The sequence below is a fragment of the Eschscholzia californica genome, unplaced genomic scaffold, assembly GCF_041429995.1.
Source record: "Eschscholzia californica isolate CP2 unplaced genomic scaffold, dmEscCali1.0.p SCAF_5, whole genome shotgun sequence".
NCBI classification, from domain to species: domain Eukaryota; kingdom Viridiplantae; phylum Streptophyta; class Magnoliopsida; order Ranunculales; family Papaveraceae; genus Eschscholzia; species Eschscholzia californica.
The window spans coordinates 10,310,080-10,431,315 of NW_028238472.1; the positions used below are offsets into that span (position 1 = coordinate 10,310,080).

The following is a 121,236-nucleotide window of genomic DNA, read 5'->3' on the forward strand; positions in this document are numbered from 1 at the left end:
GGATCACATCGAACGATTGGGTGAAATCTCCAATATGACTGTTGGAATGTCCTCAACGGTCATGTTGAGGACTTCAGTCGACCCTTACTTAAGGGGCGACTGGGGTTAGACATGCTATAAACTACTAGATCACACAAAACTGGAAAGAATACTCCAGTAGCCCGATGGTGTGTACCCGTTCAAACATTAGCCCAAGTTGTGGTATAGGTACTTTTTTTTTGTTGAGCTCGTATAGGTACCTGCTTAGGGTTCTTTTATGATAATCATGCATTATTTATTTACTATCTATCCAAGTCATTGTATGTGTATCACAACTTATTTAATTGCATTGGCATTTTAACTTGCAACCAATCTCTTACTGATTTAACAGAAGACATAGGGTTTGTCCTTAGATTCTTCTCTGAGTGACCACCTATGTTTTAGCTCTGACGTTCCAGTGTACATGTAATATTATTATTGTATGTCACATAAATCTAATGTTACCCAGTTCAACCTGATTCTTTGACCTATTTTCAAAAAATATTGAACATCTTCCCGTAAACAAGTTGTTTTTACCATCTTCACTTAGAGGTTTTTTTTGTTAAGGATCTTCACTTAGATGTTGATTGAGTGTATATTTGTGCGACAACCATGTCAAGTTGTTTACTAAATGCGTTTTTCAGATAATATTATTTATAATTTAATCATGCATCTAAATACGATGATAAACACAGAGGATCACCTTTTAGTCACGTATCCCCATCAGGAATTATGAGAGAAATATCATTGTCTCCATATTAGGAGTGTTTTATTTCACCATTCTCATATATTTTTGTCATATGATCGAAATCTTGTTAATGACGTGATTTAATAAGGTGGAGGCTTTGGGGCATAAAGAAAAATTTGTATGACAGAAAGACTTTGTCAACTAACATTGACTTAATGGCGTATTTACTTTTTAATCCAAAAATCAATTTGATTGAAATAAGCCTCCTAATCTTCATCCTTTCCCTCTTTCAGGTTCTCTATTTCACCCCTCCCCCTCTCCCTCCCTATCTCTCTTTTCACCCTCACTTTTTCTTTCTCTACGTCCCCTCTCTTTCTCTCTATGCCCCCTTTCTCTCTCTTGCACTCCCTCACGAACTCTCTCCCACTCTTATATATCTCTTTCCTCTTCTCTCACACACGAACAATTTTGATGAAGGGAAGTGTCACCTTTGCCGGAACCAAACATCGAGGAGGGTTTTTGGCAAAACGTTCATCAAGTGTTTTGTGCTCAGCCAAGCCACGAAAAGGTTCGTGAGCGAACACAAACTGTTTTGTGGCAAGGTCGCCACGAAATCTGAAAAATCTCGAGGACAGCTTTTGAAACTCTCCTCGAGGTTTAGGGTTCCTCTGTTCCTTAGCGAGACCGAGAGGCATCGAGAGAGATAGATTTACAAAGCGGGAGAGAGAAGTTTACCGTGCATATAGAGATCTATAGAGAAAGAGAGATCCATAATGAGAGAACACGAGATTTACAGTTACAAGGAGATAGAGCGAGAGATGGAAAAAGAGAAAGAATGAAACAGTAAGAAAGAACGAAAAAGTGTGTGTTAGGTGATAGGTGGTCGGATCACGCCTGCTAAGGGGGTTTTTTGAGGAGAGAGAGGCTCCCAGGTGACGTAAGCCCTTCTCTCCTTTCCGCTCCCATCGCCGATCGAGTCCGAGCTATAGAAACCCTAATCTCTTCACCTTCGATCACCCAGCTGCCTTGAGAATCACTCAAAATCCACCTTGAAACTCAACAACATTAAGTGAGGCAGAGGATAATCACGATCTCAGACCAGGCGTGCTGCCCTCAAGAAGGAACCACGCTCGTTGGTGGAGCATCAACTTGAGGTTCATTCAATGCAGGTGAAGTAATTGACTCAAGAAGTAATCACTCACGCCACAGATTGAATTCAAAGGTACGTCACTCAAAAACCTCTTCGTCTTCTCGGTCTTAATTGCTCTCTCTCTCTTATTCTTCTTTTGTTTGGTTCTTTAATTTGTCGTTTCGGTTTTCGATTGAGTTTTTTGAGTCACCTCTCTCTTCTCTTCTTGTCTGAGTCTTTATGTCTCTCTGGATGTCTCTCGTCTTGTCCGACGAGTAGACTAGACGGGTGGTAGGCGTCGGCCAATCCTTGAGCATGCACGGGGATCATTACCTCTTTTGGACTCTCTGCTTCTCGGCCTTTTTAACCCCCCTCCTTAATCTTTTCTCTCCCACAAACATCTTCTCTAATCCTCACTCTATCTCCTTCTTCTTCTCCCTACAGACTCTCCTTTTCCCTCTCACCCCTTACCCTAATGGCTACCCATTTTGCTATCTCTCCTCGAGGTCATCTCTCTCTCAGGTACCAAAAACCATCAATCAACCATGAACTACAAGAGACACCACAGGGTTGGGTTGCTCGGTGGTGCTGTCCGGAAAACACCTCCCTTGCACAAATCAGGAGGATGTTGTTTCCTCTATCGGTGTTCTTCAGAGATTGTTTCTATTCTCAGGTGGAGGGGCCGGTCAATACATTCCTCATTAAACCTAAAAGCCTTTTCGTCCTAAACACCCTTAATGCAGGTCGTCCCTGGATTCTTAGGGGGAGAATATTAGTGCTTAAACAAGTGGAGCTCCCTCTCGAGGAGGAGGTGGACGATTTGTTTTTTGAACCAATGTGGTGTACACTTTACAAGCTTCCTTTAGCCATACAAAATAAGGAAGATTTGGATGTGATTTTTGAGAGAATGGGCAAAATCATCGAAATAAAACCTCGTAGTTTAGGGTTCATAAACAATAAGGTCATCAAAGTTCACTTTCTTTATGATGTGAGAACTCCATTACTGGCGGTCATAAACTTTCTGTTTGCCGATAGGGATTGCTCCATTAATATCAGTTATCAAAAATTCCCGGGTGCGATCTGCCAAACTTGTCGAATTATTGAACACCCTATCGGACCTTGCCCTGAACTAGCTCCTATCCCACACTCAGACGATGGAGATGACTCAAGTTACGAGCCTATGGAGGACGACGAAGTGGACCCACAAAATTTCAGGATGGAAGAACCAATTCTAAGAGCACCCCCACCATCACCTGTTAGAGACCATCACCATGTTTAGTCTGAGGATCAATACATCGGGCAAGAGAGTCAGACCCGGCTCATCCCACCTGTCCATCAGCTCTTCCGACGAATCCACCCAATCCCCTCGGCTTCGGGCCCGGTTGGTGGATGATGCAGAATCCAGAAGCCTCCTAGAAGAATCCAACGTGCTGTACCAGAGCCTTGAATTGATCACTGCTCAAGGAGAGGAGGGTGCCTCTATACCACCTGTCTAGTCTTGTTTTCGTTTTGTTTTTTGGTCGTTAGTTTGTGTTTTAGTCTTTGTCTTGTTGCTGTTTTGTTCTTGTTGGTTCCCTGGTACACCCGCAAGAGTTGGTTTTGTCCACTTGGGTGGTAGTGTGGTGGCTCGGTCCCCACCTTTTTGCTACTCTTGCCTAGTGTACCAGGTTATTTGTTGGCCCCTGTGTGGTTTTGGGGGGTTTTCTTGTGGTGTGTTCGGCGAGGGTGCCTCTAGCTAGTAGAGGGCCTTCTTTCTCTTTTCTGTTGGCTGTTCTTGGCCCGTTTCTAGTAGATACTTGTTTGGTTTATTTGTAGTGGTGCCTTTAGTTTTTATTTGTTCTTTGCTGTCTTGGTCCTGCGGGTGAACCTTGGCCTTAGCGCTTCTAGGGATGGCTACTGCCAGTCTGACCCTTGTGCGAGACCCGGGTTCTACCTTTACCAATAACCCTAACCCGAGCCCATTAGCCATTTTGGCCTGGAACGTCCGGGGGTGTGGAAGCTTTCTCAATCGGAAACACCTTTGGACGTTACTCAAAGAGCACAATCCAGATCTAATCTTTCTATCCGAGACTAAATGCATGAACATGAACATCGACAAATTGCTCAATCTCCACAAAAGCTACAAAAAGGTTACAGTTGAGCCGATAAACAAAGCGGGTGGTCTGGTTCTTTTCTGGAAAACGGATATTGACCTTACGGTGCTACAGGCCACTCAGAACATGATCCATGTGTCTTTGAATTTTGAAGATCAAAATGAAAACCTACTGCTCACTGGATTTTATGGTTGTCCCTATAACAAAGACAAACTCAAACCTTGGGAAGCTCTTCAGAATGTCTCTACAGCCCAACACACCCCTTGGTTAGTGATCGGCGACCTGAACACCATCATGTATCCTTCTGATAAAAGTGGTCCTCCCAAACCTATTCCTCTCATGGCTAGGAAAATAGTGTCCAGCATTCACGATATGGGTCTTCACGACTTAGGTTTCAGCGGTCCTCAGTTCACTTGGTCCAATCGGCAATTCCACAGTACATTGATTCAAGAGCGTCTTGACAGAGCGCTTGCAAATTTGGATTGGCTCTCCACCTATCCGTCTTCCCGCATTACACACCTCCCGGGGGTGGGATCTGATCATCTACCTATTTTACTTTCCACCCATCCCCCATCACATCTGAGTGCCAAACCCTTCAAATTTCTTAGAACATGGATGTCCCACCCAAACTGTCAAAATTTTATCCTTGAAAACTGGAACCCGAACAACTACTTGATTCAACAAAAGCTCAACCAGCTCGCCATCAAACTATCTCAATGGAATAGAAACGTTTTTGGTCACATTGAGAAAAAAATCAAACACCTTACAACCCTTCTTCAGTCTTCGACAAACCCAGAGTGTTTTCTTCACTTCACATCTCAGCTGGAAGAGGCTTATAACCTTCAGGAAAGTATCTGGAAGGAAAAATCCAGAGTGGCACACATTCAGCTGGGCGATAGAAACACTAAATTTTTCCACGCCAAGGCAATCACCAGAAATCGGAAAAATCACATATCATCCATCAAAAGAGAAGACAACTCGTGGTGCTCGGATATCCCGGAAATTTCCAATCTCTTCACTTCAAACATTAAAAATATCTCCACCACCACCTCCCCTACCCCCACTAGCATTATCAAATCCCTGTTCACCACCCAGATCTCCGCTTCGCAAAACACCTTCCTCATTCAGACCCCTAACGAGGAGGAAATCCGAGCATCCACTTTCTCCCTGAAACCCGAGGCCGCGCCAGGGCCGGATGGTTTTCCACCCTTCTTCTACCAAACCAATTGGGATACAGTTAAGACAGATGTCCTCCAGATGGTCAAAGCCTTTTTCCTTACCGCCACTCTCCCTCCCTCCACTAACCATACTCATATTTGTCTCATCCCTAAAACCAAAGCCCCCCAATCCACAGCCGATTTCAGACCCATTAGCCTTCTCAACACAACATATAAAATCATCACCAAAATCCTGGCTAATCGCCTGAAAACTACTCTCCCGGACATCATCTCACCCTTTCAGGCCGCTTATGTCCCGGGGCGACAAATCACGGACAACATAATCATAAGCCAGGAAATATCCCACTCTTTCAAGAATAAACGCGGGTCGAAAGGCTTCTTTGGATTAAAATTGGATATGTCTAAAGCCTTCGATCGGGTAGAATGGCATTATCTGGAGGACATCATGGTTAACCTGGGGTATGACACACTTTGGATCAAAATGATTCATGCCTGTATTTCTTCTTCCTCGATGGCGGTTCTTATAAATGGTAGACCTGGCCCGTCTTTTAATGTGTCTAGAGGCTTAAGGCAAGGAGATCCGCTTTCGCCTTTCCTGTTCGCTTTAGCCATGGAAGGCCTGAGTCGTCTGCTTGACTCCCCTGATAGTCCTCACAAATTTCTCGGTTTCTCCACCCCTCGATCCACCTTCACAATCAATCACCTGCTGTTTGCTGACGACTGCATCATTTTTGGTAGGAATACCCTAGACAACATCACCAATCTCATCACCATCCTCTCATTATTTGGGTCGGAGTCGGGTCAAATCATCAACTACAACAAGTCTACTATCTTCTTCTCAAAAAACACCCACCCCAAATTTAAAAGGTTAATCACCAAATCACTCAAAGTGCATCAAGCTTCGAGCTTAGACAAGTATCTGGGCACACATCTGTTCATAGGGGCCAAGAAACAACAGACTTTTGAGCCGTTGCTGGCCCAAATTCAGAATAAACTTTCGAAATGGCAAACAAACCTCCTCTCTCAAGCAGGCCGCACAGTAGTCATCTCGTCTATTACCGCGGCGGTTCCCCGATATCAGATGCAATGCTTTGCCATTCCTAAAGGCATCAGCAAACGCATAGAGACCATTCAACGGTCATTCTGGTGGGGAAAAACAAAATCCATTCATACAATCAACTGGGCAGCAATTTGTTGTCCTCGTAAATTCGGAGGTCTGGGACTCCGAATGCCTGCTCTTGACAATGTAGCTTTTTTATGTAAACTGGGATGGCGCCTTCTCAAATCTCCTAAAGCGCCCTGGGCCCAACTCCTAAAAGCCAAATATTTCCCAAAAACGGCAAAACCAACCTCTCCAAAACAGAATCATTCTTGGATCTGGAAATCGTTGGCAGAACCTATCGGCAAACTTTCGAAACTTATCTTTTGGGATGTAAACGAAGGCACCAAAATCAATATATGGCAGGACTTTTGGATTCCAAACCAGGAGCCGCCGCTACAAAACCAAAATAACTGCCCGTTGAACACGGTGGACCAACTGATCGACAATAATACTTGGAAGACGGATCTACTCCAGAGATACTTTGATGATGAAACTTGCAATGCAATACTTAGCATAAACCTTCACCCGACAGCGGAAGATGAAATGGTATGGACTCTCACTACTTCTGGTCAATTCACAATAAAATCAATGTACAGGTATTTGAGCAATGGCACAAGGGTACCCGAAACGATGGAATGGGCGTTCATTTGGAACATTAGAACTATACCCAGAATCAAACTCTTTCTCTGGAAATGTTGCACCAACAGTCTCCCGGTCAAAGACAAAATAGGTAATTACATAGGCAACAATTACAGCTGCGCCTTCTGCGAAGAACGGGAAACCACAACCCATGCCCTTCTTCATTGCAATTTTGCCCGGGCAATTTGGTTCCATTACAACATAAGAACGGATGGAATTGGCTCGGTGATTGAGTGGATCACTAATTGGTCTTCTCTGGATGACGCTACGACGGAGAATCTTGCAAAAATCATGTGGTTTATTTGGAAAGCTAGATGCGAGAAGTGTTTCGGAAAGAAAGCAATCATGCCTTTGCAGCTTATTCGGCAGATTCAATGCTATGCTACAAACCTACCAGAGCAAAAGATTGCTAAAAGTAACGCAGTCAAGCCCCAGTGGCTGCCACCTCCACCACCCTTTCTCAAAATAAATGTTGATGCTTCTTTCAAAACCTACACAGTCCCGGCAGGTATCGGAAACATTATCCACGATGCAAACGGCGAATTCATGATTGCTAGAGCAGAAAGCATCAGGGGACAGACAGCGGAAGAATGTGAAAGTGTAGCTATCCTGAATGCAGTCAAATGGGCGGAGGAGCTTCACCTTAACCACATCATTATTGAAAGCGACAACAACAATTTGATCATGAATATTCGGGACAGAAACAAAGCCATCAACTGGCAGTCACTACACAACATAGAACAGATCAGGGCCCGCCTAAACCATTTCGAGCAAATTCAATTTCAGTTTAGCCCGAGAAAAACGAATGGCCTGGCAGACGCTCTAGCGAAGTGGGGTAGGAAACACAGGGTCAACAGGACGTGGCGGTCTATGGACAATATGAAGTGGGATCTTAATTTGTAATTCCTTCGTTTTGGTTTCCTTTCAACAAAAAAAAAAAAAAAAGGTGATAGGTGGTCGGGAATGGAAGTGGTGGTCAGAAGTTCTGGAGGTGGAAAAGATAAAGCTTAGGGGGCAGTTAAATGAAGTAAAAATTCAGAGTAAAAAATAAATACGTTTATATCCCCGAAATTTTTTCTTTATGCCCCAAAGCTGCGGACTTCAATGATCATTCAAAACAAAGCATGCGATAACATAGGTGAACAGAACTCTCGAATGAGGGTAAACTAGTATTCCCGTGAACTTGCGAGACTCTGTCACGTGCTTATTACTTAGCGATGTAAAAAGGATGAACAAATAAGGGTAAAAACGTAAAACAAAGTAAAAAACCTCAAGTCAGGGCAGGCATATATAAAGGAAACCCCACCAAAGTTCTCTTTCTCTTTCGTTTTCTCTCTCTCACTAAAACCTACGCGCGTTCGTTCCTTAACTCCACGGCGGAGATCCGAGGAGTTGGGAAACCCTAACCCTAAAAAAGATCAAATTACTCTCTCGAATCCACAGTTTCAACACTCAGGTTCGTCTTCTTACTATATTCATGGTATTTTACTGTTGTTTTCAATCGTTCTTTCTTCGCAGCAATTGCTTTAACCATCTGAATCTCATTACTTGTGGTATTTTCAAGTTCGTCTGATGGATTTTGAATGAAAATACGTTAAATCTCTTGAATCTGACTTCGAAGTATTGATTGTTTGAAGACCTAGTAGTTTACTGTCAAATTACTTCTTTACGAGTTTATCTCCTTCAAGTCGAAGGGTTTCACTATGATAATGTGTCTGTAATACAGTTTATCTTTGATTTGACTGAATCAACGATAACTAAGACTTCTGTTAGGTATTATTTCATCTTGTAGTTTCCTGGACTTTAGTTAGGGTTTGGGTGATACAGGTTGAGCTTTCATGTACTTGATCGTTGATGTTGTAAAACGGAATACTGGATACAACCGTAGAATTTATGTTAGTGAAAAAGATCAGATTTTGGCCATTGTAGTTCGACTCACCTCGAGGATACAATCATGTTTTTTGGGGCGCTGCAGTATCTAGTAATTTAGTTTATGAATATTAATAAGCTGTATGGGATCTACATTGGTCAATAAAGTGTGATTTGAATATTTGATAAATACAGTTATGGCGGGAATGGCTCCAGAAGGATCTCAATTTGATGCTAAGCATTATGACACCAAAATGAATGAGTAAGCATTCAATTTCTTACTCTTTTCTTGTTGAATGGTGTCTGGTTATCAAATTTGCTGTTAAGTGCTTAGAAAGATGTTCACTTACGTTATTGGTGTGTTTATGGATGTAATCAGGCTTCAAGCAGATGGACAGGATTTTTTTACATCGTGGGATGAAGTTTTTGAAAGTTTTGATGCTATGAATTTGAACGAGAACCTTCTCAGGGGAATATATGCATATGGTATATCTAAATTTCCTCCTCTAATCTACTTAATAGAACCTTAATCTTCTTTCCTCTCCCGTGTCCAGTCCATCGGTACAGAATTTCACTTTAGGGACACTTCAATGAATATGTTCCATTGAGTTATTCAATGTTTCTAATATGAATTCACTCCATTTCTTTCTTTTCATAAAGGCAGAAGATGTAGTTTTATTTGTGCTTGAGCAATTCTGTTCTGTATGTTCTTTTTGATCCTCCGTGTTCTCATTTTGATGCATTCTGGAAATTTGAACTTGAGCACCTTTTTCTTTTCGGCACTCGTTAAGTTTCAAAAATATGTTGTTGATGGAAAAATTGTAATTATCTTATTTCTTTTGAAGGGTTCGAGAAACCTTCCGCAATTCAACAGAGGGGAATTGTCCCCTTCTGCAAGGGTCTTGATGTTATCCAGCAAGCACAGTCTGGAACCGGGAAAACAGCGACATTTTGTTCCGGAGTTCTGCAACAGCTTGATTATGCTCTGCTTGATTGCCAGGCGTTGGTTCTCGCACCAACTCGAGAGCTTGCACAACAGATTGAGAAGGTTATGCGAGCTCTCGGTGATTATTTGGGTGTGAAAGTTCATGCTTGCGTAGGTGGAACCAGTGTCAGAGAGGATCAACGTATTCTTTCTAGCGGTGTCCATGTTGTGGTTGGAACCCCTGGTCGTGTCTTTGACATGTTGAGGAGACAATCACTTCGTCCTGATAGCATTAAGATGTTTGTATTGGATGAAGCTGATGAAATGCTTTCACGAGGTTTTAAGGATCAGGTATTTAAGTATTTTCTTGTTACTGTTTGGTCTGTGTTAATTAATCAAATTATTTGAGTAAAACAACATAAAATGGAAACTGTTATAATGTCCTGTTTCTACTACTAAACTTATCTTTTTGCCCTTTTTATATTGCCTCTGAGAAACCCTTGTTTCAGTGACTGTTTTTTTCTTTATAATGTGTAACAACCCGAATCATTGTGGAATTGTCTAACTGTTATGTAAACGTTGTTTAACCGCAAGACTTCATGAGTTCTCGTTCATATTGGTTCTAACTGTGAAATCTGTTTTTCACAGATCTATGACATTTTCCAGCTCCTTCCAGCAAAGGTACAAGTTGGTGTTTTCTCTGCTACAATGCCTCCAGAAGCTCTTGAAATCACCAGGAAATTCATGGACAAACCTGTTAGAATTCTAGTGAAGCGCGATGAGCTTACCCTTGAAGGTATCAAGCAATTCTACGTCAACGTTGAGAAAGAAGAATGGAAGCTCGAGACACTCTGTGATCTTTACGAGACATTAGCCATTACCCAGAGTGTCATCTTTGTCAACACTCGACGAAAGGTTGATTGGCTAACCGACAAGATGCGTAGCCGTGATCATACAGTTTCGGCGACTCATGGAGACATGGACCAGAACACCAGGGACATTATCATGCGTGAATTCCGATCTGGATCTTCCCGTGTCTTAATCACCACCGATCTCTTGGCTCGTGGTATTGATGTTCAACAAGTTTCCCTAGTTATAAACTTCGATCTCCCAACACAGCCAGAGAACTACCTCCATCGTATCGGACGTAGTGGACGATTTGGGAGGAAAGGAGTTGCTATCAATTTCGTGACCAAGGATGACGAGAGGATGTTATTCGACATTCAGAAGTTTTACAATGTGGTTGTTGAGGAGCTACCATCAAATGTTGCAGATCTTCTCTGAGAAAACAACTCTTTTTACGTTTAGTTTTTTGATAAATTTGGTAATAGACCTATGAACTATTTATGCCTTTTTCTTTTTTCATAGAACTAGTCTTATTAATTTAGGTCTCGTTTAACTTAAATGTGATTTTGAGTAATGTGGTGGAGACACATTTTGTGATTCGATAATCTAATCCTTTCAAATATCAAATGCTAATTTTTGGTGCGGGTGAAGGAAGAAGTTTAATAGTTGGAAGTTTAGTATAGCCGAGGGAAGTCGTGAATCTTAAATGGCTTCTTAGTTACTCTGAAAGTATCAAGTAATATGAACTTGGTTCTTTATTTTGATGGTCTTTGCTATTCTTATTTATCTTTTGTTGTGTTTGATAGTTAGGAAATGTGTTCGATCCTGCAAGTGAAGCGTAGAAGTGTATAATGTGGAAATACTGAAATAATTGAATCTTCTGCTACTAGTTTAAGTTTACGGGCCCATTATACTCGATTCAATTAAATATATGGTCAAACAAGTAGTGAAATACAATAGTATTATTCAAGAATTTTCGTACTTTGACGGAAATAAATATTGTTTCTAAGACAACCACAGGTTTATTTCTTATTTAGAAATTTGACCTTTTAGGGGAATTTGTTGGGTAGATTTATGAAATAAAAATATGAAATGCATTGGAGTTGGGCAAAATCCCTAAAATGATTCCAACTTGGTTGTCTTTAACCAAGTCTTTAATACAAGTTTTTAAATTAAAGTAGAATTTCTCATCCAACTCATTAGGCACCCACCCCACGCGTTATGTTAAAGTCAACACCAATCACTACCAGAATTTCAACCAAATCAATGGTTATAAGTCACTGTCAAGACCACCCTAGGAGGGAAAAATCATTTATAAACCACAAGGACAGTAAAATAATTGTAACCAAAAGAATGAAATCGAATTTCAAAACATGATTTGTCAAAATAACCCAAGAAAGACACTACCGTTAGTTAACCGATGTTAAAGTTATTTTCACGATAATGACTGCTTTGTGAGATTACCTATATGAGATCATTAGCTCTTTTAACTCGAGTCAAGATTATCTATAGGAGATCATTAGCTCTTTTAGCTCGAGTCAAGATCATCTATAGGAGATCATTAGCTCTTTTAACTCGAGTCAAGATCATCTATATGAGATAACAAGCTCTTTTAACTCGAGTCAAGATTAGCTATAGGAGATCATTAGCTCTTTTAACTCAAGTCAACAAATATAACTTGACTTGATGAAATTGGTTTATTACTTTAAAGATTTTATTCTAATTTGATTTGTGATTAACTAAACAATTTGGCCGCTTATTGTTTGGACTTGTATTTCAAAATCATGATCTAATTAGCTTTACTTAATAGTCACTAATTTTGTTTATCCTTTACTTCAAAGGTGATATCATTCTTTTTTGTTTTCTCTCTACTGGTTGGAAATTGATTAACATCGACCACCACCGATGGTGAATTGGTGATTGGGTTTACATAAATCTTTTGCTTCTTCATCTTTTCCGCTTCTCTCTTCTTTAGAAACCCATGATCGGGTAATCTCCAACTGAGTTCCACTCGAATATGCCCGAAGGCCGATTGAGGTTTGTTACATCCCCCGCGTCCAAGAAAGAGGAGATAAATTAGATGAATTGTTTGATGTGCATACACATTTAAAAGTCAAATGTCTGGGGTTACATGTCTTGATAAAAATGTAACCCCATCACACTTATAAATACAATGTCAAAACCCTTTAATTGGATACATTCTAGTCAGTTTCCTAGACTGGCATACACAATCAACTTTATAAATCCAATTTTAAATTGATAACAAATCAAAGACAGCATCTGGAGTAGTCTGTGGGTTGTCTAATAAAGAGAAAGGAACCCAACCCACTTTCCTTCTCTCTCTCTCTCTCTCTCTCTCTCTCTCTCTCTCCATTAGTCTTCCAAGAAAAAATCAAACACTTTTTTTTTTTGTGTGTAAGAGTGTTTTAATGGATGATTATAGATCTAAGTACTATGGAGAAAGAGAGATGCAAATACAACCCTATCAAGGTGGAGTAGGAGGAGTTGGAGGAGGAGGAGGAGGAAGACCAAATGATTTTAGAAGTTATAGTACTTCATATGTATCTTCATCTATAAGTCAAACCCATATGGATAATCCAAAAGATATCAAGTTTAAGAAAGCTAAAAGTGGTGGATCTTCTTCTAAAATATGGTGTTTTAATGATCCTGAGTTGCAGAGGAAAAAAAGGGTTGCTAGCTATAAAGTTTACTCTGTTGAAGGTAAGGTTAAAGGAACTTTCAAGAAGAGTTTTAGATGGATTAAAGATAGATATTCCAAGGTTGTTTATGGTTGGTGGTGAATTAATCTCTTCTCTCTCTCTCTCTCTCTCTTTATCTCTATATCTATCTAGTATCAATCTATCTTTTGTCTATTTCTTGATCTTTAAATTTGTGTTCTCTTCTTTGTTTATTCTATGGTATTTGGATTTTGTATATTTGGGTTACTACTTGAATCTAATAACACCCAAAATTTTATTATTTATATGATCAATTATGATTTCCTCATTTGGGGTTGTTTTATTAATGAAATTTTTTAGGGGGTTTTGTTAAATATAACATGAACTTAGATCTAATTATTTTCTTTGGTCTCCAATCTTAGAGATTTTTTTTTAAAGTCTCCAATCTTAGAGATACTATTCATATTGATTGTTGGCAAATTATCGTTAAATTATTTAAATTGATGGGTTATGTTAAATTCTTTGGGATGTTGAGATTGCTAGTTTGTTTGGAATAGTATTAGTATCATGTATTGTTTTGCCCTAGTTTACAGTTGCAACCCAAATTGAGGTTTGGTTGATTTTGTATCCAAACCCTAGTGCTTGGCTATGAGGTTTCGTAACAAATAACAAGTTTCTATTTCTGGTTACTTTTAGCACGTAAGTTCAGATTTGATCAGATTTTCTTTAAAGTGTTGTTTTGAATTATATCTATTCCTCAAACTCTTCAAATTATTTGTCAAAGGCTTCAGCTAATTTCTAGATGAAACCGATTTGATTTCGTCTTGAAACCAGACGATCTACTTTGAAAACGCTGGAGTTGATAGTGTTAGGGGGAGAGGAAGAGATAAAAGAAACTGAAAATTTTAAGGATTCAAGTGTCTGGAAGAAACTCAAAAGTTCCATTTTTTTTTTTCCATCCAAGACTTTGTATCCCGAAAAATTTCTTTATCCCCCCAAGTCACATTTAAAAATGATGAATATGATAATAAGAAATATTTTAATAGGAAACTCTAAAATTTCAAATATCTCTATGTGACTATCATTACATCAATTGTGGGTGGCAAATACGTGTACAACTATTTTTCTTATATGGACAACTATTTTATGTGGACAACTAGAAAATGTAGAAATTTTATATGAACAATCGTTTTTAAGTGGACATCACTCTATGATTTTTCTTTCATGTCCTTTAAGAATTAGAAGTTCTATTTTAAACATCTTCATCTTTTCATCCTTAAACCCTAAGGTTTATTCGACTTCTTCATCACACACAAATTTGTAGAGAGAGAAAATTCGGAGGACATTGTTGATCATGGCGACAAGTTGTTCTCGTCGATACAGGATCCAAATTCAACTTGACTTCTCGTCGAAATATGTCGAACTCTAAAGGCTAAAAAAACAAAAATCGAAAAACAAAAATCACAAGAGTACTTGGCACGAAATCTAGTGGTCGAGACCAAATTGCCAAATGTCGTGGCAATTTCCACGAAAATTAGGCAAGTCAGAAAAAGGAGTTGCCACGAAATCTTACAATTTGGCCTCGACTGCCAGATTTCGTGACAAAGTACAAGAAAACATCCAAAATTTTCGTGGTAAAACCTTAGAAAAAGTATAAAATTTTCGTGAGTTTTCCACGAAATCCTGGTAGTTGTCACTTTCACCTCGAATTCTGCTCATGAAATCGTTTTTGATTCTTCCACACTAACCAAACGAAAATGCAAAATAAAATAGTAAAAGTTATGATTTTATCTCATGAATATCATTAATTCCTTACTATAAAATCGTCTGGAAAAGCTTATTTGGGTTGAGATTGAAGGGATTTGTCTTCCTCATCCATGTAAGGTTTAATAAATAAGATAGTGAAGTTGTAGAAACTGTAATTTACTTGTAGTAGGCGTAAAGGAACAAGAATAAAATTAACAATAAGAAGAAGAAGATGATGATAATGAAGATGAATGTCAGTTAGATTTTCTATTTCTAATTATTGTATTTGTTAACGGTCCTTAGATTCATTAATGTTGATATTCAAGTCATTATAGAGTTGTCCCCTTATTAAATCAAAATCAATAAAAAATATTTGACTCGCATCAAACCCGAAAATAATTATTTATATAAGAAAATTGGTTGTCCATGTATCGGCCACTTTAATTGAGATTCAAATAGACAGCCTCTGAGTTTCAAGATTATTGCATAGGAGATGCTTAAAGAATAGATTCTCCTCCAACTTTCACATCCAATATTTTCTGCTATTACCTTTGGGTATAAGTCATAAATATGGAAAGGCTATGCTTCGAAAGGAACAAACATCTAAATTAAGGAGGAAAGGTCTCTTCTGATATGATCACAAATGGATTTGATACGGTGACGGGTGACCTGAACATCATTTGATTCAAAAGTAGCAAAACCCGTTTCAACCTAATTTTGGTCAGTATAAGAAAACCAAAAACTTTTAACTTCCATCTCTATTTTGAGGGAAGTTTTATAGAAAATTCCCTTCAATGTTAAAGACAATGCTGTTAAATTCATCTCTCAAGATGACAATGCAAACAAAAGCAGACAATGACAACTTGAGTATGACTTAAGAATACTATTGACGTCATTAGAGGATGGCCAACCGACAACCTTTAACTAATTTTTTTTCTTCGTTCTCTACTCTGGATGACAAAGGGACCCCTTCACCAGTGTGAGTGGCGAGAGAAGAGAAGAGGAGAAGAAGAGCACAAAAAAGAGAAAATGAAAGAAGCTGGCGACACACCCCCGAAAAGGAGAATTGCTTCTAACCATACTTTGGTCAACTTGTTTTGATCAAGTCGTAAGATGAAACTGTTCAGCAAAAAAAAAGTCTTACGATGAAACCTAAAAAATTCCCCTATTTTAATTGTTAAAACGACTTGCGCATTATATTTATCCTCATAGACTTTAAAGGTGAACAATAGTTGCAACATGAATGTTTCTTATTCTTTTGGCTTCTCCTTTACTTTGTTTTCCTCCTTTAAATTCTTTATCTCACACAGAGATGGTCTAACAAAATATGTCTGAACTTTAACTTCAAGAAAATTTAAAACTACCGCTTCAAGCTTTACAGAGAAAGAGAGAGGGAGGGAGAGAGGGAGAGGGTGGAAGAGAGAGAGAGAGAGAGAGAGAGAGAGAGAGAGAGAGAGAGAGATGACAGAGAAGAGAGGTGAGAGAGAAGAGAGGTGAGAGAGAGGAGAGAGAGAGAGCTAATGGTGTACCCTCTCATTGTTGCTGGAAATTGAGGCCCTGAATGCCCCTCAAAGTAGATTCATAATTCCTTGTGTTAGAGCTGTTCCTACCACCAGAAGATGCAGTTGGCCTTTGTTCTGAGGAAGCAACAGGTGAACTTCTCAGTCCACTTCCAACTCTCCTCATTGTTCCCGGAGTCGCCTCACTGGTTCGAGGACGAGATAGATCATACTCAGTCCCCCCAGTTACTGCATCTCGGCTACTAGAAACTGCAGGTCGCCTTGCTGATCCACTTGATCTTCCCATATAACTAGAACTACTTATCTGCATGAAGATCAAAAGCATACAAGGAAAATAAGACACAAAATGGAAATATAATCAAGATCACAAAAAAAGAACTGAAGTTTCCTTCCTGGGCATGTTAACCAATTAACAAACGGAACAAGAATAATTTTTTTTTCAAAATGAGACAAAAAATGCAGTTTTGTTAGTGAGGTCAAGCGCTAAAGATAGTTTATAGTTGCACTGTGGAAACTATTATGCATCATATATAATTCAAATGGTGAAAGGATTACATACATATATTACGTATATACACATACGATAATAAGAAGACTTACATTGGCGTCTCTATTTGTAGACGGATCAGTTACAACTGGACTCTTCTGCCTAGTTAAGCTTCCCACATTTACAGTAGGTCCTTGTGCTCTCCTACGAGAAGGATTCATTGAAGACCAACCAGATGGTCTTTCTTCATTCCCAGCTGGACAAGGTAACCAAAAATATAAGTCCTATGACAACATTTTGAGGACAAAAAAGTCTCATGGGAAAATAAGATCAGAAGTTTCTTCAAGAATAGAAATAAACTGAAGGAAGATTATCTTCAAGATGATGAACTCCCCAGAAGATTGTATAGGGAAGGGGTTTGACCCAAGATATAACACTAACTATTTTCCATAAATAAGAAGAATCCATCTATATAAGAATATACAGTTACACTAATAGGAAAAAATCGTATAAGTTTGGACATGTGAACTACCTATCTTGAAACTAGCAGGGGGCCCTCCAGCGCTAGGTCCAGCAGGTGGTGCCTTAAACAACGAAGAGCTTATTGTTTAATACGACTAAACTGAAAGTGAGCGAAACAAAGAAATCTATCATGATAAAAAGGCACATACAAGAAGACGTGAAGGAGCGCTCATTTGAGATTGTTGATGCTTCAATATTGTCCAGTCAAACACATAATCAAACTGAAAACCTGCAAGAACGCACCAAAAGATGGAGCATATTGATAGTTCGACAATGAGTAACAAGTAACTTGTACTTGGGAAAAAAATTTGAGCTTCCCAGCAGAACTTACAAGTTACAACACAACCCAAATAGAGAGGAGATATAGGAAGTCACAAATAATTATACCTTCATGAATAAAAAGGTCACGGAATATTCTTTTCAGATAAGCATAATCTGGCTTATCATCAAACCTTAGTGAACGACAATAATGGAAATAAGAGGTAAATTCTGCAGGAAAACCCCGACATAAAGCCTGCAGAAAAAAAGAAAGAAAAGAAAATGAATATATGTGGTCATAAATATATTGAAGCATAGGGAAATTCAGGATCTAAGTTTATTAGGTATATTTATATATATCACACACCTCGATGGACGTTGAAACTTTCCTTTCACTGATCTTGTCATACTTCTGTTTTTTCGTTCCTGCTTTCAGTCCTTGCCAGGGAAGACTACAGATTGAAGACAAATCAAGTAAACAACTGATAAAACAGAGAAAGCAAATAATACTTTAGGTAAAACATAGGCAAGAATTGCACCTTCCTCGTAAAAAGTACAGAAGCACATATCCAAGAGATTCTAAATCATCTCTCCTGCTTTGCTCTATTTATAAAAAAAACACAGTCAATTACACATACACAATAATGTTAAAACTAAGCCTAATTATTGACTGAAAAAGCTCATCATATGATAATTAGGAGAGTAGATCAATAGTAATATGCAGTTACAACTGCTGCTTCGTTAATATGGATAATCTATAATGTGTAGTACGTACCAATGCCAAGATGAGTGTTCATGCTCGCATATCTTGCTGTTCCAGTTAAGTTCTTGTTCTCTCTGCAGTGTTTGTAACCACATTAGTTTCAAACAGTAAATGTATCTCAGGTTTGTTTTATCACATTTAATTCTAACACAAAATGAATGACCTGAAAAATAAGATAAAAACAAAGAGATGTTGTCGTGAAGTCTTAATGTTTCCGGTGGAAGTAGTAGAAAATTAGAAATAATAAATGCAGATACCAAGGAGTCCGGGCAAATATCATTTTGTCAGGATCCTGTGCTACGTGGCCTAAAATTGTAACCAGAAATGACCGATATGGACATATTGACACGAGTGCCTCATTTCACACGTACTTCCACGATTGAGTGACATATGCGTGTGGTATACCTAACTACTTGTGAACAACTAAAGACGAGGTTCTCAATATCGTTTCCGCTCTTACAAACACTTGTGGCTAATAAGATGCAAACATCGAACACCTCACATTCGAGTTATTGAGTAGATAATAATCTTATTGGTTACCTTTTTCGAAGTCCTCTTACACATACAAGGAAATTGTATTATTTTGGACACTATTTACAATATGAGAAAACTTTCTTGCTTAACAAGCAAGCTGTACAGTCAATTAATACCGACTCAAAATAGTAAACAGCGTAAGTAGTGTGTAACTTCATTGAATGTATAGAAACCTTGTCTTTTCCACTAAGCTTAAACAAAAAAATACTAATTAAAGATACCTATAGGGTATGTGTTGGTGGGAAGAAGCGTCTCTGTACTTCTTAGCGAGGCCAAAATCGATCATGTACACCTGCAAGCAATATCAAGATGCACATGAGAGCAGATCTCCGAAGAGAAATTGAGGAATCGGAAACAAGCAAGTTCTTGTAACAAAAACCTGGTTTGCACGCCTTCCCAAGCCCATTAGGAAATTATCTGGCTTAATATCTCGATGTAAGAAAGATTTGGCATGAATGAACTCAACTCGATTAAGCTGCCAAGAACATAAACAACACAGAAAAACCGGTGAACTACGTCATATAAATGAACAAAGTTTAGATGACATTACAAATAAAATACAACCCAACCATTTGATCTGCAAGCATGAGAACAGTCTTCAAAGAAAGCTTCCTACTGCAGAAATTGAATAGGTCTTCCAGACTAGGCCCAAGTAAATCCATAACAAGAACATTGTAATCCCCTTCAGCACCATACCATCTCAGAGTAGGAATTCCAGCTAGCAAATTTAAACAAGTTCACAGCAAAATAAGACATTAGTCACAAAAAGATAGGAGCTTGTTAGCTACATATTTATACAGAACAATAAGCAATTAAGAAAAGACATAGTTTATCTATCATTACTTCCTCCTTGAAGAACCCTGTACAACTTCGACTCGTATGCTAACTGAGGATGTTTCGTCTTGGCATTTTCCTGAAAGAAAACAGACCAAGATCATTAACAGAAGTGGGTAATCTTCACAAATTCACAATACCCAGTTTAAGGGTTTTCAGAGATAAGTGCCAAGTCCAAATGAACACTTTGTTCACAACATCAGTGCTATTCATGCATATCCCCGATTCCGATGAAATTAATCTTAATTAAATGCTTAATCTAAAATGAAGTTAAGACTTTGTTTATTCCATGCTGGCTGAACTGAATTTCGAAGAAAAAATCTGCTCCCATAAAACAAATTAAGCTTTCTAAGTACAATTGAACTAATAAATGCAAGGAAGTGTCTTACAAGCTTAATAGCGACCTCTTCATTGGTTTGGATATTAGTACCTGCAACAAAAAAAATACCAAATTGAACCCTAAAATTTCTGAAATTCGGCAAAAGAAAAGATTTTCATTAGAGAAGTGATGAATTACTAACCAAGATAAATCTCTCCAAAGGATCCACTGCCGATCTTACGACCAAGCTTAAACTTATTCCCTACTCGAGGCTCCATTTATTCCAAACACAACAATCCGAATGAAAACCCTAATTCCGATTTTTTTTCCCCTTGAGAGAAAGAGAGAGAGAGATAGAGAGATGAAATAATATAGAGAACCGGAAAATTGAAGTTGGCGGAGTAACTGAAGTTGACAAAGACAGAAGGAGACAAGCAGTAGTAATCGATGAAGTCCGATCAACTCAAGAAATCAACGATTTGATTAGAGGACAAGGAGAGAATAAAGAATTGTAGAGAGAGAAGAGAGAGAGAGAAGAGAGAGATAGAAGAGAAGAATTAAATACAAGCAAGAGCTGATGAAAAACCTAGGTTTGACTGGTTAGGGCAAATGATACTCGTCGGAAAGAAGACGAAGAAGATGAAGAAGGGAAAAAGAGTCAGTGGATCAATCAGCTTCACGCTTCGATACAATCACAGCAAGACTCTCTCCTTCCTCACGAGAGAAATAGATAGAGAGAGAGAGGAGACAAGAATCTAGGAGTATTATTGTAGGGTTTTTTTTAGGCGGCACCTATGTGGATATCTACTACTACTAATACTTCGTAGCGGCAGCAAAATTTTCTACCTAATTTTGACTTTCATTTTACTAGCTGTGACTTGTGAAGACAATAGGGTTGGGACGGGAGGAAATAAAAATGAACACCTCAAATCCGTCAAGGATACCCGAGTCTTTTAAAGCCCACTGGTATCCAAAACCCGATGACTGGTTTAGTCGGACAGAACGCGATGAAATAAACGGGTCGGATTCGGATTTGATGTCTTACTTGACATCCTGTTCGAACCCACTCGTTAATATTTATCCGACATAACCCGCTTAATAATGTCATTCATTTATACGATAATATCTATGTTTGGTCGTATGAATTTATGTATGCACGTATAACATCTATATAATAAGGGAGGAGGGCCTAATGGCTAAGATTTGGTCGCCCATGTTTGTCTTTAATAGTTGGGATTTACTCTCTCAAAATTTGAGGGTTCTAATTTGATCAAAATTCATCCAAGGATTGAGATTATAAGAAATAACATCTTTTCAAAGATCTCATTTTCTTTGGGAAGACTTAAAGGTATTATTGTTGTAGGCGTCCCATTTACATATGGATCCCTTAAAACTTTAGTCTTTGGGGACGTCTATAGGTGTGATGTGGGGCGCGTATAGATCAACATTTTTCTCTCTCACACCCATTCTCTCAAACGTTTCATTCTCTTTCCTTCTTTGAATTGATGTTAAATCTTTCGTATGTCTCTATTAAGTTATAAAGATTTTGAGTTAAACCACAACTATCATAAAGGCAACCTCATGTGACGCACTTGATAGAATTGTTTGTGCACAGTGGACACAGATTATACCCTCGTGTATATATATGTATTACAAATAACTATACATTACTACATATAGGTTTGATGGTGGACTGTGGATGTGACGGTTGGATGTACTTTCATATGTTTTAAATATTTGAAGTATATAATCTATATATACATATATTGTTGTCTGAGGTGTCATTGTCAAGACATTGTTAAAAGAAACTTAATTTTATTTTAGTTTCGGTACCATGGAAATAGAAATATTTTTGTTATTTCGACAAATATATTTCCAAATTTTGGTGAAAATCTGACATCTGATCGCCTGATACTCGAGAAACCCGAACGGCTTGACGGTTTTGGACACTATGATTTTTAAAATAATCCGCCCGATTTAGCCCGAGAACCCGAATTGAAAGAGAGTTTCAAAGCCCGACCGCTCCGACACTACGAATAATATGAACCTGATCGACCCAACCCGAACCGATTCCCACCCCTATAAGATAACCTAGTAAGTCATTTAAAACAATAAAATATATGAATTTTGTCTTATCAAAGTCTTGAAAATTAAATAATTCTTATAGAAATTTTATAAAATTAATTAAGAGAATAAATCTATGAGATTCCATACAAAATTTGTCTATGTTAATTTGATGACTAATTTTTATTTTCTTTTCAAAACAAGGTGATTACATCACTAGTACAACCTTACATTGTTAGTTGAGACACATTATAAAGATGAAATATGAGTATAAATGGGGTAAAATTGTTTGAAAGACACTCAAAGACCCTAAGATCATGTTTGGTGTAGGAGAATGGCAGACGGTGATGTAATTCTGTAGAAAGTGATTATATTAGATTATTGTTTAATTAGTTCCATCAGGATAGAAATTCCTTGCAGATTCCTAAGTTAATGACTGGTTAGCATAGGAATATGTGCAATTTTTTGTAAATTTTTTGTTATATCTTTACTTGAACGAAGTATGTGAACTAAGTAAGCGCATCAACTTTGTCACTCCAAAATAAATTGTTTGAATGGTCCTTTAATATTGTAGATATAAAATAAATATTGTGAAGATCCAATTTAAGTAGTATTTAAATAATTAATATGAAGATTGATAAATTTATAACATTGAAAATCATGTATGATACGATTCATAAAATATATAACTATGAAATAGGTAAATAGTAATTTAGAAATAACGTATATAACGTGCGCGTTTGCGTGTATATATATACTCTGCAAATAATTAATATGAATAAAAAGATTATCGAGAAGAATAAGAATCATCTTTTGTTGACCATTTTAGAAAATGTACATGTACCTATAGGTATAGAGACACAAAATGGAGAGGTTGAGAAGATACGAGAGCAGAGAGAAAGAGGGAGCGAGAGAGAGATTGACGCAGCGGAAAATTCCGAAAAGAATTAGAACTCCGTCTAAAACTTTAAAACCTAGAAAAGAGTCTTAGAACTTCGTCTAAAGACTATAGAACCAAAATAAAGAACAAGTAATACTAAAATACTGAAGTTTTATTGATTTTTTTGAATGAATAAAACAACTCTTAGATCCCCCTTTATATAGACTTAGGGTTTCCTTAACCTAATCAAACTCAAATAACAATTTCTAATAAAGAAAATACTACTTTCCTAAACCTAATCAAATTCTAATAACAACTTCTAAATAAATAAAATACTAGAATCTAAAACCTAGAAGGTTTCCTAAAAATATAAAATTACTAAAATTAACAATTCTCTACTAAAAAAAATAGGAAACTACTAAAATAACCTATTTGATGATATATAAGATTTTCAGAAAATCTTCTGAAAATCTCCCTGCATCAGTCTCCTCCACTTCAAAGAAACTCGCCTCGAGTTTATTGATTGACTTGAATGTTATCTTGATTGATACTCCCTTGATATATCCTTCTCGTGAACTATGCATAGGAATTACCAAACTTTCAGATTTGACTGACGATTTTATTATGACATAGAATATTTTCTGTCCATATTTGTAATTTGACCCAAACTCACTTTTCAGCCCAAAAATAAACTTGTACAGATCATGAGTATAGTGATTGAAAATTATGAACTTCGATGAAGACTTTCGAATAAAATTACTTGTCAATCCATTTGAAACAATTTGAGATTCGCATAATTCTGAGAATGGATCTTCGTATGAAGGAATTTTAATTGGATCAAAGTCTAACTTGCGAAGTTCTTCTTTTGAATCAACTTCCTTTGATTCAATTTTCTGAACCACTTCAATTTCCTGAACAACGTTCTTTGTCTCAATTTCCTGAACAACTTCCTTTAACTCAATTTTGTTAACAACTGACTCAATTTCTTGAACAACGTCTTGAACGACTTCAATTGACTCAATTTTCTGACCAACTTCTTCAGAAACAAATCCTTCATCGTGTAAATTGATATTAGGAGACTTATCCGTGAACACAATAATGTTAGATTTTGATTCGTGAGTAATATTACTTGAATTTTCTATGCTCACAATTTGTGGTGGTTCAACATTCTCTACGGGAGCTATTTTTATCTTTTTAATGTTTAAGTGAGGTTGTTCTTCCCTCCGAAATCCAAACTTCCTATATTCCCGTTCCTGAGCTTCAATTTTTAGGGCTAAGTTGTACGCCTCCTGAATAGTCCATACTGTAGCTATCCCCACTTTTTCTCGCAAACTAAATTTTAATCCGCTTAAAAATCGATTTGCTACAACATCTTCATATTCTATAATGCTCTCCAAATTGTTTCTTTGAGCCAATTTTGAAAAGTCCTCATAGTACTCACTCACTGAACGCAACCCTTGTCTACAGTTTTGGTATATCCTTAACAAGTGTTGTTGATAATCAGGAGGTAAGAACCACTCCTTCAAGTTCTCTTTCATAGACGGCCAACTCTGAATTGGAGCCCTTCCTTGTCTCTTCCTTAGAAGTTGTAATTGATCCCACCAATCTGCAGCACTACCTCTAAGTCTATAAACAATGATTTTAACTACCTGCTCATTGAGAATAGTAGCACACTTATTAGTGACATGTCGTTCGACCTTATCTAGCCAATCGAAAAACTCTTCAATAGTTGAATACCCATCGAAAATTGGTAATTCTTCGTTGATCTTATACTCATTATACTCTCTACGTGGGTACACTTGAACTGAAAAACTGTTACCATGATAGTAATTCTCCATATTGAGTGATTGATAACAAAATAGAGAATACTAATAATAATCTGATTTTTTTTTTAAACCAACTTTAGATGCATCTTTGGCAAATCCATCGATGTGTTCTAAAGTGATCTTCGCGTAGATGATATCGAACCAGGCAAATCCTCGCTCTTGATGCCAACTGACGCAGCGGAAAATTCCGAAAAGAATTAGAACTCCGTCTAAAACTTTAAAACCTAGAAAAGAGTCTTAGAACTTCGTCTAAAGACTATAGAACCAAAATAAAGAACAAGTAATACTAAAATACTGAAGTTTTATTGATTTTTTTTAATGAATAAAACAACTCTTAGATCCCCCTTTATATAGACTTAGGGTTTCCTTAACCTAATCAAACTCAAATAACAATTTCTAATAAAGAAAATACTACTTTCCTAAACCTAATCAAATTCTAATAACAACTTCTAAATAAATAAAATACTAGAATCTAAAACCTAGAAGGTTTCCTAAAAATATAAAATTACTAAAATTAACAACTCTCTACTAAAAAAAATAGGAAACTACTAAAATAACCTATTTGATGATATATAAGATTTTCAGAAAATCTTCTGAAAATCTCCCTGCATCAGAGATGGATAAAGAGGGAGGGAACAGAGAGAGAGATTTGAGAAACTAAGCTGTTTATGTGGGTAGTATTGGGCCGCATGTTTATTTTTTGTAAATATAACTTTATTTAACCCTAATAAAACCATCTATTATATTAAAACAACTCAGTCAGTTATCTAGGGGATAAGTCCGACCGTCCATTTCTTTTGGCAGATTTAGTTTTGATTAGATCAAACGGTCCATACAAAATACACTTATGTAAATAGAATAAAAATAAAAGGGCATTAAAGTCATTTTATACATCTCCCTACTATCTCTCCAACCTCCCACGATTCTGAAACTCCCACGATTCTGAAACTCCCTAACTTCTCTCGAAGATCCCTGTTTCTCAATTTGAAGTCTATCCAAAATCTTAGTTTGATTTCTCAAGAAAAACCCATGGAGGTGGAAAACCTAGAATCTATAAATCTTCTGAATATTGGGCGAAAAGGGAAGAAGCCCTAGGAATAGTAACCTTCGCTACAACGCAAAGTGAAGGTCAATAGTAGATTGCTATTGTTTTCTTAATCTCTACTGTTCTCTTTCTCTCTCTAACTTCTTTGAAGGTCTATAATTTACAGATTCAGGAGGTGTTTTATTGGAAACTATAAGTTCCCTAATTTGATAATCGTACCAAATCCAATCGCATCTCCTCACCGTGGCTCCGTTAATTCTCTCTAGGTCTATTTCTTTCTTTCTCTCTCTAACCTCTATGAAGAGCTTTAATTTCCTTCAAGAAACTTTAAAGTCAGTTAAGATTTTTGGAAATTATAAGTTTAGGTTTACATACAAAATTTGTCTATGTTAATTTGATGACTAATTTTTATATTCTTTTCAAAACAAGGTGTTTACATCACTAGTACAACCTTTCATTGTTAGTTGAGACACATTATAAAGATGAAATATGAGTATAAATGGGGTAAAATTGTTTGACAGACACTCAAAGATCTAAGATCATGTTTGATGTAGGAGAATGCAAGAGGGTGACGTAAATTTTTTGTAATTTTTTTTTGTTACATCTTTATTTGAACTAAGTATGCCAACTAAGTAAGCGCATCAACTTTGTCACTCCAAAATAAATTGTTTGACTGGTCCTTTAATATTGTAGATACAAAATAAATATTGTGACGATTCAATTTAAGTAATATTTAAATAATTAATATGAAGATGGATAAATTTATATCATTGAAAATAACGTACGATACGATCCATAAAATATATAACTTTGAAATATGTAAAATACTAATTTAAAAATAACGTGTATAACGTCCGTGTTTGCGTGTATATATATACTCTGCAAATAATTAATATGAACAAAAAGATTATCGAGAAGATATTGAGAGCAGAGAGAAAGAGGGAGCGAGAGAGATATGGATAAAGAGGGGGGGAATAGAGATAGAGAGATTTGAGAAACTAAATTGTTTATGTGGGTAGTATTGGGCGGCATGTTTATGTAATTTGGTACTTTGAAAAAACTTTGGCTTTTAGTGTTTTTTAGTGTAATCCACGTCATTATGTCATCCTCTAAGTCGCCCTCTAAGTCATTGTAGCATCTCCCAATTTGTAAATATAACTTTGTTTAACCCTAAATGCATTTTTTTTGTTGAAGATCCTCCCTAAATCCATTAGTAATTTAATGTTAGAGCATCTTCAATGGGGCACTCCAACAAACACTCCAAAAGTCTCTTTGTCAAGGGTTAATGAAGATTCTCTTCTCTCATTGTGAATATAGAGACACTCTGAACTTTTTTTTTTTGTCTCAAATAGAGAACTCTAAAATACCTCTACTTAGTACACATGCCACTCTTCAATTCATTAGATAAAAGTAGTTTAAAAAACAAGGGTTTCTATTGATTAGAATTTAAAAGTGTCACTTAGAGAGTCTCAAAAAGACACTCTAATTTTTTTGTGTCCCTCTCGAGAGTCTCAAGAAGACACTCTAATTTTAGAGTGTCTCTCTCGAGAGTCTCTATTAATAAATCTCCCACATCATCATAGAGTGTCAATTTGTGTCCCATTGGAGAAGGTTTTTTAACAAAATCCTAAGTGGCACTCAAACTCCAAAAACTTAGAGTGCCATATATAACTTTTTGGAGTTTTGTTAAAAAATCATCTCCAATGCTACACTTTGTTAAACACTCTATTATGAGGTGAATACGTTTATTATAGTGTCTAAAGAGAGAAACTCTAAAACTAGAGTGTCTCTTTGAGCTTCTCTAAGTGTCACTTTAAACTTTAAATCAATAGAGAAACCTTTTCTTTTCAACTACATTTTCTATATTCAATTTAACAGTGACATGTGTATTAAGTAGAAAGATTTTAGAGATCTTCATTGGAGACAAAAAATATTAGAGTGTCTCTACATTGACACTTAACAAATAGATTCTTTATTTGACACTTGACAACTAAATTTTGAGAGATTTTGTTAGAGTGTCTCATTGGAGATGCTCTTAATTCTTAAGTTAAGGAGTTATTAAGTTTTGGGGAATGAGGATCACAAACCATCCACCACCCTGGGTTTGTTGTTATTTTCTTCAAGATATTCTATTCTTCCAAGAATAGAATTCCGTCTTCGTTCCCTCAAATCAATAATTTCGCAAAATTTGACTTCGATGCCCATTTACACCTTTACTAACACAGAATCAATAAATGATGAACTTTTATTTTCGATTACGCGATTCCCAAATTTTTGGAGTAAATGCATTGTCCTAGAGCAAGTTTATACCTATGGACAAAGAAAATGAATTGTCTCCCAATTTTGAGAAGAACTAGAGCTTATCAGAACTACTTTTAACGTAATGGTCGTTTTTATATTCTTAGCACTGGTCGATTGCTAACTACTTTTTGGTCTACTAAAGCTTAGTTCGACTCAGCACGTTGGTCAGTCCAACCGATTCAAAAACGACAGAACCGTAAAATGCATGAACGACTTAACTTTATTACAAAATTTTAGAAATCCCATCACGTAAATGTGTTGTAAAATAGTCAATATCTTATTCATACTCTAATTTATGACCCCGTCGTTTTCTATAAAGAAAACATATTTGGTCGGTTTAGTTTGAACGATTTCAAAATCATCAAGTCAAAATAAACTAAATCAATGAATTAAAATTTGGTTCGGCTAATTTTCTTTTTTCAATTTCAATCCCTCGGTTTGGTTCGATCGTTTCGACCCATTTTTGTCCACCTTTAAATACACTATTGCCTTGGTCCTTAGGTTCAACTACAGTAGAACAGGTGCATGAGTAAACACTGGTCGAAGCATGTATTATGATAGAGGACTCTTAACAATTTCGACCTATCTATTTCTCCTCTAGTTTACCCAATTTCTCTTTCATTCATCATTATCATTGGCCCCCACCACCTTCCCCACAATTAGATGTTATCTTATCAGGAGGTTTCCCCCTGATTGAACATACACGCAACCACCCATATAAAAAGAACAAGCTTCAACCTTTCTAGCTTATGTTCGTTGACTTGACTGAGTCAATGAGATCCTCCTACTTATCATAAGAGAAATGAAATTTCTTATACTTTTCTTCTTCATCCCATTAATCATACTTGTATTTACTAATACTCTCTCTCTCTCTCTCTCTCTCTCTCTCTCTCTCTGGCTACAGATCTCATCAGAAATTATGGGCAAGAAAAGGCAGATGAAAGAAAAGATACAGAAAAAAGAATCAAGGGAAAATGGTGAGCTATTTTACAAACTTAACCACCCCTCTCTCTCTCTCTCTAGATCTATATATAATATATAGCTCTTTCACTATGAGATTTATCATTTAATGAGACTTCTTTCAATAACAACTCAAATCTTCTATAATTTGGTAAATCTACTTAACCTGTAAACTTCTGACTCTTTTCATAAACCTAGAACTTAGATATGGCAATGAAAAAGTTTGCCAATCATATTCACAAAGAAGAAAAGTGTGACATGAATAGCTTAGCCAGATTCAAGAATAGTTTCATTTCATTTAACCTAAAACCAAAATTTGACATGGAATATATAAGAACAGTTGTGCTGTATTGGTTATTGGTTGAATTTATCTTTCATTCTTCTATTGATAAAATTGCAACCTATAGGATAATTGCAAACCTTGAGATTTACTTATAACTTCTGCATAAACATCTGCAGAGTCATCATCATCTTCATCAAAGATAAGAAAGATGGTAAAAATTTTCAAGTCAGGATTAAGGATGTGCAAGAACTCTGCAACACTATCTACAAGAACAGAAGGTGTACTTGGTATGCAAACAGGGACAGTGTCGAAGAATGACTATAAGTATATGTGTATTCTATTTGATGAGATCATAATATACGAGATACTTACTAGAGTACCTCTTGAAAGTTTGATCAGATGGAGATGTGTATGCAAGGAATGGTCCAACTTAATCTTCAATTCATCATTTGTGTACCTGCATTCTCGTCAAAGTACGTTTAACTACCCGGGTTTAATATTTAATCCCCAAAGATATCATGATGATAAAGGAAAACCTCGTTTCACCTTTGTTGATATTCATAAAAAGGAAACGAAGGCTATTCGATTTCCAAGAGATATAGAGAATGATTTTCTAGGCAAAGAAATAAAGATTTTGCAATCTTTGGATGGGTTGCTGCTTATATCTTGTAGCAGGAAAGGCAGTAACAAAAGGACCAATCATGTTTATAACCCGATTACGGGTCGTTCTGTTATCCTCCCTGTAATCGATCTCGCTTTGGATTTGAATACGAAATCTGATCGTTACCTTAGTTTGGGATACGACTCAATTATGTCAAAATATAAGGCGGTATATTGTGGTTACGGAAAAAATGATTACCTATGCAAGATTATAGACATTAATGTCCGCGAGGTAGGTTCCTGCAACTCTTTGTGGAGAGATGTTGTTTTTCCCAAGTCTTACCACCATTTCGTTGGACGGGTTTCACCTGTTTTTGTGAATGGTTGTTTGCATTGGAGTGGTCTCAAAAGTAGTTGGAACTTAGACACAAGTTCTGTATCTGATGAGTATAAGAGGAGAATATTAAGCTTAGATGTTAGCAGAGAAGTTTTCTATACAACTCAATATCCCAAATGTCGTTCGGCAAGATATGCTTATAGCTATACTCTGGTAGAGATGAGAGGATTGTTGTGTTATATTGATCATGTCTCAGCTAGTCAATTAAAGTTTTGGATTTTGAAGAATAAAGATGAATGGGTGGATGAGTGCAGTATCGATATCAGGCACTTCAGAGGTGTGTTACCCATCAGTTTCACAGGTGGGTTTCACCCTTTAGCAATTCATAGTACAGATACAAATAGCAAAATGATATTTCGATATTCAGGTATGGACGAAAACAGTTGCTTATTTAATCATTACTACTATTATGATATGGAGAAAGAACATTTGGAATTTATATTGGAGAACTCTACGAAAATTATTTGGCATGTTAATAGCCTTGCCTGCTTTTGATCGATTACTTCTGCTGGGAATTCATTTCGATGAAAAGCGAATATAATAGTTAGGCTGTTGTGAAGTTTTCTTAAAATGCTTCGGAAGATATGTTCATATGCTCGTGATGTATGTATTGTTTAAATGCTGATGATGTATATATGTTTCAGATACTAATGACGTATGTATTGTTTGATTAAAGATGATGTTAATACTGTTGATAAAATGTAGCACATAAATTTCGTACCTCTGCCGACATACGTATATGAAACAGCTCAAATGCTGCTCAGAGAGATGCAAAATGATGCCTGCAATGGAAGCTCTAATACCATGATAATAAATTGATAATTGCCGACTCTAAGGAAGATGATCACATATTATAATTATAAGAGGGAGAATAGAAAAAACACTAAATTCGTAATTTCATTTGTGAGAAAAGATAATGTTTAACAAATCATGATAAAATATCTTTTAATCCACTTAAAAAATGGACTGTTCTTTGTGGCATCTCCATTCAAGTAATGAAAAAGGAATACTGAATAACAGAACTCTTGTTGCATAACTGCTATGCATTTACGTGAGAAGAGATCGTGTTAGATGTTCACGTGCTGTAGCAAATGCCTGCGTTAATGTCTGCAAGGACAACGAAAACAAAAATAATATTATGATCATGCTGTGTGTGTGTGTGTGTGTGTGTGTGTGTGTGTGCGTGTGTGTGTGTGTGCGTGTGTGTGTGTGTGTGTGAGAGAGAGAGAGAGAGAGAGAGAGAGAGAGAGAGGGGGAGAGAGAATGTTACCTGTTCAGATAATGGTGCTGAAGCGTCGACACTGTGGCTTTCAACTTTGCTTGCAATGACACTTGCATCTGTTTCAAGAACAATCCTGCATGCATAATATACAATTACAACATCAACCACAATCATTTCGCAACGAAAAAAAATACAACTTCCAGCTGCTTTTTTTAGTTACATTTAGAAAACAATCTATGACGAACTAAATTCTGCTTCATAGTTTCACGTCACCAGTTTCCGTATGGGGGATGCAGGTTTTCAACTTTTTAAAGAATATAAAGTGCAGATAAATTTATTAATGAATTTGACGTTCATATTACCCGTGACAAATAACAACTTCAAGAGTGTCAACAGAGAGAAATGTGCGATTCTAGAAACTAGAGTCTGGATTTGTATACTTCGCGCTGTATGAGCACTATGTCCACTCTTCAGTACGATCCACGTAATAATATTTGTGCAGTCCAGATATACTTACATAGAACTTTAGTTGTATCGTTCTACAGACATAAAAACACCTATATAGAGGTAAATTAGAAGAAAGATCCATACCCTGCATCAACAATCTCATCGAGGCATAGGAAGACAAGATCCAAGTTTTCAAGTGCCTCCCTTTTGTCAACATTACCCCTTGAAATAAGATATAGCAAATTACATATAAGTCGAAGTCCTATGACAATTCCAACCACACACACTGATAAAAAAAAAAGAACATCAAATTCATTCTTTTGGCATGAAGGTACCTGAGGATAAGGGAAATTGAGTCGAAGAATCCCTGTAGAACTGTGGCTAAGATGAGCTCATTTTCTTCATCACCTCCAGTTACAAAAAAGTGTAGATCTTGGGTGAACTTGTAGATAACAATGTTGTTCTCAAACATTGCTACCTCCGCTGCAGATGCACCCAAGACATGAATAAAGCAGCAAAGAAAATGGGAAGTTAAATAGAAACTAAAAATGTTTGCTTTGTATAAGAGAAAGGATAAAGCACGTTCCTATGTCTCTATAATGAATAAGGGACGCAAGGAGTAATCCATTCTATCCATAGCTTGTCTTGATATTGACCAATGTTAACTCTACAAAGTTGGCAGTGCCAAGAGGTTGTTTTTATGTTACTCGGTGACAAAGTGACAATGTTCCCATGCACTCATGCAGTTGCAGAAAAGTATATACTATGAATGTATACTAATACTATGATCATGACAAACTAGTATATAATATGAATGTATATCTATGTTATGTGGCTACTCGTTTCTTAGTTTTTTTTTTTACATGGTCGAATACACATGACAAAACATTTAGATAGACTTGTCAGGATTGTTCTGGGGGTATACCGTGAGATAACATGTGAAAAATGTAGAACTTTGCAATTAAGATGAAGTTTTGCATATTACGGTTGTAATCCTGTTTTAGCCTCTTCTTGCTCACGATATCCGACATTCGTACAAATTTATCGATACTCTTCTGCTGTTCGTGTTACATAAGTAAAATTCATTTGAAGGGCACATCATTAGGTTGACATCTTGGGTATACCATTAGCTTAAGCTCAGAAAGAACAAGTGGAAAAGAGAATAGAGTATTTCAACAATTAAACTAAACAAAAAAGAGAGCATTGATTTGTATGTTGGTGATTATCACAGATTTATTTGCACGGTAAGGGGGAGAGAAGAATGATAATTTATGTACATTACCTTCTGATCGGGCATTAGTCTTTTGAGTTTTTGTAAACACAGATTTCTCAAAAGCTAACTTTGCATTTTGAGTTGGCCAGTCATCTGAATAATATTTGACAGCAACACGTGTACCTTCCGAGTCGAGAAGAAGAATGTTTTTTATTGAAGGACATGACTCCTACACATCAAAAAGAGTAACAAACAAGATCAGAATTCAAAATTGGGTATTTTAGGGTTACCTCCTCAACCAGAGGGACCTATGTCAATTTATGGTTGAAGCTATCAGAATTCGAAATTAATCTAGTATTTATCATAATTTCTCTAGGCATTTGAATCTGATAAATGTGACAGTGACTCTAACCTTAAATAGAATAGGATCTAAAAGTTTTAGGATTTAAATATGAAATAATGAGGATCCAAAACAAGTCAGATCATCTCAATTCAGATCTCAAATTAAATCTGACTCTACCAGGAGGTGAAAATCAACATTGATGAAATTAAACAAACTCAAGTTTCAGATTCAGATCTGCTCCTAAACTTATTGGATTTTAACATTGATGAAATGATGTTTCAAAAGATACTAAACTACGATGTTATGAAGTAAATAGTTTAGAAAAAAACAGTAGAGAGAGAGAGAGAGAAAGAGTGAGAGAGAGATCAAAGCTAAAACACGACGAAGTCATCATCAAAATCGAGTTAATCAGTGTAATATTCGAAGAAATTACACTAAAACAATCAAAAGACTAATGTATTTAAAACTGTGATTTCAGATCGAAATCTAATCAGAAAATGAAAATAACAAGCAGGAATTCCGGCACTAGATCAGACACAGTACGAACAGAAAAGGAAAATAAGGAAATGTAGACGTTTTATTTGATTCTTCTTACACGAGAAGTAGAGAAGTTCGCCATGAACGAATCAGGAGAGGAATTTGAGTTCCTTGCAGAGAGAGAGAGAGAGAGAGAGAGAGACGCAGAAATTGGTTACCGGGGGTTTGCTTCTGAAGCGGAAGATGAAGCTTTGGTGATCCAGTCTATCAATCTGGTGCGCAGTGCCTTGTCATAATCGGACGGCTCAGAGGTATAGTGGGTTAAATGCTAGGGGGCAGGGAAGGTTTCCCTATGGGGAACAAAAAAATTTGGGAGCACATAATTTTGGGTTGAAAAAGAAATTTGATTTGGTTTTGTTTCTCGCGCACTTCTACCATCACTTTTTCTCTTCTTGCCAGCTAAGGTCACGACCACCTTCGACTGCCACTTACACCACCTCCGACCGCCACCACCACTTCGGTCTCTCTTTGTTCTCTATTCTGGCGAATAAGCACACTCTTTGCCGGAACTGAAACAGACATAAAGAAAGATAGAGAGGGAGGAGGGAGAAAGAGATGAAAATGAATTAGAAAAGAATGATAAGACTTCTTATTTGCAATAAATAACGATAAGACTTTTTTTTTGTTGAAGAAATAATGATAAGACTTAAGAGCAACTGGTTTATTCAAGAAAAAAAAATAATCGATATGCATATTCCTTATCTTGTGTTGTTTTCCATAGTAAGGTTAATTCAATGTTTATTTTCCATTTATTTATTTTTGACATTTTTTCTCTTTTTAGTGGTGCCATCCTCTTGTGAAAAGATTTTGGTTTTAATTTTCTTCGAACTATAGTTTTTGTCGAGTTACTATAATCTATAAACGGTATTCTTAACATAAAAAAAAACAATGATGAGGTGAAAAACTATAACTTGAAGATGGAGAGAAAGAGATAGAAATATATATATATATATATATATATATATATATATATATATCAACTACAATATATTGGATAAAGAAAAAGTCTAAATTCCAACTTTCAAATTTGAAAAAAATCGAAGGAGAGACAATTATAAAAATCGTGGGATGCATGAGAAAATAGTGGGAGTAGTTATTTCAAAGATACTGTAACCGATTGTTGACAATAATACTCTCTGATTTTAAGTCGATTTACATATTACAAAATAGTGCAAGCCAGTTTGCAAACCATATTGCAAAGTGTGTGCAAAGCTTTGCAAAGTCATTGCAAGACAAACCAGATTGCAAAGCATTGCAAACGGGATGCAAAGATCTGCAAACCAGATTGCAAGGCAAACTGGTTTGCGCTCACAAGATTGCAAAGCAGCGCAAACCAGTTTGCAAAGCTTCGCAAACTCAACATAAATCCTAACAAAATAAGTAACTAAAAAGTAAGATTATACTTCGAAACAGTAGTAGATTCTCCTTCCATTATTGTATATGAGTCCAATTATGAAAAAACTATATTAAACCCTAGCAAAATCGTACCATAATTGAGAAATTTGTACTTTCTCTTTAGAATTCTTTCTCAAAAACTAATTGAAAACCATTAAAACCAACTTCAAACACTAAATACAGAGATTCAAAAAGCTAAACCTAAACTAAATTGATGATTTGCTAGAAAAAAATCGATGGAAATCCTAGAATTCAGCTCACCAAACTATCGACCAGCTTTCCCACTTTCCCTCGGAACTCTCTAGACTTGAAAATTAAAAAATTATAAATCTTATGGTTTATTGAAAATTGCCCTAGATATAGAGGTCAATTCAAGCATAAAAAGTGAGAGTGCTTTTAGAGTTGTCCTTCAAACAAGTTTCCGAACTTTATATGGTGTCTAAAAGGAGAAAAACATAATTTGTCTTTTTGACAAAAAAAAAAAGAAAAAGAAAAAACATATCCAATTTAAAAGGAGTATCCCTAAATTGCCTTTTTTTTTTCTCGGAAGAAATATTGGATTTATACTTGGCAACATTTTCCCATGTATCAAACATAAAGTAGTTCAAATTTTCTAGAAAATCCATAAACTTATTACACAACAAACATTATGGTACACAACCAAATCTTTACTACCCACACGGCCACAGTCCAATTTCTACCAAACAATTTTGTTTTGAAGCTAAAAACACGTTATACGTATAAAATTTGTTTATTTTGGATTCAAACAATCCAAGTTTTTTTTTAATAGTTTTGACTCTTTCAAAGTTGAAAAGTTTAATCCAAATTCACCAAAGACAACTTCTTCTCATTGAATTCTTACCACCATTTTTCTTTCTACCCTTTTTTTGATCCGTACGTCTTTGAAGGTTCAATTGTCTTGTTAAATTATTACACACCCACTTTTAAATTCTTTAATGGGTAATAGGGTTTATAAAACCCAACCAACTCAATTCATAAATTATGGAATACTAAGATATTTTCTTCTCTCATTTCAATTTCCAAGTTTCTTGATTCTCTCATAAGACTTAAGTTAGTTTACAGGTAATAATGTCTTATACCCTTTCTCTCTCTCTCTAAATTTCTTTTATGCTCTGGAAGTGTTTGTTGTTTTGTTTTGTTGAATCTCAATAATGGGTTTTGTTATTTTTTGGGTTTTGTTGTCGGAAAATATATTTTTCTGGATACCCACATAACCATTTTGGTTGCTGGTTTGAATGGGTAGAATTTTACAAGTACTGATATCAAATTTCTATAATCTTCTCTTATTGTGCAGATATATAATTTGGTTGTTTTCTTCTATGGGTTTATCTCTTTCTTTACTATTACCAACTAGGAAAGGAATAATTGAAGACAACTACTTCATTCTAAGTGATAATGATGAAAATGTGACAGTGACGTCGATGAGCTTTGATGTGAAAGATGAAGAGATGATGATCTTAAGAGGAATTAGTTTTGATAAGAATGATTCTGAGACTATTTTGAAATCTGATAATATGATCATTGAAGAGTCATCGAGCTTCAAGAACTCGGAACACAAGTTAAAGCTCAATAGAACTGTTTCATTGACGGATTTAATTCTTGATGGAAACGATGCTGAATTGAACTTGAGAACACTTGGCTCTAATAAGACTGATAAGACTGTTTTGAATTTGGTCGACTTAGGTAAGGAACTCGTTGAAGAATCAGTGAGCTTCAAAAACTTCAGACCTGATAAAATGAAGCTCGAAACAAGTATTTCATTCAAGAATCTTTTTCTTGACGTTATGAATACAACTTTGGATACCCCAAAGAGTGGACCAAAACCTGTATTACCCCATACAGAACCAACAGTGTTTTTCTCTCCACGGCCTGTTAGTGAGCTCGATGCAGCTGCGGTTAAGCTTCAGAAAGTCTACAAAAGTTACCGAACTCGAAGAAACCTCGCAGATTGTGCAGTTGTGGTTGAGGAGCTCTGGTTAGAATCCGTGATCTGTTACTGTTCCTTGTTCTTGAATTACTCAGTGTTGATTCTTGGTGTCTGATTTGATTTTTCGACTTAAAATGATTTAGGTGGAAGGCATTGGATTTTGCAGCTCTTAAACGGAGCTCGGTCTCTTTCTTCGACACTGATAAGCCAGAAACGGCTGTCTCACGTTGGGCACGGGCAAGTAAGAGAGCTGCCAAGGTACTGTCTTTACAAATGTGTAATGTTTGACGATTCATGTTGAAGATTTTTTTATGTATTTATGTTCTTAGATCGGCCCCGTTTTCGAAAATTCCATCAAACCGGCATCTTCCTTTAATGTTTGCAGGTGGGTAAGGGTCTGTCTAAGGATGAGAAGGCACAGAAACTAGCCTTGCAACACTGGCTTGAAGCTGTAAGTTCATATCCAATACACTGCTTGGTCAAATATTTGATTTATTGTTTTGAATTTATTATATCTGTCAAAAGCACACGTGGAGTTTTATTTGACGGACTTCTCCTTTATTCATTCTACAGATTGACCCACGACATCGTTACGGTCACAATCTTCATTTCTATTATGATATTTGGTTCAAAAGCGAAAGCAGTCAACCTTTCTTCTACTGGTAGATATTTCTTTAAAAGTCTCACTCAATTGAAGTCATCACTTCTTTTCTGTTTCACTTCACAATATCTTTTTCTTAAACTATGAAGGTTGGATATCGGTCATGGGAAAGAAGTAAGTCTTGCAAAATGCTCTAGGGTTGATTTGCAGCGTAATTGCGTCAAATACCTTGGACCAGTAAGTTCCTCCCTCTCTCTTTTGTATATGTATATACAGCATATGTACAGGGCATGTTGTTAAGTTATGTCTCTTAAATTGTTTGCAGAAAGAAAGGGAAACTTACGAAGTAATAGTCGACAGTGGGAAGCTTGTCTACAGACAAAGTGGACTACTTGTCAATACTATTGAGGGCTCAAAATGGATATTTGTTCTCAGCACGTCAAGATCACTATATGTGGGGCAGAAGAAGAAAGGTGCTTTTCAACATTCTAGTTTTCTTGCCGGTGGCGCTACTACAGCAGCTGGAAGATTGGTTGCCCGTAATGGTATTCTCGAGGTATATATATAGTACTATTTTTGTGTGTATAGAATAGATATACTATTGTACAAATCTAACACCAATAGCATTTCATTTACTCATCGATATTGTCATTGTTTTTCTTTTTCATCTGTTACAGGCAATATGGCCTTATAGTGGACATTATCTTCCAACTGAAGAGAACTTCAAGGAATTCATTGCCTTCCTAGAGGATAACCGTGTAGACCTCACTAATGTGAAGGTAATTATGCTCCTATCCTCTTATTCTTCCTAAAGTGCTCACATTGTTAATCTATACTCATCACAGAACTCTATTACTCGTATAAACTATCTTAGCTCGGATTACATGTCTCATTATTCACCATTTCTTTTTACCAGAGATGTGCAACTGATGATGACTTCCCCTCGTTCACGTCTAAGCCCAAATCAGAGCTAGCAGAAACTTCCACAAAAGCCGTACCATCAGAACAAATGGTGGAATCTGTGGACAATGAACACTTCGATAAGACTGCCCACACTGTCACTCGTCAAGAAGAAGCTGTAAAAACAGAGGCAGAGAAGCCAACATTCGGTTTGGAAAAGCGATTGTCATGCAACTGGAGTACTGGTGTTGGGCCTCGTATTGGTTGTGTGAGAGATTATCCTACCGACCTACAATTTCAGGCACTCGAACATGTTAATCTGTCTCCTAAAGTAACACCCGGAGGTAAACGGTATAATGGGCCAATCCCTTCACCTCGACCAAGTCCGAAGATCCACCTCTCTCCAAGATTGACTTGCTTACACGGATTACCTACTCAAAAGTAATCACATCTAACTAATATATACAAATTAGTTGAGGCTTCATCTTGTGCCCAAATAGAATAAGGAGGATGAAGGACTAACTCCAAATTGGTTTCGTTTTACCCTTCATTTGGTTCTAGGTTTATATGGCACTTGACCAGCACCATCATCTTTCTTTATTTCTTTCTTTTCATGTCCAGAGTTGTATTCTTCTGATTTTTAACCCATTCTTTCTTGTAAACAAAAATAGGAGTTGATTCACTTTTATGTCTAATGTAATTGTGGTCCATGTAATGTCCTCATTGTCTGATTTTTTTTCCCTCATTGTCTGACTCACTTGAATCTGATTCAAACATACTCAGAATCGGCTGAAATCAGTTACTTGGACGAGTCTGACAAAAACAAGCATTATGAAATTTGAAGTACTCTCTGCTTGCATATGACTACTTTGCTCAATACTTAGTAGAACCTGAAAGTAACTCCTTTGCATCGGATTCGATCTTGACAAGGAATGAGACACTTCCTAAGAAAAGCAACCTCATTGTTTTTAACAGAAGCACAGGTTAATGTTCAAGATAACTGGTAAGCTTTCCCTTGATAAAACAAAATGAAAGAAACTGATAAAAGGACAACACAAATCGGGAAAAAAGAATTGCATTATGAATTGCTAACTGCAACAAGATTCGCCAACTCTAGTATGTACGCAAATTATTAACAAAATCAGAAAATTTGTATAAGAATTGTTGTGCTCTCTTTACTTGCCATCACTACCAACACCAAATAAGAATTCCTGCAAAAGTGGAGAAGCTTTCATCCATCCATTTTGAACATCATTAGCACCAGAAGAGCTAGTGTTCTTGCCCAAATTCGATACCTTCTTCTCCTTGGTGCTGTCTTCAGGTGAACACTTCGACTTGCCCTTCACCATGTCAGATTCATACTTCGCTGCGAAAGCCAAGGTCGAAGTCAATGCCCTTTGAGCTGAATTCTTGTTTTGATCATTCGACATCAACTTCGACGATTGAGATGCAGGAGTTGACGTCGTTGGTGTACTACTCCATAACAGATCATTTGAGTTTTGAAGCTTTTCAGATGAATTTTGATTTTTCTGAGTGCTCATTTCAACTCCATTGATGTCTTTCTGATTACTGGATCCGTTTCCAAACGAAAGAAATGTTATTCCTTTAGGTGTCTGCGCAGGTTTCTTTAGTCTTTCCAACACAGGGTGCCTGTGAATTGACATCCCTGCAGACGAGGGAGTTGTTTCCTTGGAGGTGCTATCTTTTATGGTCGATGACGGAGTATTCTTTGTATTTGAGTGCCCTGGCTGAGACTGAGAGGCTATTTCTGTTGGGGTAGTGTTCGATGTCGTCGGTCCTTCCACAATCTGTACACAGTATGAAGTTAGTCAACATTATATATATGGACAGAGAGAAAGAGAGTACACATTGTATAGTTGGATGTTGTTATAGCATCATTTTACCTTGTGGGAAAACAAGCATTTATCTCCTCTGACGCAGTATCCTTTGGACACAAAATTGTTGCAGGGATACCTGGAGAGTTGGTGATCAAATGGACAGTTATCCCCTTTCAAGCAAGACTGGAGCGCCAAAAACTTACACGGCTGTAGCAAATAAATGGATCAGAAAATTGTCAAGAACAGATTTAAGTAAAACAAGAATGTAATTTACATTGAATAGAACTAAAGATCTTCAGAACTGATAATACCTGTGATTTCGTCAATGGAGTTGTGTCGTGCGAAAATTTACAAGAATCACCCTGATCAACAAAAAACAAGAAAAATCGTAAGAGGCACATAAAAACTTTAAAGTCAAACCAAAACAAAGAAGTAGAAAAACAGCGTGTACCTTCTGACATCTTCCATTGAGATAGAACTCGCAATACTTCACAACTTTAGGTTTAGTAATTGTTTCAATTTTCAACCTCTTCACTCCTAGTTCTCGGTTCTTTTGTGCTCTCTTTTTTCTTTCATTGTGCTGGAAAATTAAATTTACAGATTCAAGATAGGCACCAAAGATACAAGCAGAATCAGGACTTAACATTATCCAGCAGACAACATATGATATGCTCAAACAGATGCAAACCAGACCAGCCAAACGGTAATTATATTTGTGCGCGTGATCACAACAAAAGTGTTTAGTTTTCTTATCACCTACTCGACTTAACCAAATAACAAATCTACCCACCCCAAAAGAAATATCGACTAGAAAAAATCAGGAAAGGAGATACCTTTTTCTTTTCTTTTCGTTCTTTCGTTAGGGTCCTCTTCTTACCCACTTTGCCTTCCTGCAACAAAAGAACAACAGGAAAACATCAACGTAAGAAAAAAGCTACACCATGAAAAAGTAAGGACGAAATATCCGAGCCCACTAATATCATAAAACAAAGACACCATGCTCGATACCACTAGTTTTATATCGTAAAAGGATGTTATCAGGTACAATGAACAATGGTAAGTGTCATATTCATATACCTTCATTGTCGGTGACTTTCCTTCATTTCCTGTCTTATTTTTCTTTGAATCACCTGGATTATCTGGATAAATTAGTTCATAGTCGATAGCCCTTTTGGCTTTGCCATTTTCCTTTGCATTTCTCATTGCTTCTAGCATTCGACTCGCATAAGCTTGTTCAATATTTCCAGTTCCTCTATAACCCATTTTCTCATCTTTATCAACTTTCTTCTCATTCTTTCTTTCCTCAACTTCCTCCTGAATTCTTGTCGGCGAGACATTCTTTTCGTCTGCCACCTTATCTACCTTACTTGCCTCATCAATCTCTCTTTGGCCAATAGATTCACCAGGAAACTGCTCTTCCCCAACCTTCATCTCATCAGTTAGTACAACACTTTCATCAAATAAATCATATGGTATATCGAAATCTATATCATCAGAAATTTCTCCATCTTCAATCTCCTTATCCTCCGTTAAGCCGAAAGAAGATTCCATTAAAGTGTCCAAATCAAACTGTTTCACCAACTCTGTCTCAGTCTGTTCCATTTTTTCGGCTACCTCAATCTCCTTATCAATGATCAAGCCAACAGAGTAATCCATTTGGGTATCGGTATTGACAGGTTCGCTTACTCCTAACTCTTTCTGCTGCATTTCTTCAGTTATTTCAGTCTCCTTATCAGTTATCAAGCCAACACAAGAATCCATTGGAGTACCCGAGTTAACAGATTCGGTCAAATTCGTATCTCTCTGCGGCATTTCTTCGACCACTTCTTCTACAACATCCTGCTCCAAAGAAGAATTTCTTTCTTGGGTATCAGCAATAGGTCTAATTTCCTCGTTATTTTCAAGATTCAAGCTTTTCTCATTAATTTCCACGTTTTCGTCTTCCTTTCCTGATTCCTCCGTGACTATCCTAGCCCCAGGTAACCCTAATCGATCAATGTTGTTATTAATGGTGTCTTCTTCTGCTGGCAAGGATGAGGGATTAGTGCTAATTACTTCCTCAGCACTCTTATTAACTACTAATTCCTTCTCAATTGAAAATTTCTCATTTTGGGCTTCTTGGGGTTTGATTGAATCATCTGGGTTGGGAGAATCAGAAACGATCGGAAGAGTAAGAGAGCTGCGAGTTTTATCTTTGCAGATAGAGAAGATTCTATGAAGAGTATTACAAGTTTTACTCTTGAGATGAGATCTCCGATGAGGGAAGGTAAAAGGAGGTGATCCTTGAGGCATTGACGGATTTAGGGTTTCGATTTCATGTCCCTCCTTCACAATATCTTCCATTTTTTCTTTTAGATTATGCAAATCACTTCAACTTCTTTTGAGGGTTCGTCTTCGTCTGGAGAGAGAATCAATGGCGTTTCTCTAACTACAATACTCTTAGGGTCCGTTTGATTGGTGGGAAAATAGGGTTGAGAAAATTGTTTTCTTGAGAAAGTCGATTTTTCAGTGTTTGCTTGGGTCAAAAGTGTGAGAAAACGATTTCTTGTGGCCAAAAAAAGTGGGAAAATGACTCTAAATATTTTACCACAAAAAAGGTGGTAAAATGGAATTCTTACCCACGGGCTCCCTCACTCTCGTTCTCTCAATCTTTCACCGACTCTCTTCCTCTCGTTCTCTCTCAATCTTACCCTGAATCTTTCCCTGACTCTCTCTCTCTCTGTTCTAGAATTGATTCCAATGGTGGAAGCTCAAGCCCCTATCTAACCCCTAGTTTTAGATCACTCCTTCCACCATTTCCACAAAACATCAAGACCCAAACTCCATGGATTCTTCGTCAACAAAGACTACTCGTACCAGAAATAGTTACCATTGGAGGCCAATCTGATGGCAACTATTTAATAGCAACTATTAATGATGGAAAAGTTCTCTTTTAGAAATCATTGGAGGCGGTACAGTGGCAACTATTTTTGCAATCTGATGTAAACTATTAATGATGGCAACTTGGATCTAGCTATCTCTCTCTATTGTTCTCTCAATTTCTCTACAAGTTGACCGATTAATCAACTTTTAGGTCTGATCATCCTCATCACCAACATAAATGTCAAATAAATTCTCTCCAGCAGCATCTACTTCATGAAATCCAGGTTAAGATTGCTTCCATGTATAAACCCTAACATGAATTTGGGAAAAAAATTTAAATCCTAATTTGAAATTGGGAGAATCTCAAAGCTTATGTACAATTTACAGCAAAGATCATCACGAAATTGTAGAGAAGATCAAAACTTAATTCACATATAAAAGAAACTTTTGAAGAAGATCAAGTGAAGATTTTTATTTTTTGGTGAAAAGTTAAGATTGCTTCCTGTGTTAAGGAAGAAGATCATCACGAATTTTGAAGGCACCCTCCATGAACTAGTTAATAAAAGAAATGTGAATGATTTTTTAAAGGCACTCGACATTTTCCTACAACCCTATCAAACACTTTGATAGGTAGGTTTTCTTACCCAAGGTTGGTTTTCTTACCCATCAGAAAAGATTGGTTTCCTTACCCAAGGTTTTCTCACGTATCAAACGGACCCTTAAACACTTTAAAGGTTGGTGTTAGCAGGGTATTGAAGTAATTTTTTCCCTCGCACAAAAACGCGGCAATTTTATGCTACTACCTTTCCTTTTTCCTCCTGCCATTGAAATAGCATGAGAGATATGGAGAGAAGAAAAAACTGTGAGCATCTCCGATGCAAAACTCAAAAGAAACTCTAAAAATCTTAGAGCACCTCTAATGCAACACTCAACAAAAACTCAATTGTTGACATAAACTCCAGAAAGCCCTGGAGGTCTCAGGTTCGAATCCCAGAGAAGGTGGAATCTTTGGTTATTTGAATTGGGATTATTAGGGTGTAAATAATGTTGTTGGGCTTTAAGTCATGTCTTGTTGGGCTATAGGCCCGGTTCTATTAGTGTTATCAAGTGCCAAATGTAACGACATACAAAGATCGTAGTCGACTTTCAAAAAAAAAAAAAAAAAAAACAAAAACTCAATGTGTCAAGTATGAATTGAGTTTCTCTTTCCTAGGTGACACTATTGAGATAGTCAATTCAAAATTCTTCTCCAATGCAACACTCAAAAAAATTCAACATTTACTTTAGATTTCCTCTTGTTTCTTATTTTAATGTATAAAATGGTGATGTGGACCAATTGAGATACAACAATAAATGTTGAGATACTCAAAAGAAAACTCAACAACTAAGTTTTCTTTTGAGTATCTCAAGATTTATTGTTGCCACATCATATTAAGATTCTAATTGAGTGTTGCATTGGAGAGTGTTTTTTGTTAAAAATTCAAGTAATCCTATGTGTCAAATTGAGTTTTTCAAGTTGAGTGTTGCATTGGACTCAATCTTAGAAACTCCGAGTGCCACTTAGGATTTTTAGAGTTTTTTCTTAAAAACCATCTCCAATGCAACACTCTATTTGGATCTCTAAGATGACGTGTCGAGGGTGGAATAGAGATATCTCAAGAGGACACTCTATTTCTAGAGTGTCCTTTTGAGATATCTCTAATTGTCCACCTCATCAATATTTGATTTTCAACCAATAGAAATCGAGTCTTCTATATTTTCTAAAATAACTAATTATTTATTTACAAAAATAACAATGACACATAAGTAAATAAGATAAGTTTAGAGTTTTGCATTGGAGACACAACAAATTTGAGGATTTCTATTGACTCCACCTAGGAGTGAGAATCTCAATTGGAACTTGACACATAAGATGAATAGAGATTTTTTTGAGTTTTGCATTGGAGATGCTCTTATATGGCGAGATTCAAATGTCAATCTCTAATTTTTCTCTTTCCTATTTTTCAAGATTGAGATCCTCTATTGGAAAGACTTCTCCAATGCAACACTTTAAAGTTCCAAAAATTGCTTATGTGACATATTTTTTTCATTAAAATATATGAAAATGTTGAATTGACACCTAGAGATATCTCAAGAGGACACTATAAAAATGGAGTGTCCTCTTGAGATATATCCATTCCACCCTCGACACGTCATCTTGGAGATTTGAATCGAGTTTTGCGTTGGAGATGAATTTTAGGATAAAAACTCTAAAAGTCCAACGTGACACTCCGAGTTTCTAAGATTGAGATTTGCATTGGAGATGCTCTGACAACTAACGTCCTCTCTGTCTTTAGAATTTTACTAATGTTTGTCGAGAATGTGTGGCGATGGATCTTTTTATTGCCTTTAGTTGTATTTGTTACAATTTCAACCAAGTTTGGATCACATACATGTCACTAGGGGTGGGAATCGGGCGAGTTCGCGGTCGGACCCGAACACTTGTTTCACAGACACGGGCGGATCGGCTTGAGTGTATTCTGTCTAATCGGACTTTCGGGCATTTCAGGCCGGACAAATACTGAGATATGAGTGCCCGCGGCCTGGTTCTACCCGCGAGCCCGCTCAGACTCTAGCGGGCTCGGGCGAACGGGTTGCAGGCTTTTTCAATAAAAAAATAAAATAGTTAAAGTTAATTAAAAATACCAAAAATTAAACTTAAATTCATCCATTATCTATATAATAAAACAGAAGAGAAAACGTTGACTGGGACAAACACCCTTTTTCAATAAAGGATACTGTCTAGAAGTCTTTCTTAAAATTTAAAATATAGTCCTTCGTAGAGATAAAATTACATATTTAAAAACTAATAACCGTATCCTTCTTAGAAATAAGATAACTAATTTAAGAAAAAAAAAACAAAATAAATATCAAGAGTTAAAAAAAGAAATTAAAATCTCTCTCAATAAAATAATAATTAATTTAAGGAAAAGCAAAAAAAAAGGTCCATGGGTATATAGAGAGGAAAATTATAAGCCCAAAATTCGGGTCAAAATATCAAATGAAGCCCAACCCGGAATAATAATGCAAAAAAACCCCAAAAGTTGAAATTACAAAACATTTTTGAAAATTTCTGAACAAAACACAGTTTGCTCTCAACAATTTTGTATTTGCTCTCAACAATTTTGTAAATGTATGAACAAATTTGTTTTTGTTCACACATAATTAAGAACATAAATATATATGTTGTCACAATTTCAAAAGTGTTGTCAACAGTTTCAAAAGTGTTGCCAACAGTTTAAAAATTAGGTTTTTTTTACATTATAATTCTCGAGTGGGTTTTTTTTTTCGTATTTGGACTCAAATTTGGGGCTTTTCTTACATAGTTTATATTTGGGATTATTATTTGTATAACTTTCAGAATGCTTACACTGATCCCTTCCTCGAGTTTTTACTGTGAGTGAATGTATTTGTGTGGATTATTTTCACATATGCCATCGTCATCAGTTCTCAAGAAACAATGGATAACTTTGTAAGTGTATATCTTTTTAAAGTTTCACTCACATTTTTCAGAGTCAAATTTTAAAATGTCTTATCTTTTTATATGATTCAGATTCAGACTGAGTCAGAGACAAATAAAACAAGCATCACCAAGACAAAGTTTACAAGAGAAGAGAGAGAGAGAATGAGACAAACGCAAACGCAGATTTCTTTTGAACTTCTTGTTATTAGAAGGGATTAGAGCATCTCCAATGCAAAACTTAAAATAAACTCTATTTGGCTTATGTGTTAAGTCTCAATTGAGTTTCTCTTTCCTATGTGGTTAATTTGAGTATCTCTAATTCAAGTCCTTCTCCAATGCAACACTCTAAAAAACTCTAATAGATGCACATGTCACACATACATTTAATAGGAAAAAGTGGTTGAGAAAGAAAAGTTTCCTATTGGTCCAAAAATTAAATTTGATGACTAGGACACTTAAGACTCTCAAAAGAGATCTCAAAAATAGAGTTTCTAGTTGAGACATCTTAAAACTTAATGCTTCCACATCATCTTAAGATCTCAATTGAGTTTTGCATTGGAGATGTTTTTTCTCAAAAAAAACTCTAAAGTCCTACGTGACACTTAAGATTTTAAGATTGAGTGTTGCATTGGAGATGCTCTTATATTATACTTTATCATATAAAGTTTGGTAGACCCCACACAGAGAATTTTCAGAGCCAACCACATCCACCCAACACCAAAATTCTACCATCACTATTACCCATTCCATCTTTTTCTTTTTTCAAAAAATTAAAATCAAAAACCCTTTTTCAGTCTCAGTTCTTTCTCAACAATTTCAAATGCCAGGAACAATTCAAGTTTCAGGTAACTAGTAACTTCCCCACTTCCATATATACTTGAACTTCAAATCATTAACAAAATTTAGTTCATCTCTAATATACTTGTAATTTTCCTCCAGTTCTTGACTTGGTTGATTTCCCATCTTCTTCATCAATATCTATAAAGGGTATCTAATATTTACACAAACTTCAGCTAGGCATTGCTTTTTCTTAAGGGTATTTAAGATTATGTTGATGGGTTTGAATTGTTTATTTTTGTTGTAGTTTCAATGGGGAAGATAGAGTATCAAACATTTGATGAGGGAGATTTCTCATTGTGAGATGAATACCTAATTCTTATTTCTTGTTTTTTTACTCTGTCATTTATTCATTTATTTGAAACTGAATTTGGATTAATTAGTACAGCCCATTGATAAATCTCCGCGATAATCTCATTGTAACACTCCTCAATGCGGACGGCAAAGAGTTATCAAGAACAGGTTTTGTTTTCTAATTAGGACTAATTGACTCCATGGATTTGTTTTTGTTAATTTTCTTCAAATAAGGTTGCTTAAATGTCATCTATTTTGGAGATTGATTTTCCTTTTGTGTACTCTGTAGATGTGCAAACAATGTTGATAGTTGAGAAAGGAACTTTGGATGATTTTTTCGCCTTCGAAGGGGGTCCTCGTTTGCACTTGAAGTTGCAGTTTACTTTAAGTGACATAGAGCGAAAGCGTATTCAAGAACTTGTATGTCCTCTTCCATTCTCTTCTTCGCTTTAGTTTGATTTCAAACCCAACTTATTCTCTCATGGGTTGGCTCGGGAGTTTTTACAGAGAGACGGGTGTTACTTTGTGCAAACCGGAAATGTTTGATTTTGTTGTGACCATTGTAGTTGATACGGTTTAGTTATCGGTCTTACTTTTGTTGATAATTCATGTTTCCATTTTAACAGAGAGAAACTGCATTGAAGAAAAAACACAAGGAGCTTCTTAGTGGTAGTCTAAGATATATCGAAGCTGCTTCTTTTGGTGATGAAGTTGGATCTTCATCTAGGTCTCTCAACCGTGAGGTCACAGGTTCTGTCTTTGCTTATTCAATTAGAACCGATAAAAGAGAACCAAAATAAGAAACTTAAGATACAATGAAATGAAAATTTAGTCTTTCACATCTTATTCTCTTAAACTTATTCTAAAATACTTATTGTTGATACTGGAGACCTGCAATTGTTTTTCAAGATTCACCAGAAGGCCTTGTTCAAATGGAAATTGCAAGAGAGTTAGCGGAACCCATTCAAGAGCTTTCGGTATCAAACAAGGATAATTCCATGATCGGCCCAATCTATGATTCGAGAAATGGAGATAAACTTCTTCAAGATCGAACGAAACAACTACTCTCAGTTAAGGATACTTTGAATTCTTATTGTCATGCCGTTTAAGTTTTTAATGTAGTGTGTCTCATCAAAATGTATATTGTGGATTGGTTGAGTTTCACTAACAATCCATACATCTCTTTAGACTGAAACTGATAGGGGCGAAGGGACTTCATCAAGAGTTCACTTATCTGAAGATCCTATAGCCCAACATAGTGAATCCGGTGAAGGAACTCTAGACAAGATCGAAACTCGGGTACCTTCCATCGATATTCCTATTAAACTCACTTCATCACTACGAGACAACAAAAGAACATTCGATAAGATTGAAACTCGGGTATCTCCCTTTGACATTCCTAGAAAGCCCACTTCATCAGTAGAAGCCAATGAAAGAACTATCGACAAGATTGAAACTCCGGTTCCTCCTATTGATGTTTCGAGGAAGCCTACTTCATGTCTTGAATCTTTAGATCCTCAAACAAGAAACCTTTCAGTTTTGGATACAGTTGGAGAAGATCAAGTTCTTAATAAGAATGAATCCAGATTACCTCCCAATGATGTTCCAATGCGACGTATTTCATCAGTCGGAGCTTTAGATCCTCATTCAAGAACTCGTTCAGTTTCACGAACGCTGGAGGAAAATCGATCTCTTGATAAATTCGAGATTCAGCTGGCTCCAACTGTTACTCCAATGAGGCGTATTTCGTCACTTAAAGCTTTGGATCCACACTCACAACACCGTCCAGTGTTAGTCACATCGAATGAAAATAAAACCAAGAATAACAGTTCGTTGAAGAAGACCCCAAGTAATGTGAGGAAAATGATAAGTGCTTTCGAAAGTAGTCAAACTCAGGTACCATAAAGTACTTTCGTAAGAAGTCATAATTTCTGTATTATCACTGTTTTCGATGTTTGAGATCGTTGAGTCTGTGCAGGGACTGGTTCCTCGCGTTGGTCCACCAACTCTAAGAACCCAACCAAACAAGATTAAAGGATTTTCGGAGGGGTCGGACTTAAAGGTAGTAAAAATGGAGAAGAATCAAATACAACAAATAGGAAAACCAGAATCCAGTTTGTTATCAACGGGAATGCATCGGGAAGTAACGATTGAGAAAAATGAAGATTGTCAACTTGCAGAAACAAGTTTATATTCAAAGGAGAAAGATCAAGAGATGAATTTGCAACAAAATCCAAATAACATAAGAGATCAAAGAGATATAACTTCGCAGCAGAAAATCGGAAAAAATAGGCATGAACATGGAACATCTTCTGATAAGTTAACTAGGCCTGTAAATTACAGAAGATCTTCAAGTAAACAACAGCAAACAGAAGAATATTCCCGACTGGATGAATGTTCGTCGGGTAATAGGTGCATACTTCTAGATGAATCACGACGTCTATGTATCACAACTGGGAGTAAACAAATGATGGATCTTATGGGAGGGTGTGATGTTTTTCAAGAAACCGATCGAAGAGAAACAAGTTTCTCTAAAACAGAAGCTACAAACGAGGTCGAAGCTCTTCATTCCTCATTATTTATCAAATAAATTTCCAAGTATGAACTAGATCTTGAGTTGACTCGTCATTACAAGTTTCTGATACAGACTATGTGGGATGGGATTCACAGTTGATTAAGTTGTTTCATTAAACGTTCATAATACTCTTTCATCTCCAATGATTATGCTTATATTATTCTAACTATTTTAGTAAAACTTGCAGGATGAAGCTTGTTCTGAAGTGAATAGACATGCCAAAGGATCTAGCAACTTGACAAAGAGGGAGATGGAAGAAGGGTCTGTAGATATTAAAGTTCCTGGAGGACTCGTCCGACAGGTCTCTCTCGCTCTCTCTCGTTACATATATATTGCTCAACATTCACTACTTAAGAGCCCAACTTCAAAATCTTCCGTACATAGAGATCTCGATGAAACAGGATATTAAACCATTTTTCGCTCGTCAAACAGGCAGTAAGGGTCGCTGTCATGGTGGCATTTGGGACCTTTGTTCTTGTTACGAGACAAAGACAAGACTAGAAGGTACATTTCTTGACTTTTTGTTTTAATACGAACGTCTCATCTTCATTAAACTCCTCTTAATCTATTTGTTTGATTTATGTTTTGTTAATCTCACTTGCAGATATAATTATGTGGGTGGTGGATGAATTAGCTCTCCTGTTTTTCAAGTTCTTTGTGTTTTAAGCCCCCCAAGTATTCAAGTATTACTTAAACTCCAAATTCTTTTCATGAAACCTATTTTCGAAGCTTGAGTTAGTCTAGCAGTAAGATGAAGCAGATCACATTTATGGGTTTCCTTTAGTTTTCGATCTTTCTGATGTAAATTTTCTTATTCAATCTCAGAACCCAACTCCTATTGTTGGTCAATGTTTATGAAAATGTCACACAATTAAAGTAGACAATAAAAGCATTTGATGCTCAAATTATAGCAAGTTACTTAGTTTATGAAAACTCTAGGTTAAGTTTATGATCATTTTATATCATTTTGGATAGACAGAAAAGAAAGGCATGAATGTGAGATGTTCAATTCTGAAGGCAACTCTAGGTTTAACTTAAAATATTCCGATTAAGATTGACTTGAAGTGTAAATGACAACGAAAGAAAGAAAAAGGAGATTTTATTTACATGGACTCGAGAAGTCATAAGACACGAATACATTGAAAAGGACAAAATATGTTTCAAACATCTTGAGCCCTTAAAGTATAGCAACCCTTAAAGAGGTCATAATGCCGGTACGATCAATTATTTTTACTTTATTTTAATAAGTTACATAAGATAAATTTAAGTAATAATCGTCTCCACTAAAATTCAACCTACAGTTTAAGAAGAAGTGTTCAACGACTCCACTAATGAATAGCCGACGAAAATGGAGATAATAGCAAGAAAAGTTATAAAAAAGTTACTACTAAAAAGAAAATGGGTGTATATATATATTGCATACAAAAAGAGGCAAAAGAATGGAAACTTGGGACTTGCCTGAATTTGAAACAAAAGAGGCATAAGAAAAGGGTTAAGAAATAAGTAATGTCTGAGATTAGTACAAACTTCACTCTTCCACACATAATAATAATATAATAATAGAAATAAATAAAGGATAAGTTTGAGGATAAATAAAGATGGCTTGACTATTTCTGGATGCTTGAGTGAGACTATCTAATGACAGGTTAAGTCCATTTCACTCACAAGCTTCTTGTTTGCTTTGCACCCACTCTCTCTATCTATATCTCTCTCTCTCCAAATTCTTGTCAAAATTTGTACCTATGACCTATCCCCTTAATTTGAATATTACTTAAAGTGGTAAATAATGGCAAACTAATTTACTTATAGCTCATATTCTAATTTGTAAACCAAAAATGATAATAATCCAAAATTTTCATGAGTTTTGACAAGTTAATTCAGTTTGTTCTTCAACTCTTTTATTGGAGTTGTTTGTAAATTATGTCATAACTAACCGTAAGTGGTACATTCATTTTTTATGAGCTATATATATGTGTGTGTGAAAGAGACATATTGAAAAACATGTGTGTTGTTGGGGATTATGCACATACCTTGAAGGTTGGATCAATCAGATCATGGGGTCCTTTCAACAAAAAAAATAAATAAATAAAAATATCAGATCATGGGTATTGTAGTTACTAGATATTTTGATTTCGGAACAAAATATATAAAATTTGTTATCTCTTTTTCTTTTTGTTGATTTGTATACGTCAATACCCAATGTTTTAGTTCAAAGTTCACAAGATTGCCCTACCCATTGGCCTATTCTTAATGATTTTTTCTTTTAGATCACAACAAAATGGGGTCGGAGGAGACAACTTGACTGCTCGAGCACAAATCTTAATTCGAAGTAGAGATCTCGTCTGGTTTGAAGTCCCTCTTGGAATTAACTCAACCAATAGTCTGATAAAGACAATAATAAACAACAATCGCATTATGACAACTTAATATTATGGGCTCTATCATATGACCACTTTTACATACCAAATCATTTCAAACCAAGACTTGCCAATATTGAACATCGTGTTGTTGCCTCAACATAAAGCGGACTTTAAAAGTATTAACCGAGGTAATTCTTTAAATCTATTATCTAAGACATAATCTCGTGAGATAAAACAATTAGTATTGTTAGAGAAGAAGAAAAATTAGGTAGATTCTAGACAAATATCTTATGTAGTTTATCGTGATTTCCTGTCTAGTGAATTAGAATCATAAAGAACATGAATCACGATAGTCCACATAAAAATTCTGCATAGAATCTACCTAATTTTTCTTGTTCCCTAACATTTTTTTAATAAATAACGATTATCCACTTCTCTTCGTGATGTTCAATAATATTGGGATAGGTCACACCAAAACAAAAGAGGAAAAGAAAAGTATAAAACCCATTTTAATTTAGAATATTTAATTAATTATATATATAATTTTTATTCAATATTCTTACTTTCATCACAAATTGACAATCTCTTTTTATTTAATCTATTTATTCTCTTATATTACTTTTTCTCTCTCTCACTAAAGTCTCTAAACCACCACACATTTGTGGGTTGGAGGGAAGAAATTCTTAGAGCGGTTAACACTTGAGAGAGAGAGAGAGAGTCCATAGTGGAAAAATTTAGTAGCTTGAGGAGGAAGGTGTGGGCAGGCACATTAACAAAGAAAGAAAAGAAAAAGAAAAGAAAGAATCTTCTTCTTCTTACTTTGATAGAGAGAGAAAGAAAGACAGAGAGAGTGGACGAGCGAGCGAACGAGCGAACGTACATCTAGAGAGAGAAAGTGATTTTTAGAGAGAGAGAAACAAAAACAACTCTTCGAATGCGACTCGATCCATGTCTAAAATGAAACATCTCCTCCGAAAACTTCATATCGGAGGTAAAGTTAACGATCAATCAAACCGATTAGCCGGAGATTCTCGTAATACCACCACCAACAACAGCAACAACAACAGCAGTAGTAATAGTAGTAGTACGGCGGCATCTACATCTTTGCCATCTACGGTGATTCCACCGACGACTTCATCGTCGTCGACTTCATCTTCTTTATCATCGACGACTACATCGTTTCCGAGAACTAGAGCACTTGATGCCTCTGATAGTTCTGTTGATTTCAATTTCTATGAAGAAGAATATCAAGTTCAACTTGCTTTGGCAATTAGTGTTTCGGATCCAGATGGAAGAGAAGACCCTGAATCTGTTCAGATCAAAGCTGCTAAACGGATGAGTCTTGGATGTTCTCCTTCTGTCTGTGTTGATGAATCCCTTGTTGATTTTCTTTCTCTTCGATATTGGGTAAGTTTGTTTTTCATCTTCCTTTATTTTGGGTATACAGGTAGATTGATTGGAATTAGGGTTCAATCAATTTGGGGATATTGATTATCTTCTTCCTTTGCTTTCTCAATTGGATTTCAAAATATCATTTTTTCTTCAATTTGGGGATACTTTAGGTTCTTTATTGATTGTCTTCACATCTAAGAACTAGTTAGAAATTTGAGTGAAAAAATTTCTGTTGGACTAATTTGGACTTGCTCAAGTTCATTATTCATTGTCTTCTAGCCAGTTAATATTATGAACTGAAATTTTGTTACTTTAACTCCCAAATGTCTGAGTATCAGAGTTCAACCATTTTGTTTTGTAGTTTCCATCAGATTCCTGCTTCAAAATGTACACTGTTATTCATGGGCACCATAGAAGGCCGAGGGTCAAAGAAATTGGTCGATACTGGTATGATAAGGGAATAACGTAAATGAGTTTAACTGAGATGGGATTGGATTTTGTACTATCAATAATTTCCTTAGTTAGTTCCCTATAATGATTACAACTACAGGATAAAATCTTGAAACTATAGTTGCTGTCTGTGTAGTTTTCGTGCCTAGAATGGGTATTTAAGAAGGGAGCCCTGGAGACGAATTTAATTCAAATGGATTGGATACAATACTATGGATAATCTCCGTAGCTACTAATTAGTAATAGACAATGGTTATAGTGCAGGATAGAATCTTGAAATTTTAGTTTCTACCAGTGTTGTGTTCGTTCTTGGGATACAACGTTCTTAGTCGTGGATTAGTTACTTCACCATTATATGTGGTTTCCTTTATCTTCTTATACAAATTGAGCAAATTGATATCAAGTTTTTTTTTTGTTTGAGTAACGGCATATTTCAAACGCACCACAATTTATATGGAAATGAGAAAATGATTAAATAAGAAGGTAGATAAGGCAGCAATGAAGAAATTGCGCTTATGGAAGGAAACAGGGATCATGTTTATCAAGAGGAAAGTTTATAAAACATCAGCGCAAATTTCATATTTGCAAAATATCAAGAATGAAAGCAACAACCAACAAGATGTAGGGAAATGATGAGTGCCTTAAATGTATATTGAGTAATCATTCATACATTCATTATGGGTTTCCAAGAACAGAACAACATAAAACAAATTTTAAGTGATAAATGATAGCAAATAACAACATAACACTTAGCTCCAAGCGTTATTGTCTTACCCTCTTGATTTGAAATTTTTTTTTTGCACAATTTGAATGAATGCGTGAGAAAGGATGTACAAAAGAAATCTGTTTTAATAGAAAAACATTAAGGAAAATGGCAGATTAGGCATCTTGCTTTGGAAGTTTGTTTATATATTGCACTCTTTGTCTTTTGTGCATTTGAGGGCAAATCTGCTCGCAAGCTAATTACTTCCAATTCCTGTTGCAGAATTACGACGTCGTAAATTATGAAGAAAAAGTTGTCGACGGATTTTATGATGTTTATGGAGCGTCAAGTACAAGTAGGCAGGGAAAAATGCCATTGCTAGTGGATCTCCAGGCAATATCTGCTTCAGATAATGTTGATTATGGAGTGATTTTAGTAAATCGTTCTACTGATGCCGGTCTACAACAGCTAGAGAGAGTAGCACTTTCCTTGTCCATGGAGTGCCAAACTTCAGATTGTGGTCCAATAGCAAGTGGGTTGGTACAGAAGATCGCTGATCTGGTTGTCAACACCATGGGTGGTCCAGTTGCTGATGCCGATGAATTGATACGAAGGTGGACGGACAGGAGTTATGAATTACGAAGTACTTTGAACAGCATTGTCCTTCCTCTTGGTTGCATCGATATCGGACTATCGCGCCACCGAGCATTACTTTTTAAGGTCGGTGTTATCTTGTTCCTTTTCTGGATCCAAGTATTAAATTCATTCAACTATGATAAATATACATTCTACCTTTGCTTTCCGTATCTTACTTGCCGTCTTGCCTTATTTATTTGTAGATTTAAATTAATGATTTTCGTTATAGTTGAAAATGAGATCCTGAAAATCGACAAACTGATATACGGTGCCAGTCTTAGTTATTGTTAGATAGGCTAATGTCAGTCTAACTTGCAGGCTCTTTTCAACTTCAATGACATTTTCTTGGTTTAGACCACAATTTCATGCTTTATATGCATCATTGAAGTTAATATCTTTAATCGGTGTTTAACCATCTTAGAACCCTTCATATGTATCTCGTACACTTCGACTGGTGTTAGTTAATTCTGTTAGCACCCTCTGGGCGGGCCCATTGCTTGTCTGGGTATTTTTAGTAGAATCACAGCATCTTTCTGGGTGTGAATTTTAGTTGTGGAGCTGGCTCTGTGTGAATAATAGTCCATAGCAATAAATTATGACTTCCTCACAGGTAAGTATTAAATAAGATCTATTGGAGGGTGATGCACAATTGCACTATTTGGGACTGCAAGAATATACAACATCTCGTTGATTTCCTGATTCAGGCTAAATCTAAATTCTGATTCACGCTCTGCTGAGGTCAATGTAATGATTATTTTCACAAGAGCCTGTTTTCCTTCTCTTGCTGGTGCCGGGGCTTTCTCGTTTTTATTTGTTCTTTTATTCTGGGTGCTGATCCTTACTGGTGATTGTCCTGATAAATATAATGTTCTCTTTTCTAATTATATTCCAGGTACTAGCAGATCGTATCAATCTACCATGTAGGTTAGTGAAAGGGAGTTACTACACTGGTACTGATGAGGGAGCTGTTAACTTGATCAAAACTGGTCATGAATGGTAATGACCTCATCCTCTAAGTGTTATTGATGTGATAAACATTTCATAATTTGTCAATAGCGATGTGAGGGCAGTCATGTACATGACTACAATGTGAGAGTGAGAGTTCTACTACTGTTAAGAAACTGAGAATTTAACTGAATGTTTCCAGTACGTAAAGCTACGTTGTCAAGACATGCCTTCATATCCTAGTTTCAATGTAAGATAACACGCTTTTTGTTACACTTCTTTCTCTTACGGTGAAATAGTGCAAGCTTATATTATCTCTTTCAATTATTCAAAACCCTTCAGTTTTTAATTTTCTAATGGCACGGGCCATGGGCCATTTTCTGTACTGCATTTTAGATCAACTTCTTGAACTATTTTAACTAGCATAGCACAGCCGAGAACATTACAGATTTTTCAGAAAAATTGTGTCATAATGAAGAACCCTTGTTGAACAATGCAGTGAATATATAATTGATCTCATGGGTGCCCCTGGTGCACTAATTCCTGCTGAAATACCAAGTAGTCATCTTGAAGATACTCGGATAAATGTAATGAGCTCTGCAATCACTGAACAAACTCCCAAGGATTTATCCTCTGCTCTTGACAAGGTTGAAGTCGGTTCTCTAGTTGCTCCAACAACTGGTGGTTCTGGAGACAACGAGGCATCAGTTGTTGGCATCCAACCAAAGGGGAAAGATGCGAACGTTGTTGAGAAAAATCGAACTGAAAAATTTGAAGATGACTTCGGCAAGCTTCTTCCAACCTTACGTAAATCACGTGAAAGCTTGTCAGGAACCAGCGGAAAAGCTTCCTCTGCCCAGAAAATGAAAGTTAAAGATGTTTCCAAGTATGTCATAAGTGCAGCACAAAATCCAGAATTTGCACAAAAGCTGCATGCTGTTTTGTTAGAGAGTGGTGCGTCACCTCCGCCAGATTTGTTTTCTGGTATAGCTCCTCCTCAGGAGCACGAAGAACAAAGATTGCTTGCTTACAACCATTTAGAAGGAAATGCAATGGATGAGAAGGGTCAAACTCATCAAGGTAAAATCTCTTCAATTGCTGAGCATTCTCCTGTGCTTTTCAAGGTGTTGAAACCTTGAGCCAACTTTGTTCAGGAGTTAAGCAAAACCGAATCATAGGAAGGAGACACCATGCAATAAAGATTTGTTCAGTTTAACTTAAATTTGATAAACTAATTGTGAGTTTCTCTTTCACAGATAAGCCAGGTTTTGGAAGCTTGGAATCTCATTTTGCCAGTAGCACGAATTTCATCAGCCAGGATAGTTCATTACCATTGAGCACTACTAGTGAGGGATTCGTATTGGTTGGTAATGGGTTCCCTGGAACAGACCGTGCGGGTTCTACAGATGTAGGCCTTGTTTCTGTTGCATCTGACTCATGCCAAAAGCAACCAGAAATTGCTATCGACGTTGGTGGTCAACAGTGTTGCCATGGAAATGGAGGAAGAATCGTTAAGAATTTAGAAATTAGAGAAACCTTTTCTTCACAAGATTGTCAGAAGTGTAATGCTGGAGGCATACTGAAACTCATGGAAAGTAATATCGATTCACACAGTACAACCAGAGGCCATAATGAGAGGATTAGTCCAGTGCTGGATGAGGTAGCAGAGTGGGAGATTCCTTGGGAAGATGTTCAAATTGGTGAACGAATTGGTCTCGGTAAGCATCATGTTAGAACTTAGAATTAACTCCGCAGCTAGTTTTGCTAGTTCAATCATGAAATGGTCGAGTAAAATGCTTTCTCCTCTTATTCACCTGAACCATTATCTTAATTAAATGCCAAAATAAGTTCCATTTTCTATTTGCCGTAATATCTATCATAACAATTTTCTTATTTCTTGGACAATGTTGTTTTTCTGCTTTTTCACTCGAGGCATAACTTTCATTTAAAACTCTCAAACATGTACCGAAGAGTATGTGAGTATGTAGCGTAAAGAGTTGCGTGATTGTTCCTAACTAATTTTTATTTGTAGATTTAATTTTAGTTTCTTCAATGAGATTTGTGCAGGTTCATATGGAGAGGTTTATCGGGCAGACTGGAATGGCACTGTAAGTTACACTCTTGGTCTATTTAAATTAATACTTTGACTCCTCTTAGCAGGCGTTATTCTTTTACATGTGACATACATGTAAACATGTATGCATTATTTTCTACTTTTTAGAATTCACTGAGCATCACTAATGTGGTAGTGCATGCAAGTGGTGTGCCTCAAGCTCCCAGGATACTTTGTTTAAGGGCACTCCAATAATTTTTATTTGAAGGGGCAGTCCAATAATGTTAAGAAATTATTTGTTTTTATCTATTTTACTTGTTGTTCTTAATTTTTCTAATTAATTTGGGATTCTTTTTAGTTTCTACTTCTCTTAGTTGTGTTAGGACATAGTTAAACTATAAAGGGCCATAACTTATTATTTTGGAGTTTCAATATATTTATTCTTAAAAGACCCGTAGAAGTATAGATTAGATATCAATTTTTACTAGTTTTAGTATGTTCCTAGTGGAATTATCTTTTTATCTGGTACTAACTTTAAGTAGTTTCATTGAAGTATTGAATATATATTTGTTCAAGTCTATCAGAATATTATGAGTTCAATGTGAATAGAGAGAATCCGAGTTGTGTCGTATGTTTGGTTAAAAACCGTAAGCCTCCATTGAAGCTTGTTAGTCGTTGAATGACCTTGTTAATTTTCTTTTCAAATTAATGATACAAGTCGACATTTTTTTCTATTGCCCCGAGATTGTTTTAGGTTTGTCTTCCGTAGTTCCTAAAGCAAAATACGATTTAGCAGTTGAATCTGAAGAACAATTAAAAGAATTCTACTTTTTTTTCTCCTTCCACTTATTTACAATCATTTAATTTCTATACCAAACAAACACAAGGCATTTTGTGGCGTTACTACCTTCATGGTTTGCGTCGTCCAATTTCTTTTCCTCATAAGTACCAGTATAACACTATTCTGCTTCTTTGTCTGATTTTATTAATAAATTATAGGTTATAAGAGCAGTTATTACCTGCTTCAAAGACACATCTGCTGCATTCATCTATAATATCTTAAATTTTCTTGAGAATAGGTTATAGCATCTGTTATTGGTTTTCTTTAGTGGGATAATAGCACCACTGTATGCATGACAGGAAGTTGCTGTGAAGAAGTTCTTGGACCAAGATCTCTCTGGTGACGCATTGGAACAATTTAGATGTGAAGTAAGCAGTTACTATTACATAATGTCAAAAACATAAAACGTATGAATGACTGGCTTTATCAGTTTACTGGTTTCATTGTGCAGGTAAGGATCATGCTCAGGTTGAGGCATCCAAATGTTGTTCTTTTTATGGGAGCTGTAACGCGCCCTCCTAATCTTTCAATCCTTACAGAATTCCTTCCGAGGTTTGTTGTGTTTATCAATTAGAGTGGCCAAGGTCTTCCATAGTATATCATTGATTTTTAGGTTAAGTTCTTGGATGGATTCTGAATCTAATATTTTTAAACTTAGTGGGTACTGGATGCCAAATTCCTGCAAATGAATTAGAGTAGTTACTTTTTGTACATTATATTTACGATATCTAAGATTAAGGTACACCCAAAATGTGGAAACAAAAATTTAAAACAGCCTAATAATATTAGCCATTGCACTTGATAAAGCACATCTTGAACATCTTCTGACGTTTTGCTACAGATCTAGAACATAATTTTTTGCATTATATGTCTTCTTCATGAACCTGAAACTGAAAACTGGCCGTAGGAGCGTTACTAAGGTAGTGTTTGTGTTTTTCCAAGTGAGTTTTGAAATCTGACTTGATCTGAAATGACTACACTCAAATTTCAGACGGTTTGTTTTTGTCTCACTCGTCTGGGTTAGATTGATTGTACGCCCATTTGATTCAGAATCTTGAGTTAGACGAGCTAGACGAGCTAGACGAGCCAGAGTCGGGAAAAAAGGTTCACCACCTAAGTTATTTTTTCTTTTAAAATTTAAAACATATTGCAAAAATGTTTGTCTGGACATAAAAATGTGAGAAGTACTCATTTACCTATAAGCTAATAATTACTAGTTATAAGGCGGCGACACTGTTTTGCCTTGAAACGTAGAACCAACCCAAAGAAGCCATGTATCATTTCTGAATCCTGCTTTTGTTCACAGGGGAAGTTTGTATAGACTATTGCATCGCCCCAACATTCATCTTGATGAAAAACGGCGGTTGCGGATGGCTTTGGATGTGGTATAAACTGTTGAGTTATTACTAGTCCAGTTTACTCTTTCTTTCACGTGCACTGATAATTTTCATTCGCAGGCCAAGGGAATGAATTACTTACACACAAGCCACCCCACAATTGTGCATCGTGATCTCAAGTCTCCAAATCTCCTTGTGGATAAAAATTGGGTCGTCAAGGTTTGATTCTCCTCGAAGTTTTTCCTACAATTATTCTTCATTATAGTGCTGATTTCTTCTGTATTACAACTCGTAGAGTACGTATACGAAAGTTTAGGTTCTTACATAATGGGTAATCAGTGTGTATCTACGCATTGATAAGTCAGTATCTATCTCGGATTTCCTCAATGACCTCCTATATGGAATGTTTGGATGCAAATATGCCATTCAAAATATTATTATGAAGTAAAAGAAAGAGAACGACGAATTTGAAACACGAAATTTTCTGCGTGAATGCTAAAATTTGTGTCACCTTGAGTTGTGATCCTTTTTCTTCCTCTTTCTTTGAACTCCCGACAAAGCTTTTGAAAATTGCCATAATCCTGAAAACTCCCTTGTCACGACTCTGCAGGTATGTGATTTTGGTCTATCTCGTTTGAAGCATAACACATTTCTGTCTTCGAAATCTACAGCTGGAACGGTAATTCCCCATAAACTTAAACACTCGTTCAGATAAAAATCTGGGTATCCTTAAATTATGATTCTAGTTTTTATCTCGTACGAGTAAAGTCAATAAGATGATGCACTTTAACTTGTGACCTTAGTAATTTTATGTTGCTAATGATCTGTAGCCGGAGTGGATGGCACCAGAAGTTCTAAGAAATGAACAATCCAATGAAAAGTGAGCAAAAACTTCATATCTATTTTTTGTTAAGAAAAACTTCCATGTATTCTTTTGAGAGACTCTTGACTGAGAAAATAAAATCTATTTGGGAGTCTCATAATTGGACTAATCGATATTGGCTCATCTTGCTTACAGATGTGATGTTTATAGCTTCGGCGTGATACTGTGGGAGTTAGCTACATTACGAATGCCATGGAGCGGGATGAACCCAATGCAAGTAGTTGGAGCTGTAGGGTTCCAAAATAGACGCCTTGAGATACCGGCAGAGGTTCACCCAGCAGTTGCACAGATAATATGTGATTGTTGGCATAGGTATATTTTAGCTTCATCTAAATTGGTTTAATTAGGGTTTAGGGATGTCCCATAATCCTTTTACCGCACAACTGAGTGGAACCGGAATGCAACTTCCTGGCTCCACTTAAATATTTAAGTACTTCATTTAGAAATTGACCTATGTAACATGAACATCCGTACGGGTATCGGTCTGTATCCGACACAGGTATGGTGGTATGAGATTGACTTCAAATAGGCTAGAACAGGAATATGGCTGCTCACATAAATATTTTATTGTCTTAGTTGTTGTCCTTTTAGTTTTTATTTTTCTTACTTTTGGGTACGTTAACATAGTGGCGTGTTTTATGACTCTAATTCCGTCGTAGTCACAAGAAGTACGTAGAAGAGTATCACAGTAAAAACGACACAAGTATATTAGTATGACAAATTATTTTGTTGAAAGGGTAAAGGAGTCCTATGTGAGAATCGACTATTTACATTCTTCATTTTTACTTATCTCTCTGTTTCTATTTTTGCAGTGATCCAAATTTGCGGCCTTCTTTCTCGCAGCTTATGTCCCTTCTTAAATCTTTACAACACTTGGTTGTTGAAAAAACATGAAGACGTTTAAAAATCAAACAAACACTACGTAGCTGGGCTCGAAGAGCAGGAATAGTAATTTCTTGTTGCAGAATCAATTTAATAAAAACGAAAAAAAAAAGTTTCACGGGCGATCAAATTTTGGAGTTGTTGGTTCATTCAAAGTGGGTGCCTGCAGCGAAAAGCGGTTGCGGATCGTCAGTTCTAATGGTGATCCTCCATTCAAATGACTGCAAAGTGCAGGTGAGGATGGCCATTAAAAATGTGTAGCTTTATTTCCCATCTTTAGTGAGAAAGAAGAAAGAATAATATCTGAAAGTAGACAAAGAAAACCCAAAAAAAAGTAAAGAATATTGTTTGTGTTTTGTGGAAGGGGACTAAATTCCTGAAATATACACATTCTTGATCCCTGTTGATAATTTCTTCTGGTCAAGAACAACAAATTCTTCTCTACTTCACCAAACAAAGTTTGGATTTTCATTTGTGATCTCAAAAATCTGATTGATCTTCTTTTAACTACGTAAGGTGATCATACTGTATCATCCATCACATTGAAGAAGTTGGTGTTTCTGAAGTGCAAATACATGTGTTGTTATGCAGCGGCTTCGGGTGTCCCGAAAGTCCCCGACCACAAACTCTCTTCGCGGTCCTCGGTGTCTCAAACGAAGGGGTTCTAGCGAACTGAACTTCCTTTTGCTGGAATAGTGGGAGAGAGAGAACCGAGAGGGAGAGAGAAACAGTGAAGGAGGGAGAGGGCGAGAGATAGAGAGAAAAGTGATAGAGGGAACAAGTGAGAGATATAAAGAGAACGATCAAGAAAGAAAGAGATATAGGGAGAGAGGAGGGTGAGGGAAAGAGAGAGAAGAAAAAGAGAGAAGAGGTGGTTTGTGGTCGGAAGTTGTGGTGGTGGAGGAATGGTGAAGATGAAGATTATAGGGGCTAAGTACAATTAAGTAAAATTTTGAGCTAAAAATCAAGGTGGAGGAACGGTGAAGATGAAGATTATAGGGCAAAGTACAATTAAGTAAAATTTTGAGCTAAAAATCAAGATGCCTCTTAAGTCAATCTTGATTGAATAAGTCTTTATTCTCTGGAGACTTTTGGGGATGCTTCATAGCCGTGGTCTAAATTTACTATCATCCTAATACGACAAAATCAAATATCTGAATAAAGAAGAATGCGTAGATGTTATGAATTAAATCCCTTTTGTGAAATTATATCAAGCAAACGATAATGGAGGCAAAAGTAGAATCATCAAACTAATTAACTAATATAAACAACTAGTGTTTACAGTGTTTATAATGTTTACATCAAGGTAAATATATAAGAAATAATACAAATAGGGAAATGATAAATACAAACACCGAAATTACAAAAACTAAGTCAATTGGGATATATTTCAACAAAAAAAAAAAAAAGTCAATTGGGATATTTCCCCCCGATCCTCTCTTGGAAGGTTATTTGGTGAGTGCCCATTGGGCGGGGGACCCACCTTTCACATCAACGTTAATACCCCGGAAGTTAGAGCAGGGAAAGAGATTTGAGTGAAGCCCAATTTGGACAACAAATGACTGAATTGATCTGAACCAAGCAGTTTGGTGAAGATGTCTGCAACTTGATTAGCGGAACGAAGATGATGGGTCTGAATAAGACCAGAGTCAAGTTTTTCACAAATGAAGTGAAAATCAAGTTCGATGTGCTTCGTACATTCATAAAAATCTGGATTCGTAGAATTGTGCAAAGCTGCCTTATTGTCGCAGAAAACATGGAAAGGTTCTGGGAGAGAAATCTAGAGATCTTGAAATAGGTAATTCAACCATTGAAGCTCAGCAGTCAACGAAGCAAGCAGACGATATTCTGCCGACAGACACTAGGCTACTCATTCAGCAAGTGCTAGAGGATCTGGGCCTCAGTCTGTGGGGTGTGTAGAGGAGGGTCTTAATGGGTCGTCCCCAAATGGTATTTGGGTTACACTTTTCAAGAAAGGTACGATCTCTAATCGAGCTTCTCTTAGCTACACACACACACCGAAGCATGTCGAGGGTGAGCTAATAGCGGACTTGAATTTGGATGATTTCTCTGAGTACATAAAAGAATTTGAAAATGTTCTTATTGGAAATTTTGTTGGGGAAAGACTTGGTTTTGAACTAGTTCTGCAGAAGTGGAAACCCAAGGGTGTAATTAAGCTAACGGTTTATGGTGAGCAGCATTGGTTATCAAAATTTACGAACATGGAGGTTTGTCAGAAGGCATTGGAGCACGAACCGATATATATATAGCAGGTCGATTGTTTATGGTTCGCCCGTGGAGGTTGTTCATTGAGAAAGATGTTCAGGTGATTTGCACCATACCTTTGTGGGTAAATTTGCGAAACATCCCGTTGGTTTTCTGGAACCCAAACGGAATTGCCCAAATAGCTAGTGTTTTGGGTACACCGGTAGCACTGGATTCCCATACCGAGACAAGGGAGAGAATGACGTAAGGTAGAGTCTGTGTTGAGTTTCGAGCGGATAAGGAGTTACCAAATGATATAAGCGTGCATATTAGAGGAGGTATACTGGAGGAAATGGTGAAGGGGGCAATTGAATATACTTGGAAACTGGATTGCTGCTCCATGTGTGCAGTTTTCGGACATACGGACACAAAGTGCTTGAAAATTTTGTTGATGGAGACAGATATTAGTGGACATAATGATCTTGGAAGAAGACCCCAAAAGTAGCCACTTTCTTCACAAGCTCAAAGAAGAAAAGTGGTAAGTTCAACTAGTACTCGGGCTAATGGCTAAGTACTACTAGAAGCTATCAACCCTTTAATAGAGATCGTCATCAACCAGACATCAATAATCAAGCAAAGGGGCAGGGAGGGGGCCGCAAACGGGATGCTAATAGGCTTGACCTGACGAACCATAATAGTATTGAACTAGCTGAAATTAACACCTCATGTGGCAGGGGTACAAATTAGAGGTTGGGAGATTCAACTAATGGTTGGATGTTGGTCACAAACAAATCAAAACCATTCATGGTGGCTACTGCTTCAGCAGACAAGAAAGATCAACCACGACGGAAAATAACCAAGATAGCAATCCCAGAAACTAGTCTGACAAGCATGAAGAAGAGTTTATCTTCAGGTAATCCTTTTCATGCACTCATTTTAGCAGATGCCTTGACAGATGGTCACAGGAAGGAGATAGAGAATCAACAAAACATGGAGCACAGAAGAATTGGGGGCTGACATTACCACTCAAACCAATTTAGATGATTAGTTATGCAAGCTGGAACGTCAGAGGACTTAACGATCCTCTGAGAGGCAAGGGATTCCCGGACATGATGAAGCAGAAAGGGTTAGTATTTGTGGGTTAATTGAGATGCATATATAGGAATTAAATAAGGTGCGTATTCAAAGAAGTCTTCACTCGTCATGACAATTTGTCGGTAACTATGCGGTTATTCCGAGGGGCATGATTTGGATAGGATGGCATCCAAGTCGACTAGATTTCCGAGTATCTCATGTGGGAAAACAACTAATAGCTAGCTAAGTAACCACTCAAGCAAGAAAGGTATTTATGTTCGCTATTGTTTATGGTAGTAATTCTCACCTTGAAAGGAAGGAATTGTTGCATGAAATGACTTTATTACTTGCTCATATTGACGAGCCATGGCTCCTAATGGGGACTATAACTCTATACTAGTGACACATGAAAGCAAGGAAGAAATCATGCACACAACCAAAATTATCTTGATATGTTCGATGTATCACCCAATTAGGTCTCATTGACTGTTCATGCTGCCAGAGATGAGATGGCCATGCTCGGCGACGCTCCAAAGTCGAGTGACTCACACTAGACGACGACAAAACACCTTCTTTCAGAACTCAATCAAGGAACGGTGACGTTGAAATAATATTGTTAGACTCACAGACCCCGAAGGAAGAGTGTTGGAGGAACCATCAAATATTATAGCTGAAGGAGTCAGATTTTACAAGGATCCGTTCGGTGTAGCTGATGACACTATGAGTGCCGATATAGCTATGCCAGATGTTGAGTTTCCACTAGTATTGTAAAGGGAATTGATATGGCTAGGGATATTTGTTAGGAAAAATAACCTAATTAACTTGTTCAGGAATATGAAGATAAACGATGCGAAAGTAAAAGTATAGACACCAAGATTATTTAACGTGGCAAAAAACCCCTCCAAGATAGAAGGTAAAAAACCACGGGACCTAGTCCAGAAATCTTCCACTATAATTAAATAATGGGTTACACAATTCTTCACCAAACCTATGGTGGATAAACTAATTGTTCAAGATGTGTGGAAACACTCTTGGATAACAATTCTTCCCTAAACAATTAGAGGATTAACCAACTCTTCAAGATGTGTAAAACACTCTTGAATAACAACTCTTCACCAAAACTATGGTGGATAAATTGAACAAAGAAACAAAAAATAGAAATCTCTTACTCCTTAGGATTTGGACAAATCCTGGATTACCAAAGGTTGAAGAAGATAACCACAAACTAAATTGCTTCACAAGATTAATAATCTTCTTTTCTTCAAACCAATATTCTTCTCTTTCAATCTCTCTTGAAAGACCCACTTCAGAAATCTCTCTTTCTCTGGCTTCTCTTTGTTCTGGAAGTTGTTGTGTATAATCTCTTCCCTTTCATTCCCTATTTATAATAATAAATAAGGAGGTTTATCAATGGAAATAGGAATTCCTTTTTTAGGCTTGAAAAAAGAGAAGTTTCTATTTTTTCCCCAAACAAGGAATAAGGGAAATCCTATTCCAACTAGGAGTCCTTTAATTATAAGGAGGGACCCCAACAAACTCCCCCTCCCGACTTATGAAGAGGGACCTACCATCCCCAAACCTGCAACACTGCTACATAGCTCATGTTTGCCTTTGGGTAATGGTTTTGTCATCATATCTGAACCATTGTCGTCAGTATGGATTTTCTCGATCTTTAACACCTTTTCTTCAAGAACATCTTGGATCCACTGATATCTCACATTTATATGCTTGGACTTGGAATGGAAACTAGAATTCTTACTGAGGTGGATGGCACTTTGACTGTCGCAATGAATAACATAATTATCCTGTTTCATACCAAGTTCTTCTAACAGCCTCTTCATCCATAACATCTCTTTGCAACATTCTGTAATGGCAATATATTCTGCCTCTGTAGTAGATAAAGCTACACACTTTTGTAATTTAGATTGCCATGACACTGCTCCCCCTGAAAATGTAAATAGGTAGCTTGATGTGGACCTTTTAGAGTCTACATCTCCTGGTATGTCTGCATATGTGTAACCGACTAATACTGGCTTATCATTATCAAAACATATACGAACTTTAGACGTACCTCTAAGATACTTCAGAATCCACTTCACTGCTAACCAATGCTCTTTGCCTGGATTAGCTAGAAATCTGCTTACTACTCCAACTGCAAATGCAATGTCCGGTCTTGTACACACCATTGCATACATCAAGCTTCCTACAACTGAAGCATAAGGAATTTTCTCCATTTCTTCTTTCTCACTTCTAGTTGATGGACACTGATCACGGGTCAACTTGAAGTGACTAGCTAACGGACAACTCGCTGGTTTTGTCTTGTCCATATTGAACCTTTCTAGAACCTTCTCAATGTATCTTTCTTGTGATAGCCAAAGTTTTCCAGTTTTTCTATCACGAGAAATATGCATGCCAAGAATTTGTTTTGCTGGACCCAAGTCTTTCATATCGAAATACTTGTTTAGTTCCTTCTTTAACCTGCTAATTTTATTAGCATCCTGGCCAACAATCAACATATCATCAACATAAAGCAGAAGTATAATCAAATCTCCATAAGGAAATTTATGAACGAAAACACAATGATCTGAAGCCGTCTTGTGATACCCTTGATCCTTCATGAATGATTCAAACTTTTTGTACCACTGTCTTGGTGCTTGTTTTAGCCCATATAAACTCTTCTCTAACTTACAAACTAAGTGTTCCTTACCTTTAACTTCAAACCCTGTTGGTTGTTCCATATACACATCTTCCTCCAAGTCACCATGAAGGAAAGCGGTCTTGACATCTAGTTGCTCAATTTCTAGGTTCATACTTGCAGCCAATCCCAATACTAACCGTATAGAGGACATCTTCACCACCGGGGAGAAAATCTCATCAAAATCAATACCCTTCTTTTGCCCAAATCCTTTCACCACTAGGCGTGCCTTGTACCGTGGTTGTGAATTTCTTTCTTCGGTCTTGATTTTGAACACCCACTTATTTTTAAGAATTTTCTTATTCTTAGGTTTTTCAACCAACTTAAAAGTGTTGTTCTTATGCAATGATTCAATCTCATCTTGCATAGCTTTCAACCACTCCTTCTTGTGTTCATCATCCAGGGCTTCTTCATAACACTGTGGTTCTCCACTATCTGTAACCATCACATACTCGTGTGGAGGATACTTGGTAGATGGTGCTCTCTGTCTAGTCGATCTTCTCAATTCAGCTGGTGGTTCATGTTGAACATCTATTCCTTGTTCAACATCATCACCCAAAGGAACATTTTCATGAGCTTCATCTTCATGATTTTGTTCTTCACCTGCATTATCATGCATAACCTTAGAAGAGATATGTGGATCTATATCAATGAGGTCATCACTATGATTCTCATGCTTCTCAACTTTCCCGAAGTCCTCAATAGTTTGATCTTCAAGAAAGACCACATCTCTACTTCTAATAATCTTCTTGTCGACTGGATCCCATAACCTGTATCCAAATTTCTCATCTGCATACCCTAAAAAGATGCATTGCTTGGCTTTGTCATCAAGCTTTGCTCTTTGATCTTTAGGTATATGCGCAAAAGCCCTGCAACCAAACACCCTTAGGTGTTCATAACTGACTTCTTTCCCAGCCCACACTCTCTCAGCTACATCTCCATCTAATGGTGCTGAAGGTGATAAATTGATCAGATAACATGCAGTACGCATTGCCTCACCCCAGAAGCTTTTAGGCAGCTTAGCTTCTGAGAGCATACATCTGATCCTCTCCACAATAATGCGATTCATGCGTTCTGCTACACCATTTTGTTGTGGAGTTTTGGGAACTGTCTGTTCATGTCGAATACCATGCGTTTTGCAGTACTCTTCAAACGACCCGATGTATTCTCCTCCATTGTCAGTGCGAATGCACTTCAATGATTTTCCTGTCTCCCGTTCCACCATGTTGTGGAAATTCTTGAAAACTGCAAGTACCTGATCTTTGGTCTTTATGGCATATGCCCAAACTTTCCTGGAAGCATCATCTATAAAAGTAACAAAATACAAAGCACCACCAAGTGTTTTGACCTTTAAAGGTCCACGAATGTCAGAATAAACAAGTTCCAAAACACTGGATTTTCTTTCAGATGCATTCCTTTGAAAGGAAACTCTGTGTTGCTTTCCTACTAAACAATGAGAGCAAGTGTTTAAATTTATACCTTTCATGTTCGGTAAGTCTTATCGTTTAGCAAGGATTTGGAGTCCCTTCTCGCTCATGTGCCCGAGTCTTCTATGCCAAAGATCAGTGGAAGAATCTTTTTCAACTGCATTCAATTCTCCTTTACACAGTTTTACTTGAGTCCTGTATAAAGTACAACACTTCTTCCCTCTTGCTATCACCATTGACCCTTTTGTGAGCTTCCACTTTCCATCACCAAAGTGACTGTGGTACCCTTCATCATCTAATACTCCGGTAGAGATTAGGTTATATCGAAGATCTGGTATATGCCTCACATTCTTAAGAATCAATGTACTCCCTGTGCTCGTCTCAATTTTCACTTCTCCAATTCCTACGATTTTTGAGAAACCTAAGTTTCCCATCCTGACTTTGCCAAGGTCATCAGTTCTGTAAGATCTAAAGAAATCCTTACATGGAGTAGCATGATACGAAGCACTTGAGTCAACCAACCATGTTGTTTCTAGTTCTGACTCAGACATACTTAAGCAAGTGTCTCCACAACCTGAGAGTAAGATAATGTCATCACCTGATGCAACTGCCGCAACATTATCTTGTTTTTCATCATCCTTTTTATTTTCCTTCTTTGGTTTCCTGCAATCACTCTTGTAATGACCCATTTTTCCAGAACCAAAACATCTAACTTCTTTCTTTGGTTTTGATCTCCCCCTTGACTTATCACGGTTATGAGGTTTTCTACTTTTACCTCTCCCCCGTCTTTCTGTAACAAGTGCCTCTGAATGAGACTCGTCTGACGATGATTTCCTTCTTGTTTCTTCATTCAACAAACTACCTGTTACGTGATTCATACGCATTATGCCATCAGGAGCGGAATTGCTAAGAGACACCACCAATGTCTCCCAACTATCTGGTAATGAATTTAGAAGAAGTAAGGCCTGCAACTCATCATCCAAAACTAACTTCATTGCAGAAAGCTGATTTACTAGACTTTTCATCTCATTCAAGTGTTGAGCAATTGAAGTTCCTTCTTTATATTGTAATTTTCCTAGCTTTCTGAACAAGTAAGCCTTTTTGGCAGCTGTCTTCTGATCATATAATTCTTCTAATTTCCTCCATAGACTAAAAGCGGAAGTCTCCGTCGATACATGATGAAAAACACTGGGTTCTACCCATTGTCGAATAAATCCAACAACCTTACGATCTAATACCTTCCAGTCTTCTTCATCCATCTTCATCGGTTTTGTACCGTGATTTTCAATGGGTGCGGCTAGGTCTTTGCAGTATAACAAATCTTCCATTTTTGCTTTCCACATCAAGTAGTTTTCTCCATCTGAACTAATCATGCGATTAGTATTCACTTCCATATTTCTGAACAATAAATCCAACCTTAGCTCTGGTACCACTTGTTAGGAAAAATAACCTAATTAACTTGTTCAGGAATATGAAGATAAACGATGCGAAAGTAAAAGTATAGACACCAAGATTATTTAACGTGGCAAAAAACCCCTCCAAGATAGAAGGTAAAAAACCACGGGACCTAGTCCAGAAATCTTCCACTATAATTAAATAATGGGTTACACAATTCTTCACCAAACCTATGGTGGATAAACTAATTGTTCAAGATGTGTGGAAACACTCTTGGATAACAATTCTTCCCTAAACAAATAGAGGATTAACCAACTCTTCAAGATGTGTAAAACACTCTTGAATAACAACTCTTCACCAAAACTATGGTGGATAAACTGAACAAAGAAACAAAGAATAGAAATCTCTTACTCCTTAGGATTTGGACAAATCCTAGATTACCAAAGGTTGAAGAAGATAACCACAAACTAAATTGCTTCACAAGATTAATAATCTTCTTTTCTTCAAACCAATATTCTTCTCTTTCAATCTCTCTTGAAAGACCCACTTCAGAAATCTCTCTTTCTCTGGCTTCTCTTTGTTCTGGAAGTTGTTGTGTATAATCTCTTCCCTTTCATTCCCTATTTATAATAATAAATAAGGAGGTTTATCAATGGAAATAGGAATTCCTTTTTTAGGCTTGGAAAAATAGAAGTTTCTATTTTTTCCCCAAACAAGGAATAAGGGAAATCCTATTCCAACTAGGAGTCCTTTAATTATAAGGAGGGACCCCAACAATATTAGTCGTGATGAAATCTTTGTCTACGATCGGATCAGAAAAATCACCGGGTCCGGATGGGTTAACTTCTTACATCTGCAAAGCGTGTTGGACGATTGTTGGTAATGACTTCGTGGCGGCAGTCCAAATTTTCTTTCGATCGACCAAACTACTGCAAGAGGAAAATTCCACCTTTGTTGTCTTGATTCCTAAAATTCCTAATGCGTCGTCTATGTCGGATTTTAGGCCGATATCTTATTGCAATGTCATCTACAAATGTATCACAATAATTTTAACTATTCGATTGAAGGAAGTGATTTATTCTCTTATTAGCCCAAATCAATCCGCATTTATCTCGAGCAGGTCTATCCAGGATAACATTATGTTAGCCCGTGAAATAGTGAGAAATTATCACAGAAAGGATGGTCAAGCTACATGTACAATGAAGATTGACCTTAAAAAGGCATATGACTTAGTCAGCTGGTCGTCATTGATTCAGGTTTTGTGAAAGTTCAACTTGCTTGTGAAGTTTATTTCTTTGATAAGTGCTTGCGTTACCACCTCCAAGTTCTCCATTCTCGTGAGGCGCATGGTTACTTTGAAGTAAAAAAAAGACTACGTCAAGGGGGCCCCATTTCGCCATATTTATTTGTTATGATCATGGAGGTTTTTTGCTTTCTCCATCAGAAAGGAGGAGGAGAGATTTAGGTTATACCCTAAATGTAAGCAGTCCAAAGTGACCCATTTATGTTTCGCTGACGATCTAATGGTCGTCTTTAAAGGAGATGTTGAGTCCGCCGAAGCGATTAAGAGGGTGCTCCATAATTTATATCTAGCTATCGGTCTTCAGGCAAATGTCAGTAAGAGTTCAGCTTTTGTGCTGTAATCACTGATGCCACTAAACAAATTTTTATTTCTACACCGGAATTTAGAGAGGGTTCTTTGCCAGTTCGTTATCTTGGCCTTTCGCTGATTTCCTCACGATTGTCTTATATGGACTACCTTCCTCTTATTGACAAGTTAAAGGGGTGTGTTCAGACATAGAAGAGTAGATACCTCTCTTTTGCGGGAAAGGTCCTACTTATAAAAGTGGTTTTGAAAGTATGTTGGTGTTCTAGGATGCTGTGTTTATAATCCCAAAGAGGGCTGCTATCAAAGAAATCAACTCTATCTTTATTCATTTCCTGTGGGCTGGTGTGGAACTTAGTAGGCAAACTCGATCAGTTAATTGGGGAACGGGCTGCCTTCGACAAATGAAGGAGGGTTGGTATCCGGAGCATAGAGACGTTATTTGAGGCCTCCAATTTACGTCACATATGGGATGTAGTAAGTGGAAAACCTAGGGGTGGGAAAAAGGCGTATGAGCCGGATCCGCCCACAAACCGCCTGAGCCCGATGTGTCCGAGACGGACACCAATGGCGGATCCACATAGGGGCCAGGGGAGTCTATAGACCCCCCTCACCCCTATACGGATCCTAAACGGTTTTGTGTGGAAGACGATTATACCTGTCTTCATACTTCATATATACCGCATTTAAGATTATATACAAAACTGGTATTTAGCTCAGCAGAAGGTGTGGGATTCGGGGTGCCATTGACATGGGTTCGAAACCTTCTGGCTATATACTCTCCTAACATTTCATTTTTTTTTTTACTCTCTTCCATCAATATTTTTATTCACGGGAAACAAAAATTACTTATTGCATTAATCTTTTTAAGCTTGATTTTGTTTTACCATTTAAAACTAAGATTACTCAACCCAAATAAATTTGTTTGACAATTATATTTTTTAGTGTTTTCGCAAATAAAATTTAATTGTTATAATTATTATCGTAGGTTATACCGCACCATCTTTCTCAACTTCCGCTTCTTCTTTAGGGTAAAAATTCGAGTCTGTATTGTTCGTCATTGTTATACATAATGTAATTAAATTTTAAAAATATGAAATAACAAATACAAGTCCAAATTAGAATTAAATTGAGAGTAATTTATTTATGTAATTCTTCTAAGACTTCAGCTATAATTTTTTGGTGAAATAAGATAATAGTTTTTCATTTATAAGTGATTTTAGTTTAAATCATTTTTGGAAACTTTACTTCAACAAGTCTGAATTTCGTCAAAAAAGTTCTTTAATATTTAGCCTCCCCTGGAAGGAATTTCTGGATCCGCCACTGACGGGCACTACCCGTCCAGACTACCAAGTTTAGTCAGATGGGCATGCCAAGTTAAATCAGACGGGCACGGACAAAAGGCTCTAACTGGACGTGCGAGTCCAACCAATAAACCTGATCGATTGCTATTTTCGACCTACTTAGACATTTTAATCGTATATAGATCGTTATAATCTATCAATATAGTTAGCATTTAGGCTACTTACTTAAGGAGATGTCCTTCGATCAAAGATGCAATACGAGCAATTTGTCGGATAGGACAATTGATGAAGAAGATCATCAAGTCCGGATGATTTAGGGGTCGTAGTGTGTAGCTAGAAATCAACTACGATCGTCGAATCACGAAGCGATTCGCGGCTAACTTCGTCCGGATCCTACATTGGGTTACACAAAGAGTGTCAACTTGATCGAAATATATGATTAGAGGGATGAGGCATATATGCATGGGTAAGCCCCATAGATATGTCCAAAAGACCTAAAAGAAGTTTAGGCAAAGATAGTACAAAAGACCCGAATAAAGGGATTTTGGACTAGACACCAAAAGGGATGTTTTGGGCCCAAAAGAGGACCAACCATGCTTGTCCGTGTGCCCTTAAAGGGGCCGGCCAGATCTGGCCAAGATGGGCATGCTATGGTCGGCCAAGATAGAGGGAAAGTGAAAATAGAAAAGGTTTCTATTTTTTGACTATTCAGTAAATCTTATTCAAAAGGACTTTTAGGGAAACTTAATTAGGGTTTTACTCTAACTTAGTGTACTTTATAATGTCTCTTGTTTAGATAGATAGTTATGTCTAAAAGTGTTTTATGCATCAATTTGATTAAGTTTTGAATATGATTTAAAGTTATTCAAGTTGATTTAAAAATTGATGATTGAAAAGGTTTCAAAATATTCGATTTTGATTTATTTCGATTTTGAAAAGTTTTTCAAGAGAGTTGATTTTCAAAATTTTAGAAGTTATTTGGGACAACAGCTTCAGAAACAAAAGAAAAAACAACTTTGGAAGTTCAAAATTTAGAAGCTTCCTAAAGTCTGGCTGGACGAATCTTGGGCTTTCTGTCCAAGACAAAAGCGTCTCGGATTAAGGGCGCGCCTAGGACGCTCCCCAGGTAATTCGAGTGCGTCTCGGACCTAGACGCACCCAGGTAATCTGAGTGCGTCTCGGACTTGGTCCGAGACGCATGGAATTCACTAGACGCATCTGGGTTGCCCTATGGCCTAGGACCTCGGCCAAGGGCCAGACGCGTCTGGACCATAGGCTAACGTCCTGCCTGGCCTAGGCCAATGTCCCAGACATATCCATTGGGTCTTGACTTTAGGGTATTGGGCTTTGACCAAGGGTTATCCCGGGCCATTTCGAGTTTGATCTAGGATCACGGGCCGAGATTTTTCGGGCCTTGACCCGAGCGGGAGTTTTTTCGACGAAAGTACGAATTTTCTCCCGGTTCCACCCAAATATTACAGAAATTTTTCCGGACCACCCAAAGGGCTCGAAATGGGTTTTTCTTAATAATGATTTTGGAAATCATTAAAAGTTAAACCAATATTATCCGAAATTGACCCGCGCCCTCCGAAGGCCCAAACGGAGTTTTTCTTAAAGTTGATTTTGGAAATCATTAAAGACAAAACCAAAACGCACCATTAGTCGAATTCTTTGAATGTAGACTTAAGGTTCGTATTTGAGATAAAGATGTCGACAAAAGTATCTCCCGGATAATCATGCATATATAATTGTTAGCCTTGAATATTATATGAATGCATGTGATGTGAATGCGGAAACTAATATGGCCATCGAAAGTTGTTTTCTTTCATTCTTGTTTTCAGCATGGATGGGTGCAAGTTGTAATAATTTTAATTTCAAGTTTTATAAGATCTACGAATCGTTAGAGTCTTGTAATTAGAGTTGATCGTCTATGAGTCCATTGAAGAAACTCAAGGATAGGATCCTGATTCGAATGAGAGAAATCAATGGAGGTCCGAGGATGGTGATCCAGGCGAACAAAGGCGAAAGCAAGAAGAATCCTAAGAAATTAGATCTTTTAGGACTAGGGGCCATACTAGGATCCATATGTGATTGATTTATTTTCTCGCTCGTATTTACTTATTTATTTACGTTTTATGTCATGGATGTTAGTTAGGCTAAATAGTTCACTATAACGCATACTAGACAAAATATAAAAGTCCCTAAAAGTAATTTTGAGTAAAATGTCTACCCAGATTAAGACACTCGTTGATCCCTTAATTATTGATGGTGGGTCTGCCTTCGTAGAGTGCCATCTTTAACATGGGACAATGCAGGTAGACCTATGGCAGAGGTCTACACGTCTAAATGGTTTTACTTAATGAGATCATCAAAAGAGTTTTAAATATTTGAGGCAAAAGGATGGATTAGGCATTCACTAATGCAATTTATCAACCAAGAGTCATAAGAGTATGATCAGTGAAGTAGTTCACTCACCCAGGACAACGGGATTGAGGGCAGGGCCCTAGTCTGCTTAACTCCAAAGAAATGAGATCTTGGAATCACGTTATTCAATGAGGACGGTTTTATATTGAATAATGTGGGATAACTGAATTTTTCCAAAAACGATAACGAGTTTGAAACTTTGCAATTCTTTCATGTAGTTTTAAGATGACAAAAGAAAACGAGCTCAATATTCGCTCACTCCTCAAGGAGGTGCTGAGCAACTCCTCCATGAAGGAAGGAATCGTGAAATACTTCTCAATTTGGAAAGCAAGCTGAAAGTCAGACACTCCAATTCGGAAATTGGATGCTACTTCGACTGCTAAAGAAAAGGAGCATGAAAAGGATAACAGGAAGAGGGTAGAACTAGTAGCGTACATGACGACGACACCCATAAAACCTGCACTTCAAGAGCAGTTCGACAATGTGGATGCCCCGCTTCATGAATCGGGAACTTGAGGAACTGTTCCAAAAGAAGCCGAGACTGGGGAGGTATGTGACTATCAGAACACTACTAAACATGCAGTTTGAGAAAGGAAAACCAGTAGGGCCCCGGGTTTAGCAAATGATTAAACTCTTTGCGAAACTAGAAGAGCTAGGTTATCTATTCTGCCAAAAGATGGATGCTGATATGATCCTTTATTCCCTACACAGTGGTTTCAGTATGTTCAGGACGAACTACGACATAAATGGATGGAATAAAACCTTGGAGGAACTTCATGCGATGCTCGTAGCAGTTGAATAAAGCATAGTGGAACCAAAGAACGAGGCTCTCATGGTTCATAAGAACAAATGGTTAAAACAGAGGAAGAAGAAAATAACGTCCAAAGGAAAAGGCAAACAAGTTGCTGAAGCCACCGATAAGGTTATTCCTTCTAAGTCCAGGTGTTTCTACTGCAATGGCAAATGCCATTGAAGAGAGACTTCCCTAAGTTCCTAGAGAACAAGAAGAATGGAATAGTGATTTCCGGTTCAGGTATAAACAATGACTGCTAATTTAACAAATACTGTAATGTCCCATTTCGGTATAAGATACCTAATTCTCTTATCATTATTAATGAATATGAGTGGCTGGGAACCGAGTATTTGACTAAAGGAGAAAAGATCCAAGAGGGAGCAGAAGTCAAGCTTGCTAAGGATGCTAAAAGGGATCGAAGTCTTCTTTAGGCACTAGTCTAGATTAATTTTATTTTTCTAGTTGAACATCATCTCCGTACTAAGTATTATGGAGAGTCAATAAAAAAGTTTATTTCTATATTGAGATGTCAGTGCTAAAATTAACAATTTATACCAAAAGATTCTTAAACTTGATTATAAGTTTATAACTATAAAAGAGACACATCAACGAATCGGATGATCTAGAATCAGAAGATACACGTGACTCATAAAACAGAAACATCCTCAAGCAAAGGATGAGGACAAAGTGTCCAAAGTAATTAAGAACGCTTCGCGAAAGAATAACGTTTCCTTTCAAACGAAGCTGTGAATAGATTGACAAGAAAGAAAAATCTTGAGAGAAAAACAGAGGTAGGTCGTCACTACACTTCTAACCTATCCAAATTGGAACGTCCAAAAGATAAAATTGAAGGCTACGAATGAAGCCATGTCCTCCGAAAATACTATGTCTAGACACAGTTTCCCAAATAATACCAAATATGTCTAAAATCTAAGCCTACGTAAACACGTTTTACAAGGGTAGAAAATTAGCTAGTCTAACGCATTTTCTTTATAAGAAATTTGATTTTTTCAAGAACCGATCACAGAACAAAGTGTTTGTTGCTCGTGATGGTATTCTTCCAGTAATTAGCTTAACGGAGTACTAATTATTACAAGAATAAGTGGGAGAAAAGTACAAGTCGAATTAGTTCGACCATGAGAAAAGTACATGCGAATAAGGTCGACCAAGAGCAACAAAATTGTTAAGAACAATTAATCGTGGTTCTTTGAAAAAGGGAATAAAAGATAAAGATAGATTAAGTATAAATACGTACCGCACAAGACGAATAAGATCCGCAGGAGAACTCTCAAGATTTTGAAAGTTGCTCAAAATGTAAATATCTCAAAAGTTGAGAATATTTTAAATTGTTGTTCATTAGCCCTTAAGGTCAAGATAGCTTATCTAACAAGATTAGAAGTATGGCTGTTCATCTGTTGGATAACCGAAAATTTCAAGCCATCCAAAGGCCGAACTGAACCTAGCGATTTCTGAAAAATGATATCCGAGCCAATCCGGAGGTGGTTCGGTTTGGTTATCCAACCGAACACTATATGAGCGGTTTGGTTCGGTTGGATAACCGAACCACAAATTCATAAATGAAGTAAATTGATTGATCTACAATTCCTTTTAATATACCTAATTTCAGACATAAACCTGCTGCAAGGATTTAAAGAAAGTAAATTGATTGATCTACATCACTCCATTTCTAAATTCTACACCAACCTAATATAAATTGTACATCACAAATTCATAAATGAAGTTTAACCCTAGTTTTATACTACAAATTCATTGAAAACCATAATTAACAACAAAAACTGAAAAAAGGAGAATTTTAGTCAACTTTAGTATCCTCTCCAATAACCATAGTTACCAATTCATTTAGCAGTAGCCTAACCCTAGTTTTATACTACAAATTCATTGAAAACCCATAATAGACTAAACATCACAGTAGAATCAACAACAACCATTCCATTATACATCAATAAATCAATTAATAGAGAGAGAGAGAGAGATAGATGAACAGATGGAGGTGGTGGTGTTCCAAAGTAGAGAAAAATAGATGAAGGGTGAAGATAGTGGCGGGCCGGCGGTAGCCAGTGATGCCGTCGAGCCCTAAATCAGTAAATCGAGTGAGATCTTCTGAGTTATGAACAAGCCTAAATTGAATGATTTAGGGCTTCTTTAGTTCTTTGTAAGTTTTGGTTATATCAATTTATTTGATGCAAGTTGTATAACCCACAAATCCCCACCATCCATCCCATACGGTTATATAAATAATATATATATATATATATATACACATATATATATATATATATATATATATATATATATATGTGTATATATATATATAATACTATAACCGGTTTGGTTCGGTTGTGTCGACAACCGTAGGCCGAACCAAACCATTCGGTTTTGAGTTTTTTTATACCCGAGCCAAACCGGATAAACTTTTGGATCGGTCTCCAAACCGCCAAAATTCGTTTGGATCGGTTTGGTTTGGTCGGTTCGGATAATAAATGTGCACCCCTAATTAGAAGATTAAACTCTTACTGATACAAGATAAAGCCATAAGACTTGTGCAGAGACGGAAACCAACTTTAGATTTTGGCTTTGCTGATGTCTGAATTTGGCCTCCCGTCAAATCAATAAGAAATCGTGACTTGATGCATTTGTTTGGTTTGAATGAGATGTTTTCCGCTCCTGCTCCTGACTCCTCGCTCCTTAAAAACCTAGGAGAAAAAGCTACAAAGGGTTCGGAAACCGCTCCGGCGCTCAAGACAGTCAGATTGCTCTTTGCAGTAAAAGATTGAATATTGATTGAACCTTTTGGGAGACGAGTATGAGTTACTCAGTGAAAGTGATCGTGTCTTATGGAAGACGACGAGGGGCCCTTTTATAGACTGAATTAGACTGATTGTGATGTAGACGAAACAGGACTGATACCTCTTAGCTGATCATGGCCGACCTCTAAGGGTGGCAATTTGGTCCGAACCAGTGGGTTTTTTTCCAAACCCGCCCCTAATGGGACGGGTTTTACCGCCCCGTTAATTAAACGGTTCGAGTTTGGTATGAAGTTAAAAAAAACTAATCGGGTTCGGGGCGGGTTTGGTATTAGATAGTAAACTCCACCCCAAACCGATTAGTATGTTATATATTAAATATATGTTTTATTTAAGGTTATGTTTCTAAAACTTTAATCTTATATTATCAATATAATTATTTTATGTTTTATATTATTTAAGTAGTTGTAGTGTTTATGCTTGATAAACTCAAAGTTCTTACAAAATTTTGTTAACAATTGTTATGTTACTTCAAACAAAAATAACTTTTGTGAAAAAAAATACTTTGAACCCGACCCGACCCGACTCGTTTTACATTAAACGGGGGGGACGGGGCGGTAATGGTTTAGCAATTTTTAATGAGGGCTTGAGCAAAACATCCATTATTTTTGGATAAATAAGAAAGGGGTCTTCTGGAGAAGAAAAAAGAGAAGCAGGTCCAATGGTCAGAGGAGGGAGTGAGATTACAAGAACAAAAAGACTTTTACTCTTATTTACGTAATTTGCCACACAAAATTTACGGAAAATGCCATTAAGAAACTCCACGTTTCTCTCTGTCCATTCTTTTCTCCGTACTTTGTTTCTCTCTCTACACGTGAGTTTCTCTCTCCCCCTTATATCTCTCATTAATATTCTCTCTCTAACAACTTTATCTCTCTAGCTTTCTTGTTATTTTTCTCAAATTTAAAACTCCATATTTTTTTATCTCTTTAACTACTTTATATCTCTAATTCTTGTTATTTTATTTTCACAGGTTTAACACTTCACATTATTTTTATATCAGATTTCTTTTTTACTATTTTATCTTTCTGTTATTTTGAAATGTTCGGGACATTTGCGAATTTACTATAAATAAAATAATTTTTATTTCACATAATGTTTTAAATGCGGAAACATATATGATATTTACAGGACATTTATGAATGTGTGATGCATAACATAACTTTTGTTTCTATAAACATACACGAGAAATTTTGAAATATACTGGATATTTTTTTATGTACTATAAATAAAATAAATTTTGTTTCACATGATCATCTAAATACGGGAATATATTTGCTGACTTTTACGAATATACGGTGAATAATATATATATATTTTTTTTTATATATTTTGCCTTCTTAACATGCACAGGAAATTTTGAAATATACTAGACGTTTGCGAATGTACTAAATAAAATAATTTTTTCTTTCACATAATCATCTAAATGTGAGAATATATATAATAATTACTAGACATTTATTTATGTATGGTGCATAATAGATTTTTTTTCTATACTTTGCCTTCTTAACATTCACAGGATATTTTGTAATTTACTGGACATTTGTGAATGTACTACAAATAAAATAATTTGTAGGACATTTGTAAATGTACTATAAATAAAATAACTTTACGAATTCTGTAATTTACAGGACATTTGTGAATGTACTATAAATAAAATAATTTACTGGACAGTTGCGAATGTACTATTAATGAAACGAATTTTCTTTCACATTATCATCTAAATGAGGGAATATTTCCTATACACTTTTCGTACTATTATTTCCTATACACTTTTCGTATTTCTTACACACAATAAATAATAATATGTACATCTGATATGTACAGTAAATAATCAAATGTCATCTACTATAAATATGTTCATATGATCTTAACAAGATTAACATCAAATTTATTAACATCAACAAATGAAATACAATCCAATCTCACTTTATCATCATCTTCATCATCAACGCTACATTAGAAAAAAAATACATAATCCTTCCTCGTTTCATTCTCATCCTCGTATGTACAGAAAAAAGAAATTTATCATGAAGTCTTTAAGAACTAAAATCATACATACATACCGCAATTGCAACACCTTGAATGTACTGTACATATGATTATTTACTGTACATTTTGTTATGTACAGTCAATAATCAAATGTCCCTTACTATACATATGTTCATATCTTAACAAGATCAATATCAAATTTATTAACATCAACAAATGAAATACACACCAATCCACTTCATCGTCTTCTTCTTCTTCATCATCCACGTCACATTTGAAAAAAAAATACACAATCCTTCCTCATGTCATTCTCATCCTCATACGTACAAAAAAAAAGAAATTTATCATCAAGCCTTTAAAAACCGAAATCATACATACATATCGAAATTGTTTGGATCTGACTATTCAATCTTCAACTTTTATGTCCTTGAATTCGAAGTCTGACTCTTCAATCTTCAACTTCCGGTTCAGATTTGGTACTAAAAGATTCAACAAAATTAGGGTCTTCAGATCAGATCTGAACCTCTTTGATCTTCACCCTAGAAAAGAATTAGGATAAACCTTTTGTTGTTTTTAAGGTTGTTGTACTGCTAGAGGGATAAAAAAAAAACAGATCTCTACTTAGTGATGAATTACTCTCTTAAACTACCAAACTTTTCTCCAAAATCATAATGTAAACTGGTTAGTAATCAATCTCTATAAAATAAAAAAGACGAATCTAATTCTAAACAGTTTAACGTCTTGAAGAAATTTCTTGTTGAGAGCAGTTGTGTTCTTGAAGAAAAACCACCCAAAAAATCTACATCTAAACCCTTGTTTTTCTTGAATCTGAAAAGTTAAAATAGAGAGAGAAAATGGAGAGAATTAAAGAGAGATAAAAGCATAGAGAGAGAAACAAAGAGTTAAAAAAGAGATAAAGGTTTAAGGGTGTTTAGGGTATTAGAAAAGAAATTGCTGTCATTTTTTATTGGGCCTAACAATACTGGCCAATTTGGACCTATGCCTTAATTTCTTCCTAACTTGGGTTGTTAGCCTATTAATGAGGATACTTTTGGATTTTTGGCCCATTTTTCCATTTTTAACTGGGACGGTAATGGTAATTGAATATCCACCCCGATTAATTATTGGGACGGTTATGGTAAAACCCGTTTACTAACGGGACGGAGTTGGGAAGGGGATGAACGGTCCCAAACCCGCCCCGTTGACATCCCTACCGACCTCCCAGTTCGTGGCGTAAATGGCAGAGCGTTGCGGGTTCAACAGTCCTGCTGCCTTAAGCTGGGTTGACCAGTTGGACTTCTGGTATATTATTGACTTCTTGACATCAGTCAACCTGTGGACATTTTGTGCATCATCATGAGTCCCGCCGCTCCTTAGTCGAAACTAGAGAAACTAAGGATAAAAGTGACTCTCGAGTTTTGACATTAAATATCTTAAATAACCCTGAAGATAATGGGTATACCTGGACATGAGCTGTTTCGTGAAGCTCGGTCGTTCTTCTAATGGCGAAGCTGAATTCCTCGTAGCTGGGCTCGTCTTGTCTTCGCAGGCCAAAGCAAGCTTCTCCGTTCTGCGATTCTCTCTTCCTACTCCCTAATTCAAGTAGTTTGTCGAATAACGTATCTTCCAACGTGATCGTTGGTGGGAGTTTCCGATTGATGTGCTTTCATGATGAACTAGATTTCATCTCTTTGAACTTTATTTCCTGCATGCATGCCAAAATACTAATCGAAAAATTAATTACTCTGTTAGTATAATCCTAAGCTTACTAATGCGATTTTCCTAACTTATTACGGCTTAACTCCGAATGTCTTCTCCTGCACATAAAATTCAAAATTAGACCTACTCTAATTATGCATGACCTAGCTTACTAATTTTCTCTACAAAATAAAACCCAACTTAGCCCTGTATAATCGTTTATGGTTCCTTCGATGTCTTGTCGATTTCTCGTGCGAAGTTTATCTAGGGCTTCTTCTTGACCCCTGGTCATAGCTTTCGCTATCAGGGCTAATTTATTTTGCTTGGGCAGAGTTAGGTTTCACCATGACTTCTCCTTGACCCCTAGTCGTAACTTTCGCTATCAGGGCTGGTTCGTTTTGCTTGAGCAAAGTTAGTTTTAACTAGGACTTCTCCTTGGGCCCCTGGTCGTGGCTTGGGCTACCAGAGCAGTTTCGTCGGCTTGAGCGTGACTAATTTAGACTATGACTTCTCCTTGTTCGTTGGCTTGAGTACAACTAGTTTAGACTTGGACTTCTCCTTGGGCCCCTGGTCGTGGCTTGGGCTACCAGGGCAGTTTTGTCGGCTTGAGCGCGACTAGTTTAGACTAGGACTTCTCCTTGTTCGTTGGCTTGAGCACAACTAGTTTAGACTAGGACTTCTCCTTGGGCCCCTGGTCGTGGCTTGGGCTACCAGGGCAGTTTCGTCGGCTTGAGCACAACTAGTTTTGACTAGGACTTCTCCTTAACCCCTGATCGTAGCTTGGGGTACCAGGGATGGTTGCTCCTTGAGCGAGGCTTAGTTGAGATTTCGAATATGACTCCTCCTTTAACTTGCATTGGCAGGGCTTATAGTTTGGGTGCTTGGTTGGTTAAGAACCATCATGGCTTTTGCGTTGGGGGACAACTTTTGCAGGGCTTGCATCGTTAAATCTTTATGGGGAGCCTGCAAAGTAGGGCTTATAATGAGGGTTCTGCCTGACTAACATGACTAAGTCTGTGACCTTGTCGAGGCAATATCAGACTTGTACCTGACGGACCAGGACTTTTGATCTGTGACCTTGTCGGGGCAAGGTCGGATCTGCGCCTAACATTGGGGCTTAATTTGTGACCTTGTCTGAGCAAGGTCGAATATGTGCCTAATCGGTGTAGGGCTTAGTCTGTGACTTTGTCAAAGTAAATTCAGATTTGTACCTGATGGAGCAAGGCTTAATTTGTGACCTTGTCCGAGCAAGGTCGGATATGTGCCTAACGGTGTAGGGCTTGGTTTATGATGAGAATCTGTTGTTAAATTCAGAAAGCGAGTTTGATGGGTATGTGTACCTTAGAATCCCTCTTCGGGTCCTTTCGCCGAGGCGTTCTTCAAGTATTCCACATTCTTCCGTCAAGGAAAGGTGTGCCACTTGATTCCCCGACTGATGGGTATGCGTTTGTTCTCTTTTCATTTTATAAGGACGTGTAGTAGTTTCTTTGAGTTCGCCAGGTTGAACTGCTTTGTCCTTTGTACCTTCTATAGACAGTTTCAAAACAGTCACCTAGACTTAGAAGAGTTGTTATTTCATTATTAGCTAACAACAGGAAAATCATTATAGCTTTGAATCATAACAACACAAAATCATGTGTTATGTGTATTAACCTATATGTATCGTTGATGTATTTACTCGTTTCACATCATGCAAGTTAGCACGACAAATATTCATATATACTTTTTCAGTTCGTATAATACCAATGAGGTTTATATGATATGTAGATACTCGATCGTTCAGAGTGAACTTAGTTTATTCCAAGTCTATTTCAAACTTGGTCCGTGCATGTTCATGTGGTATCAATAAATTTTTGTATAACCAGTTTTGAGTACAAGTACTCTTTTGAGTTTTTTAGTAGGCACTATACTAACAATATAAATGTATTATGCTTAGTTTATAGTGGTAGGCAGTTTTAATCAATTTGGTTTAGTGTCAGGATTGACGATGATAGTTTCCTACGACTATATATGTACGTGAAAGAAATAAACTTCAAGGCAATTTTCTTGGCAGCAGCAGCAACTCAAGTTTTAAGTCGGACGTGCATGGGATGTAAGTTTGAACTGCTTTCGTTCTTGTCCTTTTAAGGTTACAACCCCATTAAATAGTTCCCTTTCCTGATTGACTTCCATGAGAATTAGAGAATCGGACATGCTTATAAATTACTATACAATCAGAAGACATTGAGAAGTAGTTTATGGGTTTTAAGCTATGTTTGCAGTTGCTTCAAAAGATAGCTTAGGATGAATGTTATATCAAGGTGTAGTTTAATTTATATGAGCTTCTTCTCAGTAGTTGTACTCTTAATTGCTGAACCATGGGAAAACAGTTTCATGGGGGGATAATCCCACATTAATAATTTGGAACCAATTCGTGAACGAACGGAATATAATTTGCATTTTCTTAACCATGAAGAATTATTTTAGGATTTTTAAGAGTTACCTGTAATATTATGAAAATAATAATTTTGGTACATCTAATAAAATCATATATGCATATTAGATTTCAGAATGAAGTAGAAAACAACTGTTAGAGTACGAGAGACTAGTTTGTGCATACATTTGCTTTTGGAAACATGTTTCCGGATAACAACTCAAATGGGCAAATAATTCGGATGTTCATTGATGTACCAGGATTGCCGCGCCTGCAAACGTCACTGGCTTTTGTCGTTCAAGTCAGCTAAAGGATGTAGATTTCTCATACAATTCCTCCGTCGGGAAAATACCGTAGTGTCTGAAGTATCTCCCAGGATACCTCGTATGCTATTTTATGTTAGCAGACACTCTACCCCGCCCAACCACAACTATCAGATTCTCTTATTTAGGTTATCTAGTTAAGATGGCATATATGTATATATGGGTTGGAAGCGATGAACTCGAAAGTCGAAACTTGTGTTAAGAGTAATCAGTCAATATTATGTGCTTTGTTTGATTTATTGTTTAATTTGTTTGAGTTATCTCTTTTGTTTTAGTTTTCTGATTTTCAAGCGGGATAACAGTAAAAGCTGCAAAATATTACAATTGGATTCGACAGGTTTCGACCAATTCTTATTCCTTTTTGTTACAAATAGTGATCCGTACTTGGCTTTGGGTTATCTTTTTTGTAATGATTTTAACCCGCATGGCCGTTATAAATGTTTTTTGTAACGACCTATTGGTTGTTACAAATGTGACGTGTTTTTTTTTAGTGAATCTTAATTTTAATTGATGAGTTGTAAACTTTGTGTAGACCAAATCCAGAGTCGGACATCATTCTTGTCTGAGATTTCGAAAAACTTCAAGAACACCAATAGACCAGAATTTTCGGCAAGTATGATTTAAGGTTTCGGTGAGTTTTTAGAAATTGATTCATGGTCTCTAGCGTGAGAGACAAAACCCCAGATTACTTCTAAGAGATGTTCAAGATCTGAACAGCCTTGTTCAAGGAAGTGGGTTGCTAAAACCCTATTTTTCTCGAGAAATCGTCCAGACTTTTTCTTTTCACTAAAACCGATTGAAGAAAAGACCAAAAGTAAAACCCTAGTTTTCTCCTTACTTGCCGTGCCAGAGCAAAACCCACCCAAACTGAAGGAAGAAAACCCTTAACAGGATACTTCGAGAGAGAGAAATTAAGTAAAGAATGAACCATGATTCAAGATATTGCTGGAGTTTTGCCCTCCTTCTAGCGCCAATTGCTGATGTCGAAATTTGACCTTCAAATCAACAAGAAACCGGGACTTGATGCATGACAACGTCCGTTATGATAGAATATTTTGTCTGGTTTGAATGAGATGCTTTCCGCTCCTGCTCCTCGCTCCTGACTCCTCTATCCTTAAAAACCTAGGGAAAAAACCTGCAAAGGATCCAGAAACCGCTGTGACGCTCAAGACAGACAGATTGATCTTTGCAGTAAAAGATTGAATATTAATTGAACCTTTTGGGGGGCGAGTATGATTACTCAGTGAAAGTGATTGCGTCTTATGGAAGACGATGGGGGGCCCTTTCATAGGCTGAATTAGACCGACTGTGATTAGACGGTGTAGATGAAGCGGTTTGTGATCCACCGTTAAGGAAGTTTCCCTTTGTTCGTAGTTAGGGTTTCCCTTATAGTTTATCTCGTATCTGAGATGAAAAGAAGTTCATAAGTTTAAGGATACTTCATACGTATTCTGCCGAGACGATAAATCTTCTAGGAAAGGTTTCCTCCTTTGAGACTGAAGCTTGCTTAAACACTTAAGATCTTTAACTGACTGAGATTTTTTTAGAGAGATTCCAGAATTGAGTAGGTAAGTCTGCGTCACGCTTCTGCCTCCCCAGTTTAGGGTGTGAGGCATCAACCTAGCTTACGTGGACCCCCTCCTTTAGAGATTCCAGGGCTGCTTTGATCGTGATGTAGACAAAACATAGCTGATACCCCTTAGCTGATCCTGGTCGACCTCCCAGCTCAGGGCGTAGGTGGCGGAGCATTGTAGGTTCAGCAGTCCTGCAACCTTAAGTCGGATTGACCCGTTGGACTTCTGGTCTATTCTTGACGTCAGTCAACGTCTGGACATTTTGTGCATCATCAGGCCTAAAGCCAAAAATATCATGGAATCTAATCTCATCAAGTTTTAGAACTTGATAATTTGTCAATGGAGTAAAACTCATTCGAACAGAAATTAGTTTTTCCATAGGAGAAAACCGAGAAGGATGGAAATATTAGAGTTTCCCAAAAATAGATAAAGAGATAAAAGATTCATATCAAGGACAATGAACGAGATCTTTTTCAGTCTAATTTTATCCGCACTGACATGATAAAGTAAAAAACCATCCCCCCTAATAAGATTATGGAAGTGAAAGGCTAACGAGTTCAGAAGTTAGTAAAATACGCATGCTTCAGAAATCCATCAATGGATTAAAGCAGGCAAGAGTTGGGATCTTCGATTAAACAAGGTAATCAACAGATGGTTGATTCCTAAAGAATGAAGAGAATCTTGAACCTCGTGATTTCAAGAAGGTAAGTGGGAGTAACAAGCTTTCTAGGTCCGATATGCAATGTACATACCAAGATTGAGAACAACATAAAGATGTTGTAAACAGTTAGGAACTGAGTCGATAAAAGACCACACACAAAAGGATGAAATGCTTTTGGGCATCAAAGATCTATAAGTGTAGACCGAAAGGATGATAGGATTAAGTTAAGAAACTTGGTACGCTAAGATTCTTAAAATTCGAACTCAGAAAACTCTATAAGAGAAATTCAACCCAAAACTCATCACATAGAGCAAATCAAGACTCAAAGTCTAACAGGCACTGATGAGCAAGCACGCATGAGAAAGATATGTATGCCCAGAACATAAAATCAGTCATGTAGGACATGATTAGCATTTAGATATCTCGAACATTGAAGTTTGAATGAGATGTTGACATCTGAATTCAGGTTACATAATCTGAACCACTACTTAAAGAACATCCTAAAAGGCTGTAGGATGAAGTAGTACAAAAGTTGAACATGTCACACATTGCAAACTTTCAGACATGGAAGGAAAGTAGGTTGGAAAGTGTTTCGATCTGGGAACAGTTGCAGACTCTACAAACGAAAGAATTGTATTGAAACTTAAAAAGTTTTTAAACCAACAAAGAAACTACAAATTATTAAAGAGAAATTGAAGTGACCTTCAATTAATTGATAATTAGCAAAGTTTAATCGGATTAGATCCATAATCAACAAAACTGTCACCTAACACAAAGTATGAATGGAGTCATGGTCTAAGGCATAAGGTATATTTTGAGAAATAACGTTGACTACTAAAATTGAGTGAATAAAGGAGTTTATAGGAGAGACTCAAATTTACGAACTCTTGCTATCGAAAATAAACAAGTTGTCTATATCGTCGTCTAAATTTGGTTTAGTATTTAAACGACAGTCTACGGATAATAAAATATTCCAAATAGGTTTGTCAGATATGTGATGTGATGAATGAAACTCTATTGAGTGAACTTAGAATTACTTCATTATCATCTCCCTAGTCCAAGTCATTGCATGGACAACAATGACTTACGAAGACTAACAGGTGAGATCGACATAATAACGCTATTTCATGGGCTATGTGAATAAGGTATTCAACTCGACTACGTGGGTGTATTATTAGAAATATACACTGGATAACCCACAAATGAGAAGTACATCAATAGTGATGAACGTCAAACACTTCTCATTGACAAAGTTGGAGAGGTTCCTCAGAACATGAGTGCTTCTCTCATCTTATGTAAGGAATGTCCGACTTCAGTTTCGTTAAACGCCGCGCCGTAAAAGGAGTTTATAAAGGTGGACACTAGGTCATGCGTGATAGACATGAAGCTGAGTGGGAGTACAAGAATGGATTGTGTCATCCTGATTAAATTAGGAAAAGTATCTCGGGGCCACTTGATGAGTAGCAACTGAAAATACGTGGCCACGCTCGAATGAATTAAGTATTTAATAATTTGGTTTGGCAGTTGTGCTCGGGATCAAGAAAGTTTGAAATATGTGATGTACCAGATGGGATACAAATTGACACGGGAATCGAACATTGCACTTGTTCTAAGTACAAGTGGGAGACTGAAGGAGATGTCCTTCGACCAAAGATGACAATGCGAGAAATTTTTCGGATATGACAATTAATGAAGAAGATCATCAAGTCCGGATGATTTAGGGGTCGTAGTGTTTAGCTAGAAACCAACTATGATCGTCGAATCACGAAGTGATTCGCAACTAACTTCGTCCGGATCCTACATCGGGTTACACTAAGAGTGTCAACTTGATCGAAAGATATGACTAGAGGGATGAGACATATATGCATGGGTAAGATCCATAGATATGACAAAAAGGCCAAAAAAAAGTTTAGGCAAAATGTAGACGGTAAAATGTCTACGGGTCAGAAAGTCTAACAGTCAACGGGTTGACGGTCAGAAGTCTTGTCGGGTCGGGTCGGATGCTTCGGGGACCAGCAACGTGTCGAAAAGAACCTGCACACAAAAGATAGAAAAGATCGTGAAGCCTCAGGGACACCGGGATGGTGCCAGCCTAAGGGGGCTCCGACGGTCAAGTCAGATACTTGATAAAATATAAATAAAGTGAAAGTGGGCGATAGGGAGGTAACCGTCGTCGGAGTGCTTAGGTGTCGCGACTCGTGGAGTTGTCGGAACAGATCCCCACGGTAGTGATATACTTATTGTAATGAAGAGGGTGATGGTAACGATGTATTGTCGTTAACTTGCTAGTCGTAAGTGGGACTTGCAATAAGGTGCTGGTCGTAAAGGGATCAACAATAAGGTGCTGGTCGTAAGTGGATCGGACGGTGAGGATCGTTGGATTGATGATGTCAATACGCCTAGCGTCTTATCGCTAGATGAGTGATGCGGTAAGGAGGTGATCGTAAAAGGATGGTGTTACCACCAGCTAGTTACCGTTGGATGAGAGGTATATGAGACCCGAAAGCTTTCTTATGCGATAAGGTGGTGGTGGTAATGGTATCGATACGGCTATCCAGTTACTGTTCAATTCGGGACTACCAAGCTCTTATCTCCCAACTTCTAGGACGATGAGTCAGAGACTTTGGAAAAGTGGAGACCTCTTTGAGAGGCTTATCGAAGAGAATGGTAGTGAAGATGGATTGGATTGCTCGAGTATTGCAGTCGAATATTGGATGATCTGTCTGAGTGTTGCTTCTCGTATTTATAGTGGTGGAGAGGGATTGCCTTGATGACGACCAACTTGTAACCGACGTACTTATTCCGTGTCATTACTTCTGACAGATACGTTAAGGGCTAGAGGATCTGAACATCAGATGAGTATTCGAATTTCTCGAGGGACGGCCAGGATGTTACCGCATGTGCGGTAAGCTACTGGCCGGTAACGCCCGTCTTTAAGTGGCAGATACGGAATACTTACCACTAGTGCGGTTATGGATTGCACAATAATCCTCTGGCCGTAAGATTGCCTAGTACCGGCAGGTGGCTATCGCGTGACACATGTCAGATACGCTTAGTGCCAAGCAGGTATGGATTTGGTGACGGGAGTAGCGGCTTGGGTCATTATCGGGCCTTCTTATTTAGCCTCGCGGGTTTTACCCTTACGAAGCGGTTGTTCCTTTATTCTACATGCACCTCGTGGGGTGGATATTTGCCCATACACAAAGATAGTACAAAATGCCCAAATAAAGGAATTTTGGACCGGGCACCAAAAGGGATGTTTTAGGGCCAAAAGAAGACCTATCATGCTTGGCCGTGTGCCGCTATAGAGGCCGGCCAGTGATGCGTATTTAAACTAACCTAAATAATAGGCTAAAATAAATCCGTATTTTTATAATAAAATCCGCAAGTGCACGGGTCTATGTAGTGTAGACCTAGCAAGTACGGGTCGATCCCACGAAGACAAGTTGAAACTATGTTTTAGTCCTAAACTAGTGAATAAGAAACTTTGAGATTCGTTTTTGATGAAAAATAAAATAATAAAGTGAGACTAATATTTCAATCGGAAAGAGACTAATATGAGAAAAATCCTAGAGTTTAAAGTCCACCACAAACACTCATAAAAAGATATTTAACCATTAATAATTCTCTATCGATAACTCAATAATTGGTATACCTCTTGCATCCAAATATCGGAAAATATATATCTTTCTTTAAAGCATATAGTCACCTAAGAATTAAACCCGTTTAAAAATAAACAATAATAACTCAACTATTATTTATCAACCAATAAGTATGAACCATTAAAGATTAAAATCTAAATATGATAAATCAAACCAGAAGAATAAATAATGAAGAATGTATCGTGTGAAAGAATAACAGAGTTTAATATTTTCAAACAATAAAGCACATACTTAAGAGAATCATTATAATAAAATATTATTTATTTGTATTCATGGTTTCATCTTTCACTCTAGGTGAAGAGTCTAGCAATCCATTACAATAAGGGTTATTTTCCTAATGGCCCCTACTTTGTGATCAACTTCCCGCCTGGCCCCCCAAATTAGCAAAAATACCCATATGGCTCCCTTTTTAAGATTCCGTTATAACACCGTTAACCGGTCAACATTTCTCTCTCCTCCATCTCATAATCTCTCTTTGCCACCTCACATTCTTGCCACTTCATCATCTTCTCCGGTGAATGTCGCTGGCCGGCCAATTTCCGGCCGGCGACTTCAAACATTTTTTTTTTCTCTTCCTCTCTCTTTTAAAAAAAAATCATTTCTCTCTCTAGAACAGATCTAGAGAGAGAGAGAGAAGATTCATCACGAATGATGTACCCGAAAAGGTTACAACACCCAAGCGGAGGTATCAAGTAGTAACCGGTAAAACCGGAGTCGATCCAAGGATAGGAAGGTAACTCGGATAACGAAGCAGTCTCGTTCGCGGTCTAGGTATCACAAGCTAAATTAGACTAAGACGAAAATTAACAAAGATAACGGGGGGTTTTTAGGATTGAATTAAGAGGAAATAAGGAAAACAAATAAAACTACTAAACAATCAAAGTAAAATGGGCTAGAGAGATTCGAGAGAAGTGTCGGAGGAACAAGAGTCGGGAGACGGTAAGACTCGATTCGGGCAACAAATAAGTAAGAGAGGGATACTTTGATCCACAGGATTGAAAGTAACAAATACTAAAAATCTATCCGGATGATAGTGTAATTAACTTCACCCACATTGACAATCCTAAGCATCATGTGTCTAACTAGCATAATCGATCAAACGCCACTAAGCATCGACTATCAAACTTACACACACTATCTAATGAATTGAAAATGAACAAGTATGACACTAATAAGTATAATACGTCAAACTAAGTATAATCGATCAAAGGTTAGTAAGCATCGAATATCAAACTAAGTACGCATTATCAAACCTTGTGTCAATAGACGATTAAGATCAAGGCTTCTAGTTTATAAAACTAGACGAAGTCAATTAAACTCACATGTAAACAAATAATAAGTCATTCATCACATTAAAATCATGCTTCAAGAGTATCCGAATACAAGAGTAAGGTGTCGAAGGCCGGGAATCCATAATGATAAATCTACAACTATGTTTGGTCCGATCTAATGTTCCTAAGTATAATCGATGTTCGACTCCTAAGGTGATGTCTATAAGCACTACGTATATCCGGAGATCATACTTAGTCAAACAAGCGCCTAATTCGGTTAATCCCGAGTCATCGAAAGTGTCGTCTAGTCGCCTAACTATGTGAAGTGCATGACAAGTCACATGAAATTATGACTTAGATTACGATGGATATCGAATACGTCGTTTCGTCTATTAACTATGCGAAGTACTTGACAAGACACATGAAAATACGATCAAAACAATAATCGAAATAAATGAACATCAATTTATAATCAAAACATCAAATAATATTAAACATAATCACAAATTCATCACATTTCATCTCATATAATCGACACACTCAAGTTAGCTAAACATGGTGATTGAATAAGAAATGGAAAGGAAATGATGAGAGAATCCTCCTTTTTCGATGTGGTTCGAGGCTAAGATCGTCGGAAAATATGAGTTTTTAAGGTGCAGCCTATCTCCCCTTAGCAAATTCTGGATCCCCATAGCGACCATCATCATCTTCTCCATTTAGAACTCAACCTCCATTAAAGCTAACCCTAGCTTTCTCTCTCTAGCAATTTCTAACCCAAAATCAAATCAAACCACTTGAGAAGCAAGATCATGGCATGGGGAGTAAAAGGCCTAAGGTTTCCGGCCAAGAAAGTGGTTGGAAAAGTAAGAAAATCCGGCCAAGTTTCTGGCCAAAAACCTAGATCCGGCCAAAGGGTGCTGTCCCGAGCCTTGCAGCCGCGTCCCGTGAGAGCTACCCGCAGCCGCGTCCCGTGAGCGCGTCCCTGCTGTTGTAACAGCTACAGCCGCACTGCCCACGTCATTCCCGGAGCTGTTGCTGCTGTGCGTGCTTCCATGATGCTGTCCCGTGCGTTGGAGCAGCTGCTGGAGCGTGCTGGAAGCTTCCGTCCCGTGCATCTGTGCTCCCGTGCTCAACCCGAGTGGTTGCTGCTCATCCCGAGCTGCTGTTCCGACCAAGCTTTGGTCGGCCTTGTGAGGGCCGGCCTAGCTTGGCCGGCTTCCTTTACCTTCCTCTCTTGTTCTCTCTTGAAACCCCCAACTCTCTGGTTCAAGAGCACCAAAACCCTCAAGTTCTAGCCTCCTTTCTCTCTGTTCTTTGTCTGCTCTTTCAAGGTAGAAGATGATGAATAGTAAACTCCAACTGGTGTTTACTACTCAAACCCTAGGGTCCCTTGACTTAGTCAAACCCTTAAGGCTATTTTGACTTGGACCATAAAGAAGGGTGTCCATAAAATCTCTACACATTTTTCCTTCTTTGGGTATTCTTGAACTTGAGCTTAGATGTTGGGCTTTGAATTAGAGAACAAGGGAGTGCCTTAATCTAGTCTCTACAATTAGAACCAAAGGGGTGTGCCTTCAAGAAAATACCTTGGCTTATATCTTTCACAACTTCCTCGTCCGAACTCGGAATTGACTTCCGTTTTCACCGTTGGACTCGGCATTGCCTCCACTTGTAATTTGATTTACTTGAAATTTTTTCTCTCGTTTTGGGCACATGAAATGATAGTGATAATTCACTCTCTTTATTCCAAATTACATGTTTAACTCCAAGATAGGTACCTAACATGAAAAACACATAAAATATTATTGATAACACTCGAAAAGGACTAATTAGTCTAAGTTAGGCTCCACAAATGTGACATTTTCGTGTCACATCAACGAACAGAGATCTGTTCGTGATGAATCTTCTCTCTATAGATTTGTTCTAGAGAGAGAGAGAAATGAATTTTTTTTAAGAGAGAGAGGAAGAGGAATTTTTTTTTTATGTTTGAAGTCGCCGGCCGGAAAATTGGTCGGCCGGCGACATTCGCCGGAGAAGATGATGAAGTGGGAAGAAGGTGAGGTGGCAGAGAGAGATTATGAGACGGAGGTGAGAGAAATGTTGACTGGTTAACGGTGTTATAACGGAATCTTAAAAAGGGGGCCATATGGGTATTTTTGCTAATTTAGGGGGCCAGGCGGGAAGCTGGTCACAAAGTAGGGGGCCATTAGGGAAATAACCCTTACAATAATCAAAGTAGTTGAATAAAAAAGAAAGAAAAAGATGTCACCCATATGATGCTTTGATGTTGATCTTCGTCCACCTTCAAAATTATAGTTGTTGTCCCCTTTGATATTCCAACTCGACTACTGTCAAATGGCTCAAAAACTCCTCTCCAAATTCATTCCTTGTTTGCAAAGCCTTCCTATTTTTCTCCTCCAAGAATAATCTCCCTTTTAACCAGAAATCGATTGGTATTAATACCCACAAAGCTCCCTTCAAACCGGCAAAATCTTTCCCTCTATCTCAACCTTAATCTCTGTAAACCTCAAAAGCCCTCTGTTGACTACTTTGAATTGCATTACCCGGTGGATTTGAGTTTATCAACTCCAAAGTGATAAGTATACAAAGCTCTTGTGGGACCCATTCTTTTTGTTTGTTTTTTTTGAAACCAAGGGAGCAAATTCCATTAATAAGTGATTGAATCACAATGTTTACATGGATGAATTCTTATTTCTCTTCTCTGAATACTTCATGAGAGTTACATGCCTTTAAATGCAAAGTGCCTCATGAAGAGAAAGAAATTGGACTAGATACAGACACTATTGGGATCCTAAAGATCCGAGAAAAAAGACCCTAAAGGTCTGACAAAAAGGATCCTAAAGATCCGTGAAAGGAGACCCTAAAGGTCTGACTAAAAGCAAATAACAACAATAATAATTGAAAATACAATTAAGAAAATACTAAATTTACATCCCCTTTGTTTTCGCCGGAAAACCGTCGCCGGAAAACCGCCGTCATCACCAGAGAACCGTTACCACCGTAGAAAAAACCGCCGTCATCACCGGAAGGAATAATCAACTCAGCAAGTTTCAACGAGTCAATTCCTTCTTATTTGTTATTGATGAAAGTGATTCCTTATTCTTTCATCCCAAATCTTCATTGTTAATCATATACAAACCATAACCAAAGTCATCTCCACCACCATCACATCGACAGACAATCCAATCGCACCAAAGAACACTCGAAACCAGTAGATTTGAAATACTCCACCACTATCAGATCTTGCATGATCTAATAGCCCACCGCAAACAGATTTACAGTAAAATCAAGAGAGAGAGAGGGGGAAAGGGATTTAAATGGTGTACTAGACTGAAAATCGGAGTAAAAGAGAGGGGTATGATAACTAGAGAAGCAAAAGAAAAAAAAACTTTGGAAGTTAAAAATTTAGAGGCTCGAGACGGGTACTGGGTACATTTTCCTTAAAGCATTATTTGCCCCCTCTCGATCGAGATTACTTGAAGGTTACTAGACAAATTATTTCTCATGATATGACAAGCCTTTGTGAAATTACACCAAGTAATTTGTGGAGATTTCATATAAGGAGCATTAGAACATAATGAAGATGATAAAAGATATTCTGACATAGTTTTTAAATAGTTTTTACATGGTTTTTTATTCGTCAAAATATGTTTAGAGGAAACATTATTTATGGAAAACAAAAAGACACTTTTCAAGTAAAAATTTTTTTCACAAAAAATGCATCTCTCCAAATATTTTTATTAAAAGACATAACTATTAGTAATAAAGTTCAAATTTAATTACTATAAACTATTTTAATTTATAACTTATCCAAAAATTTCAACAATCCCCCACTTGGACAATTATTAAGAAAACACTTTTGCCAGATATAATTGTAAGTAGTATTTATGCATAGAGTATGGTATCTTTCGATTTAAATCATACCTTATTGTAAGTGCACAAAGTTTTATCAAAATGTCAGGTAGCTTGTATCTTTAAACCACTTATTCCTTGTGATAAAACCGGTAACACCACACACAATACATTTGTTCATTTACTCCACACTTTCTCGCTTAGCACTTATATGGCCATGTGCTTTTTGGTTTCAATAACTATCTTTAGATAAACTCTAAATCTAATGAGAGGTGGCACCACCTCTAAGTTCATATAGTTGAAGTTCTTCTAGTATCTTTGTTACTTGAGATATACTTGCCTTTGATTGTACTCCATTAAGAGTTTTTAAATTCAACCTCAAACAGTGGCAACCAACACTTATCATTTTAGATAGGGTTAGATTTAAAATTTAAGTGTTGAAACTAGTCACTTATCAATGACTTTTTGTTACTCATTGAACCTAAGACTAGTCATTTCCTAGTTTTAGGTTGGGTTGCCGTCTGTAAGAGGCGGTTTCAGTTTCATGGCTTGAGGCGGTTTCATAGAATAGTGAAAGAGGCGGTTTTGTTTCATGGAATTGTGAAAGAGGCGGTTTTGTTTGTGAAATAGGCGGTTTCAATTGGAGTCGGTTGCAAATTGGCTTCAAATTGTAGGCTTATATAATATATAAATAGGGGGTTGAGTATCACCAATCAACAACATCAACAACAAACACAACAACTCTTCTTTAGAGAGAGATAGAGAGAGAGCAAGTGAGAGAGAAATTTTGTTCATAGTTTTGAGCGGTGTTTAATTTCTCAGTCGTCGAAGATCTAATATAGAAGGTTAATTTCTATACGGTACCATCTTGGGACGAACTTGCGGGTTGTGTGAGTCGTCTTCATCTATTCTTTCAATAAAGATTTTTAGTTCGCCCAAGGACGTACGCTTTAAGCCGAATCTCGTTAATTCTGTTTGCATATTCAGTTTTTGGCATAGCTTTTTCGATTAATTTCATAATCGGATCAATTTCTAGAATAGGTTCGATAACTTCCGCGAAATTTTAGTACAAACAATTGGTACCAGAGCCTTGTTGAGATTGAACGAAGAGACGATAGGATCGGGAAGTGGTACGTCAAATCAGGGAAATATGAGATAGAGAAGTTCAATGGGAAAATCAATTTTTCTTATTGGCGAATGCAAATGAAGAATCTGCTAATCTCGCAGATATTACACTAGACGTTGACGGGAAAGAAACCAGGAGATATGTCGGATGAGGATTGGGAGGAGTTAGATCTCGAAGCACGGGCAACCATTATATTGTGTCTTGAGAGGGACGTGGTGTTCCTAGTAGACGGAGAAACAACGGCGGCGAGTGTGTGGTTAAAACTAGAAAGCAATTTCATGACGAAGACTTTAACGAATCGGGTCTACTTAAAATCCAAATAATTCACATGTAGAATGGAAGAGGGTTCTTCTATTCAGGATTATGTGAACAGGTTTGACAGGATTATCTCAGATTTGAGGATATTGATGCTAAGGTTGAGGATGAGAACCAAACCCTCATATTGTTACTTTCATTGCCTAAATCCTATGAAAACCTTGTTCAAACTTTGATGCTTGTTGGTGATAGTCTTAGCATGGAAGAGACGAGAAATTCGTTATTAGCGGATGACCTTCGTAAGGTTGCTACTAGCGGTATGACGTCGGGTGGAGTAGACAAGGATCAAACACAAGGGTTGTTCGCAACGAGGGGGAAGAGTAATGAAAGAGGAAAGGAAAAGGGCGAGAAATCTAGATCCAAATCTAGAGGCTCTTTCAAGAAAACGTGGTTTAGTTGTGGTGAGCTTGACCACTTTAAAGCGACTTGTCCAAAGAGAAAGTTGAAGCAAAAGAACGAAGGCTACAAGGAGAAACAAGAGATGCAAGAGGCGGGATATGTGTCAAAAGACCCGGGCGAATGTATCTCGGTGACAGAGGTGTCTGAGAAGATCTCCGATAAGTGGATGCTTGATTCAGGGGCGTCACACCACATGTGCCCAAATAGGAAGTGGTTTACTACCTATAGGAGTATAGTGGTGGTACAGTTATAATGGGTAATGATAATATATGCAAAATTGTGGGACTCGGAACAATAAGTATCAAGATGCACGATGAAGTGGTGAGAACATTGACGGACGTAAGACACATACCCGATTTGCGGAAAAATCTAATTTCTCTCGGTGTGTTAGAGCGGAGCGGCTGTAAGATAATTATAGAGAATGGCTCCATAAAAGTCGTTAAGGGTTCTTTGGTGGTGATGAGAGGTACTCGTTACGGTAATTTATACAAACTTTTGGGGACAACAATTACGGGAGATGTAGTAGTAGGAATCAGTCGAAGGGATCCATCGGCTAGTACGAGGCTTTGGCATATGCGCCTTGGGCATATGTCGGAAAATGGTCTATCTTTGATGTGAGGGAAAGGCTTGTTGAAGGACATGAAGAAGCCTTGCATGGAGTTTTGTGAGCATTGTGTGTTCGGGAAGGCACACAGGGTAACGTTTTCTTCAAGCAAGCACAGGAGCAAAGAGGTATTAGACTACGTACATACCGATGTCTGGGGACTGGAAAAGTTACCTTCCAAGGGTGGTTCCAGGTATTTTGTTACATTCGTTGATGATCATTCGAGATTTGTCTGGCTTTATTTTCTGAAGCATAAGAATGAGGTATTCAACACGTTCCTGGTGTGGAAAGCAATGGTTGAGAACAAAACTGGTCGAAAGCTAAAGACGTTAAGATCGGTTATTGGGACCGAGTACACGGATGGGGCATTCAAGGAGTTTTGTAATCAGGAAGGCATTGTGAGGCACTGGACAGTAGTAAACACACCTCAGCAGAATGGAGTCGCAGAGAGATTGAACCGTACACTACTTGAGAAGGCTAGATGTATGCGCTCCAATTCAGGATTAGGCATAGAATGGTGGGCAGAATCTGTTGCTAGTATGTTATATTATGAACAGGTGTCCACATTCTTCCTTGGATGGCGGCATACCTATTACCATGTTAAAGGTAACAAACTTGACAATAGAGCAAAGAAGACAACTTTCTTAGGATATGCTACAGGAGTCAAGAGTTATCGACTATGGTGTACAGAAGACTAGAAGTTTGTAATCAGCAGAGATGTAATGTTTGATGAGTCGTCTATTGTAGCTATGGTGCCTAGTTGTGGTGATGTTGGGTATACTAAAGCTCAAGTAGTGCAAGTAGAAGCCGAAGACTAACGGATTTCTAGGAATCATGATTAGGTGGAGCATCAGGATAGTACTCAGGATGAGGAAATTGATGAACGCGATCATGAGGAGGTTCAAAGGGAAGGTACACAAGTTTTACAACAACAACAGCAGGATGTTTCGGTACACACTATGTCGAAACGGTTATATAAGCCGATACAAGGTTGAGGACAAGGAAAATCAAGTATGTCGTTTGAGGAAATCTCTTTACGGATTGAAACAATCCCCTCGTCAATGGTACAAACGATTTGATTTTTTTGTGCTAAAACATGGTTGTCGCAGAAGTGACTATGATTGTTATGTATACATCAAGAAGCTTCGCGAAGGTGACTTTATTTATCTCCTTTTGTATGTGGATGACATGCTTATTACTTCTCGAAGCATGGTGGAGATAGATAAGTTGAAATCTCAACTCAGTCAAGAGTTTGAGATGAAAGACATGGGCGCTGCAAAAAAAAAATACTGGGAATGGAGATTAAAAGAGAGCGGTCAAGTAAGAAACTGTAATTGAATCAGAAAGGTTACATCGAACGAGTAGTTTCTCGATTCGGGATGCAGAATGCGAAGGCGGTGTCAACACCTTTGGCACCACACTTCAGGCTCTCAAGAAAACAATCTCCCACTACTACGGTGGGGAAGGATCATATGGATCGTGTACCGTATGCTAGTGCAGTTGGCAGTTTGATGTACGCTATGGTGTGTACTCGTTCAGATATTTCACAGGCGGTCAGTGTGATTAATAGGTTTATGGCAAACCCAGGGAAGACACATTGGGAAGCTGTGAAGTGGGTCTTGAGGTACTTGAAGGGTACCGCTGATACGGGTTTGTGCTTTGGTGGAGACACATGTCAGGTAAGCGGTTATGTCGACTCAGATTATGCTGACGATCTAGATAGAAAACGATCTACTACTAGTTATGTATTTAGGTACATGGTGCTCTAGTTGTAGGGTTTTGTGTATCCTATACACTATCTAGTGTTCTAAGCGGAATCTCAAACATCATATGTTAACACTAGATTTCCCAGGATCATATGCATAAACTAATCAATGAACTAGAAGAGGGATAAATACCTTAACTCGTTTTTCCCTCGAACCATTCCAATCGCATGTAAAGATCGAGAGCTCCAAGTGTAGCTCCTTTACTTGAGACACCGAGTGAATAGACTTGATCTCCCTTCCTTTCAGACTGCTAGGACTTACTAGAAGGTTGAGAAGAACTCTTCTTCTTGACTAGATTGATAGAACGGGAGCTTTTTCTCTATATTCCTCTCTCTCCACTAGCTGTATATTGAGAGAGAGAGAGAGAGCTGTATATTTTTCTACTAGAGAAAAATCCACACGTTTTCTGTTCTCAACTGACCCAATATATAGACAAATCCTAATTAGAATCCCATTCAGATTAGGTCTTTCTATTTTCGGGTCACAGAAAAGATAATTACCAAAATACCCTTTTGGGGTATTTTAACAAGTCCCTTTAGTGTGGCCGGCCAGAACAGCCCACCATGGGCTTTCTATGGCCGGCCCACTTACTCTGGTCGGCCATCACATGGCCGGCCTTACGAGTCTTCCCCGGGGCACCCCTTTTAAGGTCCGGTTCTTTCTATCTTGATCCGAATCTCCATTCGAACCCTTTCGGCCTTTCTAGTTGGATCCCATCCATCTTTAGCCTGTTCCCGTCTAGTCGAGTCTCTCCAATCAAGCTACCACTCTTATGTGTAACCCGTTGTAGGATCCGGTCTATGTTAGCCGCGAATCAACTACTTGAACCGACGATCGTAGTTGGCTTCTAGCAAAGCATTACGACCCCTAATTGGACCGGACTGGATGATCTTCACGTGTGCTCATCGTTATCCTAACTGACAAATTGATCGCATTGCCATCTTGGTCGAAGGACACTCCTTCGGAAGGACATCTCCTTCGGACCGAACGGATATATCCTTCAGTCTCCCACTTGTACTTAGAACAAGTACAATGCTCGATTCCCATGTCTCTTAGTATCTCATCTGATACGTCATATCCTTTAGACTTTCTTGATCTGGAGAACAACTGTCAATACAAATGATTAACTCTTAATCCATTTGAGTGTGGCCACACATTTTCCAGTTGCTTCTCCTCAAGTGGCCCGGAGATACTTAATCCTAACTTAATAGGAGGACATCATCCAGTCTTGTACTCCCACTTAACTTCATGTCTATCCTGTCTCCCCCAGTATCCCGCCTTTATAACCTCCTTTTACGGCGCGGCGTTTGACGGTACCAAAGTTCGACATTCCTTACATAAGATGAGTGGAGTACTCATGTTTAAGGAATCTCTCCAATCTTGCCTATGAGAGTTCGTGACGATTTTCAACTCCTCGAAGAACTCTCATCTTTTGGGTTATCCAGTGTATATTACCCAATCATACACCCATGTAATTGACTTGAATACCATATTCCTATAGCCCATGGAACTGCGCTATCAGTCAATTCACATGCTAGTCTTCTTGAGTCATTGTTGTCCATGCAATGACCTGGACTAGGGACTGAATAATGAATCTATTCCATGTTCACTTAGTAGGGTTCCATCTACCAGATCACGTATCTGATAAACCTACCTGGAATGCCTCATTATGTTTGGACTGTCAATTAAACACTAAACCATTATTTAATGACAGAAATAATTTTTTTTATTTTTTTTATTGAATGTAGCTAATTGATTACATGAAACTCCTTTCATTAATCCAATTACAACTTAAAGCCATTCATCGATGCGCTTTATACCTATGCCCCTTCTATGACTCTCATACTTGGGCTGAGGCAGTGGTTTAGTTAACGGATCGGCAACATTGTCATCCGTATCGACTTTGCAAATGACCACATCTTTTCGCTCAGTGATTTCCCTAATCACGTGGTACTTCCTTAGGATATGTTTGGATTTCTGGTGTGCTCTTGGTTCCTTAGCCTGGGCGATAGCTCCATTGTTGTCACAATACAGAGTAACCCCATTTTCTATGCTAGGAACTACACCAAGTTCGGAGATAAACTTCTTTATCCAAACTCCTTCCTTGGCTGCTTCCGAAGCGGCAAGGTATTCTGCTTCTGTGGTAGAGTCTGCTACAGTAGTCTGCTTTGAGCTTTTCCAGCTTACTGCTCCTCCGTTTAGACAAAAGACATAACCCGACTGCGATCAGAAATCATCTTTGTCCGTTTGGAAGCTCGCATCCACATAGCCTTCCACGATTAGTTCATCTTTCCCGCCATAAACCAAAAAGTGATCCTTTGTCCTTCTCAAGTACTTCAGGATATTTTTGGCTGCGGTCCAGTGTTTCTCACCTGGATTAGATTGGTAACGACTACACATGCTCAGAGCATATGAGACGTCTGGGCGAGTGCAGACCATGGCGTACATGATATATCCTATTGCCGAAGCATAAGGCACCTTCTTCATGTGTGCTAGCTCATCAGGATCTCGGGGACACTGAGTCTTGCTTAGCGTCGTACCATGTGTCATGGGTAGGAATCCTCTTTTAGAGTCTTCCATCTTGAACCTCCCAAGAACCTTATCGATATAAGTCTCTTGACTGAGTCCAATCATCCTCTTCGATCTATCTCTATAGATCTTGATGCCCAATATGTATTCTGCATCTCCTAGGTCTTTCATTGAAAAACACTTCCTAAGCCACTCTTTTACGGAGTTAAGCATAGGAATGTCATTTCCAACGATCAGTATGTCATCCACATACAGGACCAAGAAAATTAGGTTGCTCCCACTAACCTTCTTGTATACACAAGATTCCTCGTCATTCTTCAGAAAACCAAACTCTTTGATTTTCTCGTCGAATCGAAGATTCCAACTCCGACTTTCTTGCTTCAACCCGTAGATGGACCTTTGAAGCTTGCAAACCTTTCCAGCATTCTTGGAGTCCTCAAAACCCTCAGGCTGTGTCATGTACACATCCTCTTCCAGTTTACCGTTCAAGAAGGCGGTTTTGACATCCATTTGCCAAATCTCATAATCGTAATGAGCTGCAATTGCTAGAACAATCTTAATGGACTTAAGCATCGCGACAGGGGAAAAGGTTTCTTCGTAGTCTATCCCTTGGACTTGTCTGTAACCTTTTGCCACGAGTCTAGCTTTGAAAACACTCACGTTTCCATCCTTGTCTGTTTTCATCTTGAAAATCCATTTTCATCCGATGGGTTCTACTCTATCGGGCAAATCAACCAAGTTCCAAACTTGATTCTCAGACATGGATTCTATTTCGGATTTCATGGCTCCCAGCCATTTTTCGGAGTCTGGGCTCGTCATAGCTTCTTTGAAGGTGCTGGGTTCATTATCCTCTATCAACAACAACTCTTGTCGTTGAGATAACTTAATCAGCCTTGCGGACCTACGCGGGGATCGAACAACAGGTGAGACACTCTCAACTCCTTGAGGGTTCTCCTGCGAATCACATTCGCTCTGCGCGGGAGGATCTACCATCTCTTCCTCTCTTTCCTTTTCTATCGGCTCAGAATAGTTAGGAATCGCGACTTCTGACATCGGTACAACGGTGTCAGGTTGTTGCTCGGATCGAACTTCTTTGATTTCTATATTTCTCCCACTTGTCTTCTTGGAAAGAAACTCCTTTTCAAGGAAGACACCATCACGAGCAACAAACACTTTGTTCTCTGATGGGTTGTAGAAGTAATACCCCTTCGTCTCTTTTGGATAACCAACAAAGAGACACTTGTCTGATCTTGGTGCTAGTTTATCTCCTTGTAAACGTTTTTACATAAACATCGCAACCCCAGACTTTGAGAAAAGACAACTTTGGAACCTTTCCAGTCCATATCTCATATGGCGTCTTTTCTACAACTTTCGACGGAGCTCGGTTTAGTGTGAAAGCAGCCGTTTTTAGAGCATACCCCCAGAAGGTGTTAGGAAGATCGGCTAAGTTCATCATCGATCGAACTATGTCCATTAAGGTTCGATTTCTCCTTTCGGACACACCATTCATCTGAGGTGTTCCTGGAGGAGTGAGTTGGGACACTATTCCGCAACTCCGAAGATGATCCTCAAACTCTTGACTCAAATATTCACCACCTCGATCCGATCGAATGGCTTTTATTTTCTTGCCAAGTTGATTCTCTACTTCATTCTGGAATTGTTTGAACACTTCAAACGATTCCGACTTATGCTTCATAAGATATACGTAACCATATCTAGTGAAGTCATCTGTGAACGTTATGAAGTAGCCATAGTTACCTCTCGCAAGTGTACTCATAGGTCCGCATACATCTGTATGTATCAGTCCTAATGGTTCACTCACCCGATCTCCTTTCCCCTTGAAGGACGATCTTGTCATCTTGCCCACTAAGCATGGCTCACATGTATCGTATGATTCCAAATCACACGATCCCAGAAGTCCATCTGAATGAAGCTTCTGCATGCGTTTCATGTTAATGTGACCCAAACGACAATGCCAGAGATAGCTTTGGTTAGAATCATGAGTACGAAGCCGTTTCGTGTCTATGTTCAGGATTTCGTCTTCTATGTTCACAACATAAAGACCATTACGTAGCTTAGCACTGGTATAGAACATCTCACCTTTATATAAAGAACAACACTTGTCCTTTATTATAGCATGATATCCCTCTTTGTCTAACACCGACACAGAGATGATGTTCCTTGATATAGTGGGTACATAATAGCAATTATGCAGCACTAATATCAACCCAGTCTCTAAACTGAGCTCAAAGGTTCCTACAGCCACAGCAGCAACTCTTGCCTTATTTGCGACTCGTAGAACCATCTCGCTCTTTGTCAGATACCTGACCTCCTTGAGCTCATCTAATTCTGAAATTATATGTGCTCCACATCCGGTATCAAATACCCATGAAGGAGAGTCGGCCATATCTGCCAAATTGACCTCTATAACATAGGCACCGACTTCCACTTCCCTTTCTGGTAGCTCTATTACGCTTTCTTTATTTGAAGCATCGAGAATTCTTCTCTGATCTTCCTCCCAATCTAGAAAGTCGTATAGATCTCTATCTAAACGTGAACTAATACTATATGCCATCTCTACCCTACATAAACATAATAAGGATTTTGCTAAGTACTACATTCAATGTTTACGCAAAAACAGTTTTTGCCATATTATTCAATGAAAAACCGTCCCCTTTTGAATAATACGATTCCAAGATCCCATTCCTGTGAAGTTAAGCGTACTTTGGCACTGCCCTTAACTTCACCCTCCTGGGTGAGTAACTCCTTACTGATCATATCTCATATGACTCTTGGTTGATGAATAACACTTATGTGTTCAATTCATCCTTTTGCCTCGAAATCCAAAACTCTTTTGCTGACTCGTTGAGAATAACCATTTAGACATGTAGACCTCTTCATAGGTCTACCCGTATTGTCCCGAGGTAAAAGATGGCACCCTGCTTTGGCATGACCCACCATCGATGAACAAGGGCTCAACAGATGTCTTAATCTGGGTAGGCATTACTCAAAATTCTTTTTGGGGACTTTTACGTTTTTGTTTGCATGCATTACTGTGAACTCTAACATAATCATACACCACATAAAACGTAAATAAGTAAATGCGCGCGAGAAAATAAATCAAGCAGACATGATCCTAGTATGGCCCCTAACCTAAAAGATCTAATCTTCTTAGGTTCTTGCTTGTTTTGCCTCCGTTCGCCTGGATCTTCATCCTCGAACCTCCATTGAATTCTCCCACTCGAACCACGATCTCATCCTTTGGCTCTTCAATGGACTTAATTGTACCCTTAACTCTAATTACAAGACTCAACGATTCGCAGATCGTATAAAACTTGAAATTAAATTAATTACATTCGGGCACCCATCCGTGCTTAAAAACAAGATAGAACAATTCTATGGCTATACTAGAACCCGCATTCACATTCATACATACATAATAATATGACACTCATAAAACACCCAAGTATGTATGAGATTCGCTTCCTTAGGTCGAATCTAGGTTTGCTATGTTCTAGATAGCTATTCGGGAGATACTACCGACATCTCTATGTCTAACGTGCCTCAAGTCTAATTTTCTCAAAATTCTGACTAATGGCTCGTTTTGGTTTTATCCTAAAAGATTTTGAAATCGTTTTGGAAAAACTCCGGTTTAGGCTTTTGGTTGGCCCGGGTCGCTTTCGAAAAAAAAAAGAAAAATTATGGTCAAAGTCGGAAGAAGAAAATAGAAACCTCCCACTTAAGTCAAGGCCCAAAAGACCCGAATCTAACTCCAAAGACTTAAGTCAAACTTGGTCAAGGAACCCTTTGACTAGACCCAGTCAAGTCACGGTCAAGGTCCGAACCAAGGTCGGACCCGGGATTGGCACGTTCCAGACCGTGCCAAGTCCCTCGGGTGGACGCGTCCTGGCCCTAGGCCAGACGCTTCCCGGACCCACAGACGCGTCCTAGACGCTCTGTCCAAGCATATGCTTCTCGGACTCCCAGTCCGAGACAGCTTCTGGTTTCATCAGACGCGTCCCAGATGCGTTCTGGAAGGAACAGTCCCGGTCGCGTACGGATTCTCAATCCGAGGCGCGTCCGGACTTCTCTGTGGTCGCGTCTGGAAGACGCGGCCTCAAGTGCCAGACGCGGATCTCTCGGGATCCTTGTCCGAGACGCCCTCGGACTCCCAGTCTGAGAAAAACTCGGACGCGTCCTTATCCGAGACACTCTCGGATTCCCAGTCCGGGAAGGACTGGGACGCGTCCTGAGCGTCCGCGACTGGCCAGACGCGTCCTGGTAAGTCCGGCTCCTGGACAGCACCATCTTCCCATCCAATTTTCGATTTTTCCAACTTTTTGCTGCTGTTTTTGATGAATCTTCATCCAAAAACCAGCAATTTGAAAACTCTTTTCAAAAAACCATCCACTTTAAAATTTTCTTTTGAAAACTCTTTTCAAAAACACAAAATTTTAAAGTTCTCCCATTGAAACTCTTTCAATTTTCTATCCGATTAAGTCTAAATCTAATTTAAACTAATCAATTTCATGTCTAAATCCCTATTTAAACATAAAATCATCTAATCAATCAAGCTTGAATCTAATTCGACTAGTCAGAGATAGTTTCATGCAACCGGCTCGTGATGCCACTGTAGGATTTTGTGTATCCTATACACTATCTAGTGTTCTAAGAGGAATCTCAAACATCATATGTTAACACTAGATTTCTCAGGATCATATGCATAAACTAATCAATGAACTAGAAGAGGGATAAATACCTTAACGCGTTTTTCCCTCGAACCATTCCAATCGCATGTAAAGATCGAGAGCTCCAAGTGTAGCTCCTCTACTTGAGACACCGAGTGAATAGACTTGATCTCCCTTCCTTTCAGACTGCTAGGACTTACTAGAAGGTTGAGAAGAACTCTTCTTCTTGACTAGATTGATAGAACGGGAGCTTTTTCTCTATATTCCTCTCTCTCCACTAGCTGTATATTGAGAGTGAGAGAGAGAGAGAGCTGTATATTTTTCTACTAGAGAAAAATTCACACGTTTTCTGTTCTCAACTGACCCAATATATAGACAAATCCTAATTAGAATCCCATTCAGATTAGGTCTTTCTATTTTCGGGTCACAGAAAAGATAATTACCAAAATACCCTTTTGGGGTATTTTGACAAGTCCCTTTAGTGTGGCCTGCCAGAACAGCCCACCATGGGCTTTCTATGGCCGGCCCACTTACTCTGGTCGGCCATCACATGGCCGGCCTTACGAGTCTTCCCTGGGGCACCCCTTTTAAGGCCCGGTTCTTTCTATCTTGATCCGAATCTCCATTCGAACCCTTTCGGCCTTTCTAGTTGGATCCCATCCATCTTTAGCCTGTTCCCGTCTAGTCGAGTCTCTCCGATCAAGCTACCACTCTTATGTGTAACCCGTTGTAGGATCCGGTCTATGTTAGCCGCGAATCAACTCCTTGATCTGACGATCGTAGTTGGCTTCTAGCAAAGCATTACGACCCCTAATTGGACCGGACTGGATGATCTTCACGTGTGGTCATCGTTATCCTAACTGACAAATTGATCGCATAGCCATCTTGGTCGAAGGACACTCCTTCGGAAGGATATCTCCTTCGGACCGAACGGATATATCCTTCACTAGTTAGTTGGCGATCGATGTTACAATCTATAGTTGCATTATCTACTACGGAGGCCGAGTATATGGCTATGTCCGAGGGTGTGAAGGAAGCATTGTGGTTGTGGGGTCTTCTGGATGATCTAGGGATTAAGCAGGAGTGCGTAGATGTATGGTGTGATAGTCAAAGTGCGATCTACTTGGCAAAGAATCAGGTTCATCATGCTCATACTAAGCATATCGATGTCAGATATCACTTTGTACGAGATGTCATAGAGGAAGGTGATGTTTCTCTCATGAAGGTACACACAGATGAGAATCCCGCAGACATGTTGACTAAAGTGGTGACCTGTAGCAAATTTCAGCATTACTTGGAATTGCTACAAATCGGCTCGTGTTAAGTTGCCCGAAAAGGCGTTATGGCGACAAGGTAAATTTTATGTGAAGGGTTGGTAGAACTACGGTAGGCTTGATCCTGTAAAAAGGTACGTATGCAGCCATGGTCATATGGTGCAGTCGGATGAAGTTACAAGAAGCAGATATATCTTACAAGGAGTATCCTGTCTGCTTACAAGGAGTATTGATAGGCCTAGAAAATAGGTCTATTCCCCAAGTGTAGGGGTCAAGTTATAGTATTCAAAGTAAGATCGAGTATCGTTCCAAAGGACAAGCTATTTTACCTAAATCTTGAATTAAAACCCCCTTTCAATTTTTGATTTAATTTGGAAACTATTTTAATAAAAAAAGAAAGCAATACTAATAGACTAAAGAGTGAAATCAAGGTGAGAAGAAGAATCTAGGGTTTTCGATTTCACCACATAAATGGACTACTTAAGACAAGCATTCAATCAACAAATCACTTTTTCTATATAACTCAAAACCTAGATTAATGAATTAATTAGGTTTCGGATGATATTCTTTAATAACACTATTCAAAATCAATAATGTTTGATTGACTATCATATAGAACCAAATTCCTACACTATCATTCATTATCTAAAAGGCATATCTCATCTAGTAATTCAATAAAAGCATGAAATATCTAATTATAATGCATGAATGATAATAAGATTATAGAATCAACATGAAATGACAATCAATAGACATTGAAGCTCAATATAAGGATTCATTGACTTATAACATATCTCAAAATAAGCCCAAGTATGGGTTTCCTCTACACCCTAGATACAAGATTAGCTACTCATGGAATCTAAAGTAATATTCATTGAATTTAAAGTAAATGGAATTACAAAAGATAAATGAAAAGAAATCACCAAATGAGATCTAGATCCATTGCTCCTTGTGCCTCCATGTTGATGTTTAATATTAGCTCCAAATGTCTCAAGAATATTACCCAAAACTCCAAATAATAGCTTATTAGAAGATAAAAGAAGAGAAATTTAGAAAAGAGATAGAAGAAGAGATTTTAGAGAAGAAAGTATAGAGAAATTAGAAGGTTAGAAGAAGAAATTAGAAGTTTAGAAGAAGAAATTAGAAGTAGAAAGAAATTAGAAAGAAAAGATGAAGGTGGTAGAGAAAATAGAAGAAAAGAATGGAGGCTAGGGTTTTTAGTTTAGAAGAGGTAGAGAGAAAAGGAGGCTAAAAGAAGAGAGAGAGGCTAAGAGGGGAAGGATTGAGAGGGTTTTCAAGTCTAAAGAGAAATGAAAGAAGTAGAGATTTATTTATAGATGGGTTGATGGCTAGGGTTTTAGGAGTTAATTGGGAGAAAATGGGAGAAAGAGGGTTAAAATAGGAAGTTAGGGTTGCTTTCTACTCAAGAAATGATTTCTTATTGGTTGAACATAAAGTGAGACAAAAAGGAGGGGCATTTCTGTAATTTTAGGGACTTAAAAGTGGGAAAAGAGGGGACCACATGTTGCTGTCCGGTTTGTGCATCCCACCAGCCAGAATGGTGCCCGAAAGTGTCCCACCAGTCTACATTGTTTGACTCCAACTTTGACTATGCATATCTCACTCTTCCGGACTCCGAATTGACTTCCGTTTTCTCTTACGAGCTCGTCTCGGACTCTACTTTTAACTCGTCACTGACCTTGTCCAAATTTCCCAGAATACCCTTGTGTCCAAAAGACCAAAATGCCCTTCAAGTAACTTTTTCTCATTTTTAACCGTTTTTTCACACCGAACTCCGCAAAAGACACCTAATCATAAAAACCAACCATTTTATTATAATAAAGACTCGAAATGAACTAACTTGGCTAAATTAAACGACTCAGATGGGACATTTTCATGACCCATCAAGTATCCTGGTGTTCGTCCAAAATTTGAAGTGTATCAAATTGTGTACGAGGTGGAGAATTGTAAGAGGCGGTTTCAGTTTCATGGCTTGTGGCGGTTTCATGGAATTGTGGAAGAGGCGGTTTTGTTTCATGGCTTGTGGCGGTTTCATGGAATTGTGAAAGAGGCGGTTTTGTTTGTGAAATAGGCGGTTTCAATTGGAGTCGGTTTCAAATTGGCTTCAAATTGTCGGCTTATATAATATATAATAGGGGGTTGAGTATCATCAATCAACAAAATCATCAACAAACACAACAACTCTTCTTTAGAGAGAGTTAGAGAGAGTGAGCAAGTGAGAGAGAAATTTTGTTCATAGTTTTGAGCGGTGTTTAATTTCTCGGTCGTTGAAGATTTAGTATAAAAGGTTAATTTCTATACGGTACCATCTTGGGACGAACTTGCGGGTTGTGTGAGTCGTCTTCATCTATCCTTCAATAAAGATTTCTTGTTCATCCGAGGACGTAGGCTTTAGGCCGAACCTCGTTAATTCTATTCGCATATTTAGATTTTGGCTTAGCTTTTCGATTAATTTTTCATAATCGGATCAATTTCTAGGATAGGTTCGATAGCTTCCGTGACGTTTAGTACTAACACCGTCAATGGTGACTTTCATGTAAAGAGTTTCAACTCCATCTCTCTACATGTAAAATTTAATGTACCTCTCATCAAAGGTTTAGTAAATGGATCTACTAAATTGCCTAAAATATAAGAAACTTCAATCCATTGTGAATTAAGTATTTCACATCTAGTATTATAGACCATGTCTAAACTTCTCATTACATCCACATTCACATTTAGATCAACAACACTAGGAGAGAATTAACTTTCTATTATATTTCTTTAAAATAAATATTAGATCTGGATGTTAAATTCAGGATTATGTGATAATCGGAGATAGATGAACATAAATTAGACGACACATATTTAACGAGGTTCGGTCGGATAATCACGACCTACATCCTCGGATAAAGCCTGAATGGCTACATACTTCATTAACCACAACTGTGGTGATTCGTTACAATAATCGAATAGTAATCGAATGATTTAACTCCTAGAATCCTCTCTTATTTATAGAGAAGGTTTAGGGTTTCCTAGTTTCCCTTAACTGAACTAGGAAACAATATAAATATTATCTAACAATAATATTAGATATATTACAAGAAATATTATAATATATGAAACTGAAAATTCTAGATCTTCACATATCTTCAAATATCTTGCAATAGTCTTGATCGTCGGAACTTCTCATCTCGATCCGCCTCTTATATCACGTGTTTACACACGTATCTCAATACTGGAATCTAATAATTTGACATTGGGAGCCCCGAGCCCCACAATTTCAAATATCCAACAATTGATTGTCTTTGTATTTCTCTAAACCTCATGTATAATTTATGAGAGCATCAAATATTAAAGCAAAACATTAACAGTCTCCGCTTGACAATAAGTAAGCTGCCCTAGTGTCAAGATTGTTACAAAATAAAATGATAGTTTTCTCAATTTTACGAGAACAATCAATAACCACACAATTGGTATATTTGGATGACTCATTGATTTTATGCCCATCTTCATCGGCTTAACCCCACTATTTCTTTGATATATCTTATGTAATCCATATCGAGCTACAAACTTATATAATTTATAAAACAGTTATATAGTGGCTTGGGACCAACAAATTATCAAACTTTAGTTTCTTTTTTGTTGAAATAATTATCAAACTTTAGTTGCTCCTTACTTTCTCTGCCCATTTGTTCCCAAGTTCCCTATTGAAGAGACAAAACTATCCCAAGTGTCAGCATCCCTGGAACGTTGGAGGCAAAATCTCATTCAACCTTAATTTATTTTCAAATGTGTCAGTCTCAACAACATTAATACTTGAGAACCCTTTATGTTCACTCATTGACTTTTCTTGCCCACCACACCTCAATCAATAAATTGTTTTCCTAAATATAATAATTGAGTGGCCTTTCAACAAAAAAAATAAAATAATAGAGTGGCCTAGACTTTTTGTTGCCGATCCAAAACAATTCCATACAGTTAATGGGATTTATTCTTATCATAAGAATTAGTGATCAATTTCCATCAATATAGTGTTGATGTCCTCACTCCTCAATCCCATCTGACTGACCAAAACTTCCCTAGCAATAGAGAATTAACTATAGCATGTATATGTAGTATATATACAGACAACAATTATAACTAGATTGCCCGGTAAAAAGAAGATTTTAACGTACAAAATATAGTGCGTAGATTGAAACTTCAAAATTTACATGCAAGTATATATCCTCGTACCATAATTACAATCCTAAAGGGTTCCAATGTTTATCTATGAAACTCACTCCTTTAACTCTCACCATCGCCCCCATTATTTTCAATATGTATTATTATGGCTTTATGTGATGGCTGTTTTTTTTTTGTTGAACTTTATGTGATGGCTGTTGAAAATTTTCAATAATTTAATAAGGCTTTTGAAGGATGCCGTACAGGGAAGATGGTAGTTGTCTATCTTTTTTTTTTTGTTGAAAGGTAGTTGTCTATCTCGGCGAGAAATTGAATGGGTGCAATGCTATTGAAAATTTTCAATAATTTAATAAGGCTTTTGAAGGATGCCGTATAGGGAAGATGGTAGTTGTCTATCTCTTTTTTTTTTTGTTGAAAGGTAGTTGTCTATCTCGGCGAGAAATTGAATGGGTGCAATGCCTATTTAAATTGTTGACTATTCAAATAGTTCCATCCCATGAATCCATATATTTTCACTTTTTTTTTTGATGAGATAAATTAAGTGACAATCATCATCCAAAAGCATCCAAAGAATCCAAAGAATTTCTGTCCCTTTCTCTCTCTTGAATGTTCTATTTTGTCGTCACGTGTGAAGTAGTCTTTATTGGATATTTTATTAATACAAATTCTTTGGTGAATTCGGAGTCGATCTATTTACATTATCAGTTTATATTTCGGAGTGTTCTCGATCTTAATCAAGGCATACATACTTTGAACTAAGATAGTTGTTAGACTTCATCGTATCCCGAAAGTATAATTCCATACCCGTTGTGTACTCGTGGTTTTATCAAAAGGAGGTGAATTACTGTCTAAATAATCGATATTATAGAGTTCTGAAGTTTCTTGTACAACCAGGGTTGGATTCATGGGGATGCGAGGAGGTGCATCCGCACCCCTTGGATCCTCCCGAAAAAAAATAGCAGTAGGAATAGTTTATATAGATATATATATATAATTATATACTCCCTCAGTCCCGAAATGAATGACCTATTTTAAAAAATCCAACTTTTAAGGGAACATCATCAATTAGAGTTTGACTTCAAAAAGTAACATGGTTTTTCCAATTGTATCCTCATTAGCTATTTAAAATTACAATGAAAAAGTTAAACCAACTTTTGAATAAAGTTGTCATTAAATTGATTGTCTTTGTATTTCTCTAAACCTCATGTATAATTTATGAGAGCATCAAATATTAAAGCAAAACATTAACAGTCTCCGCTTGACAATAAGTAAGCTGCCCTAGTGTCAAGATTGTTACAAAATAAAATGATAGTTTTCTCAATTTTACGAGAACAATCAATAACCACACAATTGGTATATTTGGATGACTCATTGATTTTATGCCCATCTTCGTTGGCTTAACCCCACTATTTCTTTGATATATCTTATGTAATCCATATCGAGCTACAAACTTATATAATTTATAAAACAGTTATATAGTGGCTTGGGACCAACAAATTATCAAACTTTAGTTTCTTTTTTGTTGAAATAATTATCAAACTTTAGTTGCTCCTTACTTTCTCTGCCCATTTGTTCCCAAGTTCCCTATTGAAGAATGAAGAGACAAAACTATCCCAAGTGTCAGCATCCCTGGAACGTTGGAGGCAAAATCTCATTCAACCTTAATTTATTTTCAAATGTGTCAGTCTCAACAACATTAATACTTGAGAACCCCTTATGTTCACTCATTGACTTTTCTTGCCCACCACACCTCAATCAATAAATTGTTTTCCTAAATATAATAATTGAGTGGCCTTTCAACAAAAAAAATAAAATAATAGAGTGGGGCCTAGACTTTTTGTTGCCCATCCAAAACAATTCCATACAGTTAATGGGATTTATTCTTATCATAAGAATTAGTGATCAATTTCCATCAATATAGTGTTGATGTCCTCACTCCTCAATCCCATCTGACTGACCAAAACTTCTCTAGCAATAGAGAATTAACTATAGCATGTATATGTAGTATATATACAGACAACAATTATAACTAGATTGCCCGGTAAAAAGAAGATTTTAACGTACAAAATATAGTGCGTAGATTGAAACTTCAAAATTTACATGCAAGTATATATCCTCGTACCATAATTACAATCCTAAAGGGTTCCAATGTTTATCTATGAAACTCACTCCTTTAACTCTCACCATCGCCCCCATTATTTTCAATATGTATTATTATGGCTTTATGTGATGGCTGTTTTTTTTTTTGTTGAACTTTATGTGATGGCTGTTGAAAATTTTCAATAATTTAATAAGGCTTTTGAAGGATGCCGTACAGGGAAGATGGTAGTTGTCTATCTTTTTTTTTTGTTGAAAGGTAGTTGTCTATCTCGGCGAGAAATTGAATGGGTGCAATGCTATTGAAAATTTTCAATAATTTAATAAGGCTTTTGAAGGATGCCGTATAGGGAAGATGGTAGTTGTCTATCTCTCTTTTTTTTTGTTGAAAGGTAGTTGTCTATCTCGGCGAGAAATTGAATGGGTGCAATGCCTATTTAAATTGTTGACTATTCAAATAGTTCCATCCCATGAATCCATATATTTTCACTTTTTTTTTTTTGATGAGATAAATTAAGTGACAATCATCATCCAAAAGCATCCAAAGAATCCAAAGAATTTATGTCCCTTTCTCTCTCTTGAATGTTCTATTTTGTCGTCACGTGTGAAGTAGTCTTTATTGGATATTTTATTAATACAAATTCTTTGGTGAATTCGGAGTCGATCTATTTACATTATCAGTTTATATTTCGGAGTGTTCTCGATCTTAATCAAGGCATACATACTTTGAACTAAGATAGTTGTTAGACTTCATCGTATCCCGAAAGTATAATTCCATACCCGTTGTGTACTCGTGGTTTTATCAAAAGGAGGTGAATTACTGTCTAAATAATCGATATTATAGAGTTCTGAAGTTTCTTGTACAACCAGGGTTGGATTCATGGGGATGCGAGGAGGTGCATCCGCACCCTTGGATCCTCCCGAAAAAAAAATAGCAGTAGTAATAGTTTATATAGATATATATATAATTATATACTCCCTCAGTCCCGAAATGAATGACCTATTTTGAAAATCCAACTTTTAAGGGAACATCATCAATTAGAGTTTGACTTCAAAAAGTAACATGGTTTTTCCAATTGTATCCTCATTAGCTATTTAAAATTACAATGAAAAAGTTAAACCAACTTTTGAATAAAGTTGTCATTAAATTGATTGTCTTTGTATTTCTCTAAACCTCATGTATAATTTATGAGAGCATCAAATATTAAAGCAAAACATTAACAGTCTCCGCTTGACAATAAGTAAGCTGCCCTAGTTTCAAGATTGTTACAAAATAAAATGATAGTTTTCTCAATTTTACGAGAACAATCAATAACCACACAATTGGTATATTTGGATGACTCATTGATTTTATGCCCATCTTCGTTGGCTTAACCCCACTATTTCTTTGATATATCTTATGTAATCCATATCTAGCTACAAACTTATATAATTTATAAAACAGTTATATAGTGGCTTGGGACCAACAAATTATCAAACTTTAGTTTCTTTTTTGTTGAAATAATTATCAAACTTTAGTTGCTCCTTACTTTCTCTGCCCATTTGTTCCCAAGTTCCCTATTGAAGAATGAAGAGACAAAACTATCCCAAGTGTCAGCATCCCTGGAACGTTGGAGGCAAAATCTCATTCAACCTTAATTTATTTTCAAATGTGTCAGTCTCAACAACATTAATACTTGAGAACCCCTTATGTTCACTCATTGACTTTTCTTGCCCACCACACCTCAATCAATAAATTGTTTTCCTAAATATAATAATTGAGTGGCCTTTCAACAAAAAAAATAAAATAATAGAGTGGCCTAGACTTTTTGTTGCCGATCCAAAACAATTCCATACAGTTAATGGGATTTATTCTTATCATAAGAATTAGTGATCAATTTCCATCAATATAGTGTTGATGTCCTCACTCCTCAATCCCATCTGACTGACCAAAACTTCTCTAGCAATAGAGAATTAACTATAGCATGTATATGTAGTATATATACAGACAACAATTATAACTAGATTGCCCGGTAAAAAGAAGATTTTAACGTACAAAATATAGTGCGTAGATTGAAACTTCAAAATTTACATGCAAGTATATATCCTCGTACCATAATTACAATCCTAAAGGGTTCCAATGTTTATCTATGAAACTCACTCGTTTAACTCTCACCATCGCCCCCATTATTTTCAATATGTATTATTATGGCTTTATGTGATGGCTGTTTTTTTTTTGTTGAACTTTATGTGATGGCTGTTGAAAATTTTCAATAATTTAATAAGGCTTTTGAAGGATGCCGTATAGGGAAGATGGTAGTTGTCTATCTCGGCGAGAAATTGAATGGGTGCAATGCTGTTGAAAATTTTCAATAATTTAATAAGGCTTTTGAAGGATGCCGTATAGGGAAGATGGTAGTTTTCTATCTCTTTTTTTTGTTGAAAGGTAGTTGTCTATCTCGGCGAGAAATTGAATGGGTGCAATGCCTATTTAAATTGTTGACTATTCAAATAGTTGCATCCCAATATCCCATGAATCCATATATTTTCACTTTTTTTTTTTGATGAGATAAATTAAGTGACAATCATCATCCAAAAGCATCCAAAGAATCCAAAGAATTTCTGTCCCTCTCTCTCTCGTGAATGTTCTATTTTGTCGTCACGTGTGAAGTAGTCTTTATTGGATATTTTATTAATACAAATTCTTTGGTGAATTCGGAGTCGATCTATTTACATTATCAGTTTATATTTCGGAGTGTTCTCGATCTTAATCAAGGCATACATACTTTGAACTAAGATAGTTGTTAGACTTCATCGTATCCCGAAAGTATAATTCCATACCCGTTGTGTACTCGTGGTTTTATCAAAAGGAGGTGAATTACTGTCTAAATAATCGATATTATAGAGTTCTGAAGTTTCTTGTACAACCAGGGTTGGATTCATGGGGATGCGAGGAGGTGCATCCGCACCCCTTGGATCCTCCCGAAAAAAAATAGCAGTAGTAATAGTTTATATAGATATATATATATATATATATATATATATATATAATTATATACTCCCTCAGTCCCGAAATGAATGACCTATTTTGAAAATCCAACTTTTAAGGGAACATCATCAATTAGAGTTTGACTTCAAAAAGTAACATGGTTTTTCCAATTGTATCCTCATTAGCTATTTAAAATTACAATGAAAAAGTTAAACCAACTTTTGAATAAAGTTGTCATTAAATTTATAGTGATGGGTACTATTGGAAAGAGCGAAAACTTCTTTTTTATTTTTAGAAGTAGGACATTAAAATGGGACAACCTAAAATAGAAATTAGGTCATTCAATTTGGGACGGAGGGAGTATCTAATGATGTATACAGATAACATGAAGAAGACGTTGACTTAGTGGTTAAGGCATGATTTGCAATTAGGCATGAGTGTAAGGTCACGATTTTGAGTCCCTCCAAGTGGTTCTTGTGTTGTGGACGAGTGGCCCAGGAGATGTGGATTTCAATTTTATGTTTTGAAATTATTAAATTTAACTATCCTATATTCATATAAAATCAATTC

General features: G+C 37.2%; 9 protein-coding genes and 1 pseudogene across 15 annotated transcripts; 7 read left to right on the forward strand and 3 right to left on the reverse strand.

Annotated features, from left to right (window-relative positions):
- The first annotated feature begins 7,138 nt into the window (after positions 1 to 7,138).
- LOC147536957 (uncharacterized) lies at positions 7,139 to 7,750 on the forward strand. Its single transcript, XM_086642716.1, has one exon. It carries the CDS (start codon positions 7,139 to 7,141, stop codon positions 7,748 to 7,750), a length of 612 nt encoding a protein of 203 aa, XP_086498842.1.
- Positions 7,751 to 8,081: 331 nt separating this feature from the next.
- On the forward strand, positions 8,082 to 11,114 carry LOC147536958 (eukaryotic initiation factor 4A-15-like). Its single transcript, XM_086641062.1, has 5 exons — positions 8,082 to 8,303; positions 8,912 to 8,978; positions 9,096 to 9,202; positions 9,562 to 9,992; positions 10,290 to 11,114. The coding sequence occupies exons 2-5, from the start codon at positions 8,914 to 8,916 to the stop codon at positions 10,923 to 10,925; spliced, it is 1,239 nt and encodes a 412-aa protein (XP_086497188.1). The 5' UTR covers positions 8,082 to 8,303; positions 8,912 to 8,913; the 3' UTR covers positions 10,926 to 11,114.
- A 1,323-nt stretch (positions 11,115 to 12,437) lies between these two features.
- Positions 12,438 to 13,491, forward strand: LOC147536959 (uncharacterized). Its single transcript, XM_086643924.1, has one exon. The coding sequence runs from the start codon at positions 12,917 to 12,919 to the stop codon at positions 13,286 to 13,288; it is 372 nt and encodes a 123-aa protein (XP_086500050.1). The 5' UTR covers positions 12,438 to 12,916; the 3' UTR covers positions 13,289 to 13,491.
- A 2,734-nt stretch (positions 13,492 to 16,225) lies between these two features.
- Positions 16,226 to 21,030, reverse strand: LOC147536960 (casein kinase 1-like protein 2; annotated as a pseudogene). The gene is made up of 14 exons (XR_015224993.1): positions 20,351 to 21,030; positions 20,219 to 20,259; positions 19,839 to 19,908; positions 19,565 to 19,713; positions 19,375 to 19,470; positions 19,217 to 19,287; positions 18,474 to 18,535; positions 18,238 to 18,301; positions 18,066 to 18,150; positions 17,828 to 17,954; positions 17,590 to 17,669; positions 17,451 to 17,502; positions 17,032 to 17,174; positions 16,226 to 16,735 (listed from the first exon to the last, which is right to left on the reverse strand). The product of XR_015224993.1 is annotated as a casein kinase 1-like protein 2 (transcript).
- A 7,933-nt stretch (positions 21,031 to 28,963) lies between these two features.
- On the forward strand, positions 28,964 to 31,204 carry LOC147536961 (F-box/kelch-repeat protein At3g23880-like). The gene is made up of 2 exons (XM_086639635.1): positions 28,964 to 29,241; positions 29,684 to 31,204. The coding sequence occupies exons 1-2, from the start codon at positions 29,067 to 29,069 to the stop codon at positions 30,997 to 30,999; spliced, it is 1,491 nt and encodes a 496-aa protein (XP_086495761.1). The 5' UTR covers positions 28,964 to 29,066; the 3' UTR covers positions 31,000 to 31,204.
- A 172-nt stretch (positions 31,205 to 31,376) lies between these two features.
- Positions 31,377 to 34,504, reverse strand: LOC147536962 (coatomer subunit zeta-2-like). Its single transcript, XM_086639636.1, has 6 exons — positions 34,325 to 34,504; positions 33,456 to 33,615; positions 32,509 to 32,656; positions 32,318 to 32,395; positions 31,775 to 31,859; positions 31,377 to 31,611 (listed from the first exon to the last, which is right to left on the reverse strand). The coding sequence occupies exons 1-6, from the start codon at positions 34,346 to 34,348 to the stop codon at positions 31,552 to 31,554; spliced, it is 555 nt and encodes a 184-aa protein (XP_086495762.1). The 5' UTR covers positions 34,349 to 34,504; the 3' UTR covers positions 31,377 to 31,551.
- A 1,747-nt stretch (positions 34,505 to 36,251) lies between these two features.
- LOC147536963 (IQ domain-containing protein IQM1-like) lies at positions 36,252 to 39,825 on the forward strand. Its single transcript, XM_086639637.1, has 9 exons — positions 36,252 to 36,744; positions 36,977 to 37,657; positions 37,753 to 37,867; positions 37,995 to 38,060; positions 38,183 to 38,271; positions 38,360 to 38,447; positions 38,536 to 38,766; positions 38,888 to 38,989; positions 39,127 to 39,825. Exons 2-9 carry the CDS (start codon positions 37,002 to 37,004, stop codon positions 39,553 to 39,555), a joined length of 1,776 nt encoding a protein of 591 aa, XP_086495763.1. The 5' UTR covers positions 36,252 to 36,744; positions 36,977 to 37,001; the 3' UTR covers positions 39,556 to 39,825.
- A 344-nt stretch (positions 39,826 to 40,169) lies between these two features.
- On the reverse strand, positions 40,170 to 44,662 carry EMB1789 (CCCH-type zinc finger family protein). The gene is made up of 7 exons (XM_086639638.1): positions 44,528 to 44,662; positions 42,026 to 43,386; positions 41,782 to 41,838; positions 41,400 to 41,528; positions 41,260 to 41,310; positions 41,015 to 41,155; positions 40,170 to 40,918 (listed from the first exon to the last, which is right to left on the reverse strand). The coding sequence occupies exons 2-7, from the start codon at positions 43,289 to 43,291 to the stop codon at positions 40,286 to 40,288; spliced, it is 2,277 nt and encodes a 758-aa protein (XP_086495764.1). The 5' UTR covers positions 43,292 to 43,386; positions 44,528 to 44,662; the 3' UTR covers positions 40,170 to 40,285.
- Positions 44,663 to 47,998: 3,336 nt separating this feature from the next.
- On the forward strand, positions 47,999 to 51,923 carry LOC147536965 (uncharacterized). 6 transcript variants are annotated; one of them, XM_086639639.1, is made up of 12 exons: positions 47,999 to 48,157; positions 48,252 to 48,299; positions 48,397 to 48,448; positions 48,538 to 48,611; positions 48,733 to 48,863; positions 49,070 to 49,193; positions 49,353 to 49,513; positions 49,632 to 50,339; positions 50,422 to 50,997; positions 51,206 to 51,319; positions 51,451 to 51,522; positions 51,623 to 51,923. In XM_086639639.1, exons 1-11 carry the CDS (start codon positions 48,133 to 48,135, stop codon positions 51,517 to 51,519), a joined length of 2,082 nt encoding a protein of 693 aa, XP_086495765.1. In that variant the 5' UTR covers positions 47,999 to 48,132; the 3' UTR covers positions 51,520 to 51,522; positions 51,623 to 51,923. The 6 variants fall into 6 exon arrangements, 4 of the variants coding, with proteins under 4 accessions (XP_086495765.1, XP_086495766.1, XP_086495767.1 ...); XR_015224994.1 differs by having other exon boundaries at positions 48,044 to 48,157; positions 50,422 to 51,041; XM_086639640.1 differs by having other exon boundaries at positions 48,044 to 48,157; positions 49,362 to 49,513.
- A 1,989-nt stretch (positions 51,924 to 53,912) lies between these two features.
- LOC147536966 (putative serine/threonine-protein kinase SIS8) lies at positions 53,913 to 63,910 on the forward strand. Its single transcript, XM_086641921.1, has 14 exons — positions 53,913 to 54,785; positions 56,206 to 56,643; positions 57,452 to 57,555; positions 58,004 to 58,584; positions 58,761 to 59,222; positions 59,572 to 59,612; positions 60,698 to 60,766; positions 60,850 to 60,950; positions 61,705 to 61,783; positions 61,856 to 61,954; positions 62,346 to 62,414; positions 62,566 to 62,615; positions 62,754 to 62,930; positions 63,431 to 63,910. Exons 1-14 carry the CDS (start codon positions 54,327 to 54,329, stop codon positions 63,510 to 63,512), a joined length of 2,811 nt encoding a protein of 936 aa, XP_086498047.1. The 5' UTR covers positions 53,913 to 54,326; the 3' UTR covers positions 63,513 to 63,910.
- Positions 63,911 to 121,236: the final 57,326 nt, after the last annotated feature.

Excerpts from the sequence above, each read along its gene's own strand:
- LOC147536966 (XM_086641921.1), top strand. The coding sequence starts at position 54,327 with ATGTCTAAAATGAAACATCTCCTCCGAAAACTTCATATCGGAGGTAAA. Across the intron at positions 56,644-57,451 it reads ACCGAGCATTACTTTTTAAG|GTACTAGCAGATCGTATCAA; the intron begins GTCGGTGTTATC and ends ATTATATTCCAG. Across the intron at positions 61,955-62,345 it reads ATAAAAATTGGGTCGTCAAG|GTATGTGATTTTGGTCTATC; the intron begins GTTTGATTCTCC and ends ACGACTCTGCAG.
- LOC147536958 (XM_086641062.1), top strand. The coding sequence starts at position 8,914 with ATGGCGGGAATGGCTCCAGAAGGATCTCAATTTGATGCTAAGCATTAT. Across the intron at positions 8,979-9,095 it reads TATGACACCAAAATGAATGA|GCTTCAAGCAGATGGACAGG; the intron begins GTAAGCATTCAA and ends GGATGTAATCAG. Across the intron at positions 9,993-10,289 it reads CACGAGGTTTTAAGGATCAG|ATCTATGACATTTTCCAGCT; the intron begins GTATTTAAGTAT and ends TGTTTTTCACAG.
- LOC147536957 (XM_086642716.1), top strand. The coding sequence starts at position 7,139 with ATGTGGTTTATTTGGAAAGCTAGATGCGAGAAGTGTTTCGGAAAGAAA.
- EMB1789 (XM_086639638.1), bottom strand. The coding sequence starts at position 43,291 with ATGGAAGATATTGTGAAGGAGGGACATGAAATCGAAACCCTAAATCCG. Across the intron at positions 41,529-41,781 it reads AACGAAAAGAAAAGAAAAAG|CACAATGAAAGAAAAAAGAG; the intron begins GTATCTCCTTTC and ends TTAATTTTCCAG. Across the intron at positions 41,156-41,259 it reads CTCCATTGACGAAATCACAG|CCGTGTAAGTTTTTGGCGCT; the intron begins GTATTATCAGTT and ends TATTTGCTACAG.
- LOC147536961 (XM_086639635.1), top strand. The coding sequence starts at position 29,067 with ATGAAATTTCTTATACTTTTCTTCTTCATCCCATTAATCATACTTGTA. Across the intron at positions 29,242-29,683 it reads AAAAGAATCAAGGGAAAATG|AGTCATCATCATCTTCATCA; the intron begins GTGAGCTATTTT and ends AAACATCTGCAG.
- LOC147536965 (XM_086639639.1), top strand. The coding sequence starts at position 48,133 with ATGCCAGGAACAATTCAAGTTTCAG. Across the intron at positions 48,449-48,537 it reads GATGAGGGAGATTTCTCATT|CCCATTGATAAATCTCCGCG; the intron begins GTGAGATGAATA and ends TAATTAGTACAG. Across the intron at positions 48,612-48,732 it reads CAAAGAGTTATCAAGAACAG|ATGTGCAAACAATGTTGATA; the intron begins GTTTTGTTTTCT and ends TGTACTCTGTAG.
- LOC147536959 (XM_086643924.1), top strand. The coding sequence starts at position 12,917 with ATGGATGATTATAGATCTAAGTACTATGGAGAAAGAGAGATGCAAATA.
- LOC147536963 (XM_086639637.1), top strand. The coding sequence starts at position 37,002 with ATGGGTTTATCTCTTTCTTTACTATTACCAACTAGGAAAGGAATAATT. Across the intron at positions 37,868-37,994 it reads CAAGTAAGAGAGCTGCCAAG|GTGGGTAAGGGTCTGTCTAA; the intron begins GTACTGTCTTTA and ends TAATGTTTGCAG. Across the intron at positions 38,448-38,535 it reads GCGTCAAATACCTTGGACCA|AAAGAAAGGGAAACTTACGA; the intron begins GTAAGTTCCTCC and ends AATTGTTTGCAG.
- LOC147536962 (XM_086639636.1), bottom strand. The coding sequence starts at position 34,348 with ATGGCGAACTTCTCTACTTCTCGT. Across the intron at positions 33,616-34,324 it reads CGAACTTCTCTACTTCTCGT|GAGTCATGTCCTTCAATAAA; the intron begins GTAAGAAGAATC and ends TTTGATGTGTAG. Across the intron at positions 32,396-32,508 it reads TCAATTTCCCTTATCCTCAG|GGGTAATGTTGACAAAAGGG; the intron begins GTACCTTCATGC and ends TCTTATTTCAAG.